Source organism: Pseudophryne corroboree, chromosome 2, assembly GCF_028390025.1.
Source record: "Pseudophryne corroboree isolate aPseCor3 chromosome 2, aPseCor3.hap2, whole genome shotgun sequence".
Taxonomy (NCBI): domain Eukaryota; kingdom Metazoa; phylum Chordata; class Amphibia; order Anura; family Myobatrachidae; genus Pseudophryne; species Pseudophryne corroboree.
Window position 1 is genome coordinate 315,504,414 of NC_086445.1, and position 121,896 is coordinate 315,626,309.

Consider the following 121,896-nt stretch of genomic DNA (forward strand, 5'->3'; position numbering starts at 1 on the left):
CTGCTTGGATGTGCTACGAGGTCTCCTGGCTGGGCCGCTTAGCAGCATTTAAGATGATGTTGTTACCAAAACTTATGTATCTATTCCGTGCCATCCCCTATGCAGTTCATCGTAAACTGTTAACCCAGATGTGAAGGTTGATGTTGTCATATGTTTGGAAATGTAAACCTCCTCGATTAGTCTACACATGTGTGATTCGCTCTAAGTCACAGGGAGGCCTCACACTCCCCGATTTACTCAGGTACCATGAAGCGTCTATGCTCTCCCAATTGTCCGATCTTTCTCTCCCCTCCCACTCTAAACCATGGGTGGATCTCGAACGTGCCCTATTCCGGGACTTCCCCTTTACCGATCTCTTGTGGCTACCCCGACAACTTCGTCCCCACTACCCACTGTCACCCTCCTCCATAACCGACACCCTGACAATTTGGGATTCTAGACTCACACCTTCCTTTAACATCACAGTACCCACTAGAAACATTTCTCTGTCTGCATTAGATAAAGTGTTGCCTTTTCTCCATTTCTCCTACTGGAGACGTTTAGGTTTGGAATCTCTCACTGATATCTTCTCGCCGGCCTCCCTTTTGCCGTTTCCAAATCTACAAGCTAAATATAACCTCGACCCTTCAGCCTGGCTCTATTACTACCAACTTAAACATTGGATAGATGGTATGGCCATTAACCCCAACGTCTTTCAACTCCCCACCACCAATGTCCTGAATAGACTGACTAAACTTTCATCGCATGGAGCCATTTCTGACTGGTATAATTTGTTGTCACCCCCGATCGCCACAACTAAATCTGCCGCTCAAATTAAGTGGGAAGCTGATCTCCATCGTACTTTCACTCTTAAGCAGTGGGAATCTATTCATCTTTCTCCCTTTCTAAATGTACTAACCACACCGAAATGCACATTAAACTATTACATAGACTGTATTTCACCCCTTCTAAACTACACACGATCTGGCCGACCACCTCTAAATTCTGCTGGCGCCTCTGCCAGAATGAAGGTACACTCTTACATGTTTTCTGGGACTGCCTTGCCCTGCGCTCCTTTTGGGATAAAGTATAAGACCTTATTCATTCGGTCACTGACCTTAGCCTGACTCAGGACCCTTCCTTAGCGTTGCTGCACTGGTACCCAGATGCTGTCCCCAAGTCAACTCGCTATGTCCCTGGTCACGTTTTAATCGCAGCCAGAGCTACCATTGCTCAAAACTGGAAATCTCCCCCCCCCCCCCCCCTCCCTTTGCAAAAGTTATTTCTAAGACCCACTTCCATTTCGAGATGGAAACCGGGGATGCTGCATACTCTACATCCCCCTCCACGAAGTGGCTCCCATGGCATACATACATTTCCAAGAATAAGGTGATCTTGCCATCGTCCCCTACCATACAGAGCCCTCCCTGTGATTTGGGCGACCCTCTATCTGAAGAAAGTCCATGATTTGTGTATATTTTTGTGTTCTCTGTACCGGTTTTGGATGTCCTGTCTCCCCCCCTATAATATTGTTTTTGCCCCATTGTTATTCTATTCTCTTTTGTCTTTGTTGTGTTCTTGTTTTGATTCTATACCATAAATAAAAAAAACTTAATGTTGAAAAATAAAATCCTTCGGGGGCCATACAAAAATGATCACCTTAAAAATTAGCCTGCCCCCCAGTAGTTATGCCCCTTAGTGGTTAAGCGTGTGTGCTAAAAAATGTGATTAGCCAATTAAAATGGGATGAGATACACATATGCCCCCAATAGTGCAGTACCAGATACACATATGCCACCACAGTGCCAGATACACATATGCCACCACAGTGCTAGATACACAAATGCCGCACAGTGTCAGATACACAAATGCCCCACAGTGCCAGATACACAAATGCCCCACAGTGCCAGATACACAAATGCCCCACAGTATCAGATACACATTGCCCCACAGTGCCAGATATACATTGCCCCACACATGCCCCTGCACCCCACTTGCTGCTCACCACCGCTGCTGCGTGTCAGGGGAGGAGAGGAGAGTGCAACGAGCGCCTCTCCTGCCCCTTAGTGCTCCTTTCCGGCGGCGTGTGTCAGGGGTCAGAGCAGGGAGGAGAGCGCAGCTATGTCGGGCGGCGGTGGCGGCGTGTAGAACCTCAAACCAGCCGCCAGCTCGTGAGCCAATCAGAGCTCGTGGACCGGCAGCGGCGGCTCCTGATTGGCTGCCGGTCCATGAGTTCTGATTGGCTCATGAACCAGCGTCTGGTTTGAGATTGTACCCGCCGCTGCCGCCGGACATAGCTGCACTCTCCTCCCTGCCCTGACAGCGGAGACACGCCGCCGCTGGATTGAGCGGCGGCCTGTCTCGCTGACATACAGCAGCGGGTGGGCCGGAACAAATGGCTTTGCGGGGCTTATTTGGCCCGCGGGCCGGAAGTTCCCCACTCCTGCGCTAAAGCAATGGTTCTCAACCTCAACCCTCAAGTTTTCCCAACAGGTCATGTTTTCAGTATTTCTGTCTGTGGAAGCAGATGGGATAATTGCTGACCCATCAAAAAAGATAACTCACCTGTGCATGATTAAAGAAATCCACAACACATGACCTGGTGGTTGTACTTGAGAACCACTGAACTAGAGGACGTTTCTTGCTTTGTAACACAGAAAGTAACTTAGTTGAAAAAACTCATCTGGAGTAGGGAAAACCATTGCTATGAACGGATGCCCTTAATCAGGGCACTAGTTCAGGACACTACTGCACCTCCAAGACCATTACACCACTAGCACTGCCACTGTGTATTGACATCAAACAGTTTTTGCCATATCATGGCCTATTCATCAACATGCACAGCCGGAGAGGATATCTTTTACAGTTATACAGCATACCTTAGCTCACTGCACTGTTCTTGTTTCTTACCGACATGTCTGAAATGCACTTAGTTTATCACGGGCATCTTCTTCACCAAATGTACCACACCCACCTCCCCTCTCTTATAAGCCAATCACTGGCTCCCCTTCCCATTCAGAATCCAATTCAAGCTTCTCACACTCACCTTCAAAGCCCTCAGCCACTCTTCTCCCTCTTACATCTCTGACCTCATCACTCTCTACACTCCCACCCATCCTCTTCGCTCTGCGAATGCATGCCACCTCTCCTGCAAATGGATTACCTCCCACTCCTACCTACAAGATTTTTCACGTCCTGCTACCTGCCACCTTTCTACAAATCTTCAAACAGGCCCTCAAGATGTACCCCTTCACCAAACCCAGCCAACTGTCCTCCAAACCCTCTTGTCTATGCTAACGGTCTACCCCTTCTGTGTCACCCAGGTCTGTTAGCCCTTCACCTTTGTATGCTCACAAGAGTAGGGCCTTCTCTCCTCATGTGCCTTTCCTTCTCTTATTTACACTATCTTATACTTACTTCTCCCGTTGATGGCACCTAACCCCGGGTTTTCTGTATATACCTTGTACTTGTCCTATATTGTCTCAAACTGTAAGTGATTTTTTCTGGTTTTGCTCATTTGTTTATGTACTCTGTAATGGGTGCTGCAGATCCCTTTGGCACCATATAAATAAAAGATAATAATATACAGGTGTGTGCAAAATATTGGTCTCAAACAAAGAATTTAAAACAAAATCACTTTTTCTATAAAACTCTTATTGACACACTGTTTACAACTATTAATACTTTGTATGCTATCATGTGTTGTTTATAAGAATTTTGATATTTTTTGACATGCAGTTAATGAGATTTTCACAGTGTCTGCATCCCTATACCATATTGGATAAGTTCTTCTCTAAGGCCAGTCTAGGTGGTAATAGTCTTTTCTTGATTTTTTTTCTTTACAATTGCCCAAAGCACTGGTTCTCAAATGCGGTCCTCAGGGCACCTCAGCAGTCCAGGTTTTAATAAAATCCATGATTGACCACATGTGACTTAATTAGTACCTCAGTGAATATGATTTAACCATCTGCTGAGCCATGGATATACTGTACCCAAAACCTGTACCATTATGGTGCCTTGAGGATTACATTTGGGAACTTTCAAATTAAAACATTCCCTAAACAGGGGGCCTAGAACTTTAGGCAACACATGAAAAAAATCTTTGTTTCCAACATATGTTTATTGAGAAAGAAAGAAACAATACAATGAAAATCGTATAAACAGAAGGAGAGACACATTCAGTAAATACATAGTATAATAAAGAAAATATAGAAGAGACCGTGACCTCAGTGAGCATCTCAAAATTTTCTAATTTTCCTCCACAACAGAACATAACTTTAAGAATATCAGTCCAAGGTGAGACATTACATATGAATATTACAAATAAAACCATGTTAGTAGATATACATATTCGTGAGAGTCCTGAGAAAAATCAGGTCAAATGCGCAAATATATAGAGTGTAGTGTAATGAAATGCCCAAAAAGGAATGGATGGAAAAAAAGTAAATATAAAGTAGAAACCAAAAACAGAAACGAAAATATGAACATGTACATTAACAGCAACATTGCCTACCAGGTTCCGGAGACCGCCAATACATCCATGGAGAAACTCAGCCAAGTAAAGATTAGCAAATATAGAGGAGATTCAAGAGGGAAGAGGGGAAGAAGAAGAAAGTTGACAGAAGAGGAAAAACAGAAGGTAAAGGTGCAAAGAGATGGGGTGTAGGGAATAGGTAGCAGCAGGAATATAAAGGTGGCCCTAGGAAAGGGAAATAGGAGGTCTATTGTCCAAAGATTGATGAGCATACCATGTAGTGGAATGGAAACACTGCTTGAGTGCTAATTTATACCCCTTTCACACCGCAGCTTGTACCCGGTAATTTGCAGTTTTTACTGGCTTCCTAAACGGTTCGAGCTGCGATGTGAAAGGGTCACCTTCAATTTACCATTTACAAAATACCAGTATTTTGAAACGGCAAAAATGCAGGGTCCTACCCGTTTCAGACCCGTTTAATTGTGCAGTGTGAAAGGGTCTGAAACGGTATTTGCAAGCCCCAGAAGGTGATAGGCTGTCTCCATGTGTGATCTCACCAGGCAGAAGCAGGAAATAAACATTTAAAATGACAACCACTGTTTTGTATGGGAGAAACGGGTTCAGTGTAAAAGGTACCAAAACGGTAATGAAATGGTAATATACTGGTTACAACATGCGATGTGAAGGGGGTTTAACTGCTCAGACCCGTTTTAAGAACCGTTTAAAGAACCGTTTCAAAAGCAGGTTTTGCGATGTGAAAGCAGCATTAGTGGGATGGGGTAAGGTATATATAAATTTACCCCAACAGTGAAATAATGCCGGAGTCAGGGTCTCTTTGTTCAAGGATGTTTACAACCAATCCATGGTGAAAAGAAAGAGTAGTCTGGAGGTTGCCGTAGGAACAGTAGGACTAGTTTCAGAGATCCATTGCTGGAGTATGAATTTCCACCCCACCACTGAAAGGTGTGCCACTAAGTTTTGGTCGTGCTTAGAGATAGTGGGTTGGTTAAACAGGTGCCCAAAGAGCGCCCAGGAAGCAGTACAGGAAAATGTTATATTTAGCACAGATGTGCTCTATGTCTGTAGTTCATTCCAAAACTGTTGGACATGCGGCAATGCCAGAAGCAATGCACAAGAACAGTTCCGGTGCAGAGCATTTAATTCAGTTCGCTGTATCGGAGAGGCCCATTAGGCAACTCCGCTTAGGTGAGATATACACCCAATGTAGAATTTTGTAAGACATCTCCTGATATACACAAGCTGGAATAAGTTTCAGAGATGTTACAAAGTTATCCATTATGATTTCAGGGATCAGAGAGGGGATTTGAGAAGACCATTTTTCCAATTGTGTCAGGTCAGAGGTAGGAATAATATCAGTGCATATGCGAGCATAAATAGTTGAAATAGAATATGTGCCAGAGTGAATAAGTGTGTGTCTAGCATATTCAAAAAGTCCTGTTTGTGCAATTTGAATAGGACAGAGCGCAGGTAGTGAGATGCTTGAAAATAGTGGAATTCATGAAGAGGGCTAATGCCATACTTTTCCATGAGAAGGTAAGAGGTTTGTTAGAAGAACTGAGAAGGCTACGGAGGTGTGTAATACCAGCGGAGCGCCAGGCTTGAAAAGGAATTGAGGACCTACCCTTTTGAAAGTCAAGGTTGCCCGTTAGAGTAAGAACAAGGAATGAAGGTGTTGAAGGCCAAGCAACTTTCTAGACATTTTCCACGCCTTCCAAATATACAGATAGACGTATAGTTGCTTCAAGAACCTGGATCCGCAGGAGACATGGGCACTAAAACTTTAAAAGGGGTGTGAACTGGCTCCTCCCTCTATGCCCCTCCTCCAGACTCCAGTTAGATTCTGTGCCCAGTGAGACTGGATGCACACTGAGGAGCTCTCCAGAGTTTCTCAGAAAAAATACTTTGTTAGGTTTATTATTTTCAGGGAGACCTGCTGGCAACAGGCTCCCTGCATCGTGGGACTGCGGGGAGAGAAGCAGACCTACTTCTGTGAGTTTCAAGGCTCTGCTTCTTAGGCTACTGGACACCATTAGCTCCAGAGGGTCTGATCGCTAGGTACGCCTAGATACTCGTTCCCGGAGCCGCGCCGTCACCCCTCTTGCAGAGCCAGAAGTCAGAAGCCGGGTGAGTAGAAGAAGATCAGAAGACTTCAGTGACGGCAGAAGATTTCAGTGACGGCTTTGAGGTACCGCGCAGCGGGCGCACTGCGCGCCATGCTCCCATGTACACAGAGGCACTGCAGGGTGCAGGGGGGGCGCCCTGGGCAGCATAAAACCTCAATAGCGACTGGCATAAAAGTATACAGTGCCTGGGCACTAAATACAGACCCCCGCCAGTATAAATATGTAAAAATAAGCGGGACTGAAGCGCGCCATTATGGAGGCGTTGCTTAGCCCTCACAGCTCTAACCAGCGCCATTTTCTCTTCACAGCTGCAGAGACGCTGAGCCTGGCCTCCCACACTGCTCTACAAGTAACAGGGTGCAAAACAGGGGGGGGGGGGCACAGTTGATTTGGTGCTATTTTATTGATATTAAAAGCGCTAACAGGTCTGGGCAGTATATTACTCGCTTCAGAACCGGGATAGGCGCTGGGTTGTGAGCTGGCAGAACTCCCTCTGTGTTTCTCTAACAGGCTTTGCTGTGGGTCTGTCCCCTATAGCCCAGTGTGTTGTGGGTGTCGGTATGCGTGTGCCGACATGTCTGAGGCTGAGTGCTCTTCCCAGGAAGAGGTTGGAGTGCGGACAGAAAAGACTGAGGGAGTGACTGTGTCGGCACCGCCGACGGCTGATTGAGTAAATATGTTGAGTGTTTTGAATGCAAATGTGGCTCGGTTGAATAAGAGATTAAGTAAATCTGAGTCTCAGAACCAGACATGGAGAAAATCCATGGAGGATGCATTGTCACAGGTTCAGAACCCCTTGGGGTCTCAGAAGCGTTCATTTACCCAAATAGCTGATACAGATACCGACACGGACTCTGATTCCAGTGTCGACTATAGTGATGCCAGATTAATCCTAAACTGGCTAAGAGCATTCAGTACATGATTGTGGCGATAAATTACATATCATGGAGGACCCTGCTGTTCAAGATACTAGGGTCTGCATGTTTAAGGGAAAGAAACCTGAGATGACATTTCCTCCCTCTCATGAACTGAACGCTCTTTTTGAAAAAGCTTGGGAAAATCCTGACAAGAAGTTACAGGTTCCCAAGAGAATTCTGGTAGCATATCCGTTCCCCTCGGGGGACAGGGAAAAGCGGGAGTCAAACCCCACGGTGGACAAAGCTCTATCGCGTCTGTCCAAAAAGGTGGCGCTTCCGTCTCCTGACACGGCAGCCCTGAAGGATCCTGCGGATCGTAAGCAGGAAAATACATTAAAATCCATTTTTGTCACTACAGGTATGCTGCTCAGGCCTGCCGTTGCATCAGCATGGGTGAGTTGCGCTATTGAAAAGTGGGCAGATAACTTGTCATCTGATATAGATTCCTGGACAGGGATAGCGTGCTTTTGACACTGGGTCATATCAGGGACGCTGCAGCTTATCTAAAGGAAGCTGCGAGGGATATTGGCCTTTTGGGATCAAGGGCCAATGCCATGGCGGTCTCAGCTAGAAGAGCATTGTGGATTCATCAATGGAATGCTGATACTGACTCTAAGAAGACTATGGAGTCTCTGCCGTTTAATGGTAGTGTCTTGTTTGGTGACGGCCTCGCTGACCTGGTATCTATGGCTACCGCGGGTAAGTCATCGTTCCTACCTTATGTTCCTGCACAACAAAAGAAAACACCCCACTATCAGATGCAGTCCTTTCGACCCAATAAATACAAAAAAAGGACGAGGGTCTTCCTTCCTTCCTACGAGAGGAAGAGGAAGGGGAAAAAGGTCACAGGCTGTGGCAAGTTCCCAAGAGCAGAAGTCCACCCCGGCTCCTGCCAAATACACTGCATGACGCTGGGGCTCCTCTGCGGGAGTCCGCACCGGTGGGGGCACGTCTTCAACTCTTCAGTCAGGTCTGGGTTCGCTCATCCCTGGATCCTTGGGTATTAGAAATAGTAGCCCAAGGGTACAAATTGGAGTTTCAAGAAATTTCAGACGTTGCCGTTTGGTCTGTCCACGGCTCCGAGGATTTTCACCAAGGTAATGGCGGAAATGATGATTCTCCTGCGCAAGCAGGGAGTCACAATTATCCCGTACTTGGACGATCTCCTGATAAAAGGCGAGATCCAAGGAGTAATTACTGAAAAACATTACGCTCTCCCTGACAATTCTGCAACAACATGGTTGGCTCCTAAACTTGCCAAAATCACAGTTGCTTCCGACAACACAGCGGTCGTTCTTGGGTATGATTCTGGATACAGAATTACAGAGAGTTTTTCTTCCAGTGGACAAGGCTCTGGAAATACAGAACATGGAAAAACAGATTCTGAAACCGGCAAGAGTGTCGATACTTCAACACACTCGGTTGCTGGGGAAGATGGTGGCGGCCTATGAGGCCATTCAGTTTGGCAGGTTCCATGCCAGTGTGTTTCAGTGGGACCTGTTGGACAATTGGTCCGGGTCTCACCTGCACATGCACCGGAAAATAATCCTATCTTCCAGGACCAGAATCTCTCTCCTGTAGTGGCTGCACAGTTCTCACCTCCTAGAGGGACGCAGGTTCAGGATTCAGGATTGGATCCTGGTAACCACAGATGCAAGTCTCCGAGGCTGGGGAGCAGTCACACAGGGGAAAAATTTCCAGGGAAAATGGTCAAGCCAGGAAGCTTGTCTGCACATAAACATTCTGGAATTAAGGGCCATTTACAACGGCCTTCGGCAAACGGAACATCTTCTTCGTGGTCTGCCCGTCTTGATTCAGTCAGACAACATAACAGCAGTGGTGTATATAAACTGCCAGGGTGGAACAAAGAGCAGAGCGGCGATGGCGGAGGCCACAAAAGTTCTTCGCTGGGCGGAAACACATGCAGGCGCTCTGCCAGCAGTCTTCGTTCCAGGAGTGGACAACTGGGAAGCAGACTTCCTCAGCAGACACGATCTCCATCCAGGAGAGTGGGGTCTTTATCAAGAGGTCTTTGCAGAAGTGACAAGTCGTTGGGGAATTCCTCAAATAGACATGATGGCGTCTCGCCTCAACAAAAAACTTCAGAGATATTGTTCCAGGTCGAGGGACCCTCAAGCAATAGCGGTGGACACCCTAGTGACACCGTGGGTGTTTCAGTCGGTCTATGTGTTCCCTCCACTTCCACTCATTCCAAAGGTGATAAGGATCATAAGAAGAACAAGGATTCAGGCAATACTCATTGTTCCGGACTGGCCAAGGAGGACCTGGTATCCCGATCTTCAAGAATTACTCATAGAAGATCCATGGCCTCTTCCTCTACGTGAGGACCTGTTACAGCAAGGACCGTGCGTGTATCAAGACTTACCGCGGCTGCGTTTGACGGCATGGCGGTTGAACGCCAAATCCTAGCCCGATAGGGTATTCCCAGTGAAGTCATTCCCACACTACTTCAGGCTAGAAAGGAAGTAACGGCGAAGCATTTCCACCGTATTTGGAGGAAATATGTGTCTTGGTGTGAATCCAAGAAAGCTCCTACGGAGGAATTTCAGCTGGGGCGTTTGCTCCATTTTTTGCAAGCAGGTGTGGATGCGGGCCTAAAGTTGGGCTCAATTAAAGTACAAATTTCGGCCTTATCAATTTTCTTTCAGAAAGAATTGTCCTCCCAGAAGTTCAGACCTTCGTGAAAGTCATGCTACACATCCAACCTCCCTTTGTGCCCCCAGTGGCACCATGGGATCTTAATGTGGTGTTGCAGTTCCTGCAATCTCATTGGTTTGAACCTTTGCATAAGTTTGAGTTAAAATTCCTTACTTGGAAAGTAGTCATGTTGTTGGCCTTGGCGTCCGCAAGGCGGGTATCTGAATTGGCGGCTTTGTCTCACAAAAGCCCCTATTTAATCTTCCATGCTGATAGAGCAGAGTTGAGAACTCATCAGCAATTTCTGCCAAAAGTGGTTTCATCATTTCACGTAAACCAGCCTATTGCGGTGCCAGTGGCTACTGATGCCTTGGTGGAGTCAAAGTCTCTCGATGTGGTCAGAGCTTTGAAAATCTATGTCGCCAGAACGGCTCAAATTAGGAAAACAGAGGCTCTCTTTGTCCTGTGGGCTCCCAACAAGATTGGGGCTCCTGCTTCCAAGCAGACTATTGCACGCTGGATCTGTAATACGATTCAGCAAGCTCACTCTACGGCATGACTTTGGTGAATACCCTCGGAGCTGTGGACAGGCCAAAGGGCAAGGCCTGAAACTGGAAATGGTCGTCCAAGATGGCGAACCTGAGGTAAGCCTGATGAGGGGGCCACATGGGAATGTGTAGGTAAACATCCCTGACATCTAGGGATACCAGGAATTTCCAGTCTTCCAGACCGGACCACACTGTCCGCAGGGATTCCCTCTTGAATTTGAACACCCGCAGATACGGGTTTAGAGACTTCAGGTTTAAGATGGGCCGCACCGAACCATCTGGTTTTGGAACGACAAAAAGACTGTTGTGTAACGGAGGAGGTACAGGCACCACCACCCCTGTCCGCAAAAGTTTTTGAATGGCATCTTGCAAAATAATTTGTGCTGCGGGCAAAACTGGTAAGCCCGATTGGAAAAATCTGTGAGGAGGAAGTGTTTGAAATTCCAGCCGGTATCCTTGGGAAATGAGGTTCTTCACCCAAGGATCCCGGCAGGACTTTGCCCACACGTGGGCGAAGTGTTGAAGATGAGCACCTACCTGAAAACTGCCCTGCTGCTGGGGCCAACAGTAACGTGGAAGGCTTAGCGGCAGGGGATCCGGTGGTCTGGTCCAGGGAGGCAGCAGCTGCAGGTTTACGGGACTTGCCACAAGATCCTCTCAGAGTGGCGGAGATGCCCCGGGCTCTGCCTCTGAACCTCGCCACACGAAAGGACTGCAAGGAGGATCCTGTGTAAGAAAGTCTAACAGGTGGTGCAGCCGACGGCAGATAGGTAGACTTACCCGTTGTTGCCTGGGAGATCCATTTATTTAATTCGTCCCCAAACAAGGCATCACCTGTAAAGGGAAGATTTTCTACACCCTTTTTGGAATCAGCGTCCGCTGACCATTGACGTAACCATAAAGTTCTGCGTGCCGAAACAGTCATAGCAGTATTGCGGCCATTTATCTTATACAATTCCTTTATAGCTTCGCTCATAACATTTGCAGCATCCTGTATGTGTTGCAGCAGAGTAATGACCTCATCCTGGGGCAGAGAGTCCAAACCATCAATAACAGAATCAGACAACTTGACTACTGCCCTGGAAATCCTCCCACAGACAATTGTGGGTCACTGTGCTGCGCCTGCTGCCATATATATTGCCCAGAGAGTGGTCTCAATTTTATGGTCACCTGGCCCTTTTAGGGAGATAGCACCTGGCACTGGTAGTACCAATTTCTTAGACAGTCTGGATACAGACGGATCGACTGACGGGGGTTTTTCCCATACCTTCCTGTCCTCTGTTGGGAAGGGAAAAGTAGCTAAAAACCTCTGGGGAAGTTTAAATTTCTTATCAGGGTCTAACCATGCCTCCCTGGCCAGAGAATTTAATTCTTTAGACACAGGAAAGGCGACGGAGGTCTTAGTTCTAACATTAAATATAACTCCTCATCTGGTTCTGCGTCCTGATCCGGTATGTGAATAACCTCTCTAACAGCATAAATGAGGGCTTCCACACCAGGGGACAGAGAGCTATCCTCATCCATATCATCATCACCCACATCAGGCTGATCAGAATTAGACTCAGACTGGAGCACCTGTGGCAGTGAGCGTTTAAGTGAAACCAAGAGTGGGATGAGAAACCTTTTTGGTATCTGTTGCTTTAGACATATAATCAATAGACTATTATAACACCTGTCTCTCTTTTTTAGCTGCAGCTAATTCCGAATTTACATTCTAAATCATGCTTTTAAAATTATCTAACCAGTCAGGTGCCTGTGAACTGTGTACCTGAGGAGACAAGGAGCACTGTTCACACATGAGAGACCCCGCTGATGAAGGGGTAGAGTTACAAGCAGTACACATGACCATGTCCACAGACATCCTTAAATACTGTAAAATAGCGCAGCTCACTGTACAACACCCCCAGATAGACCCTAGAGAGCCCCTGGAGTGACACTGAGAAGCGGAGACCAGCACACCCACACAGCAGCACAGTGTGTGAAATAAAGACCAGCACACCCACACAGCAGCACAGTGTGTGAAATAATATGAATAAACCTGATAAAACGTGCAGCGGCGCTACCACTGTAGTGGTCCCCCCCTGCTATGATCCACTGGTACCAGTACACAGTCTGTAACAGCGAGGGTCCCTGGAGGAGCAGCGTGCATGCAGCCTTGATGCTCCGCAGCAGCAGGAAATGGCACCAGCCCACCTCTGGTCCCGCTCAGGGAAGCCCCACCCCTTGCAATGACGCGCGGTCCCTCACAATATTATATTGGCCATGAGTGAGATTAACATATATATCAGTACAGACAAGCCCTTAGGGGCAGTGAGCACTGTGGGGCATGAGCCCTGAGCCAGTTATGTCCGCAGCAGGCACCGCAGCTCGTGGCCCGTGACTGCCGCCAAACTGCTTTGGGGACCCGCTAATCGGGACCCCGGTGTTCACACTCACTGCTTCGGCGATCTTCAGCATCTGTTAGAAGGTGGCAGCTTGCTGCTGGCGTGGGCACACATACTAACGATGTGTGATCAGTACCTCAGGAGCTCAGTGTCCTGTCAGCTTGGATCATGAACCATTAACCCTCAGGAGGTTGGTTTGTCCCCACTCTAAGTCCCATGAAGCAGGTAGCCTGGTTGCCAGCCAGGACTACCTGAAAAACAATAAACTAAAACAAAATTAAAGGAGACTCTCTGGAGCTCCAGAGAAATGCACCCAGCTCCTTAGGCACATTTTTCTAAACCGAGTCTGGTAGGAGGGGCATAGAGTGGAGGAGCCAGCACACCCATACGCACACTAAAAGGTACTAAAGTACAGAACCCCAGTATCCACTAGTACGTTAGAGAAAAAATAGCTACCCCACTAGATTTGGTATGATAAGGGGCGGAAGCACATTTGCCCACCCATGGGGCATGAAGGGTATTGCGGGGGTCAGTTATACAGTGTGTTTCCTGGAGGAACAAAATATGGGGGGGGACATACGCTTTAAATGGGAATGCACTTTTTTATGTTTGACCGAGTGGTTAAGCCCCTCAATGTTCCAGGATACAAGTCTTAGTAGGTTATTATGGGAATCTCCATCTAAAGTAGGCTGTGGGGGAACAAGAGTCGGAATACTAACCTACCCCCACAACAGGGAAAAGTAATGAAAACAGGACAATGAGGAAGCAGGGTTCCACCTCATCCCAGCAAGCGGGGACAGAACACCCCAAGAGGGGTGGGGGGCACCGGGTTAGGCAGGCACAAAACATAACAAACTAATAAACATCAAAAAGAATAACAGAAACATGAGATACAGTATATAGAAAAAAAACAGAGGTATACATGTATCATATACTCAATACCTCAGATGTGGGACCCGAAATGAAGAGCAAATTAGTAATGTGGAGTAAGCAACATTAAGGAAATCATAGTCAAGTATCAGGACGGGAGAAGTGGGCCTTCGCTGCATGAGGATCATCAAAGAATAGTGGTTTACCATCTTCGAATACACAAAGGCGTGCAGGGTAGAGGAGGGAGAACTTGACTTTGGTGTCGAAAACATGCTTACAAATGGGAGCAAACTCTCTGCATTTATTCGCCACAAGAGCGGAGAAGTCCTGGAAAATGAGTAGGCGATCTCCTTTATAGGACAAGCTGGCAGTTTTACGGTAGTGATCCAAAGGTCTCATTTTGTCGGCGTAGTTCAGGATTCTCATGATGGCAGGACAGGGATGCCCAGCAGAGTTTTTCCATTCCGGTCCAACTCTATGGGATCTCTCAATGACAAGTGGAGCTCCTTTGAGATCCAAGGCAAGTTGCTCGGGAATCCCTGTGGAAAGGTGGTCCATGAGCTTATACTCCTTGACAGACTCTGGTATGCCAATAATTCGTATGTTGTTTAGTCTGCTGCGATTTTCAAAATCGTCAAGCTTTTCGGATAGGCTTGTAATCTCAAGTTGTTTGGCCATTTTGGTTTGCTGGGCTGTCAACAGGTCATCCTCCAGGTATGATATCCGCTGCTCCGCCTCATCTAGGCATCCGGAATGCTGGTTAAGCTGAGTGAGAGTAGATTCAATATCTTCATGAATACCAGATAATTTCTCATCCAGGAGAGGGCCCAAGACAGCCACAAGGTCAGTGGGTTTCATCCTCGGTTATTTAGCAGGCGTCCTGGACTTACATGCGTGTTGAGAGGCAAAGCGCGTAGAGTGGTCAGAATCAGAGAAGTTGCCCCCTGGAATGTCCATCCCAGGCGGTAGAGGCATTCCCGATGAGGTCAGGGACGTAGGCATCAAGAACTTTTCCATAAAGACACCATGAATCAGGAAATTGATAAAAAAAGGGAGGAGCACACAGAGAGTAAGAATGAAGAGAATTATTCCAGGTCACACATATGTAGTACAAAGGTCTCAGGCGGTCACATCTTGAACATTTAATGGCAAAGTATGGTGAGAGTTAGAGTAGCGGGGACACCGTGGAGGCAAATAAACATCACATATTAAGGAAGTCCAACAGAGTGCGACGTGATGTATACAGCAAGTGAATAGTGTCCGTATAAATGTATCAGCTACATTCCAGTAGGGCAAAATGTCACAGGAGCAGGATGTAGAAATGTCAGCAAGTAGGGTAGTAGGCAGTGACCAGATGGTAATGCCGTTAGTAAGGCTGCTGTAGCAGGAGCTGAGCTGTTGCAGAATAAAACAATAATACAGGTGCAGGGGTCAAGGAGGCAGACGGTAGTGGCAGCAGTGGAGTGAGCTTACTCTTTATTCACAAGATGGGCAGAGGAGGCCCCCCAGAGGAATTAAATGCGGTGTGGTGTCAGGGTACCTCTGGGATCCAGTGAGGGAGCACTGCCTCACATGTGCAAACGTTGCTTCTAGGCTGGCACTCTGCAGTGTGAACAGCAGGAGAGGTAATGCAACCCCAGGCAGGATCTAACCTTAGTCAGCGGTAACACGGACCTCCACGACGACGGGCGACCCACGGCGAGGACACCAAGGTATGCAAGGTCGCGGCTTCAGGCCCAGAAGTAGGCCGCAACCTGTGGAGACGCGCCAGGCAGTCTCCCGTCTCTGCAACCAGGCCTCTGGGTGCCTGGCTAGCTAGGGCATGTGGTGGGGCTCCAGGAGTGCAGGAGAGGAGGGCAAGGGAGTACAAAAGAAGCTGCACTAGTGGGAGCTCGACCACCACGCGTCCAGCTTCTTCCCGTTAGGCCACGCCCCCATGAAAAATCTTATTGCAAAGGTTTTGCGCGCGTGTGTGTGTATATATATATATATATATATATATATATATACACATACATACATACACACACACACACACACACACACACACACACACACACACACACACACACACACACTGTATACCCAGCAAGCAGCGGCCCTCAAAAACCTGTGTCACAATGAATACGTTTGAAACAATGTGTAGTTTAATCCATTACACAGCAAAATAAAGCCAATGTTTCGGGGCATATCCGCCCCTTTGTCATGGTGAAACAACAGTGAATACAATACAATACAATACACAATACCTTCATAGTTGAGAAGACCCGCCGGCGGGAAATACAGTGCGGTCCGGGAGCGGTAACTACTTCCATCCCGGTCTCTGTGAGCAGTGAACGGACATAAGCGCGCTCCCGGCGTGGACCCCCTCCATGCCGCTGATTACCCGTGTTGCCCTGGTAACCTACTCGCAGTCACTCTGAGCCGCCCCAGCATCTGCGTGTCCTAGGCAACCCGGCTTTCTCAGGCACCCCGCCACTCTCACGCTGTGTAAGGTACACACAATATATACATTGTTAAAAAACAAAACCTAGGTGCATTAATGTAAAAAACTAATATAAGCACTCTCAAACATTACTGTATAAAAATTCATGGTTAAAAACTATACAGTGATGTTATATATAAAATCAATACATGCACTGTCATGAATACTTGATATGCACACACAAATACACTTCTCAAAATAATAAAGGGGACACTAAAATAACACATCCTAGATCTGAATGAATTAAATATTCTTATTAAATACTTTGTTCTTTACATAGTTGAATGTGCTGACAACAAAATCACACAAAAATTATCAATGGAAATCAAATTTATTAACCTATGGAGGTCTGGATTTGGAGTCACACTCAAAATTAAAGTGGAAAAACACACTACAGGCTGATCCAACTTTGATGTAATGTCCTTAAAACAAGTCAAAATGAGGCTCAGTAGTGTGTGTGGCCTCCACGTGCCTGTATGACCTCCCTACAATGCCTGGGCATGCTCCTGATGAGGTGGCGGATGGTCTCCTGAGGGATCTCCTCCCAGACCTGGACTAAAGCATCCGCCAACTCCTGGACAGTCTGTGGTGCAACGTGGCGTTGGTGGATGGAGTGAGACATTATGTCCCAGATGTGCTCAATTGGATTCAGGTCTGGGGAACGGGCGGGCCAGTCCATAGCATCAATGCCTTCGTCTTGCAGGAACTGCTGACACACTCCAGCCACATGAGGTCTAGCATGGTCTTGCATTAGGAGGAACCCAGGGCCAACCACACCAGCATATCATCTCAAAAGGGGTCTGAGGATCTCATCTCGGTACCTAATGGCGGTCAGGCTACCTCTGGCGAGCACATGGAGGGCTGTGCGGCCCCCCAAAGAAATGCCATCCCACACCATTACTGACCCACTGCCAAACAGGTCATGCTGTAGGATGTTGCAGGCAGCAGAACGTTCTCCTTGGCGTCTCCAGACTCTGTCACGTCTGTCACATGTGCTCAGTGAGAACCTGCTTTCATCTGTGAAGAGCACAGGGCGCCAGTGACGAATTTGCCAATCTTGGTGTTCTCTGGTAAATGCCAAACGTCCTGCACGGTGTTGGGCTGTAAGCACAACCCCCACCTGTGGACGTCGGGTCCTCATACCACCCTCATGGAGTCTGTTTCTGATCGTTTGAGTAGACACATGCACATTTGTTGCTTGCTGGAGGTCATTTTGCAGGGCTCTGGCAGTGCTCCCTCCTGTTCCTCCTTGCACAAAGGCGGAGGTAGCGGTCCTGCTGCTGGGTTGTTGCCCTCCTCCACGTCTCCTGATGTACTGGCCTGTCTCCTGGTAGCGCCTCCATGCTCTGGACACTACGCTGACAGACACAGCAAACCTACTTGCCACAGCTCGCATTGATGTGCCATCCTGGATGAGCTGCACTACCTGAGCCACTTGTGTGGGTTGTAGACTCCGTCTCATGCTACCACTAGAGTGAAAGCACCACCAGCTTTTTAAAGTGACCAAAACATCAGCCAGAAAGCATAGGAGCTGAGAAGTGGTCTGTGGTCACCACCTGCAGAACAACTCCTTTATTGGGGGTTTCTTGCCAATTGCCTATAATTTCCACCTGTTGTCTAAGCCATTTGCACAACAGCATGTGAAATTGATTGTCAATCAGTGTTGCTTCCTAAGTGGACAGTTTGATTTCACAGAAGTGTGATTGACTTGGAGTTACATTGTGTTGTTGTTGTTTAAGTGTTCCCTTTATTTTTTTGAGCAGTGTTGTGTTGTGGAGCACTGAAGCACTTACCACTTTTGTTATACACTAAGACACTTTTTAAATTTTGCACAGACAGTACTGTGAAAATTTATATACTGCAACAATTTTCTGCACAATCTAAAGTCAAAAAAGTCACAAGATGTTGCTATGGGTTTTGGTGGTTTACCGTCGAATTTGACGGATACATATAGTTTTACAGATGCGGATGCAGATAGATTACTGTTTACCGAAAGCCTTGCAGAAGCTGAGGAACAACTCAGTATGGATGACATCTACCATTAGCTCATCAAACTAAAACAACGTGAGTGTGATTTTTTGATGCATGGAATCTCCTTATCAAACTATCATAAATATAAAAAAAAACGGGCAGGCCGATTATTGCCGCAAGAGACTCACTCTATTATAAAGTAACACAATACCTCTATGCATTTTTACAGCCGATTGTTCCAAAGCAAGCTATGTATCTTAAGGACACTACAGCCTTCTTAAAGAAAATAGGATTTTGGTACTTACCAGGTAAATCCTTTTCTTTGAATCCATAGGGGGCACTGGAGTTCTCTTGGGATATGGACGGCTTAGCAGAAACAAAGGCACTGAATATTTAAATTTAGAACTCTCCACCCCTCCATATCCCAGAGTACCTCAGTGTACTACCTCAGTGTTTTTTACTGAGCCGAACAGGAACTATAGAGAGGTTGACAATGGAGAATTCCTATAACATAACGGACAACAACAAAGTTGACACATAACGTTACTGACAACTAAACAGTTGACACCATAACCGATAGAACTTTATAATTTGAACCAATCGGTGAAAATGTGTTACCATAAGCTCGTCTGAGCTTAAAACAACCCAGGTAAAACTGCTCTGGGTGGGCGTCCAGTGCCCCCTATGGATTCAAAGAAAAGGATTTACCTGGTAAGTACCAAAATCCTATTTTCTTTATCATCCACTAGGGGTCACTGGAGTACTCTTGGGACGTACCAAAGCTTCCCCCGTGGGCGGGAGAGCTGTTTGACACCTGTAACACTAAGCGGCCAAAGCTAGATGCTGATGCCGCAAACGTTTCAAACTTGTAAACGCGCACAAACGTGTGCACTGAAGACCATGTAGCCGCACGGTCAAGCTGCGTCGTAGAAGCTCCACGACCAGCTGGCCATGACGTTCCCACAGAACCTGTGGGATGAGCTATTACTGATGTAGGCGACTGTAACTTAGCCTTAAGGTAAGCCTGACGTGTAGTCAGTTTTATCCATGTGGATAAGATCTGCTGAGAAGCTGGCTAACCCCACTTGGCAGCATCATAGTGAACAAACAACGTATCCGTATTACGAACTGTAGACGTTCGGGACATATAAACGCGTAATGCGCGTACCACAATCAGAATTCTAGGATGTGCTGTCAACACAGGAACCACTATTAGTTGATTGATGTGAAAAAATGACACTAGCTTTGGTAAGAAATCGGAATTCGTCCGAAGTTCCGCTCTGTCATCAGGAAACCCAAATACGGTGGCTTGAAGACAAGGCACCCAAATTTGAAAAACGCCTTGCCGAAGCTAAGGCTAGAAGGAAAAAAAACGTTTTCCAAGTGAGAAACGTAATATCCACTTGTTGTAAGGGTTCAAAATATGAAGACTGTTAGAAATCTGAACCCAGCTTCAAGTCGCATGGCGCTGTAGGTGGGATAAATGGAGGCTGCACCCTGAGGACACCCTGCAGAAAGGTGTGTACCGACGGCAATAGAGCCAATCGTCTTTGAAAATAAATTGACAACACATATACCTGCACCTTCAGTGTAGATAAACGCAGTTCTCCATCCAACCCCGTCTGTAAAAATAACAGAATACGGGTAACTTGAAAGATGATGTCGGAAACTTCCGAGCTTCACACCAACCTATATAGGCACGCCAAATTCTGTAATAATGAGCTGCCGTAACCGGCTGCCTAGCTCGTAACATGGTTGGTATAACCGATACTGTAATGCCCTCTCTGTTTCTTAAGAGGGCGGTCTCAACAACCACCCCGTCAACCGCAGCCGCGGTAAATAGGGGTAAAAGAACGGCCCCTGTTGTAACGGGTTGGACGTAGTATGAACAGCCAAGGATCGTCTGCGAGTATTCCTCGGAGATTCGAGAAGCAAGCTCTCCGAGACCCATGAGATATCACTAGTATGACTGTGACGAACTGTCTTATGATCCGTTTTAGCAACGGAGAGAGCAGCGGAAAACGGTGGAACCAGATACACGAGGCTGTACGGCCAGGCGAATGTGAGAGCATCCACCGCCACTGCCCTTGGGATCTGTTGTTCTGTACACATACTGGGCGTTTGTAATTGTGGCGAGATGCCATCATGTCCACCTGAGGGAAACCCCACCTGTGGACCCACATGTGAAACACCTCTCGATATAATGCCCAGTCTCCTGGATGAAAATCCCGACGGTTGAGATCATCTGTCTCGCAGATGTCCACTCCCGGAATGAACCCAGTCGACAATATCACCTTGTGGTATTCTGGGCAATTGAGGATTCGAGCTACTTCCCGCATTGCCATGCGTCTTCTCGGTCCTCCCTGGTTGTTGTGTATGCAACTACCGTTGCGTTGTCTGACTGCACTTGGACAGTCTGAGAGCGAAACATGTAGTGCATTGTAAATTGCATGGAGTTCCAGGACATTTATAGACAGCAATCTGTCGTGATCCGTTTAGAAACCCTGTCGCTGACCATTTTAAACTACAACTCCCCAACCTCTGAGACTCTCGCCCAGATTAGAGACACCCTCGCCCCCCTGTGGGAAACGCGAGTGAAACCCGCCGAACTGAAGCGCTTCGAAAGCACATCATTGTTCCTAATATGATATGATCTGTCGTTTATTAAATACGACGGATTAGATGTTAGAGTCTCCTTAGTCTCTGTAAAATTGAGACATTGACTCACTGGTCATTAGCAATGTATGGTTGCCCAAACCCCGCACTATCTGACTGCTGGTCTAATGTGCCCTTCTCACTCGTAGTTATCGCTGTGAGGTTTGACATAGAATTGTCAGACTGCATTAAATTATAAGACCAGTTAAATTAACACCCTGGTACCCAAAGGGAAGTTGGACCTTTGGAAAGGCTGAGACTCCTCCGTTAGAGCTGGCGGAGTAACTTCCGAGACTCCGATCTTACCGCTCCTGTCGAGCGGAGTCAATTTGAATTGCCAATGCTTAACATAGGATCTGGGAATGAACCGACTTCCGGAGTGGAAACCTACAAAGCAACTGAATCTGTGGTAGATTTATGTACAGACATTGTAGTAAACCTTATTTTTAGTCTGTGTTGGAGCCTTACCCCTTATACACACAGACAACACAATAGCCAAAGGCCAGACACTTGCACGACCCAGTAAAATCTTTACTTAAGGTGTGTAATATATATATATATATATATATATATATATATATATGTCGAAATACAGTTCACATGGGCAGCCTATGTGAAACCTGAACCAAAATTCCCACTAACACCCCTGCGCCTCCGTGTGGAGTAGAGATGTAGGGCAGGAATGTTCTGGAATTACAAACTGGAAGAAACAGGAAACATGGTTAAAATGGCCCCCATGCCATGCTTACACTGATAATCACAGGACAGAGTACAATACCTGCTGCAGTGTTAATATAGACTCAATAGACTATTATATATTGATAATCACAGTCTAGTATACAGTGATAAACACATGCAGGTTACAATACATGCCTTCAGTGTTAATATAGGCTCAATAGCCTATTATACAGTGCATAATCACAGGCAGGTCACAATCCAGTTAATATAAGCTCTGCCTGCAGTTAATTTTGTATTAACATTTCTATAGATATGGCAGCCTGCTATTCTTTCCCCTTGCAGCCGCGCTGTAATCAGCCAGGTTCCCCCCCCCCCTTCCCTGTACTCCCTGTAGCGCTGTCTCAGCGGTGAGCCGGGAAGCTCATTGCAGGGAGGCGAGGGACACATTTCAGAGCAGCGGAGGTCGGCTGACCGGAGCGCGTAGCTGCTTCCGGCGTCGCTAGCCGAGCTGCGGCGGGTCTCCTCCTCTGGGCGCTGCACTTTCAATACAGCGCTGACGGAGCGCCTGGCGGGAGGACGGAGCGCCTGGGGCGGGCGGCCAGAGCGGGCAGACGGAGCGCTGGACAGAGCGGCTGGGGCGGCTATTATGAGCGGCAGTGAGCGGGCGCATTACCAACGGACCCCACACAGCGGGGCGGCAGCCTGCGCTGACCGCCCCGTTTCCCTAGCATACCTTTTGTAGGGAGGTCTGCGACGGGCTTCTAAGCTCCGAGTTCTCCGGTCATGGCTGCGACGGGGCTTCTATCTGTAAGCTCCATCCAGCCCTTCAGGTCATGGCTGCGACGGGGCTTCTATCTGTAAGCCCCGTCCAGCTGTTGCAGGAGACAGTGGGCTGCCTGTGGCTGTGAGGGTGCTGTTTGTGAGGACCGACACGCCATGCGCTGCCCGTGCAGCGGCACTATCCCGGACCCATGTTTTTCCAGAAACTGGGAAGGGATGTGCTAAGTGAAAAAAAAAAAATGGTAAAATGTAAAAGTAAAAATGAAAAAATAAGAATTTACTTACCGATAATTCTATTTCTCGGAGTCCGTAGTGGATGCTGGGGTTCCTGAAAGGACCATGGGGAATAGCGGCTCCGCAGGAGACAGGGCACAAAAAGTAAAGCTTTTCCAGATCAGGTGGTGTGCACTGGCTCCTCCCCCTATGACCCTCCTCCAGACTCCAGTTAGGTACTGTGCCCGGACGAGCGTACACAATAAGGGAGGATTTTGAATCCCGGGTAAGACTCATACCAGCCACACCAATCACACCGTACAACTTGTGATCTAAACCCAGTTAACAGTATGATAACAGAGGAGCCTCTGAAAGATGGCTCCCTAAACAATAACCCGAATTAGTTAACAATAACTATGTACAAGTATTGCAGATAATCCGCACTTGGGATGGGCGCCCAGCATCCACTACGGACTCCGAGAAATAGAATTATCGGTAAGTAAATTCTTATTTTCTCTATCGTCCTAGTGGATGCTGGGGTTCCTGAAAGGACCATGGGGATTATACCAAAGCTCCCAAACGGGCGGGAGAGTGCGGATGACTCTGCAGCACCGAATGAGAGAACTCCAGGTCCTCTTTTGCCAGGGTATCAAATTTGTAGAATTTTACAAACGTGTTCTCCCCTGACCACGTAGCTGCTCGGCAGAGTTGTAATGCCGAGACCCCTCGGGCAGCCGCCCAAGATGAGCCCACCTTCCTTGTGGAATGGGCCTTAACAGATTTAGGCTGTGGCAGGCCTGCCACAGAATGTGCAAGTTGAATTGTGTTACAAATCCAACGAGCAATCGACTGCTTAGAAGCAGGCGCACCCAACTTGTTGGGTGCATACAGTATAAACAGCGAGTCAGATTTTCTGACTCCAGCCGTCCTTGAAATGTATATTTTTAAAGCTCTGACAACGTCCAACAACTTGGAGTCCTCCAAGTCGCTTGTAGCCGCAGGCACTACAATAGGCTGGTTCAGGTGAAACGCTGATACCACCTTAGGGAGAAAATGCGGACGCGTCCGCAGCTCTGCCCTATCCGAATGGAAAATTAAATAAGGGCTTTTATAAGATAAAGCCGCCAGTTCAGATACTCTCCTGGCGGAAGCCAGGGCCAGTAACATAGTCACTTTCCATGTGAGATATTTCAAATCCACATTTTTTAGTGGTTCAAACCAATGGGATTTGAGGAAATCTAAAACTACATTTAGATCCCACGGTGCCACCGGAGGCACCACAGGAGGCTGTATATGCAGTACTCCTTTGACAAAAGTCTGGACCTCAGGGACTGAGGCCAATTCTTTTTGGAAGAATATTGACAGGGCCGAAATTTGAACCTTAATAGATCCCAACCTGAGACCCATAGACAATCCTGATTGCAGGAAATGTAGGAAACGACCCAGTTGAAATTCCTCCGTCGGAGCACTCCGATCCTCGCACCACGCAACATATTTCCGCCAAATGCGGTGATAATGCTTCGCGGTGACTTCCTTTCTTGCCTTAATCAAGGTAGGAATGACTTCTTCTGGAATGCCTTTTCCTTTTAGGATCTGGCGTTCAACCGCCATGCCGTCAAACGCAGCCGCGGTAAGTCTTGAAAGAGGCAGGGACCCTGTTGAAGCAGGTCCCTTCTCAGAGGTAGAGGCCACGGATCGTCCGTGACCATCTCTTGAAGTTCCGGGTACCAAGACCTTCTTGGCCAATCCGGAGCCACTAGTATCGTTCTTACTCCGCTTTGCCGTATGATTCTCAATACCTTTGGTATGAGAGGCAGAGGAGGAAACACATACACCGACTGGTACACCCAAGGTGTTACCAGCGCGTCCACAGCTATTGCCTGCGGATCTCTTGACCTGGCGCAATACCTGTCCAGTTTTTTGTTGAGGCGAGACGCCATCATGTCCACCATTGGTCTTTCCCAACGGTTTATTAGCATGTGGAAAACTTCCGGATGAAGTCCCCACTCTCCCGGGTGAAGATCGTGTCTGCTGAGGAAGTCTGCTTCCCAGTTGTCCACGCCCGGGATGAACACTGCTGACAGTGCTATCACGTGATTCTCCGCCCAGCGAAGGATCCTGGCAGCTTCTGCCATTGCACTCCTGCTTCTTGTGCCGCCCTGTCTGTTTACATGGGCGACTGCCGTGATGTTGTCCGACTGGATCAACACCGGTCTTCCTTGAAGCAGAGGTTCCGCCTGGCTTAGAGCATTGTAGATTGCTCTTAGTTCCAGAATGTTTATGTGAAGAGACTTTTCCAGGCTCGACCACACTCCCTGGAAGTTTCTTCCTTGTGTGACTGCTCCCCAGCCTCTCAGGCTGGCGTCCGTGGTCACCAGGATCCAATCCTGTATGCCGAATCTGCGGCCCTCCAATAGATGAGCCCTCTGCAACCACCACAGAAGAGATACCCTTGTCCTTGGAGACAGGGTTATCCGCAGGTGCATCTGAAGATGCGACCCTGACCATTTGTCCAACAGATCCCTTTGGAAAATTCTTGCATGGAATCTGCCGAATGGAATTGCTTCGTAAGAAGCCACCATTTTTCCCAGGACTCTTGTGCATTGATGTACAGACACCTTTCCTGGTATTAGGAGGTTCCTGACCAGGTCGGATAACTCCTTGGCTTTTTCCTCGGGAAGAAAAACCTTTTTCTGAACCGTGTCCAGAATCATCCCTAGGAACAGCAGACGAGTTGTCGGCATTAATTGGGATTTTGGAATATTCAGAATCCATCCGTGCTGCTTTAGCACCTCTTGAGATAGTGCTAATCCCATCTCTAGCTGTTCTCTGGACCTTGCCCTTATTAGGAGATCGTCCAAGTATGGGATAATTAATACGCCTTTTCTTCGAAGAAGAATCATCATCTCGGCCATTACCTTTGTAAAGACCCGAGGTGCCGTGGACAAACCAAACGGCAGCGTCTGAAACTGATAGTGACAGTTTTGTACAACGAACCTGAGGTACCCCTGGTGTGAGGGGTAAATTGGAACGTGGAGATACGCATCCTTGATGTCCAAGGATACCATAAAGTCCCCTTCTTCCAGGTTCGCTATCACTGCTCTGAGTGACTCCATCTTGAACTTGAACTTCTTTATGTACAGGTTCAAGGACTTCAGATTTAGAATAGGCCTTACCGAGCCATCCGGCTTCGGTACCACAAATAGAGTGGAATAATACCCCTTCCCTTGTTGTAGAAGAGGTACCTTGACTATCACCTGCTGAGAGTACAGCTTGTGAATGGCTTCCAAAACCGTCTCCCTTTCGGAGGGGGACGTTGGTAAAGCAGACTTCAGGAAACGGCGAGGTGGATCTGTCTCTAATTCTAACCTGTACCCCTGAGATATTATCTGCAGGATCCAGGGATCTACCTGCGAGTGAGCCCACTGCGCGCTGTAATTTTTGAGACGACCGCCCACCGTCCCCGAGTCCGCTTGAGAAGCCCCAGCGTCATGCTGAGGCTTTTGTAGAAGCCGGGGAGGGCTTCTGTTCCTGGGAAGGAGCTGCCTGTTGCTGTCTCTTCCCTCGACCTCTGCCTCGTGGCAGATATGAATAGCCCTTTGCTCTCTTATTTTTAAAGGAACGAAAGGGCTGCGGTTGAAAAGTCGGTGCCTTTTTCTGTTGGGGAGTGACTTGAGGTAGAAAGGTGGATTTCCCGGCTGTAGCCGTGGCCACCAAATCTGATAGACCGACTCCAAATAACTCCTCCCCTTTATACGGCAAAACTTCCATATGCCGTTTTGAATCCGCATCGCCTGTCCACTGTCGCGTCCATAAAGCTCTTCTGGCCGAAATGGACATAGCACTTACCCGTGATGCCAGTGTGCAGATATCCCTCTGTGCATCACGCATATAAAGAAATGCATCCTTTATTTGTTCTAACGACAGTAAATTATTGTCCCTGTCCAGGGTATCAATATTTTCAATCAGGGACTCTGACCAAACTACCCCAGCACTGCACATCCAGGCAGTCGCTATAGCTGGTCGTAGTATAACACCTGCATGTGTGTATATACTTTTTTGGATATTTTCCATCCTCCTATCTGATGGATCTTTAAGTGCGGCCGTCTCAGGAGAGGGTAACGCCACTTGTTTAGATAAGCGTGTTAGCGCCTTGTCCACCCTAGGAGGTGTTTCCCAGCGCTCCCTAACCTCTGGCGGGAAAGGGTATAATGCCAATAATTTCTTTGAAATTATCAGCTTTTTATCAGGGGCAACCCACGCTTCATCACACACGTCATTTAATTCTTCTGATTCAGGAAAAACTATAGGTAGTTTTTTCACACCCCACATAATACCCTGTTTAGTGGTACCTGTAGTATCAGCTAAATGTAACGCCTCCTTCATTGCCAAAATCATATAACGTGTGGCCCTACTGGAAAATACGGTTGATTCGTCACCGTCACCACTGGAATCAGTGCCTGTGTCTGGGTCTGTGTCGACCGACTGAGGCAAAGGGCGTTTCACAGCCCCTGACGGTGTTTGAGGCGCCTGGACAGGCACTAATTGATTGTCCGGCCGCCTCATGTCGTCAAACGACTGCTTAAGCGAGTTGACGCTATCCCGTAATTCCACAAATAAAGGCATCCATTCTGGTGTCGACCCCCTAGGAGGTGACATCCCCATATTTGGCAATTGCTCCGCCTCCACACCAATATCGTCCTCATACATGTCGACACACACGTACCGACACACAGCAGACACACAGGGAATGCTCTACACGAAGACAGGACCCACTAGCCCTTTGGGGAGACAGAGGGAGAGTCTGCCAGCACACACCAAAAAAGCGCTATATATGACAGGGATAGCCTTATAATAAGTGCTCCCTTATAGCTGCTTTATATATATCAAAATATTGCCATTAAATTTGCCCCCCCTCTCTGTTTTACCCTGTTTCTGTAGTGCAGTGCAGGGGAGAGACCTGGGAGCCGTCCTGACCAGCGGAGCTGTGAGAGGAAATGGCGCCGTGTGCTGAGGAGATAGGCCCCGCCCCTTTTCCGGCGGGCTCGTCTCCCGCTATTTTGTGAATCCAGGCAGGGGTTAAATATCTCCATATAGCCTCTGGGGGCTATATGTGAGGTATTTTTAGCCTTTTAATAGGTTTTCATTTGCCTCCCAGGGCGCCCCCCCCCAGCGCCCTGCACCCTCAGTGACTGCGTGTGAAGTGTGCTGAGAGGAAAATGGCGCACAGCTGCAGTGCTGTGCGCTACCTTTAGAAGACTGCAGGAGTCTTCAGCCGCCGATTCTGGACCTCTTCTTACTTCAGCATCTGCAAGGGGGCCGGCGGCGCGGCTCCGGTGACCATCCAGGCTGTACCTGTGATCGTCCCTCTGGAGCTGATGTCCAGTAGCCAAGAAGCCAATCCATCCTGCACGCAGGTGAGTTCACTTCTTCTCCCCTCTGTCCCTCGTTGCAGTGATCCTGTTGCCAGCAGGAATCACTGTAAAATAAAAAACCTAAGCTAAACTTTCTCTAAGCAGCTCTTTATGAGAGCCACCTAGAATTGCACCCTTCTCGGCCGGGCACAAAAATCTAACTGGAGTCTGGAGGAGGGTCATAGGGGGAGGAGCCAGTGCACACCACCTGATCTGGAAAAGCTTTACTTTTTGTGCCCTGTCTCCTGCGGAGCCGCTATTCCCCATGGTCCTTTCAGGAACCCCAGCATCCACTAGGACGATAGAGAAATTTAAATCTTCCACCAAGTGTGGGAACTTCCCACAAGCCTTGTTAGTGCTGTGAGCACAGAAAAAACACTGAGGTAGTACACTGAGGTACTCTGGGATATGGAGGGGTGGAGAGTTCTAAATTTAAATATTCAGTGCCTTTGTTTCTGCTAAGCCGTCCATATCCCAAGAGTACTCCAGTGACCCCTAGTGGATGATAAAGAAATTACAGCAATTCTCCCCCCTTCCCCCGGATGCCTGCTATGCACGATATACGTGATATCGTTATATACAAACATCCCACATGAGGAGGGACTGAATGCCACAAAGGAGTTGTTGCTGGGTGACGAGGAATATGGAGGACCAGAGGTCAAATTCTTTTTACAACTGCTAGAGCTTACTTTGAAACAAAATTATTTTCTTTTTGATGGTCACTGGTATGTCCAGTTAAGGGGTTGTGCAATGGGGTCTTGCATGGCCCCCACCTTTGCCAACATCTTTATGTTTATGAAGGAGAACCAACCATTATTATCTAATACATTGTTTGCACAAGGCATCATCCGGAGCACAAGATATATAGATGATCTGTTCCTGATTTGGCATGGTGCACAGGAATGTCTGGAAAAAACGATAATAGATATTAACACCAAAGATGAAAACATCAAGTTCACATACACGGTCAGTGACAGCATCGTCAATTATCTGGATGTCCAGGTAACACTGGAAAATAATCAATTATCCCCAGACCTTTGCAAAAAACCCACGGATCGTAACACCTATTTATATGTTACAAGTCAACATCCGTCTGCTTGTGTGAGGGGTCTTCCGTATTTGCAATTTCAGAGAGCTTGCCGAATCAGACACACCCAGCAGAAAGCGATCTCAGCTATTGATGATGATTACGCTTTTTTTGGCCAGAGGGTACAACTATGAAAATCTGATCCGTGCAAAGAATAATGCTTTGGCAATCCCCAGACATAAATTATTGGCTTCTTCAGTAAAGACCAACATTTCCAAAGACAAATTGGTATTTGTACAACAATATCACGCAAACAGATTATTAAGACTATGACGGAACTCTGGCCCATAGTGACACTCAGTGCAGACCTGAAAGGATTTAAAAATTCCAGCATAATGCCCAGCTTTACAAGAAATAGGAACTTAAAGGATCTTCTAGTTGTTAATGACATTTCACATTTACAGCCTCCACCAAATCCTAATTTCATGACATATAAACAAGGGTTTTATAAGGGGACCTGGTGCAGGACTTGCAGCTACTTGGAGCCTGGCACCTTTTAGTCACCTCATTCAGGGAAGAGGATTGCCATTAAACACATCCTAACCTGCTCCAGCAGGTTTGTGGTTTATTTCATTCGTTGCCCCTGCGGACTTCTATATATCAACAAGACCTCCTGCATTTTCAAAGAAAGAATGGTGACACATAGGATGTCCATCCGTTATGCCCTGGATGGCTCCGATTCAGAGCAACCCGTAGCCAGACATTTCAAGCAGTTTAACCGGGTGGTCTTCTGTATGCCGAATGTCGGGATCCCAGCGCACAGTATACCGGCGCCGGAATCCCGACACCCGGCATACCGACAACTATTCTCCCTCTTAGGGGTCCACGACCCCCCTGGAGGGAGAGCAAAATAGTGTGGCGCTCGTAGCGCGCCACAGTGCCCGCAGCGTGGCGAGCGCAGCAAGCCCGCAAGGGGCTTCTTTGCGCTCGCCACGCTGTCGGTATGCCGGCGGTCGAGCTCCCGGCGCCGGTATGCTGGTCGCCGGGAGCCCGAGCGCCGGCATACCGTACTACACCCGTTTAACCACAGTCTGGCTACGTTACATTATAAAATCATCGACCTTGTCCCTCTGAGTATGAGAGGTGGCAACAGGGGTAAAAGGTTGCGTCAGATGGAGGCAAGGTAGATACATACCTTAGACACCGATGCCCCCAGAGGCCTCAATGAACAGCTCAATTGGATTTGTTTTTTATAACCTATTAATGTTCATAATTCCTTGTTACCCAGTTGCACCACTGGCAGAGAACACTCATGTTAATATGTGTATACCTCTTTAGTATGTTGATCCGCATAGAAATTTAGATTAGATACCCAATGGTATTTCCTGTTGCTTATATTACATAAACGTTATTTCCATATTAGATACTCAGTACCTGACTGTACCAGTATAATATGATGCTATTTATTGGATTCATTCTTTACGGTCTGTAACCCACAGCTAGTCTATAAGGTGACGGCACTTTGTATATAATGTTTGAACGGTTTCTAGGTGACGGCGGGACCGGAAGCAGCGCAGATGAACGCACGTTGTGATCACGTGATGTCACCAGCCTAGCGCCCAGCGTGGATTCGGTCTCTGTATGTTCACTGTGTGTACTTGGTATAAAGGTAAGATTTGTTGTTATATTAATTTGCTCTGACGAAAGTTTTTATTAAAACTGAAACGTTAACCAGCGTATGGCATGAGGCGCTTTTTTCAAAAGTTATATGCAAGTCCCCATAGTGCCGCACGTATACAAGGACTGTATTTCTCTACCATCTGGTAGTTGATTGAGGGCACCGGGGCATCTATTGTGGAACACGGAGTGCCAGCCTGCGACCAAATATATATTATACACACACCAGAAAATACCAGTGCATGGATTAATTTTTGTTTGAAATTATACTGGGAAAAGGGAAGGATAGATGTGAAAAAGCATGGGGGGGGGAGAGGGGGGGGGGGGCTGTTACAGACTCTTTCATTACTTTAGAAAGGGGTTGACTATTCTAGCACGTCTAAAAGAAAAGCACAGGATTATACCTTAATAACTGGGATGCCCCTTTATTTCTGTCCAAGCTTTTTTATTCTGTACCCACCTAAATCTGTAGTTAAAACACAGTGACAGGTGGACATTAACTTTGGCAAAATTACATTAATAACACATCTTCCAGCATAATATGTAGCACATTACATTTGTGCTTCATTAATAATTGCTGGAGTTTCTACTTTTAAACAGAGTGAATAATTCATATTAGTCAGGAGAGACCTCATAAGTGGAATGCAATTTCAAGATGGGCTGGTAACACACAAACTATTGGGTTTCAGCATCACTCCTGTGAAACTGGCTTTTCTGGGCCTTATATGCACATTGTAAGTACATTTGATAACACCAAGTTAAAGTGACCACTGTCTCCACAAAGATAAAAACAGATAAAGTATTTTAGTCACTTAATAATTAGGGTATGTTGTAGCTCTGCCACCACAGACATTTTAGTATTTTTGCTAACAGTTTAAATGACAATTACTATTGGTTAGGAAAGCAGTGAAATGTATATAGTTTTGTGACAGATGGGGCTTTATATTGGTAGCGTTTTCAGTGTAGCTCAGGAGCGTCCCCTCCCATAGTGGGAAAGATTTGGGACGGGATGCATTCAATATCCTGACTGTCGGGATACCGGTGCTCAGCATACCGATGCCGGGGTCCTGATCGCCGGGATACCAACACCTATTCTCCCACTTGGGGTGTCCACAACACCCCTGGAGGGAGAATAAATAGTGTGGCGCGCCTAGCAAGCCACTGTGCCCGCAGCACTGCGAGCCGGCAAGGGGCTCTTTCGCGCTCGGCCCGCTGGCAGCATTCTGACATCCTCCGGTTGTGATTCTGACCGTCGGGATGATGGGCGCCGGTATATCGATACCACAACCTTTGGGACATCCCAGCATTAATCCCTATGCTTTCTAGTAGAGGAAAAACAAAATGGAGATTTATGTTCTTACCTAGTTAAATCCTTTTCTTCATCTCCATAAGGAGCATAAAGATGAACGCTAGGTATAGGTGGAGAGGAAAGGACTGGGCACCCACTAGTTAATAACTTTTTCCCCATCAGCCCAGACCTCCTTCTTCTCTATACCCCGGCTAGCCAGTTAAGTTAGCAAACCCACAGCAAGGAGTGAGGTGAAGGAAAAGAAGACTAGTGTTGAGGTGAAGGAAAAGAAGACTAGTGTTCACACTAGGCTGTTTTAGCAGGGCTCCAGGCCCTGCCCAATTTTTTAAAGGCAAAATCCACCCTGCCCTTTCTGCGGCGCCCTGCTAAAACTGCCTGCCCGCTTTTTGCTCTCCCAGCGTGTACAAATGCGCACAGCATCCATTCACACTATAGGAGTGTGCTTGGGGGGTGGAAGTCCAGCACCTACGTGACACCGCCAGCCGCCTACACCCCCTTGAGTGACATCTGTTGGGGCCGCACCGCCTACTTTAATGACTTTTTAGAGCCATGCCTCCTTTTCGGACACACACATAGCAAGCCGCACGCGTTCACAAGTGCCCCCACAGACCTGCGCCCTGCCCTCACAAAGTCCTAGGGGGAACACGAAGACTAGCACACTTAGGCATTTCCTGATTGATGTGAAACAGACACGACCTTAAGTAGGTAAGCCAAGCGGTCTGTAGAACGGCCCAATCTAAATGGAAGATTAGAAAGGGGGCGCAACAAGATAAAGAACTCTGTGCAATGGTAAGTAAGATAAACTTCAACGTAAGCCAACAAAAGTCCACAGTCTCCAAAGGCTCAAAGGGAGCAGACTGCAGTGCCTGAAGAACCAAGGAGAGGTTCCACGGGGCCACTGAGGGAACAATTAGTGGCTGTAGGTGGAGGACACCCTGAAGTAATGTCTGTATGTCCGGTAAGTATGCAATCTGTTGCTGAAAGAAGACAGAGAGGGCAGAGACTTGTACGTGTCTGGCCTGAATCCAGACACACCTTCAGAAATGACCTGGGGCTGAAACCCCTGGCCAAACACCATGCAAAGTAGGTCCGCCAGGTGTGGTGATAAACTCTAGCCGATGACAGCGTCCCTGCATGAAGCATGATACGGATGACCCTACTGGAAAACCCTTTTGCTCTAAGGACAGATGTCTCAATAGCCACCCTGTTAAAGCAAAACGGGCCAGATCCAGATCGAGGCATGGGCCCTGAGCCAGAAGAGGAAAGTCAATGGAGAGATCAATAAGATCAGCATACCACACTCGCAGTTGTCAATCTTGAGCCACCAAGATTACTGTGCCGGTCTTCAATTTGAACTTGCAGAGAACCTGCTGGAAACATCCATGGCATCGCTAGAGTGTCAACCAGGAGAGTTCCAGGATCCCTTGTGTGGAACAGTACCTACAGCTGTGTCCGCTTACATCTTTGCTCCATGCGCTACAAGTCGCGTTACATATAACGCGTGCCATGTGAATCTGTAGTGGCGAGCATCTTTTTTTTGCGTTTTGATTCCACGAAAATGTGTCTTATACACAAAAATAAAACGCACAAGCAGCTTCTGCAGACAAAAATGATATGCAACATGCCTATATAGTATACTGTGTGTGACTACGAGCGTTGCCCTGGTGGTTTACGTAGGCGATGGCTGCTGCATTGTCTGACTGCACCTTGACCAGATGCCCCTGAAAGAGAAGCTGAGCTAAGCAAAGAGCGCCGTACACTGCCCTAGGTTCCAGGACATTGATGAGTAGCTGACTATGAGCAGTCCACCATCACCCAGAATGTATGGTGACAAGATACTGTCCCCCACCTCCAAAGACTTGCATCAGTTGTGAGCAGGATGCAATCCTGGATCCAAAAGGGGCACCCCTTGTTTAGGTGGGATTGATGTAGCCACCACAAGAGAGAGTAACGAACATCCTGCGATAGAATGGTCGTCTGCGCCTTTAGGTGCACGATGCCTGTTCCATCTGGTAACAATCTCTAGCTGCAGAGGACAGTAGTGAAACTGGCCAAATTCCACCATATCGAATGTGGAGACCAAGGAACCCAGATGCTGCATGCAGGAGTGGATGGACACTCGACAATGACGTATGAATGTGCAAGCTAAGACTGCAGGAACTGAATCTGGTCTGCCAGAAGGAAGACTCGTTGAATCCTGGAATCCAGCAGAGCCCCTCAGTGCAACAGATGAATGTGGTCTGTGATGACATTTGGAGAATGGGCAGGAGAAGTAGGTCATCCAGCTAAGGCAGGATTCTGATCCCCCTGCGGAAAGGGTAACTTTCCGCTGTTGGTTAGAGAAAGATCGCATGTTCCAGCGTATAGTTATGTGCAGAAGCAGAATATGAACATTAACTGTATTTACTGTAAATTATGTATGCGGCAGGAATCCAGAGGATACCACCCACAAGAGCAGTTGGGGAAAGACATCGCCCATCATTTCAAATCCACCTATGACCTCTTCTGTAATGTAAGGACACATCCCTGTGTCCAATGGACAATGAGATTACAGTGACCATTGTATTGTGTATGCATGTTGTGTATAAAAAGACCATTGTTGCCTGGCCGGTCAGAAAACTCTGAACGCTATCTGTATGACCAGCGGAGGACCGGCCGGGTTGCGCTTGCGAACATTATCACGTATGTACATTCTCTGTAGCCATTATTACTTTTAGATTTATCTTGTTAGCCTGTAGTGTATGATTTGTACTGTTTACCTTTTGGAATTAACCCACTGTGGCCTTAGAACCCTGTGGTTGCAACTACAAATCAGTGTTGTGTTTTCACTTTCCTGCAAGGGTTTTAAAGTAGATTTATCTGTATAAGGTGTATTGGTATTGATAAGGAGTACGCACTGCGGGTACTTTGTACCGCCAGCGCTACTTAAGGTTTAAAGGTATTACATCGTTGCAGTACTTTGCTGCCAAGGTTTAAAGTGTAATCATATCATTGCATTATATCATTAATAAGGTTTAAAGGTTACCCATTGTGTGCGCGCACGCTGAGCGTACTCTGTACACTCAGCGCGGCGTGAGTACGCCAAGTACGTACCACATGCGGGACTCTACGCAAATAGCGTACAAAGTGCGTAGCACGTGTATTCAGTCTAGAGGCCATAGCGGCTCCACGGTAAAAGTGTATTTAGAGGTATAGCTTTGTGGTCTAAGATAATATCGACATTATCAAAGCGCTGGTGGCTGACCCAGATAGGGATGTAAAAATAGGCATCCTGAATCTCTGAAGATGCCATAAAATCCTCTGTGTTTCATAGCCAGAATGATAAAGCAAAGAGACTCCATGCAGGATTTGTGGAACCACAGATACCTGTTCAGTACCTTCAGATTGATGATGCATTCCATTTTCTTGATCAGAAAGAGGTTGGTATAGAAGCCTGTGCTGCTTTCAGATGGGAAGACCAGGATGTCGTCCTTGGAGGCCAAAAGGGAGAAAACTGACTCCCTGAGAGCTCCTGCCCTTCCTAGATCTGCCAAAAATCCTGTGGAAAAGAACCACGATGGAGGACACCTCTGAAAAGTCAGTGCATAGCCTTGAGAGACCGTGCCCCTGTCTCAATTGTCCGATGTAGTCCCCATTCACACATTGGTGAAAAACAGAAGCCGGCCTCCCAAGCTGGGGTCCCCCCAGGCAGAGGCCCGCCCTGCCATGTGGCAGGCTTGTCAGCTGGCTTGGGAGGAGACTGTCTGGTGGACCAGGACTACTTACCAGATGCTAAAATCCCTTGAAGGAGGAACCCTGGAATCACAACAATGTCTGACCCTAGGCCTTTCCCAGCAAATGAAAGGATGGCGTTCTGGTCTTGGGAGGCACCGCAGACGGAAAAAAGGCCGTCTTGGACACTGCCACCGCATCAACAATCTTGTCCAACTCCTTGCCAAATAGGATATCCCCTGAATTTTGGTAGCGCCTCAAATGCCTTCTTTAGAATTTATATAATTTTGCCAGGAACGTAGCCCGTGTGTCAATGGCCGCCTCACCCCTGTAAGAACCTGCGTCGTTAATATGCCCAACTAGAGGTATTAACTCCTCTCTGCTAGTATCAGAGCAGAAGGCAGCTTCTAGTGCCTCAGCCTAGCACCCAGGGAATAACATTGGGGTGTAGAGTTGGATCTTGATTCGAGGCACCAACAGGCTAAAAGCTTTGACTGTTCCCAGAATGCATAGCGCAGTCTCATCTATATCCCCGCCTCCAGGCACTGGAGCTCAGTTTTGTTAACCAGTCCAATGCAGTAGAAGGCAAAAGAGACAACAACAGTTAGTAGCCACATACCATCACACTCTCACGACAGGAGAAGGTACCAGCAGCTAATGCCATACAAACCCAAAAAGCCTAAGTGCGTCAGGGTGGGCGCCCTGTGGAATCCAGTGTACCTTGCAGAAAAAGATTTAACAAAGGTAAGTTCTTACCATAAAATCGCCTTTTCTGCAGCAGGGTACACTGGTATTCCACAGGGAATAACATCAGGGATGTACTAAAGCAGTTACTTACGGGAGGGGACGCACTGTAGCGGGCACAAGAACATGGCGTCCAAAGGAAGTATCCTGGGAGGCAGAAGTATCAAAGGCATAGAAACTGATGGCCACGTAGCTGCCTTGCACAATTGTTCTAGGGAAGCGCCACGGCGGGCCGCCCAAGAAGGTCCAACAGACAGAGTAGAATGGGCCTTGATAGTAGCAGGAGCTGGAAGTCCAGCCAGTGCATAAGCTTGCGCAATCACCATTATAATCCATCTAGCCAAGGTCTGCTTATTAGCAGGCCAGCCACGTTTGTGAAAACAAAAAAAGAATAAAGAGAATCAGATCTCCTAATGGAAGCAGTTCGTTTCACATAAATACCCGTACCACATCGAAAGACCGTTTTTTGGAAGATAAACCTGGAGAGGTAAAGGCCGGACCCACAATCTCTTGGTTAAAAGGTGGAAAGACGATACCACCTTAGGCAGATAACCAGGTCGAGTTCAAAGAACCACCCGGTCACGGTGAAAAATCAGAAGGGTGCCTTGTGCTGTCGGTCACCCCAAGTCTGAAACCCTTCTAGCAGAAGCAATAGCCAGTAAAAAATAAGACCTTAAGAGTAAGCCACTTAAGGTCCACAGACTCAAGAGGTTCAAATGGAGACTCTTGTAGGGCATCCAGAACAACCAACAAATCCCAAGGAGCCACAGGAGGAACATAAGGAGGCTGAATCCGTAAAACACCCTGAGTGAAGGTATGAACATCAGGTAGAGTTGCAATCTTTCTCTGAAACCATACCGACAAGGCTGAGATATGAACCTTGAGGGAGGTTAGACAGAAGCCTAAGTCCAGGCCCTGTTGCAGAAAAGTCAAAAGTTTGGCAGTACTGAAATTGTATGCTTCATAATTCTTAGCCGCTGTTATGCACACCAGTGCCTGCAGGAATGTACTGGTGTCTGAACTGTTATGCACACCAGTGCCTGCAGGAATGTACTGGTGTCTGAACGGATAGGGATGCAAAACAAATGAACTCACAGACAGACTGGGGAATATGACATTACGTACACAGAAGGTGATAGGGTAACAAAATAAACACAAAGTGAACAGAGAAACCCAGAGGCTAAGAAACTTGGTGTCTCCCTAGCATTAGTAATGCTCAGATGGAAAAAGAAGATGTTGTGTTTTAATACGAAGAGAACCCGAAATGCTGTTGCTAAGGGCAACAGCAAAACCCTAAAGGGTTACCAACGGGTGTGGCAGTAAACTCCTTGGTCAGAGATGGAATGATAGACACAAGGAGAGTCTCCACAATCCTAATCCTCACTTGCAGTGCACAGGTTCAGTTTACTGCCACTAAACTGACACCTGAACACCTTGCACAGTGAGACAGGATTTAGGCAGGCAAGTCTGAGAATACAGCCGCAAACTTGCTAAATTCACAGAGTAGCAAAAGAACCCCAGCAAGTTAAACGACTGACTCCAGTCTTACTGCTAGGTCTGGATTGGCAGAGTGTAGTACCAAATCCCCAGGCCTATTTGCAGTAAGCAACAACAAATACAAAGCTACACAGTACTGGCTAACTTTCAGGAACTGACTAACCAACAAAGATTCAGCAGCATCTGCTTAACCTGAGAAGAGGCCTTATATAGCAGGTGCTGTCCACGCCCCACTCAGACCTCACAGACTGAGCACAAAAACCAGCACCGGATCCCCTGCCGTGCACAGAACCTGTAACCACTGCACAGCAAAAGACCCGAACCGGAGTATCAGCTGCGCTCAGGTTACTCCGCTAGCACTTGTCTCCCGGTTGCCATGACGACGTGGCAGCACAGGGCAGGAGACCCTAACAGTACCCCCCCACTGACGAGGGGTCAAAGAACCCCTACCACCGGGTTTATCGGGGAACTGCGAGAAGAAAGAGCGTATCAGTCTTGGGGCATGAAGATCACTACTGCGCACCCACGACCGCTCCTCCGGGCCATACCCCTTCCAGTGCACCAAAAATGACAGCCGACCCCGAACCATCTTGGAGTCAAGAATCCTTTCAACAACAAACTCCCTCTGGCCACGTATCAGAAGAGGGGAAGGTCTTCCACTGGAAGAAGGATTACTAATCTCCCGTTTTAAAAGGGAACAATGAAATGTTTTATTGATACCCAAAGAACGGGGCAGATCTAACTGAAATGCCACCGGATTGATAACCCTGGTGATCTTATAAGGGCCGATGAACCGGGGGCCTAACTTTTGAGATGGCTGTCTCAACTTCAAATTCTTGGTAGACAACCAGACAAAGTCTCCTAATTTGAAGCTGCAGGGTCTTTTCCGCTTATCAAAAACCCTTTTGGTCACTAATGACACAGACACAAGGGCTTTCTTCACTTTCCTCCAAATACCTCTAAGGACCGAAACCACAGAGGAACCACCAGGTGTGGAGTCCAGGGGGTCAAAAGAATTGGCCTTAGGATGATGCCCATACACACAAAGGAAGGGAGAGATCCCTGTAGCAGAGTGAGCCGCGTTGTTATAGGCAAACTCCGCCATGGACAGATGAGCAACCCAGTCAGTCTGACACTTGGAGACATAACACCTGAGGAACTGCTCCAAGGACTGGTTCACCCTTTCAGTCTGCCCATTAGACTGCGGATGGTAGCCTGACGACAAGCTGACAGAAATCTGGAGATCGGAACAAAATGCCCTCCAGAATTTGGCCACAAACTGGGATCCGCGGTCAGAGACCACATCAAGTGGCAACCCGTGGAGACGCACAACATGCAGCATAAATAATTCAGACAGGCGTCTGGCCGATGGCAGCCCAACCAGTGGAACGAAGTGCGCCATCTTCGAAAACCTGTCAACGACAACCCAGATGGCTGTCATCCCCGAGGATTTGGGCAAGTCCACCACAAAATCCATTGAAATGTGGGTCCATGGCTTAGATGGGATAGAGAGTGGATGTAATGGGCCAACAGGAACCCCTCTGGGAGTCTTATTTCGGGCACAGATGTCACATGCCCGAACCCACTGATCCACATCCTTAGCCACCGAGGGCCACCACACCGCCCTAGATAGCAACTCCCGAGTTCTGGCATTACCCGGGTGACCTGCCGACTTCTTGGCATGGAATTCCAGGAACACTCGCTGTCTTAACCTAGGAGGCACAAACAAAAGACCTACCGGAAGGTCTGGAGGAGCCTGCTCCTGTGCTCTAAGGACTAATGATAAGAGGTCCTGGGTAATGCCCACTTTAATACATGATGGGGACACAATGGGCAACGGCTCCTCGGTGGTCTCCTGGATTGGAGCAAAACTCCGCAAGAGCGCATCAGCCTTGATGTTTTTTGACCCAGGGCGATATGTTATCAAAAAATTAAAGCGAGCAAAAAACAAAGCCCATCGTGCCTGCCTGGCATTGAGACGCTTCGCTGACTCTAAATATGCCAGATTCTTATGGTCGGTGAGAATTGAGACCACAAACTTAGCCCCCTCAAGCCAGTGTCTCCACTCCTCGAGTGCATCCTTAATAGCCAACAATTCCCGGTTACCCACGTCATAATTCAACTCGGCAGGCGAAAATTTACGGGAAAAGTAAGCACAGGGATGAAGGCGATTATCAGACACTCCCATCTGAGAGAGCACTGCCCCAATACCCATCTCAGAGGCATCCACCTCCACCACAAAAGGACGCTCTGGATCTGGGTGTCGCAGCACCTTGGCCGATACAAATGCCCTTTTGAGACGGGCAAAAGCCGCTTTAGCCTCACAAGACCAGTGAGCAACATCCGCCCCTTTCTTAGTGAGTGCCACCAAGGGCGCCACTATAGACGAAAATCCAGCGATAAATCGTCTATAAAAATTCGCAAAGCCCAGGAAACGCTGAAGCGCCTTCAAACTAGTGGGCTGCACCCAATCCAGGACTGCCTGTACCTTGGAACCCTCCATTTGGAAACCTTCTGGGGAGATAATATATCCTAGAAATGCGATTTGCTGAACTTCAAATTCGCACTTCTCCAGCTTCGCCCCAAGCCGGTGGTCTCTGAGTTTCTGGAGGACTAAGCGTACATGCTTCCGATGTTCCTCCAGGGAATGGGAGAAGATTAGGATGTCATCTAAGTATACAACTAAGAATCTATCCAAATATTCCCTGAGTACATCATTCATGAAATCCTGGAAGACTGCCGGGGCATTACAGAGCCCAAAAGGCATCACCAAATATTCATAATGCCCTGAGTGGGTATTAAAGGCGGTCTTCCATTCATCCCCCTCTCTTATTCGGATTAGATTGTACGCACTGCGTAGGTCAATCTTAGAAAAAATGGTGGCAGTACGAAGCTGGTCAAACAAGACCGAAATGAGAGGCAGTGGGTATGAGTTTTTAATCGTGATACGGTTCAATTCCCTGAAGTCGATGCAGGGTCGCAACGAACCGTCCTTTTTACCCACGAAGAAGAACCCCGACCCAACTGGAGACTGTGAAGGTCTGATAAATCCCTTAGCCAAGTTCTCCTGAATGTACTCTGCCATAGCCGGAGTCTCAGGACGTGACAGGGAGTACAACCTGCTCTTGGGAAGCTTAGCATTTGGCAACAAATCAATGGCACAGTCATAGGGGCGATGGGGAGGTAGTACCTCTGCAACTTTTTTGGAGAACACGTCCGCAAAATCTGCATGGCAATCCTGGCAAGCTTAGCTGCGAGAGCCTGACTGGAAGACTCAAGCAACTCCTGAAACAATCAGTACCCCAACTAAGAATCTCCCCAGAGACCCAGTCAAATTGAGGATTGTGGGCCCTTAACCAGGGTAACCTCAACACCAATGGGGCAAAAGTACAGACAGTCACATAAAAGGACAATTTTTCAGAGTGTGTGGCTCCAATAAACAAAGAAATCTGGCTAGTGCAAGAGGTAATTTTACCTTGGGATAATGGTTCCCCGTTTAACCCACAAATCTCAATTTCCGATGCCAAGGGTACTAAGGGAACAGAGTGTTTCAGGGCGAATTGGCGGTCCATAAAAACCCCGTCGGCCCCACTGTCCACAAAGGCCTCAGTCTTGACAGTTTGACCGAGGATCTTCAAGGTCACCGGAATGATAAAAGTCTTCTTGGGAAATTCTGACTTCTGGCCTGACAGGATATTTCCCATCACCCTCAGGCCCTGAAGTTTTCCGGCTTTTCTGGGCATGATACTACCACATGACCTTTATTCCCACAGTACAAACACAACCCCTGCTGTCTCCTCCGCGTCTTCTCACGCGAGGAGAGGCGGGTAGCCCCAATCTGCATAGGCTCCTCGGAAAATTCCTCAGAGTCTGAGGTTCCCTTGGGAAAGAAGGAAACCTCGGTCTCCCTTTCAAGCCTACGCTCTCTCAGCCGTCTATCCACCCGGATGGATAACTGCATGAGCTGATCCAAGCTATCAGGCAAGGGATATTGTACCAGTTGGTCTTTTATCTGGTTAGAAAGACCTCTTCGGTACTGGTGTCTCAGGGCTGGGTCATTCCACTGGGTATCATGGGCCAACCTCCGAAACTCCGTACAGTAAACCTCAACTGGCCTTCGCCCTTGCTTAAGGATAGAAATCTGAGCCTCGGCTGAGGCCGTCTTGTCAGGGTCATCATACAACATGCCCAGTGCCGTAAAAAAAGCATCAACACTTTTAAGCGATGGACAGTCAGGCTGCAACCCATATGCCCAGACCTGTGGGTCTCCTTGTAGCAAGGAAATCACTATGCCCACCCGCTGAATCTCCGACCCAGAAGACTGAGGCCTAAGCCGGAAGTATAGCTTGCAGCTCTCCTTGAAACAAAAGAACTGCGAGCGATCTCCAGAAAAACGATCCGGGAGATTTACTTTCGGCTCCTTAACCCCTGAATATGCTGCTGCTGCGGGAGAACCGCCAGCGGCCTGGGAGGTGTGCATTTTAATGGACAAATCATTAAATTGTCGAGTCAGGACCTGCACCTGATCGACCACCTGTTGCAACGTATTTTGAGGGGTATGCTCCATATTCCCACAAAATTTCAACAGGAGTATTAGGCTGCTGAATATGTTATGCACACCAGTGCCTGCAGGAATGTACTGGTGTCTGAACTGTTATGCACACCAGTGCCTGCAGGAATGTACTGGTGTCTGAACAGATAGGGATGCAAAACAAATGAACTCACAGACAGACTGGGGAATATGACATTACGTACACAGAAGGTGATAGGGTAACAAAATAAACACAAAGTGAACAGAGAAGCCCAGAGGCTAAGAAACTTGGTGTCTCCCTAGTATTAGTAATGCTCAGATGGAAAAAGCAAGATCTTGTGTTTTAATACGTAGAGAACCCGAAATGCTGTTGCTAAGGGCAACAGCAAAACCCTAAAGGGTTACCAACGGGTGTGGCAGTAAACTCCTTGGTCAGAGATGGAATGATAGACACAAGGAGAGTCTCCACAATCCTAATCCTCACTTGCAGTGCACAGGTTCAGCTTACTGCCACTAAACTGACACCTGAACACCTTGCACAGTGAGACAGGATTTAGGCAGGCAAGTCTGAGAATACAGCCGCAAACTTGCTAAGTTCACAGAGTAGCAAAAGAACCCCAGCAAGTTAAACGACTGACTCCAGTCTTACTGCTAGGTCTGGATTGGCAGAGTGTAGTACCAAATCCCCAGGCCTATTTGCAGTAAGCAACAACAAATACAAAGCTACACAGTACTGGCTAATTTTCAGGAACTGACTAACCAACAAAGATTCAGCAGCATCTGCTTAACCTGAGAAGAGGCCTTATATAGCAGGTGCTGTCCACGCCCCACTCAGACCTCACAGACTGTGAGCACAAAAACCAGCACCGGATCCCCTGCCGTGCACAGAGCCTGTAACCACTGCACAGCAAAAGACCCGAACCGGAGTATCAGCTGCGCTCAGGTTACTCCGCTAGCACTTGTCTCCCGGTTGCCATGACGACGTGGCAGCACAGGGCAGGAGACCCTAACAGCCGCACACCAGGTAAAGTAAGAATTACAGACCCTATAATAAATCCGAGCTGAAGCCGGTTTACGGGTCTTCAACATAGTTTGGATGACCGCCTCAGAAAATCCTTTGGCCCTCAGAACTGAAGCTTCAAGAGCCACACAATCAAAGCCAGTCGGGCCAGATCCCGATAGATACAAGGGCCCTGAACGAGGTGGTCTGGGCACTGCGGAAGTAGAAGAGGACGCTCTATTGAGAGACCCTGTAGGTCTGAGAACCAATGACGTCTGGGCCACACTGGAGCGATCAGAAGTAGCATTCCTCCTTCTTGCTTGAACTTCCGTACTACCCTGGGCAGGAGTGACACCGGAGGGAACACATACGGCAGCCGAAAGTTCCATGGAATTGCCAGTGCGTCCACGAACGCTGCTTGAGGATCCCTTGTCCTTGCTCCGAAGACCAGAACCTTGTGATTGTGTCAAGACGCCATCAGGTCTACATCTGGTAGGCCCGACTTGTCCACTAGGAGTTGAAAGACTTCCGGATGAAGGCTCCACTCTCCGATGTGTACGTCCAGACGACTGAGGAAGTCCGCTTTTCAGTTGAGGACCCCAGAAATGACCACCGCCGAAATTGCTGGTAGATGGCGTTCCGCCCATTGAAGAATCTTGGACACTTCCAACATTCGAGTGTCGCCTTGATGATTTATGTACGCCACCGTGGTGGCGTTGTCCGACTGTACTTGAACAGGCCTGTTCTGTATCAGAGGCAGGGCCAGTTTCAAAGCATTGAACACTGCCCGCAACTCCAGAATATTTATCAGGAGGAGATTTCTCCTCGGTCCACCGACCCTAAAGAGAGTGTTGCTCCAACACCGCGTCCCAACCCTGCAGACTGGCATCAGTCGTTAGAAGGACCCAGTTAGAGATCAAGAAGGGAAGACCCCTGCTCAATTGTTGGTCCTGTAGCCACCAGGTCAGTGACAGGCGAACCTCCGGAGTGAAGGAGATCATGCGAGTCCTGATCTGGTGAGGCAGGCCGTCCCCATTTGGAAAGGATTAACCTCTGCAGAGGGTGGGAATGAAATTGTCGAAAGCCGACACCATAGTACTTGCATCACCGAGTGTATCGTCACACGTGGGCGAGATAGGAAGCATCTTATCTTGTCCTGAATTTTCGGGACTTTCTTCGGAGACAAGAACAACTGTTGGTTGTGGGTGTCCAATAATGGCCCCAGATGCACCATGCTCTGAGCAGGGACCACAGAGGATTTCTTCCAGTTGATGAGCCACCCGTGGGCTTGCAGGAATTGGACCATCATTTCCTGATGACGGAGGAGAACCTCTGGAAAGTTCGCCAGGATCAATAAGTCGTCCAGATACGGCAGGATCCTGATACCCTGACGGCAGACCAGAGCAGTCATGATCGCCATGACCTTGGTGAAGATTCTCTGAGCCATGGTCAGACCAAAAGGTAAGGCCCGAAATTGAAAATGTAGGTTGCCAATAGCAAACCGCAGGTATTTCTGATACGACATGGCAATAGGTATATGCAGGTAAGCATCCTGTATGTCCAAGGATACCATATAGTCCATGGGCTCCAAGGCCAGAACAATAGAGCGAAGAGTTTCCATACGAAATTTGGATACCTTCACAAATTTGTTCAAAGACTTGAGGTTGAGAATGGGCTGGGAGGACCCATTCGGTTTCAGAACTAGGAACAACATTGAATAGTACCCCCTGCCTCTCTGAGCCAGAGGCACTGGTACTATCACCCCTGTGTCCAGGAGGGATTGTACCACCAAATGGAGTGTTTTTGCTTTTACTGGATCCGAAAGGATGTTTGTTGAGCAAAATTGGCGAGGGGGACGTTTCTTGAAAGAGATGGCTTATCCGTGAGTGACGACTTCCTTTACCCAGGCGTCTGAAGTGGTCTGTAACCAAACCTGGGCAAACTGCAAAAGTCGGCCTCCCACCCTGGGGTCGCCCACCCCATCATGCAGCAGGCTTGTCTGTTTTGGAAGCAGGCTGACGGGCAGCCCAGGAACGTTTAGGTGTGGGCTTAGTGGATTTGGAAGTGCGAGCCTGTTTCGGGTACGACTGGGGATTGCAAAGAGTGGCAAACGGCTTCTGAGTAAAAGCACTACTGACTTTTGTGGTGTCCTCTGTGTGACCAGCGTCAGCAGCAGGGCACAGACACACATCAGAAAGTACAGAAATACTCACATGCACACTGGACCCACTTAATGCACCACCTCTATGCTTTACTGTAAGTACTGTACAATCTGGTATCAGACGTTCTCCTGGCAATCTCCAAACCCATCCATCATGTAGGTAAGTCTTGAATCTATATTTCAAGGATTCCAGACTGGAGGCTACTCAAACTGTGCGGGGCAAGAGTGACCTACACACTAATTGCTTTTACAATCACAAAATATTGCATTACCATATCAAATGATTAAAGAAATCTAGATACGTGTTTCTCTGGGTCACCCTCTATACCACTGAATATACTATAGCGCTCGCAGTAGCTGCTATGGCTATTGTTACACATTTAAGATCTTTATCCTAGATACTACAACAGAATTTGGTGATTTGCAATGATTACTGCTAAGCTACATTAACATGTATTTGCCTAGCAAAGTATGTAGTATGCTTAGTGTACATTACCTTTGCCAAGCTAAGACAATGGTCCATGTGGACAAAGGTGTATATTTATGAATCCTGCATATCTATTTTATAAAACCCCATCTGCTGTAATCCCGCTGAGAATCTAGACTTGAGAATAGAATATCGAAGCACCATCCCCAACTCTCAAAATACAACAAGCCCTAGACCTCAAATGCTAGGCTTGTAGCAGAAATATCCGGGGGTCAAATGCACAGCTTCGTCCTATGAAAGCCCGTTGCATATAACATGTCCATTATACTTAGTAGTCAGAGTGTGAGCATGGGGAATGTCCCTAAAACTATTGGCACTAGGGTTTAGTATACTTAGGAGGCCCGCGCAAATTTATGTGGGCCTCATCTCAACAGGGAACCCAGCCCTACTGGCAGAATGATGGTAGGGAGTCCCACACTCTACAGGACTCCCCTCCAAATCAGACTGACCCCATGCTCTGTGACTCGATTTTTCCACCAACAGCCTATACTTATATTGGTTATTTTGTGGGGAGAACGAACTTTTTATTGTTTTTCTTACTTTTTTTTTTTTAAACTTAGAAGTTGCACATTTATGGCAAGTTTGCAACTGGATAGGGGATTAAATGATGGGCATTGATGGTGCCTTTCAAAACACTGTCTAAAACAATACTATAGTTTGACACCCCAAAACACTGGCAACGTCCATCAATTCAGAAATTATGGTAAATCCGCCACTTAGAAATTAAGGTATGAGGTAAACTTACTGAGTAAAATTCAACAATGCTGCAGCACTTAGCAAATGTTTAAACCTTATGCAGTCTGTTAGACTGACAATTTTATTTGACAACCGGACACTATCAGATATCGTGGCCATATACAGAGATCTCTCACATTGTATGGCTACATGACATCTGGGTTCCACATTTCCCGGTTCTTGCCCTGTGAAGGAAGGGAAATGTTGGGTGGTTGGCAGAGGCAGTACAAGATGCGGCCAACCAATTATTGGACAAGTCAGATATAATGAAATATTTGTTCACACCAGACAATCACAAATCAGTCGTGGTCATACACTATAAAATTATCAGCCCAATCAGTCGATAATCTGTGGATCGGGCAAATAAATGCATTATGTATCCCTGGCTTTAGTTGCAGAAGCAGATCAACAATTTCATTTTTTTTGTATCTGAAAGTTTCTTGTAACAAGTAACAAATTTGATTTAGTTATATTGTCATAGAATAGAAAATGGTATGAAGTTATAAATGTATTCAACTGGCACTAAATAGTAAACTGGCAACCTCATTTGAAAGAGGGAGTCTCCTCTTTCAAATGATGTACCCTCATTGTCTGCTGATCTAATGCCCAGATCTACAGTATATGCTACCATATTTATTTCATGCACAACTTTTTCATTTCATTAAATTATTAACTATATTAAGAAAATAAAAAATAATTCTTGACTGTTGCAGTTGTGGAATGACGGACTAATACCAAAGCAAACTATTGCTCAGAAGTGGGTAAAGAAAGAAAAAAAACACAACACACCCATTTGCCTTTAGTTCACTTTTTCTCTACTTTGTGTGATTGTTGCATAAAAAAACATGTGATATTGATGCTGGAAATTGACTGAAAGGATTGCCCCTATATTCTTTAACCCTCGATGTGATGGCCTCTCAGACGTCCGTGAGTGTAAACCTTTAGCCACAAGTTACATGCACAACACAAGCAGTAAAGATTCACACTGGTTTATTATGAGGTTAACAAAAGTATAAAAGACAACGTATATGGGTGTAACTGACATGTTGTTACACTTCTTATTGGCTCGTTAGTAGTTACCAGGCAGAATTGATAAGGCGGATGTCCATATATGGGTTTTTCTACAAGTTTCTCAAAACATTTAACAAAGTCTGTAACACAGGATATTTGGTACCACACAGAAATAGAAATAACAGGTTTGATCTGGTATGGGACTGCCCTTGAAAACCAGGCTCATACAAGCCTGGTATTTGTATGAGCAGACAAAGGTATCCGGCACAGGGTAGTACGTATCTATGCAAACACATAACAGTTCATATAGCATGTTTTAACCCTTCATTAGGGAAGTAGAAATATTCACTTTTACACTGTAACTATTATAAGGAAATTGATCATATAAAAAGTAATATTTACAAAGCACAGAAGAGTTAACCCTTCATTGACCAGCCCTTAAATTGCCAAAATATGCTCAGCACGGGGATGAGAACATCCTCATTGGTAAAGGGGTGAAAAAAGTCCTCGTATTGCCGCAAGTGGCTCCTTTGTTTGTCTTCTGTCATACCAGCTTGGAAAATTCCTTTGGAATCTGAGTGAGACTTGAGACACTGTTGAAAAAAGCAGATTGGATAAGATGCAAATTCTTAATTTATTCCTTAAAAGGGGTTGTACTGGTTTTTCACTGTCACAAAGGATTCCAACACAATCATCTTGTCTTTGTTAAATGACATGTTTTTATTTTCAATATCGAAAGTGTGCTAAGACAGAGAAAACATCTTGCAATGATCATGTAAAGGAACAGGCGATTTAAGGGAGAATCTATTTTACATTAAAGGTGGGAAATAAGTTCTTTGTTGTTGAAATAGAAGAAGTCACTGCCATTTTTTACTTTAAATTCAACAGCTGAAGAATAGTTTGCCCGAGACTGCTCTTTATGCAGAGCCGTCTGGGCAATAGCAGAGAACAAACCACTGAGGATACACAGCAGCTGTCAAATGCCTGGGGAAGTTTAGTCCAGATGGAACAAATGCACAGATAGGGGAAAAAAAAAAAAAAAGAAGAAGAGGGGGGCACTATAATTGTGCACATATATAATGTGAAAATAAAGTGCATATTGCAGCTGGCAACCGTTACCACATCATGTATGTCCTTATTAAAATATGAAGCTTGTAACTAAAAATAAAATGTAACAAAGTAATGCATACAGTAGACTTACCATACCATTCCTGTAAACCAGATCCCCCATATATTACACAGGTTCTGTGGCTGGCTGAAGTCCAGCCTGCATTTCACCTGCTTTTAATCAGCTAGAGAACCTGTGTAATTGAGGAGTGTCCTGGTTTAAAGAGATAGTATGGTAAGCCTAGTTATAGTTACCTGGAGAAAAAGGTGGAATAATATATGCCATTTACTAATGATAAAGCAGATGTTGTATATATTATATTAATGACATTTTTCTCTTTTACTGTGAATTAAAATATAATTAGCTATCAAGTTTCTTTCAGCATTTGTGAAGGATGACAACTGCATGGTGTGTAGAGTATCACTCCTAGTACAGAGGAATGCATACAATACACATAGATTTAAGACTCATACCTGTGCAGGCTATTATAAAACTTCTGGAATTTGTGTCTGACTCCTTGTTTGCCAAGAAATGGCAATGCCTCAATGAAAAAGACTGACAGGAGAGATTTGGATGGATATTAATACAAATCCATCTCACAATTTTTTACATTAGACAAACTATACTTTAGCCAATGTTACATCCTTCTTGTCATGCTGACAATGTACAGTATGCCTAATGCAGGTCACAAGATCCATCTTGTTATGTTAGAAACAGGAGGAAGCAAAGGCACCGTGAAGAGTTTACTTCAAACATTCTCCAGAGCCACAGACATATCTTTAAATTGCTTGAAGAAATTCTGGGGAATGAAAAAAACAAAACAAAAAAAAAAACAACAAGTAAATAAAATTTCAGTGCAGTTACTACTCACCTAATATTGTAACACTAGTTGAAAAAGTACGCCTGGCGATATCTACGTAATATTATGCATGTAGGAACTTAAAATAGATTTCTACGAATTTTATTTTTTTGCATCAACATCCCTCCACCAAACAAAAAAAACAAAACCCCCAACAACAACTGCTGGTCATCAGAGTAACTTCATTTATATAGAAAAATATATACATAACAAATGGCTGCTTTAAACAATTACAATACAATATAAATATCTTAAAATATCAAAATTTAATGTTCGTGTGAAATCAGTTTGGCTTTAAGCAGCTAATAGTCCTTATAAAACACTTGAGTGATGAGTACAATGTTAAAAAAAAAAAAGTATCCATACCCTGAACAGTTAATTGCAGAGCTTAACATGTAGCTGTGTTAATAAATCAGGCTGTTAGCATAAAAGAGAAACCGTAATAAAAAAAACAAAAACAAAAAACATACAAACCTGAAACTCTGGAATAGTCATTTCAAACACCTTGCTTCTAACCTCTCCGGAATAGTCTGCTAATTTCATTGCTACAGTGACATAAGGATGCTTTAGGGATCTGCAGCTGTCTGAACTAACTGCCATTCCAATTTTCCACTGGAAATCAACAAGCTGCGAGAAAGAAATAAAACAGTGAGACGCCTTCATTAATTATGAAGCCATTTAGGGAACATATGCATACAATAGGATAGCTCAGATGGGGTTAATAGGTGAGCCCAAAATATCTACTATTGCGGTTTTACATATAAAAACACAATACAAGTATTTGACATTGTAAAAGGTAACCGCACTTTGCTTTCAATCGCTGTTAAGCGAATATGCTACACAGTGCAGATAAATCTAATTCAACCTTTTAATCAGTTTTTATACATTAAAGTTTGGTCTCTATGCTTCCCCTGTAGTGTTGGGGTTTCTCATGAGACTTGGTGTAAGGACCAAGATCAGTCAGCCTTGTGTCTTGCCATAAAATCACAAAGCTCCATGGCACTGACATTTAAAGACCTAGGGACAATAGCTGGAGCTTACAAAGAGAATGTCGGCAGCCTGAAGAGGGGTAAGGTCATACCTCCCAACATGACCCTCTCCAGGAGGGACAGAATGCTCTGCTCCTGGACTTCTGCCATCACCTGTATTAAACTAGTTATTTAAAAAGAAAGGTGTTACAGCACAGGTGATGGCAATCATTAATTAAGAGGGAAGTCCAGGAGCAGAGCATTCTGTCCCTCCTGGAGAGGGTCATGTTGGGAGGTATGGGTAAGGTCACCTGCTAGAAGTGTGCTACAAAAACACAAAGAAAGACCACTTCTGTACAATTCTGTATCAGGAGGAAAGACAGGTAGTGTGTTCTACTCCGCCTTCGTTAGCAAAAAATAAATAAATAAAACACTGTCATCCCCCTTAATACAGTGGTTCACAAACTCAGTCCTCAAGGCATGCTAACAGTCTAGGCTTTAAGGATATCCATGCTTGAGCACAGATGGTTATATCAAATAGACTGAGGCACTAAATTTAGTCACCTGTGCTGAAACATGGATATCCTGATAAACTGTACTGTTAGGGTGCCTTGAGGACAGAGTTTGGGAACCACTGCTTTAACACGCTGCCTAGTACAATATTTTAAAATGGAGAATTCATACTTTGCTTCTTTAGACTGGTCATAGTGAGGGTCTGTAACTTCGTGCTATAGCTAGCTGGGAATGTAATATCTGCATTTTCACCTTTATGCAAAGCTGCACCAGAACAGTATATATTTTACATTTAGTTTATTGTTCATATAAAACCTATTAAATATATGGTAACACTAGACTGTAATTGTGGACACTACACCTGCTCGTTCAGGTGTGCTATGGTATCGGATATACAGGAGGAATGCTTTTAGCTCTGCTCTGAATTTTTTTTTTTTCAATGAAGTTTTGCTATTGATGCTGTAAATTCTGTATTGGAAGTATGCTTCACACCTACTGCTTTGCAGCAATGCCATCACAAGACTTATTTGTCAAACATAAAATGTTGGCAAGACCAAAATGGCGCAATAGCCTTCAACCAGATTTTTACATTTACAAATTGATTTAATAAAGATGAGAAAATAGGATTTTAAATACCTACCGGTAAATCCTTTTCTCGTAGTCCATAAGGGATATTGGGGACATATTAGTACAATGGGATAGACGGCTCCAAAGGAGCCAGTGCACTTTAAATTTCTTCAACTGGGTGTGCTTGCTCCTCCCTTCTATGCCTCCTACAGGTCAGTTATAGGTAAAACAGTGCCCGAAGGAGAATGACATACTTGAGAGAAGGAACATAACAATAAGTGTGGTGAGATTTACACAGAAGCACATAACCGGGCCAGCAAGGGCTGGCAACAGGAACAGCAACAGCTGAACAGGTAACACCTAACAGAGAACCTGCAGAAAGTCACCGCACAGAGGCGGGCGCCCAATATCTCTTATGGACTACGAGAAAAGGATTTACCGGTAGGTATTTAAAATCCTATTTTCTCTAGCATCCATAAGGGATATTGGGGACAGATTAGTACGATGGGGATGTCCCAAAGCTTCCAGAGCGTGCGGTGACATCTGCAGCACCGCCTGCCCAAACTGGGTATCCTCTTTGGTCAGGGTATCAAACTTGTATAACTTCACAAAGGTGTTGTTCCCCGACCAGGTAGCAGCTCGGCATAGTTGCAGGACCGAGACGCCAAGGAAGACCCCACTGATCTCGTAGAGTGGGCCTTCAGAGACTGTGGAACAGGTAAGGCTGCAGACACATAGGCCTGATGGATAGTAAGCCGAATCCAACGAGCAATAGACTGCTTTGAAGCAAGGCAACCCTTTTTCTGCGCATTATACAGCACGAACAAGGAATCAGTCTTTCTGATCCGAGCCGTCCTCTAGACATAGATTTTCAAGGCTCGCACTGCATCCAATGCCTCTGGAGAAGCTGAAGTGCCAGAACTGGACAGAATCACAATAGGTTGAAACGCGGAAACCACCTTCGGCAGGAACTGCTGTCTAGTCCGGAGCTACGCTCTGTTCTCATAAAAGACCAAGTAGGGACTCCTACATGATAAGGACCCCAATTCTGAGACACGTCTAGCAGAAGCCAGGACCAGTAACATCACAGTCTTCCACGTGAGGTACTTGTCTTCTACCGTCATCAGAGGTTCAAACCAGGAGGACTGTAGAAAGGGTATCCGTTCACATGGTCGACCATGTTATGGTCGACAGTCATTAGGTCGACCACTATTGGTCGACATTGACATGGTCGACATGGACACATGGTCGACACATGAAAAAGGTCGACACATGAAAAGGTCGACATGAGTTTAACTTTTTTTTCTTTTGGGGAACTTTTCCATACTTTACGATCCACATGGACTACGATTGGAACGGTAAAGTGTGCAGAGCGAAGCGGTAGCGGAGCGAAGGCACCATGCCCAAAGCATGGCGAGCGAAGTGAGCCATGCGAGGGGACGCGGTGCACTAATTGGGGTTCCCAGTCACTTTACGCAAAAAACGAGACCAAAAAAAGTAAAAAAAAAAACCTCATGTCGACCTTTTCATATGTCGACCATGTGTCCATGTCAATGTCGACCAATAGTGGTCGACCATAACATGGTCGACCATTCATACCGGAACCGTAGAATGCATAACACCACATCCAAAACCCAAGGTGCCATCCATTGGCGGTACAAACGGAGGTTGTATGTGAAGCACCCCTTGCAAAAGATCTGAACTTCTGGCAGGATAGCCAACTTCTTCTGGAAGAAGACGGAAAGAGCTGAAATCTGGACCTTAATGGATCCCAGACGTAAGCCTTTATCCACTCCAGTCTGCAGGAAACAAAGGAATCTTCCCAAGTGGAATTCTGCAGACGGATATGTGCGTTCCTTGCACCAAGATATGATAGTGTTTTGACGTCACAGGTTTTCTGGTTTGCACCATAGTGGCAATGACCTTTTTGGAAAGCCCTTTGTGAGCTAGGATGTTCCGCTCAACTTCCATGCCGTCAAACGAAACCGCCGTAAGTACGGGTAGACGAACGGTCCTTGCTGAAGATCTCTTCTTAGCGGTAGAGGCCAAGGGTCCTCTACGGACATGTCCAGAAGAGCCAAGTACCACGCGCCTCGGGGCCAATCAAGATTGCTCGCACTCCTTGATGCCCGATCCCCTTGAGCACCCTTGGGACCAACGGATTTGGAGGAAATAGGTAGACCAGCTGGTAAGGCCAAAGAGACGTTCGTGCATCCACTGCACTTGCCCGGGGGTCCCTGGTTCGCGAGCAATAGCAGCGAAGCTTCTTGTTGAGGCGAGAGACCATCATGACGATCTGTGGGCAACCTCACCTGTCGATCACCTGTTGAAACACCTGAGGGTAGTCCCCACTCCCCTGGATGGAGATCGTGGCGACTCAGGAAGTCCGCTTCCCAGTTGTCCACTCACGGAATGAAGATTGCGGACAGTGCTCTTACATGTCTTTCTGCCCAGAAGAGTATTCTTTACACTTCTCGCATGCGGGCTCTGCTTTTCGGCCCCCCTTGTCAATCGATGTACGCCACAGCCATTGCATTGTCTGACTGAACTTGGATCGCCCGATACCAGAGCATAGGGGAGGCCTGAAATCAGAGCATTGTAGAAGTAGGGCTCCTGGGCAGACCACTTGCCCTGGAACTGCGCCCCCTGGGTGACAGCTCCCCATTTTCTCAAACTTGCATCCGTCGTGAGGAGGATCCAATCCTGAATCCTAAAGAGACGACCTTCCAGCAGGTTGGAAGACTGTAGCCACCACAGGAGTGACAGCTGAATTATCCAGTGTATCTGAAGATGAGAACCGGACCACTTGTTCAGGATGTCCAAATTGGAAAGTTCTGGCATGAAACCTTCCAAACTGTATCGCCTCGTACGAGGCCACCATCTTTCCCAACAATTTTATGCAAAGATGAATGGATACTCGAACAGGTCCGAGAACCATACGAACCATTTCTTGAAGTTTTCTTACTTTGTCCTCTGGGAGGAACACTTTCTGTGCTACCATATCCAGGAGCATCCCCAGAAACAGGATCCGTTGAGATGGTTCCAGTTGGGACTTCTGCAGATTGAGGATCCATCCGTGGATAGTGCGATCTATGTGGAGCAATAGAAGATCCATGGAACTCGCTTTTATCAGGAGGTCATCCAGATATGGAATTACGTTGACCCCCTGGACCCCGAGCTGAAACATCATTTCCACAACCACCTTCGTGACCACCCTTGGAGCTTTAGACAGGACGAAGGGTAACGCCTGAAACTGGTAGTGATCTTCAGTAGGGTGAACCGCAGATAGGCCTGATGAGGAGGCCAAATGGGGATATGGAGGTTAGAGTCCTTGATATCCAGGGACACTAGGAATTCCTGTTCTAGGCCCGCGATCACTGCTCTCAAAAATTCCATCCTTTAGGTAGGGACTTCAGATTCAGAATGGGTCTCACAGACCCGTATGGTTTTGGTACCACGAACAGACTGGAGTAGTAACCTTGTGCTTATTGTTGCAGGGGTACTGGAACAATGACCTGTGACTGGACCAAATTGTTTATGGCCAGTAGTAGCGTATCACGCATATTTTCCAAAGCTGGTAAGACGGATTTGAAAAATCGTTGGGGAGGAGCACAGTCGAACTCCAGCTTGTAACCCTGAGAGATCAGGTCCCTTACCCCAAGCATCTTGGAAGGAACCGGCCCAGATGTGACTGTAGTGACGTAACCGAGCTCCCACCACGAGAACCCCTCGGGGTGGGTGGGCACAGTCATACTGAAGTCTTTGTGGAAGCTGAACTGGTGCTCTGTTCCTGGGAGCCGGTGACGGCTGTTTTCTTAGCCTTACCTCTGGTGCCTCCAGCTGCGTTGAAGGCTCCCCCCTGGCCCTAGATCGAAATCTGGAGGACAAAAAGGACTGAGTAGACGGGCCCGGGTAGGGACGTCTAGCAGGCGGAGGCCCCGAAAAGGAGAAACGTGGATTTCCCAGCAGTAACTTTGGAGATCCATGCATCCAATTCACCTCCAAAGAGCCAGTCACCTGTGAAGGGAAAAGATTCCACATTACGTTTGGAGTCATCAATCCACTGACGCAACCATATGGCTCTGCGTGCCGACGCAGCCATAGCCGTGGTTCTAGCATTAATATTGCCAATCTCTTTAAGAGAGTCACAGAGGACCCTAGCCATGTACTGAATGTGTTTTAGGAAAGTTACAGTAACTAAGGTCACATCACCCGAAAGACCTTCCTGAATTTGAGTAGCCCAGAAATGAATGGCATGTGTCAACCAGCAACCTGCAATGACTGGTCTTTGAGCTACACCTGCAGCAGTGTATATAGATTTCAGAGTGGTCTCAATTTTCCTATCTGCCGGGTCCTTTACCGTAAAGGAGCCCGGAGCAGGAAGTACCGCCTCTTTAGGGAAAAAGTGCGCACATCCTGCAATTTGGCATTTTTTCTTTCGGAACCAGTCAATGCCGACACTTGTATTTCCAAGGAAGCCACCGCTAAAATCTTTATCTATTCCTGTTTGGAGGATAGCTAAAACCCTGGTAACTCTGCAAGATTTCGGGTCCATACCTCTTTCATTGTACCAATGCATATAAGCTTGCCATATTTGGTGATAAATACGAGTCAAGGAAATTTTTCTTTGCTCTGAGCATTTGTGAGAATCCTCTGGACCTCAGTATATAGATTTCAAGAGCCATGCCATCAAAACAGTTGAACCAGATATCTATGATAATCAAGGACCCTGTCTTAGTCTGGGCGTAGAGGAAATAGAAAAGGTATTCAACATTTTCTGCAGATCCGTGTACCAACGCCTTCTGGGTCAAGCCGGGGTTTATTAAAATCTTGGCATCTCTGTTGTATTTTCCTCACTATCCTGAGTAGCAGGATGATTTGAGAAACCCATAAAAGGAATAAAATTCTCATGAAAAAGACATCCAAGAAGATCACTTCCTTTGTTACTGACCCGATTATGGCTCTTGTTGTTCAGATGGGACACCATGAGAATTCTCTCTGGTTAAGTCCATCTGTCTACCCGAGTCTGAACAGACTTCAGGGTGCAAAAGCCCATTCATTTACCTCAATGACGTGTCGACTGAGAAATCAGCTCCTCAGTCTAGGACTCCCAGAACAAAACCTGCCCTTTCCTTGTCCTTGCGGATCTGGACCGATCTTCCTTTAGGAATGTCCCGTGCCAGAATCAGGGCCCAGTATATGGCCCGAGGCGCTAACAGATTTATTAGCAGGCAACTTTCTCTGTGGCCCCTAATCCCCAGAATCCTCATCTTCCGGACAATGGCCCCCACAGCCCTGAAGACTGGCATTTGTTGTCAGGATCTCCCAACCCGATATCCAAAAAGGTGTCCTCTGGCCTTTATACGGACAGCACCTGGTGTTCCCAGGTGGTTTCCCATCCAAGTACCTACCATTGCCCACACTGCTTAGCTTGCAAGGTCAGGTGAGATTAGCCATATCCAGCGTGGTATGGCTGTAGATGGTTATTGTCTATCTGGCCCATTTACACCCCCTGGTATTCACAGGTGGTCTCTTATCAGAGAACTTAACCAGGCACAACACTGCTTAATTTCCAACATCAAATGAGATTGGGCATATCCAGTGTGATGCGGCTGTAGATGGAGGAGATGCTAAAAAAGTTTTGAATGGAATTATGCCCACTCCATCATGTGTATTGTTAACACCATCAAACCCATCATTCGCATTGCTGCGTGAACGGATATTGTTTGACATTGTAACCACTCTCCTAGCTTTGCCTTGGATATCTTGTTCCGAGGTAACTACTTCCTGCAAATTCGAATTCAGTATAGCCCCACCGTGAGTAATGTTACAGAACCGGAGATGATCCCATTCATGAACCACCCGTGCCTCTGCAGACAAGTTATTTGTATGTTGTAGATGAGACAGAACCTTTCCTGTATTTTTGTAAGGATAGGAAGGTGGTCAAGGTATGGCAATTTTTTTAACCTGTACTAACGGCGATAAATTGCCATAATCACTTTTGGTAAATACTCTGGGGCTGTGGCTAACCCAAAGGGTAAGGCCTAACTGAAATTTTGCTGAAGGATGGTAACCTTGAGATAACACTATTGGACAGTGGGGGTAATTCCAAGTTGACCGCAGAAGGTTTTTTAGCAGTTGGGCAAAACCATGTGCGCTGCAGGGGAGGCAGATATAACATGTGCAGAGAGAGTTAGATTTGGGTGGGTTATTTTGTTTCTGTGCAGGGTAAATACTGGCTGCTTTATTTTTACAGTGCAAATTAGATAGCAGATTGAACACACTTCACCCAAATCTATCTCTCTCTGCACATGTTACATCTGCCTCCCCTGCAGTGCACATGGTTTTGCCCAATTGCTAACAAAATTCCTGCTGCGATCAACTTGGAATTACCCCGTGTTATAGGAGCCTGAAGGTAAGATTCCGGACTTATCCAAGAATACTATATAATATATTGGCTCCCCATCCAACTATGGAGTTGCCTCCATGTGAACCGTGTTTCCCAAATTTTCTCTATTTTTGAACTGGATATTGGGGCGAGGGATTGTTTTTGACCCAGGTGGGAATAACCCCCCCGATTTTGCATGGGTTACTGGAATGACTATTCCTGACAAAACATTTTCTGAATTGCTTCATGCCAATCCCTCGCCTACGCCTCTACCCGATATGGGCTGAGACCGAAACCTTTTAGGAGAATGGTTCCAGAAGGGAAAGTATATGAACCAAACTGTTCTTGAACAGCGATTATTATGCTGATGCCCTAGAACCTTAGTGTCCATATGAGCTATATGGGATTCTTACTCCCTTGCAGGCGCTGAAACCTGTCTTCCAGTACCTCAGCCGAATGTACCTACAGCACCTGGTATTTCAAGGTGGTCTCCCCTCCAAGAACTAACCAGACCGAACACTGCTTAGCTTCCAAAATCTAATGAGATTGGCCTTATCCAGTGTGGTGTAGCCGTAGATTGCAAGGTGAAGTCCTGGCTGGCCCTATGACTGCCGCAGACAAAGACAATATGGTCTTATTCTTTTGATGGCAGAGGCCCTATAGATTTTTGCATTATCAAATGATATGCATATCTATTTTGGGAGGCACTTCCCTTTTTTTAAACAGTCCCTAGCTTGAAAAAGATATTGGAATCCCATTTACTGGCCATTCTACTTTATTGGGTGTAACCCAAACCATTTTCCTGAATTCTGCCCTCGTGCAGAGGCTGTTTTTGACCCTGGTGGGTCTTTTGGGACGTTTTAAACAGAAGTGCCTTATCCCCAGGCTCTGCTGCCTATATTGACAGACTAGCCTATTTTTGCTCTCATTTATACAGTTTATCTATTTAGCTGAAATCGTTTACCTGTTCTTCGTATGCTAAGTAGAGAATATGGAGCTTACATTGTCTGATTATTTCATGTGTAGCATGTGCAGTCGATGATTTATTTACATTCGGTTCATCAGCTTGTCTTATTGAAGACGCTGTTGGGGATATACCACAATCAGTGAGCAGCATGTGTTAATAATATAAGAATTAACATTTCAGCTAAACTGTACAAGGTCTGTGCAAAACATCACCTCAATGGGTCAATCTATACCTGATATAAATCAGGAATGTATTATGCTAAACAGCAAATCAATTTTCACACATAACCATCCTGTACTAGATCAGAGAGGATATTACAGTTTTTGACAAACAACAACATGAGTGTTTGTCAGTATATGCCGCCCTTCGACATGATAAATACTCAGGACTTTCACCGTATACAACGCAATTCGTGACTGTAATAACCTTTCTTTAAAGTGATATGTGTGACCCTTCCCATGCATTAAGGATCAGAAGTATCAACCGACAATTATTATTATTATTATTAAGTCAGCATCACACTAGCAGAAATATATATATATATATATATATATATATATATATATATATATATATATATATATATATATATATATATATATATATATATATATATATATATATATATAGGCAAAGCAGTCGGCACTCGCAAAATCAACTGTAACAACCAGCCTCCGTGCTGCATTCAAAGTGTCCATACAGTATTCCAGAAAAGAACGGCACTGGAGGCAATGAACTCAAAGAACATGCAGTGTATTTTAAGCGACAGCTGTTTCAGGGCAGAACGCCCTTTCCTCAAGCAATGACACCAAATGCTGGACAATACAGACAAACACCACTTACCCCACATAAATACCCCCAGAGGCATCGACGGCCGCGTCCTCCTCGCGGACCCGTTTCCGGAAACGAAGCCGCCGGGTCACTTCCGGTGAGCGCGTCACCCGTTACCATGGGGACCCGCAGCTTGCGGTTCACCATTTCACTGCAGCGTCTCACAGGAGGCCAGTTCTGCTTCCTCTTCCGTCAGGGCACCAGCTGCGGGGGACGGCCAGATTCACCTCCACTGTAAAAGCAGTATTGATGCACATGATAATCACAAACTCAAAGGGGAATAAACATGTATAGCAAAAAATACTAATAATTATGACATAAAAAATACATCACATAAACATAACATAAAAAGAACATACAAAAAATGTTTGACTAGGAAAAACTGGGAATCCCTGGCCCCAAATATAGGGAACTTAACCAATCACTGCTGTGATTCCCAAGCAGACCCAGAATATACAATCAAATCGACCTAAATGGCATAATTAGTATGATGCAAGGAATATCCCACTATTTGACAGGACCAAAGCTTCGGTTCCTGATTATGAGTGGAACATTGTTGCAAGGCACAACTGTGCTAGTATTGATCCTGCCTGATTAATAATGGACACAACTGCCTAGCCAAATACATTCCAGTTGATTTTGTCGTTCAGGCCGCGAGGCCAGAACGTGTCCAATTTTAAGATCCACCGGGTCTCCTTTTCCAATAAGATCTTGGCCCTATCCCCTCCCCTGATGGACGATGGTACATGTTCGATACCGAAATATTTCAAAGTACTTAACGGGTGGCCCGCGGTCTTGAAGTGCCGGGCCACCGGCTGGTCTACAGGTTTACCTTCCAATATTAATTTTATGGCGGAACGATGTGCTGCCATACGTTCACCGAGTTTGCGTGTGGTTTGCCCAATGTAGTATAAACCACATGGGCAAACTATGACATACACAACAAACGCAGTGCTGCAAGTTATTACCTGTCTAATAGAGAATTTAAAATTCCTATGAGGATGTTGGAATTCTTTGCAAGACACCATGTAATTACATGTCGTACACTTGGGGCAACGGTAACACCCCGGGGCCTTTGTTTGTACATTGGAGACAGGGACATTACCCATCCCTGTAATGTCGGTTCTAACAACCTTATCACGTAAGTTAGCTCCTCGTCTAAATGCAGCAATAGGTTTAATGTTTGTAAACGACGGCAACTCCGGGTTCCCGACGCTACAATAGGCCACAAGGCTTGTGTAGCTCTACGGATAATCGGGCTGGCCGTGGAGAAATTAGTGGCCCATGGAAGGATGCCACTAGGGTCTTTCTTTATAGGGTGTAACAACTGATCCCTGGACATCTGTAGCACCTGTTGTTTTTGTAACTGCAACACCGAACCATCATATCCTCTCGCTAAAAATTTAAGAATCATATCATCTAGGAGAGCCGGGACCTTGTCCCTGTCACTAGTGATGCGGGTTACCCGCATCATCTGGGACAGGGAAACTCCCTTTTTCAACGGCTTGGGGTGATGGCTGGAGGCCATCAACAATGTATTCCTGTCAGTTGGTTTGGAGAAAATTTCAGTGGAAATACGGCCCTCAGTAAGCATGATTTTAACATCCAAGAAGTTGGCCACCCTCTCATCTCACGTATACGTGAATTTAATAGGAGAAGGGAGGGTATTAATTTCCAACATCAACTTCTGAAAAGCTTCTATCCCACCCCCCCATAACAGGAAAACATCATCAATATATCTGGTGTACAAGATGATATTTTCTGCCACAGACTGGTTGGTAAAAAACATCCTATTTTCCTGTGCAAACATATAAATGTTAGCATATGAGGGCGCTACTGATGATCCCATCGCGCACCCTCGCAGCTGCAAATAGAATTCACCGTCAAACAGAAAATAGTTTCTGCTCAAGGTTAGTTCTAACAGAGTGAGAAACAAACTGTGCTTAAATGATGTAGGCGCTAGGTTGTCCTCCAGGAAGTCTCGCATTGCACACATCCTTTCCTGGTGTGGGATGGATGTGTACAAGCTGCAGACATCTAGGCAGCACATCAATGTGCCTGGTGGTAATGCCTCAAGTTCCTGTAATTTCAGAATAAATGAATTCGTGTCCTTCAAGAAGGATTTCTGTCCCAATAGTAATGGTTGCAGGACACTGTCCAGAAGCTGAGACACAGGCTGATATAAAGAGTCTCTAGCGGAGATAATCGGTCTCCCAGGAGGTTTAGTCTGATGTTTATGAAGCTTCGGAATTGTATAGAGTATAGGGCTCTTAGGGTGCTGAACACATAACGCCTTATACACCTTTTCTGGTAGCCAACCTTGTTTTTTGGCTTCATCTAAGATGGTAAACAATTCCTGTTGGTATTCTGACGTTTGATTTTTAGAAAGCTTACGGTATACCCCCGGTTCAGCGAGTTGGCTCAAAGCTTCATCCCTGTAATAATCAAGGTCCATGATGACAATGGCCCCGCCCTTGTCGGCGGGCCGGATCACAATGTCCTGGTACGTTTGGAGCTTCTTTAAAGCATCTCTCTCACTGAGGGACAAATTTAATCTGACTTTAGCTGGAGCAGCTAGGAACCTATTGACCGAATCGTCCATCAGTCTGTTAAAAGTTCTAATAGAGGAATTAGAAGAGACCGGATCAAACTTGGACCTGGACACCCGGTGTAAAAAATTATCAAACACAGAAGGTGCGGCCGTCTGAGAGGGAGAGTTCTGGAAAAATTCTTTGAGCCTGAGCTTTCTGGCAAATTGATGTAAGTCTCGCGACCAATTAAAAGAGTCATGTGCATTGGTCGGTACAAAGCTAAGGTCACGGCTCAGTACCTTGGTTTCTGTAGGCGTAATAGTTCGACTGGACAAGTTGAATATTAGGTGTAGTTCTTGTTCTGGGCAGCTCTTCGGACCCCTTTTGTTCTGGCCACCCCTGCGGGTGGGAGTCCTTCGGTCCGGCCGTGACCATCTTTTGAAGCTTGTTCTAAAAGGGACACTCCCCGAAGCTTCTTCTGATTCAGAGAAAGCGAAGTCGCTGTCACTGCTAGACTTCGCACTCCTCGAGCCTTGCTTTTCCTCTGCCAAGGTCTACGATTTTGTACGGCTCGCGGTTTATCCACGCTGTCCACTCCAGCCAGCCACCTGTAGACTTTATTGTCATCATAGTCCTGGTCTACAGTCATCTTTTTATTACGTTTGAATTTGAGCAATTCTCGTCTGTATTGATCACATTGCGTTTCTAATTTACGCATCCAATCTTGTGATTTATCAGATTCGAATGCTTTCAGATTATCCCTCTCAAATGTCGCAATTTTTTGTCGTGAACTTCAGGTCACACGACAAAAAATTGCGACATTTGAGAGGGATAATCTGAAAGCATTCGAATCTGATAAATCACAAGATTGGATGCGTAAATTAGAAACGCAATGTGATCAATACAGACGAGAATTGCTCAAATTCAAACGTAATAAAAAGATGACTGTAGACCAGGACTATGATGACAATAAAGTCTACAGGTGGCTGGCTGGAGTGGACAGCGTGGATAAACCGCGAGCCGTACAAAATCGTAGACCTTGGCAGAGGAAAAAGCAAGGCTCGAGGAGTGCGAAGTCTAGCAGTGACAGCGACTTCGCTTTCTCTGAATCAGAAGAAGCTTCGGGGAGTGTCCCTTTAGAACAAGCTTCAAAAGATGGTCACGGCCGGACCGAAGGACTCCCACCCGCAGGGGTGGCCAGAACAAAAGGGGTCCGAAGAGCTGCCCAGAACAAGAACTACACCTAATATTCAACTTGTCCAGTCGAACTATTACGCCTACAGAAACCAAGGTACTGAGCCGTGGCCTTAGCTTTGTACCGACCAATGCACATGACTCTTTTAATTGGTCGCGAGACTTACATCAATTTGCCAGAAAGCTCAGGCTCAAAGAATTTTTCCAGAACTCTCCCTCTCAGACGGCCGCACCTTCTGTGTTTGATAATTTTTTACACCGGGTGTCCAGGTCCAAGTTTGATCCGGTCTCTTCTAATTCCTCTATTAGAACTTTTAACAGACTGATGGACGATTCGGTCAATAGTTTCCTAGCTGCTCCAGCTAAAGTCAGATTAAATTTGTCCCTCAGTGAGAGAGATGCTTTAAAGAAGCTCCAAACGTACCAGGACATTGTGATCCGGCCCGCCGACAATGGCGGGGCCATTGTCATCATGGACCTTGATTATTACAGGGATGAAGCTTTGAGCCAACTCGCTGAACCGGGGGTATACCGTAAGCTTTCTAAAAATCCAACGTCAGAATACCAACAGGAATTGTTTACCATCTTAGATGAAGCCAAAAAACAAGGTTGGCTACCAGAAAAGGTGTATAAGGCGTTATGTGTTCAGCACCCTAAGAGCCCTATACTCTATACAATTCTGAAGCTTCATAAACATCAGACTAAACCTCCTGGGAGACCGATTATCTCCGCTAGAGACTCTTTATATCAGCCTGTGTCTCAGCTTCTGGACAGTGTCCTGCAACCATTACTATTGGGACAGAAATCCTTCTTGAAGGACACAAATTCATTTATTCTGAAATTACAGGAACTTGAGGCATTACCACCAGGCACATTGATGTGCTGCCTAGATGTCTGCAGCTTGTACACATCCATCCCACACCAGGAAGGGATGTGTGCAATGCGAGACTTCCTGGAGGACAACCTAGCGCCTACATCATTTAAGCACAGTTTGTTTCTCACTCTGTTAGAACTAACCTTGAGCAGAAACTATTTTCTGTTTGACGGTGAATTCTATTTGCAGCTGCGAGGGTGCGCGATGGGATCATTAGTAGCGCCCTCGTATGCTAACATTTATATGTTTGCACAGGAAAATAGGATGTTTTTTACCAACCAGTCTGTGGCAGAAAATATCATCTTGTACACCAGATATATTGATGATGTTTTCCTGTTATGGGGGGGTGGGATAGAAGCTTTTCAGAAGTTGATGTTGGAAATTAATACCCTCCCTTCTCCTATTAAATTCACGTATACGTGTGATGAGAGGGTGGCCAACTTCTTGGATGTTAAAATCATGCTTACTGAGGGCCGTATTTCCACTGAAATTTTCTCCAAACCAACTGACAGGAATACATTGTTGATGGCCTCCAGCCATCACCCCAAGCCGTTGAAAAAGGGAGTTTCCCTGTCCCAGATGATGCGGGTAGCCCGCATCACTAGTGACAGGGACAAGGTCCCGGCTCTCCTAGATGATATGATTCTTAAATTTTTAGCGAGAGGATATGATGGTTCGGTGTTGCAGTTACAAAAACAACAGGTGCTACAGATGTCCAGGGATCAGTTGTTACACCCTATAAAGAAAGACCCTAGTGGCATCCTTCCATGGGCCACTGATTTCTCCACGGCCAGCCCGATTATCCGTAGAGCTACACAAGCCTTGTGGCCTATTGTAGCGTCGGACCCGGAGTTGCCGTCGTTTAAAAACATTAAACCTATTGCTGCATTTAGACGAGGAGCTAACTTACGTGATAAGGTTGTTAGAACCGACATTACAGGGATGGGTAATGTCCCTGTCTCCAATGTACAAACAAAGGCCCCGGGGTGTTACCGTTGCCCCAAGTGTACGACATGTAATTACATGGTGTCTTGCAAAGAATTCCAACATCCTCATAGGAATTTTAAATTCTCTATTAGACAGGTAATAACTTGCAGCACTGCGTTTGTTGTGTATGTCATAGTTTGCCCATGTGGTTTATACTACATTGGGCAAACCACACGCAAACTCAGTGAACGTATGGCAGCACATCGTTCCGCCATAAAATTAATATTGGAAGGTAAACCTGTAGACCAGCCGGTGGCCCGGCACTTCAAGACCGCGGGCCACCCGTTAAGTTCTTTGAAATATTTCGGTATCGAACATGTACCATCGTCCATCAGGGGAGGGGATAGGGCCAAGATCTTATTGGAAAAGGAGACCCGGTGGATCTTAAAATTGGACACGTTCTGGCCTCGCGGCCTGAACGACAAAATCAACTGGAATGTATTTGGCTAGGCAGTTGTGTCCATTATTAATCAGGCAGGATCAATACTAGCACAGTTGTGCCTTGCAACAATGTTCCACTCATAATCAGGAACCGAAGCTTTGGTCCTGTCAAATAGTGGGATATTCCTTGCATCATACTAATTATGCCATTTAGGTCGATTTGATTGTATATTCTGGGTCTGCTTGGGAATCACAGCAGTGATTGGTTAAGTTCCCTATATTTGGGGCCAGGGATTCCCAGTTTTTCCTAGTCAAACATTTTTTGTATGTTCTTTTTATGTTATATGTTTATGTGATGTATTTTTTATGTCATAATTAGTAGTATTTTTTGCTATACATGTTTATTCCCCTTTGAGTTTGTGATTATCATGTGCATCAATACTGCTTTTACAGTGGAGGTGAATCTGGCCGTCCCCCGCAGCTGGTGCCCCGACGGAAGAGGAAGCAGAACTGGCCTCCTGTGAGACGCTGCAGTGAAATGGTGAACCGCAAGCTGCGGGTCCCCATGGTAACGGGTGACGCGCTCACCGGAAGTGACCCGGCGGCTTCGTTTCCGGAAACGGGTCCGCGAGGAGGACGCGGCCGTCGATGCCTCTGGGGGTATTTATGTGGGGTAAGTGGTGTTTGTCTGTATTGTCCAGCATTTGGTGTCATTGCTTGAGGAAAGGGCGTTCTGCCCTGAAACAGCTGTCGCTTAAAATACACTGCATGTTCTTTGAGTTCATTGCCTCCAGTGCCGTTCTTTTCTGGAATACTATATATTATATTATATTATATTATATATATATATATATATATATATATATATATATATATATATATATATATATATATATATATATACACACATATATATATATATATATATATATATATATATATATATACACATACATACATACATACATATATATATATATATATATATATATATATATATATATATACATATATACATATATATATATACATACATACATACATACATACATACATACATACACACACACACACACACACACATACCATATGAGCAGATTATCAACTACGAACACATCTCAAAGCGTGTAGGAGTACATATAACTGAATTCTGTTCTATACAGATCTTTAAAGTATTAAGACGCATTGCGAAAAAAACCACAGTATTGTACATAAAACTCATATGCAATAGGCACTAAAGTTAACTATTCATACTAACAAATGTAGATAGAATTTTAGTGCTGTATAACCCGTACTTAGTAGAGTGGGATACAGGGATACTCACCCCACTTCCAGGATCGATCAATACGTTAGCGAACGCCAAGTGGATCAAGACGCTACTAGTGTATACTGCCGATCCGGTCATTATTTGTGGACAGAGACGCTCAGTGAACATTAGTGCATGCAGACGCTCATGTCTGCGATTAGCGGTAAACCTTAGTGTATACAGACGCAGCGGCCTATGCTGCGACCGAGTCCCCTCGTGGTAGCATCTGAGACGGAAGTGAGGCAATCAGTTCATGGCGGGAGACGCACGGTAACTGGTCATGAACTGGGGGGGAGGGGCGACCAGGAGGGCGTCTGACTCACCACTGCTGACATCAACCCTAGTTATCGCAGCCTCAACTAATCCTGGCGCCTTATGATCCCTAGAGCCTAGCGCTAGAGCACCCGTGGTGGTGGCGCGCCAGCTACTGTTTGGTAGTCTCCTCCCAAAACAGTGCGGCTGTGTCCGTATTCCCCTTCTAAGTGGAATCGATGCCTTACCTTCTCCCCGTTCACCGGCCACAGCCTAGTAACGTCTGCTGGACCTGCTAGTAATATCCGACACAGACGCCAGTCGAGACAGCACTTGTACCGTGGGTAAGCGTTGTTGCGACCCGGCGGAGAGTTGTTGGCGCGACTCTGTTAGGAAAGATCACTCAACAACATAGCAAGACTATAAAAATAAATCAAATAAAGCTTAGGGCTGCCAAACATAGCAGCCCTGTGACCATGGTCCTGCCGTACCAAACAAAAAACTGATTTGACTGAGTCAGTGGGCGGAATTATATGGATGAGCCCGATGCCAGAAAGCTTGTGATCGTTTGGTACCAATCCGCTGTTGCTCCATCATATCCCAATGTTATCCTGTGGATAACCTGTGGACCCTGCTGGAGAAAGTACGTTTCTGCTGCGGGGTACACTGGGCTCCACAAGGAATGGACAATGGGGTGTAGAGTAGGATCTTGATCCGAGGCACCAACAGGCTCAAAGCTTTGACCTTCTTCCCAGAATGCATAGCGCCGCCTCCTATAATCACCCCGCCTCCCTGCACAGGATCTCCATTTTGTAGTTGGTGCTGCAGTAGCAGGCACTTAACAGAGGGGGTGCTCCAGGCAGCCCTAGGAAGAGCTTTTTTTCCTGAGGAAAAAAGCGAAGACTTCAAGGGCAGCAGCAGTGTTACATGTCAGTGGACATTCACGGCTGCAGCTTCGGCTCTCCCCAGCGGCGCTGTACACTCCGGAGCCCTGGTTGCCGGGTAACTACAGCAGGAGGCTCCGGTTTTCTTCTTGTCAGGCACACACGACGGGGGCTCTCCGGGATTGCGTGGCCCGCTTCGGGAGGTGGTGAGTGGGTCTCGCTTGCGGGACCCGGTCTTTATAGCGATCCGCCATGGTCAGTGGGAGGCGGGCCGCACGCTAGCGGTGGACCCTGTGGCAGTACAGGCGATCCCACTAGATCACCAGGGCATGGGATAGGTCCGGTTTTCTCTATAAACCGTTTTATTAGAGCCCACAGTACCCGGTGGTTTTGCCAGCCGGGGGATAGAGCTTGGACCTGAAGCCCCTCCCCCAGCTCCAGGGCGCCATTCTCTGCAAATGTTCCTGACCTGGAGCTGCATATGTCTTTCCCTCACTCCCTGGCAGTGTCTGCGGCGCCATTATCTCTCAGCTCACTGTTCCTGGGAATGCTTGGGCAAATCCTCCTATGTAAAGCTGCCTGGTTGTCAGTGCTGTGACTTTACAAGACACTTAAGTATTCTACCTGCCTTTTTTAGTCAGTGTTTGTTAAGAAAGAGTGCACTTAGTCAGGGTTTCCTAGTACAATTACCCTGTGATATACATCCAATTCTTACTGTGTACTGTCATATCTATTGTTATATAGCTGTGTAAGCTAGTCCAGTGCAGTATTATTGTTAGTAATAACCTCTGCATTGTACAGACTGTGACTATTTGTGTGAGCATTTGATAGCGGAGTGGTGTCCATTTCGTGTCTTTCACTCAACCTGCTATCCCTATATTCTATAACCTGAGTGGGGGCTTGGTGCGTCAGGTTTAATCTAATATAGGATTTTCACAAAGATATACTGTATTACGTATTTTTCTCTGTGATTTATACCTCTTTCACACCGCAGCTTGAACCCGGTAAATTGCCGATTTTTAAGGCTTCCTAAACGGTTCGAGCTGCGATGTGAAAGGGTCACCTTAAATTTAACGTTTTCAAAATACCGGTATTTTGAAACTGTAAAAAAGCAGGGTCCTACCCGTTTCAGACCCGTTTCATTGTGCAGTGTGAAAGGGTCTGAAACGGTATTTGCAAGTCCCAGAAGGTGATAGGCTGTCTCCATGCGTGATGTCACTAGGCAGAAGCAGGAAATAAACATTTAAAATGACAACCACTGTTTTGTATGGGTGAAACGGGTTCAGTGTGAAAGGTACCAAAACGGTAATGAAATGGTAATATACTGGTTACAACATGCGATGGGAAGGGGGTTTAACTGCTCAGACCCGTTTAAAGAACCGTTTCAAAAGCAGGTTTTGCGATGTGAAAGCAGCATTAGTCACCATATCTCTCCTTTATCTCTGCTGGTGCTGACTACACTGCGCAGGGGTTTGGGCTAGAAGTATTGTGCTGCTGACAAATTGTACTGTGTTACCTGATACTGCAAGTTATATCATGTCTGCTTCTGAGGGTAACGGTTCTGGGGCTGAACACACTGCCGGTGTTGCTGAAGCCGCAGATACCTATGAGGAGAATATAGCAGCTTTGGGCTCTGGTACTGGGGGCTCCTTGCCCCCCAGTGGGACGGTGGCAAATAATGACCCGCCGTGGACCGCTTTTTCCGCGCTTCTGCATACGCTAGTTCATAAACTAACACCCCCTATGGGACCCCCAATGCCGGTGCAACCGTTTGTGGTCCCTGCAGCTAACCCGCCGTGGGCGGCCGATTTATCCGCTCAAATAAAGAAGTTGAACCAGTCCATGACTACTAAAAAGGCTGACAGTCGCTCGCCTACATCCAAGGGGTCCTCTAAGCGAGCGCTTGTCTCCTCACAATCCACTGCTGTCACTGACACCTCGTCGGATTAAGACGGCACTTACACTGACCTCACAGGTTCTGACTCAGATACAGCTGATGGGGAGGGTGGTTCACATGTGGATGTTCCTGATCGTTTGGAGGCTATTAAGTTAATTTTACAAGTCGTCACTCGAGGTTACGCCATAGCCTTCAAAAACCGAGACCCTCATCGATTTTGCCAGACAGATGTCCCGTTGGACAAGACAAAGGCAAACACTCTACATTCGGTGGTACAGACCCTCCTGGATACAGGAGTCGTAGTACAGGTGCCTCTTGCGCAGAGAGGCCGGGGGTACTATTCTCCGCGGTTTCTAGTCCCGAAACCAAATGGGTCCTCCCGGCCCATTCTCAACCTCAAGGCATTTTACAGGTTTGTGAAGGTTTCCAAGTTCCGAATGGAAACCCTTCGCTCTATAGTTCTGGCCTTGGAACCTGGGGACTTCTTGGTCTCCCTGGATATACAGGATGCTTACCTGCATATTCCTATAGCAGTGTCTCATCAGCAATACCAGAGATTTGCGATTGGCAACTGCCATTACCTGTTTTGGGCGTTACCTTTTGGTTTAACAACGGCTCTGCGAGTCTTTACAAAAGTCATGGCGGTGATGGCGGTGGCACTCCGCCGTCAAGGGGTCAGGATACGGCCGTATTTGGACGACTTGTTAATCCTGGCAAATTCCCCAGAACTTCTCCTGCGTCATCTAGATGTGACGGTCCGGTTTCTGCAAGCCCACGGGTGGCTCATCAACTGGAAGAAGTCATCCCTGATCCCTGCTCAGAGCATGGTGCATCTGGAAGCACTATTGGACACTCACAACCAGCGGTTGTTCCTGTCTCAGGAGAAAGTCCTGAAACTTCAGGACAGGATTCGTTGCTTCCTATCTCGTCCGCAAGTGTCGATACATTCTGCGATGCAGGTGCTGGGCCTCATGGTGTCAGCATTCGACATGGTGGAGTACGCTCAATTTCACTCTCGCCCTCTCCAGAGGCCGATTCTAGCCAAATGGGACGGCCTGCCTCACCGGATCAGCTCTCAAATGATCTCATTGACTCCGGAGGTCCGTCTGTCGCTGCTCTGGTGGCTCCGGGACCAACAACTGTGCAGGGGCCGTCCGTTCTGGATATCCGACTGGGTCCTGTTGACGACAGATGCCAGTCTAAGAGGTTGGGGCGTGGTGCTGGAGCAACACTCCCTTCAGGAGCGGTGGACCAAGGAGGAGTCCCTCCTCTCGCTCAATATTCTGGAGTTGCGGGCGGTCTTCAATGCCTTGAACCTAGCCCAGCATTTAATTCAGAACCGTCCTGTTCAAGTACAGTCGGACAACGCCACCACAGTGGCTTACATAAATCATCAAGGCGGCACTCGAAGCCGCCTAGCAATGAAGGAAGTCTCACGGATTCTACAGTGGGCAGAACGCCATCTACCGGCCATATCGGCAATATTCATTCCGGGAGTCCTGAATTGGGAAGCGGACTCTCTCAGTCGTCAGGACGTGCATGCCGGCGAGTGGGGCCTCCATCCAGAAGTGTTTCAACTCCTAGTGGAAAGGTGGGGCCTTCCAGACGTAGATCTGATGGTGTCTTGGCACTATCACAAGGTTCCGGTCTTCGGAGCAAGGACAAGGGATCCTCCAGCAGCATTCGTGGATGCGCTGGCGGTACCGTGGAGGTTTCGGCTGCCGTATGTATTCCCTCCGGTGTCACTCCTGCCCAGGGTAATTCGGAAGTTCAAGCAAGAAAAAGGAATTCTGCTTCTCATAGCTCCAGCGTGGCATAGACGGCACTGGTTCTCAGACCTGCAAGGCCTATCGTCAGAGCGTCCAATTCTACTTCCACAACGCCCAGACCTCCTCGTTCACGGTCCCTGTGTCTACCAGGACCTAGCCCGGCTATCTTTGACGGCGTGGCTCTTGAAGCTTCCGTCTTAAGGGCTAAAGGGTTTTCTGAACTATGTTGCGGGCCCGGAAACCAGCTTCGGCTCGGATTTACTATAGGGTCTGGCATTCTTACTTTGGTGCGCATCTAACGATTATGACGCTTCAAAGTTTAGTATAGCCAAGTTGTTGGCTTTTCTTCAGCAGGGCCTGGACTTAGGCCTGCGTCTGGCCTCCCTCAAGGTTCAAAAATCTGCCTTGTAGGTGTGGTTTCAGAGAAAAATTGCGACCTTACCTGATGTGCATACCTTTACTCAGGGCGTGTTGCATATCCAACCTCCCTATGTCCCGCCTGTGGCTCTTTGGGACTTGTCGTGGTTTTGAAGGCGTTACAAGAGTCTCCGTTTGAACCTCTTGGTTCAGCTGACCTTAAGTGGCTTTCCCTTAAGGTGGTGTTTCTGCTGGCTATTGCTTCAGCTAGAAGAGTGTCCGATTTGGGTGCCTTGTCCTGTAGTTCCCCATATCGGATATTTCACCGTGACCGGGCGGTTCTTAGGACTCGTCCCGGCTATCTACCTAAGGTGGTTTCTTCGTTCCACCTTAATCAGGAGATTGTAGTTCCGGCACTTGTTTCTCCTGATCGGTCTCCCAAAGAGCGGTCTTTGGATGTGGTACGGGCTCTCCGTATCTATGTGAAGAGAACTGCTCCTATTAGGAAATCTGATTCTCTCTTTATTCTGGTTGGGTTTCACAAACGGGGCTGGCCTGCTCACAAGCAAACTCTGGCCAGATGGATTAAAATGGTGATTGCACATGCTTATGTGAAGGCTGGTCTCTCTGCTCCTGATCATATTAAGGCCCATTCTACTCGGTCTGTTGGACCTTCTTGGGCGGCCCAACATGGTGCGACCCTTGAACAATTGTGCAAGGCGGCTACGTGGTCCTCTGTGAACATGTTCATAAGGCTCTATGCCTTCGATACTGCCGCTTCCCAGGATGCTTCCTTTGGACGCCGGGTTCTTGTGCCCGCTACAGTGCATCCCCTCCCATAAGGAACTGCTTTAGGACATCCCCATTGTCCATTCCTTGTGGAGCCCAGTGTACCCCGCAGCAGAAAACTAGTTTTATGGTAAGAACTTACCTTTGTTAAAACTTTTTTGAGGTACACTGGGCTCCACAAGGCGCCCACCCTGACGCACTTAGCTTCTTTGGGTTGGTATGGCATTAGCCGCTGACACGTCTCCTGTTGGGAGAATGCGGTGTTGTGGCTACTAACCGTTGTCGTCTCTTTTTCTGCTACTGCATTGGATTGGTTAACTAAAAACTGAGATCCTGTGCAGGGAGGCGGGGAGATATAGGAGGTGGCGCTATGCATTCTGGGAAGAAGGTCAAAGCTTTGAGCCTGTTGGTGCCTCGGATCAAGATCCTACTCTACACCCCATTGTCCATTCCTTGTGGAGCCCAGTGTACCTCGCAGAAAGAGTTTTAACAAAGGTAAGTTCTTACCATAAAACTCGTTTTTTGTGCACCTGTAGTGAACGGGGGGGGGGGGGGGGGGGGGGGGGGAGGGAATGTTTAGTAGCTAGATTTGCCACTGTTTGTTGCAGTTCCTAGGTTTTATTGGCATTTGCAGTGAGTGGAGATGTCAAATCAGACATCAAGATTTTGAGACCCCCCCCCCCCCCCAGCCAGGAGGGCTCTGGATTCTCCCCCACATTTTTATCAGCATTTTGTTATGACAGACTACACTACTCGCATGATATTGAGCCAGGGGAGCTAGGGGGAAATCTAGCATTACACACATTGCATAACTTCTGTTTTACCATTGTAAAGAAGAAAAACAGGTATAATACACATACAACACAGCCTGAAATACAATACAAGCCTACCCTATTGCATGTGAGAGGAGACACAGGAGAGAGGGCACCAGCGCACCCTAACGCTGCATAGCCACAGTGAGGCTGTCAGCGTTTCACATATACATATAAACAGTGAGACTGTCTAATGAAAAATCCCTCATAAGGATGATATTTGTGCACAATATAGCGGCTCTCCCCCTCTACACCCGGTACCAGTGATTCAGTGTGTGACCGTTATGAAGGAGCTGTGTGAGCTGCTGCTTATGCAGAGGAAGGCGCCAAAAAGCTGCCGAGCCCGCTCTGATGTAGCTCCGCCCCCCCGCTATGGCACTGGAGCTACTGCGTAATCTTTATACTGGCCATGTCTCCTCACATAAATGCTTGGTACAAGGTATTTAGCCAGCCTCACGCAGGGGCCAGAGCAGGTCCCCCTCAGGACGGACCCGCACTTCTGCCGCAAAGTGAACCGGAGGACCCCCCTAGCGGGGTCCCCGGTGTGTACTCACCACCGATGATCACCTGCAGGCAGTGTTAGGGGTGTGCAGCGGGAAAGCGGCTCTGCACCTCAAGAGGCTGGCGACTGTCTCTTCACCCCCCCCCCGGAGCAGGTATGCTGTTGCCCAAACAGCATACCGAAAGAAATAAAAGTTTAAAAGAAATTGAAAAAAAAAAAAAAAAAAAAAACGAGCTTTTCTCCTGAGGGCACTTTTTTCTAAACTGACCTGCAGGAGGAGGCATAGAGGGGAAGAGCCAGCAAACCCAGTTGAAAAAATTTAAAGTGCACTGGCTCCTTTGGACCAGTCTAAATGCCATCATACTAATCTATCCCCAATAACCCTTATGGATGCTAGGAAAACAGCATTTCAACATGTTGTTATAATCATGTGCATGTATTATGTAGAAGGTTACACTAGTGTGCCACAGCAACTAAAAATAAGTCACTCACTTCAATTTGTTACTAGGTTTGGTACACCATAAGGGATACATTATATATTGGATTGTCCATATAAAACTCAAGTTCTAGGGAGAAGAGAATACAATATAATAATATATAGAACAAAAATTCGTATCTGTCTACCGCAGATGCGCTGGGCACCATATACATGGGGGAACCCTAGAGGCGAGAGTTAAAGTGAGGTGCTCACACCTACTTGCTGCATGCACCCCTACTGCAGAGCAACAAGGCATACCGCCAAATAAAAGCAGAGGGATTAGATTAGTGTGCACGATTTTCACTTTTTACAATGTATCTCGAGGCAAAACACAACTACACAAATCAGTATAGTCACAAGGAACCAGCTTCACAAGCAAAGGTATGTCTAGCTGGTCCAATAAGGACGTATTGTTTACTGAGCTCATCCAATTCATTTCACGGGAAAAAATAAAACCCCAACAAAAAGTGGGAACAAATAAATGTATACTAAAATGGCCAAAAACAGCTAGACACCTGAACATTACACTTACAATACATCCGGAAAATATTCACAGTGCTTCATTTTCTCTACATTTTGCTACGTTACAGCCTTATTCCCTAAAAATTCTACACACAAAGGGCCTAATTCAGAGTTGATCGTAGTTTTGCACGGCTACTATCAGTTACTCAGACATGCAGGGGGACGCCCAGCACAGGGCTAGTCCACCCCGCATGTCTGGCTCTGCCCCGCCGCACAAGTACAAAAGCATTGCACAGCGGCAATGCTTGTGTACTTGACGAGTAGCTCCCTACCAGCGCAGCTCCTGCACGCTGGCAGGGAGCTACTTGTCGCTGTACGGGTTGCAACGGCTGTGTGTGGACGTCACGCAGCCGTTGCGGGCTCCCCCCCCCCACGGTCCGGGCAGGCCTGTATTGCCTGGACCACGCCCTTAAAACGGTGGCCACATGCCGCAGGTCCTCCCAGCAACTGCCTCTGCCTCTCAATCAGGCAGAGGCGACTGCAAGGCTACGATTGCAGTTGGCTGTCTGGCATGCACCAGTGCACTGAGGCACCGGCACATGCGCAGTTCAGACCTGATCGGCTGCTGTGCGAAAACGCACAGCAATGATCAGGTCTGAATTAAGCCCAATACTCCATAATGACAACGTGAAGGGGAAAAAAAAAAAAAAAAAAGTTTGAGATTTTTGCACATTTATTAAAAATTAAAAAAAATCACATGTACATAAGTATTTACAGTCTTAGCTCAATACTCTGTTGACGCACCTTTGGCAGCAATTACAGCCTTAAGAATGTCTGCGACCTCCAGCACACAAGGGATTACACATGGCCAGTTCTATGCTATGGCAGGAATACTTTGTGGACTGCCAATTGGCAAGCTAGTATTAATTAATTTATATCAGGTTTCACATGTCCCACTATTTGCCAACCTATGTATGTACAACAAACTCTGGTTTACAATGTGCACACCAGTGGGGTTATTGTACCATTGAGAACCGTTTCTCTTTGTCATAAGTAGAGGAGTTTATAATTTACGATTAAACGTCACAATATTTCATACATATCGCTTCCACGTTGCTTGCACCTTCAAATGATCTTCTAGTCTTAAGACAATTTTGTAGATATACAGTGCCTTGCTAAAGTATTCACCCCCCTTTGTATTTTTTATGTTTTGTTGCCTCACAACCTGGAATTAAAATGGATTGTTTGAAGGTTTGCATAATTTCATTCACAGAACATGCCATCAACTTTGTTTTTTTATTTTGAAGCGAACAACAAACAGAACAAAATAACAAAACTTCAGCGTGCATAACTATTCACCCCCCTAAAGTCAGTACTTTGTAGAACCACCTTTTGCGGCAATTACAGCTGTAAGTCACTTTGGATAAGTCTCTGAGCTTGCCACATCTTGCCACTGAGAATTTTGCCTATTCCTCAAGGCAAAACTGCTCCAGCTCCTTCATGTTGGATGGTTTCCGCTTGTGAACAGCAATCTTCAATTCTGACCACAGATTGTCAATTGGATTGAGATCTGAGCTTTGACTAGGCCAGAGGTTCCCAAACGCGGTCCTCAAGGCACCCCAATAGCCCAAGTTTTAGGTATAGCCACGGCTCAGCACAGATGGTTAAATCAAATTGACTAAGGTGCTAATTAAGTCACCTGTGGCCAAGCATGGATACATTTAAAACCAGGACCGTTGGGGTGCCTTGAGGACTGCGATTGGGAACCTCTGGACTAGGCCATTCCAACACATTTAAATGTTTTCCCTTAAACCACTCAAGTGTTGCTTTAGCAGTATGCTTCGGGTCATTGTCTTGCTGGAAGGTGAACCTCCGTCCCAGTCTCAAATCACAGGCAGACAAACAGGTTTTGCTCAAGAATATCCCTTATTTAGCACCATCCATCTTTTCCTCGACTCAAAACAGTTTACCAGTCCCTGCTGCTGAAAAACATCCCCACAGTATGATGCTGCCACCACTATGTTTCACTGTAGGGATGGTGTTCTTGGGGTGATGGGATGTGTTGGGTTTGCGCCAGACATAGCGTTTTCCTTAGTTGCAGAAAAGTTAAATTTTAGTCTCATCTGACCAGAGCACCTTCCTCCGTACATTTAGGGAGTCGTCCACATGCCTTTTGGCAAACTCAAAACGTGCCTTCTTATTTTTAACACTAAGTAATAGCTTTTTTCTGGCCATTCTTCCATAAAGCGCAGCTCAATGGAGTGTACGGCTTATTGTGGTCACATGCGCAGATATACCAATCTCTGCTGTGGAACTCTGCAGCTCCTTCAGGGTTACCTTTGGTCTCTGTGCTGCCTCTCTGATTAATGAGTTTTGGTGGCCGGCCCTCTATTAGCAGGTTTGTTGTGGTACCATGTTCTTTCCATTGGAAAATGTTGAATTTGATGGTGCTCCGGGGGATCAAAGATTTTTTTTTTTTTTTTTTTATAACCCAACTCTGACTTGTACTTCTCAACAACTTTGTCCCTGACTTGTCTGGAGAGATCTGTGGTCTTCATGGTGTTGCAGCCTCTGGGGCCTTTCAGAAAAGGTGTTTATACTGAGAGATCATGTGACACTTATGCTGCTTTCAGATCGCAAATGCCGGATCCCACCCGGTAAGAGAAACGTGTCCTTACCGGGTGGGATCCGGCATTTGCTCTCCTCTGTTGGCTTTCCGACCCGGCAATATACCGGGTCGGTTGCCATAGCAGCGGGGGGTGCAGCAGCAGCAGGGGCGGGGGTGGAGGCAGCGCTGGGAGATAAGCTCATCTCCTGCGCCGCCTCTCCCTATGCTGTGAATGGGAGCCGTGTCGCATCGAAACGGCTCCCATTCACACTGCACCTGACCCGGTATTCAACCCGGTAATAACCCTTCTTTTTAACCGGGTTGAATTACCGGGTCAGGCGACCCGCTAATTCGGCAAAGGTGCTTTCAGATCGCACACTGACCCGTTTCGACACGGCAATATGCCGTGTCGATACCGGGTTATTTGTGCGATGTGAAAGGGGTATTAGATTGCACACAAGTGGACTTCCTTTCACTAATTATGTGACTTCTGAAGGTAATTGGGTGCATCAGAACTTTTGAGGGGCTTCATAGCAAAGGGGGTGAATACATATGCACATGCCAATCTTCAAGTTTTTATTTCTAACATTTTTTTATATCAATGTTTCTCATTTCACTTCACCAATTTATACTATTTTGTGCAGATTCATCACATAAAATTCAGATAAAAAAAAATAAAAAAATTAAGTTACAGATTGTAATGTAACAAAATAGGTAAAAATCCAAAGGGGGTCAATAATTTAGCAAGGCACTGTATGAATATAATATGAAAAAATAAGAATTTACTTACCGATAATTCTATTTCTCATAGTCCGTAGTGGATGCTGGGGACTCCGTAAGGACCATGGGGAATAGCGGCTCCGCAGGAGACTGGGCACATCTAAAGAAAGCTTTAGGACTAACTGGTGTGCACTGGCTCCTCCCCCTATGACCCTCCTCCAAGCCTCAGTTAGGATACTGTGCCCGGACGAGCGTACACAATAAGGAAGGATTTTGAATCCCGGGTAAGACTCATACCAGCCACACCAATCACACCGTATAACTTGTGATCTGAACCCAGTTAACAGTATGATAACAGAGGAGCCTCTGAAAAGATGGCTCCCAACAATAATAACCCGATTTTTGTAACAATAACTATGTACAAGTATTGCAGACAATCCGCACTTGGGATGGGCGCCCAGCATCCACTACGGACTATGAGAAATAGAATTATCGGTAAGTAAATTCTTATTTTCTCTAACGTCCTAAGTGGATGCTGGGGACTCCGTAAGGACCATGGGGATTATACCAAAGCTCCCAAACGGGCGGGAGAGTGCGGATGACTCTGCAGCACCGAATGAGAGAACTCCAGGTCCTCCTCAGCCAGGGTATCAAAATTGTAGAATTTAGCAAACGTGTTTGCCCCTGACCAAGTAGCTGCTCGGCAAAGTTGTAAAGCCGAGACCCCTCGGGCAGCCACCCAAGATGAGCCCACTTTCCTTGTGGAACAGGCTTTTACAGATTTTAGCTGTGGCAGGCCTGCCACATAATGTGCAAGCTGAATTGTACTACAAATCCAACGAGCAATAGTCTGCTTAGAAGCAGGAGCACCCAGCTTGTTGGGTGCATACAGGATAAACAGCGAGTCAGATTTCCTGACTCCAGCCGTCCTGGAAATATTTTCAGGGCCCTGACAACATCCAGCAACTTGGATTCCTCCAAGTCCCTAGTAGCCGCAGGTACCACAATAGGTTGGTTCAGGTGAAAACGCTGGAACCACCTTAGGGAGAAACTGAGGACGAGTCCTCAATTCCGCCCTGTCCGAAGGGAAAATCAGATAAGGGCTTTTACAGGATAAAGCCGCCAATTCTGACACGCGCCTGGCCCAGGCCAGGGCCAACAGCATGACCACTTTCCATGTGAGATATTTTAACTCCACAGATTTAAGTGGTTCAAACCAATGTGACTTTTGGAACCCAAACTACATTGAGATCCCAAATTGCCACTGGAGGCACAAAAGGAGGCTGTATATGCAGTACCCCTTTTACAAACGTCTAAACTTCAGGGACTGAAGCTAGTTCTTTTTTGGAAGAAAATTGACAGGGCCGAAATCTGAACCTTAATGGACCCCAATTTCAGGCCCATAGACACTCCTGTTTGCAGGAAATGTAGGAATCGACCCAGTTGAATTTCCTCCGTCGGGCCTTACTGGCCTCGCACTACGCAACATATTTTCGCCAATTGCGGTGATAATGTTTTTGCGGTTACATCCTTCCTGGCTTTAGATCAGGATATGGATGACTTCATCCGGAATGCCTTTTTTCCTTCAGGATCCGGTGTTCAACCAGCATGCCGTCAAACGCAGCCGCGGTAAGTCTTGGAACAGACAGGGTCCTTGCTGGAGCAGGTCCCTTCTTAGAGGTAGAGGGCACGGATCCTCCGTGAGCATCTCTTGAAGTTCCGGTTACCAAGTCCTTCTTGGCCAATCCGGAGCCACGAATATAGTGCTTTCTCCTCTCCATCTTATCAATCTCAGTACCTTGGGTATGAGAGGCAGAGGAGGGAACACATACACTGACTGGTACACCCACGGTGTTACCAGAGCGTCTACAACTATTGCCTGAGGGTCTCTTGACCTGGCGCAATACCTGTCGAGTTTTTTAATCATGTGGACGACTTCTGGGTGAAGTCCCCACTCTCCCGGGTGGAGGTCGTGCTGAGGAAGTCTGCTTCCCAGTTGTCCACTCCCGGAATGAATACTGTTGACAGTGCTATCACATGATTTTCCGCCCAGCGAAGAATCCCTGCAGCTTCTGCCATTGCCCTCCTGCTTCTTGTGCCACCCTGTCTGTTTACGTGGGTGACTGCCATGATGTTGTCCGACTGGATCAACACCGGCTGACCTTGAAGCAGAGGTCTTGCTAAGGTTAGAGCATTGTAAATGGCCCTTAGCTTCAGGATATTTATGTGAAGTGATGTATCCAGGCTTGACCCTAAGCCCTGGATATTCCTTCCCTGTGTGACTGCTCCCCAGCCTCGCAGGCTGGCATCCGTGGTCACCAGGACCCAGTCCTGAATGCCGAATCTGCGGCCCTCTAGAAGATGAGCACTCTGCAACCACCACAGGATGGATACCCTTGTCCTTGGTGACAGGGTTATCCGCTGATGCATCTGAAAATGCGACCCGGACCATTTGTCCAGTAGGTTCCACTGGAAAGTTCTTGCGTGGAATCTAACGAATGGGATTGCTTCGTAGGAAGCCACCATTTTTACCCAGAACCCTTGTGCATTGATGCACTGAGACTTGGTTCGGTTTTAGGAGGTTCCTGACTAGCTCGGATAACTCCCTGGCTTTCTCTTCCGGGAGAAACACCTTTTTTTTTTCTGGACTGTGTCCAGGAACATCCCTAGGAAACAGAAGACAAGTCGTCGGAACCAGCTGTGATTTTGGAATATTGAGAATCCAATCGTGCTGCCGCAACACTACCTGAGATAGTGCTACACCGACTTCCAACTGTTCCCTGGATTTTACCCTTATCAGGGAATCGTCCAAGTAAGGGATAACTAAAATTTCCTTCCTTCGAAGGAATATCATCATTTCGGCCATTACCTTGGTAAAGACCCGGGGTGCCGTGGACCATCCCTACGACAGCGTCTGAACTGATAGTGACAGTTCTGTACCATAACCTGAGGTACCCTTGGTGAGAAGGGTAAATTTTGACATGAAGGTAAGCATCCTTGATGTCCCGAGACATCATGTAGTCCCCTTCTTCCAGGTTCGCAATCACTGCTCTGAGTGACTCAATCTTGAATTTGAACCTCTGTATGTAAGTGTTCAAAGATTTTAGATTTTAGATTTAGATTTAGAATCGGTCTCACCGAGCCGTCTGGCTTCGGTACCACAATAGTGTGGAATAATACCCCGTTCCCTGTTGCCGGAGGGGTACCTTGATTATCACCTGCTGGGAATACAGCTTGTGAATGGCTTCCAAAACTGCCTCCCTGTCAGAGGGAGACGTCGGTAAAGCCGACTTTTGGAAACGGCGAGGGGGAGACGTCTCGAATTCCAATATGTACCCTTGAGATATTACCTGAAGGATCCAGGGGTCTACTTGCGAGTGAGCCCACTGCGCACTGAAATTCATTGAGAACGGGCCCCCACCGTGCCTGAGCTTGTAAGGCCCTAGCGTCACACTGAGGGCTTGGCAGAGGCGGGAAAGGGTTTCTGTTCCTGGGAACTGGCTAATCTCTTCAGCCTTTTTCCTCTCCCTCTGTTACGAGCAGAAAAGAGGAACCTTTTGTCCGCTTGCCAACAAAGGACTGCGCCTGATAATACGGCGTCTTATTTTGAGAGGCGACCTGGGGTACAAACGTGGATTTCCCAGTTGTTGCCGTGGCCACCAGGTCTAAAAGACGGACCCCAAATGTCCCTTTTCAAAGGCAATACTTCCAAATGCCGTTTGGAATCCGCATCACCTGACCATTTTACTGGTAGAATTGGACAACGCACTTATACTTGATGCCAGTCGGCAAATATTCCGCTGTGCATCATGCATATATAGAAATGCATCTTTTAAATGCTCTATAGGCAATAATATACTATCCTTATCTAGGATATCAATATTTCCAGTCAGGGAATCCGACCATGCCAACCCAGCACTGCACCTCCAGGCTGAGGCGATTGCTGGTCGCAGTATAACACCAGTATGTGTGTGAATACATTTTTGGATACCCTCCTGCTTTCTATCAGCAGGATCCTAAAGGGCGGCCATCTCATGAGAGGGTAGAGCCCTTGTTCTTACAAGCGTGTGAGCGCCTTATCCCCCCTAGGGGGTGTTTCCCAACGCACCCTAACCTCTGGCGGGAAAGGGTATACACCAATACTTTTTAAGAAATTATCAATTGTTATCGGGGGGAAACCCACGCATCATCACACACCTCATTTTATTTCTCAGATTCAGGAAAACTACAGGTAGTTTTTCCCTCACCGAACATAATACCCCTTTTTGGTGGTACTCGTATTATCAGAAATGTATAAAACATTTTTCATTGTCTCAATCATGTAACGTGTGGCCCTACTGGAAATCACGGTTGTCTCTTCACCGTCGACACAGGAGTCAGTATCCGTGTCGGCGTCTGTATCTGCCATCTGAGGTAACGGGCGCTTTAGAGCCCCTGACGGCCTATGAGACGTCTGGACAGGCACAAGCTGAGTAGCCGGCTGTCTCATGTCAACCACTGTTTTTTTTTTTTTGTTTTTTTTATACAGAGCTGACACTGTCACGTAATTTTCAACAGTACATCCACTCAGGTGTCGACCCCCTAGGTGGTGACATCACTGTTACAGACACTCTGCTCCGTCTCCACATCATTTTTCTCCTCATACATGTCGACACAAACGTACTGACACACAGCACACACACAGGGAATGCTCTGATAGAGGACAGGACCCCACTAGCCCTTTGGGGAGACAGAGGGAGAGTATGCCAGCACACACCAGAGCGCTATATATATATATACAGGGATAACCTTATATAAGTGTTTTTCCCCTTATAGCTGCTGTAGGTTTTAATACTGCGCCTAATTAGTGCCCCCCTCTCTTTTTTTAACCCTTTCTGTAGTGTAGTGACTGCAGGGAAGAGCCAGGGAGCTTCCCTCCAACTGAGCTGTGAGGGAAAATGGCGCCAGTGTGCTGAGGAGATAGGCTCCGCCCCCTTTTCGGCGGCCTTATCTCCCGTTTTTCTGTATATTCTGGCAGGGGTTAAATGCATCCATATAGCCCAGGAGCTATATGTGATGTATTTTTTGCCATGTAAGGTATTTTTATCATGTTTTATTGCGTCTCAGGGCGCCCCCCTTAGCGCCCTGCACCCTCAGTGACCGGAGTATGAAGTGTGCTGAGAGCAATGGCGCACAGCTGCAGTGCTGTGCGCTACCTTATTGAAGACAGGAACGTCTTCTGCCGCCGATTTTTCCGGACCTCTTCGCTCTTCTGGCTCTGTAAGGGGGCCGGCGGCGCGGCTCCAGGACCCATCCAGGCTGGGCCTGTGATCGTCCCTCTGGAGCTAATGTCCAGTAGCCAAGAAGCCCAATCCACTCTGCACGCAGGTGAGTTCGCTTCTTCTCCCCTTAGTCCCTCGATGCAGTGAGCCTGTTGCCAGCAGGTCTCACTGAAAATAACAAACCTAAACTAAAACTTTCACTAAGAAGCTCAGGAGAGCCCCTAGTGTGCACCCTTCTCGTCGGGCACAGAAATCTAACTGAGGCTTGGAGGAGGGTCATAGGGGGAGGAGCCAGTGCACACCAGTTAGTCCTAAAGCTTTCTTTAGATGTGCCCAGTCTCCTGCGGAGCCGCTATTCCCCATGGTCCTTACGGAGTCCCCAGCATCCACTTAGGACGTTAGAGAAAAAGTAAAACGTTACATAGCATAAGCATACAAGGTAAAATTTGTATTTGAATAATAATTTACTTGTAAAGCTGGTAACAGATCCCTGGTTCCTTCAGCCTCGGACAGCCTTTTCCCCTCCTCATTCCACACATGACGAATAACTTGCAGGCTCTGCTTAGGAAGCGTGAAGTGGCTGGTAACGGTGTGTACTAGTGCATCACTGGACAGTTGCTGCTTTGCAGCAGTGCTGTAAATCAAGAGAATAAAAAAAAAAAAAAAAAAAAAAAAAAAAAAAAAAAAAGGAAGGAGATTTATGGTAGACTTACCATAGTTAAATTTCTTTCTGCAAGGTACACTGGATTCCACAGGGAATAACATCAGGGTGCAGAATTGGATCTTGATCCGAGGCACCAACAGGCTAAAGCTTTGACTGTTCCCAGGATGCACTGCACCGCCTCCTCTGTAGCCCTGCCTCCAGGCACTGGAGCTCAGTTTTGTTAACCAGTCCAATGCAGTAGCAGGTAAGAGAGATGGTAGATATTAGTCACATAGAACCACATTCTCACGACAGGAGAAGGGACCTAGCAGATAATGCCATACAAACCCAAAAAAGCTAAGTGCGTCAGGGTGGGCGCCCTGTGGAATCCAGTGTACCTCGCAGAAAGATTTAACAATGGTAAGTCGACCATAAATCTCCTTTTCTGCAGTGGGGTACAGTGGTATTCCACAGGGAATAACATCGGGGATGTCCTAAAGCAGTTCCTCATGGGAGGGGACACACTGTAGCGGGCACAAGTACCCGGCGTCCAAAGGAAGCATCCTAGGAGGCGGAAGTATCAAAGGCACAGAACCCAATTAACGTGTTCACAGAGGACAATGTAGCTGCCTTGTACAATGGTTCTGCGGACGCGCCACGGCAGGCCGCCCAAGAAGGTCCAACCGACCAAGTAGAATGGGCCTTGATAGCAGCGGTAGCTGGGAGTCCAGCCTGCGCATAAGCTTGTGCAATCACCATTGTAATCCATCTGGCCAAGGTTTGCTTATTCACCAAAAAGTACAAAAAAGGGAATCTGACCTCATGATAGAGGCAGTCCTTTCCACATGAACACGGAGAGCCCGTACCACATCCAAAGATCTTTCTTTGGAGGACAGACCAGAAGAGATGAAGGCCGGAACCACAATCTACTGGTTAAGGTGAAAAGAGGATACTACCTTAGGCAAATAACCAGGGCGAGTTCGAAGAACAGCCCGGTCGCAAAGGAAATAGCCAACAGAAGTACGACCTTAAGCGTAAGGCATGTAAGGTCCACAGACTCAAGAGGTTCAAATGGAGACTCTTGCAGGGCATTTAAGACAGACAGATCCCATGGAGACACAGGAGTGACAGTGGTTGAATCCGTAGAACACCCTGAGTAAAAGTGTGAACGTCAGGAAGAGACGCAATTTTTTTCTGAAATCACACCGACAAGACAGATATATGAACCTTGAGGGAGGCCAGACAAAGGCCCAAGTCTAGGCCTTGTTGAAGAAAAGCCAAAATTCTGGAAGTTTTGAAAGTATATGCATCACAATTCTTAGCAGCATACCATGTGAAGTAAGAATTCCAAACCATGTGATAAATCCGAGCCAAAGTTGGTTTACGGGCTTTCAACATAGTTTGAATGACCGCCTCAGAATCCTTTTGCTCTCAGGAGTGTGGCTTTGACGGCGTGTCTCTTGAAGCATGTCTGGCCAGGTCCAGGTAGACACAAGGGCCATGAACGAGGAAGTCTGGGCGTTGAGGAAGTAGAAGAGGACGCTCTATCGAGAGACCCTGCAGGTCTGAGAACCAATGCCGTCTGGGCCACGCTGGAGCGACTAGAAGTAGTATTCCTCCTTCTTGCTTGAACTTCCGTATTACCCTGGGCAGGAGTGACACTGGAGGGAACCCGTATGGCAGCAGAAAGTTCCATGGAATTGCCAGTGCGTCCACGAATGCTGCTTGAGGATCTCTTGTCCTTGCGCCGAAGACCAGAACTTTGTGATTGTGTTGAGACGCCATCAGGTCTACATCTGGTAGGCCCCACTTGTCCACTAGGAGTTGAAAGACTTCAGGATGAAGACTCCACTTTCCGGCGTGCACGTCCTGACGACTGAGGAAGTCCACTTCCCAGTTGAGGACTCCCGGAATGAACACTGCCGATATGGCTGGCAGATGGTGTTCCACCCATTGGAGGATTTTTTACACTTCCATCATTGCCATGCGGCTTCGAGTACCGCCTTGATCATTTATGTACGCCACCGTGGTGGTGTTGTCCGACTGTACTTGAACAGGCCTGTTCTGTACCAGAGGCAGGGCAAGAGTCAATGAATTGAACACTGCCCACAATTCCAGAATGTTTATCGGGAGGAGAGATTCCTCCCTGGTCCACCGACCCTGGAGAGAGTGTTGCTCCAACACCGCGCCACAACCCCACAGACTGGCATCCGTTGTCAGGAGGACAGAGTTGGAGATCCAGAAGGGACTACCCCTGCTCAACTGTTGGTCCTGTAGCCACCAGATCATGCGAGACCTGATCCGATGTGTCAGACTGTCCCAGTTGGACAGGATTAACCTCTGCAGAGGGCGGGAATGAAACGGAGCATACTCCACCATATCGAAAGCCGACACCATGAGGCCTAGTACTTGCATTGCCGAGTGTAGACACTCACTAGCGAGAGAGGAATCTTTTCATGAAGTTTCAGGACCTTCTCCGGAGACGGTAACAGTCTTTGTCTGCGTGTCCGACCAGCAGTGCACCATGCTCCGAGCAGTGTCCAGCGAGTACTTCTTCCAATTGATGAGCCACCCGTGGGCTTGAAGGAATTGGACCGACATCTCCAGTTGACTGAAGAGGACATCTTGGGAGTTCGCCAGAATCAGCAAGTCGTCCAGATACGGCAGGATCCGGATTCCCTGACAACGGAGGAAAGCAGTCATCACGGCAATGACCTTGGTGAATATCTGAGGTGCCGTGACTAGTCCAAATGGCAGAGCCTGGAACTGAAAATGAAGGTTGCCAATAGCAAACCGCAGATATCGCTGATGCGAAATGGCAATAGGTATGTGCAGGTAAGCATCCTGTATGTCCAGGGATACCTTATAGTCATCGGGTTCCATGGCCAGCACAATAGAGTGCAGAGTTTCCATACGGAATTTGGACACTCGTACAAACATGTTCAATGATTTGAGGTTGAGGATAGGCCGGAAAGACCCATTCGGTTTCGGAACTAGAAACCGGGTCGAATAGTAGACCCTGCCTCTCTGGGACAGAGGTACCGGCACTACCACTCTTGTTTCCAGGAGGGATTGTACAACCAGCTGCAGAGCTTGTGCTTTCAACGGATCTGAGGGGATAACCGTTGAACAGAACTGGCGAGGGGGACGTCTCTTGAAAGAGATTGCGTACCTGTGAGAGACAACTTCCCGCACCCAGGCGTCTGAAGTGGTCTTTAACCAGAAAAAAATAAATGGGGGATACCGCACTGGTCATAAAATAATTTTAAATTGAATACAAAAAAAAAAAATAGGATTTTGGTACTTACCAGGTAAATCCTTTTCTTTGAATCCATAGGGGTCACTGGAGTACTCTTGGGATATGGACGGCTTCAGCAAGAACAGGGCACTGAATATTTAAATTTAGAACTCTCCTCCCCTCCATATCCCAGAGTACCTCAGTGTTTTTTACTGAGCCGAACAGGAGCTATAGAGAGGCTGACAATGGAGAATTACATATAACATAACGGACAACAATAAAGTTGACACATAACGTTACTGACAACTAAACAGTTAACACCATAAACGATAGAACTTGAAAATTTGAACCAGTCGGTGAGAGTGTGTTACCATAAGATCCCCTGAACTTACCACAAACCAGGTAAAACTGCTCTGGGTGGGCGTCCAGTGCCCCCTATGGATTCAAAGAAAAGGATTTACCTGGTAAGCACCAAAATCCTATTTTCTTTTTCATCCACTAGGGGTCACTGGAGTACTCTTGGGACGTACCAAAGCTTCCCCCGTGGGCGGGAGAGCTGTTTGGCACCTGTAACACTAGGCGGCCACAGCTACATGCTGATGCTGCAAACTTATCAAACTTGTAAAAGCGCACAAACGTGTGCACTGATGACCATGTAGCCGCACGGCAAAGCTGCGTCGTAGAAGCCCCACGACCAGCTGCCCATGAAGTTCCCACAGAACGTGTGGAATGAGCTGTTACTGATGTAGGCGGCTGTAACCTAGCATGAAGGTAAGCCTGACGTATGGTCAGTTCAATCCATCTGGATAAGGTCTGCTTAGAAGCTGGCCAACCCATCTTAGCAGCATCATAGAGAACAAACAACGTATCTGTCTTACGAACTGTAGACGTTCGGGATACATAAACGCGTAGTGCACATCCACATCCAAAGTTCTAGAATCTTCTGTTAACACAGGAACTACTATTGGTTGATTGATGTGAAAAGAGGACACTACCTTTGGTAGGAAAGCGGGATTCGTCCGAAGTTCCGCTCTGTTATCATGAAACACCAAATACGGTGGCTTGCATGACAAGGCACCCAAATCTGAAACACGCCTTGCCGAAGCTAAGGCTAGTAGAAAAATTGTTTTCCAAGTGAGAAACTTAATATCAACTTGTTGTAAGGGTTCAAAATATGAAGACTGTAAGAAATCGAAAACCAGATTCAAGTCCCATGGCGCTGTAGGTGGAATGAATGGAGGCTGTACGCTGAGGACACCTTGTAGAAAAGTGTGTACCGACGGCAATAGAGCCAATCGTCTTTGAAAGTAATTTAACAAAGCAGATACCTGCACCTTAAGTGTAGATAAACGCAGACCTCCATCTAACCCCGTCTGTAGAAATAACAAAAGACGGGATAACTTGAAAGATGAAGTCGGAAACTTCCGAGCTTCACACCAACCTATATAGGCACGCCAAATTCTGTAATGAGCTGCCGTAACAGGCTTCCTAGCTCGTAACATGGTTGGTATAACCGATTTTGGAACGCCCTCTCTTCGTAAGAGGGCGGTCTCAACAGCCACCCCGTCAAACGCAGCCGCGCTAAATCTGGGTAAAGGAACGGACCCTGTTGTAACAGGTCCGGATGTAGTGGGAGTGGCCAAGGATCGTCTGCGAGTAGTCCGCGGAGATCCGAGAACCAAGCTCTCCGAGGCCAATGAGGCGCCACTAGTATTACTGTGGCGGACTCTCTTTTTGATCCGTTTCAGCAACAGAGGGAGCAGCGGAAAATAAGATTTTACTTACCGATAAATCTATTTCTCGGAGTCCGTAGTGGATGCTGGGGTTCCTGAAAGGACCATGGGGAATAGCGGCTCCGCAGGAGACAGGGCACAAAAAGTAAAGCTTTTTCCGATCAGGTGGTGTGCACTGGCTCCTCCCCCTATGACCCTCCTCCAGACTCCAGTTAGGTACTGTGCCCGGACGAGCGTACACAATAAGGGAGGATTTTGAATCCCGGGTAAGACTCATACCAGCCACACCAATCACACCGTACAACTTGTGATCTAAACCCAGTTAACAGTATGATAACAGCGGAGCCTCTGAAAGATGGCTTCCTTCAACAATAACCCGAATTAGTTAACAATAACTATGTACAATTTATGCAGATAATCCGCACTTGGGATGGGCGCCCAGCATCCACTACGGACTCCGAGAAATAGATTTATCGGTAAGTAAAATCTTATTTTCTCTATCGTCCTAGTGGATGCTGGGGTTCCTGAAAGGACCATGGGGATTATACCAAAGCTCCCAAACGGGCGGGAGAGTGCGGATGACTCTGCAGCACCGAATGAGAGAACTCCAGGTCCTCCTTAGCCAGAGTATCAAATTTGTAAAATTTTACAAACGTGTTCTCCCCTGACCACGTAGCTGCTCGGCAAAGTTGTAATGCCGAGACCCCTCGGGCAGCCGCCCAAGATGAGCCCACCTTCCTTGTGGAGTGGGCCTTTACAGATTTAGGCTGTGGCAGGCCTGCCACAGAATGTGCAAGTTGGATTGTGCTACAGATCCAACGAGCAATCGTCTGCTTAGACGCCGGAGCACCCATCTTGTTGGGTGCATACAATATAAACAACGAGTCAGATTTTCTGACTCCAGCTGTCCTTGCAATATATATTTTTAATGCTCTGACAACGTCCAGTAACTTGGAGTCCTCCAAGTCACTTGTAGCCGCAGGCACTACAATAGGCTGGTTCAGATGAAATGCTGACACCACCTTAGGGAGAAAATGCGGACGAGTCCGCAGTTCTGCCCTGTCCGAATGGAAAATCAGATATGGGCTTTTGTAAGATAAAGCTGCCAATTCTGACACTCTCCTGGCAGAAGCCAGGGCTATAAGCATGGTCACTTTCCATGTGAGATATTTCAAATCCACCTTTTTTAGTGGTTCAAACCAATGAGATTTTAGGAAATCCAAAACCACATTGAGATCCCACGGTGCCACTGGAGGCACCACAGGAGGCTGTATATGCAGCACTCCCTTAACAAAGGTCTGGACTTCAGGGACTGAAGCCAATTCTTTTTGAAAGAAAATCGACAGGGCCGAAATTTGAACCTTAATAGATCCCAATTTGAGACCCATTGACAATCCTGATTGCAGGAAATGTAGGAATCGACCCAGTTGAAATTCCTCCGTCGGAGCACTCCGATCTTCGCACCACGCAACATATTTTCGCCAAATTCGGTGATAATGTTGCACGGTTACTTCCTTCCTTGCTTTAATCAAAGTAGGAATGACTTCTTCCGGCATGCCTTTTTCCTTTAGGATCCGGCGTTCAACCGCCATGCCGTCAAACGCAGCCGCGGTAAGTCTTGAAACAGACAGGGACCCTGCTGAAGCAAGTCCCTCCTTAGAGGTAGAGGCCACGGATCTTCCGTGATCATCTCTTGAAGTTCCGGGTACCAAGTCCTTCTTGGCCAATCCGGAACCACTAGTATCGTTCTTACGCCTCTTTGCCGTATAATTCTCAATACTTTTGGTATGAGAGGCAGAGGAGGAAACACATACACCGACTGGTACACCCAAGGCGTTACCAGCGCGTCCACAGCTATTGCCTGCGGATCTCTTGACCTGGCGCAATACCTGTCCAGTTTTTTGTTGAGGCGAGACGCCATCATGTCCACCATTGGTCTTTCCCAACGGGTTACCAGCATGTGGAAGACTTCTGGATGAAGTCCCCACTCTCCCGGGTGAAGATCGTGTCTGCTGAGGAAGTCTGCTTCCCAGTTGTCCACTCCCGGGATGAACACTGCTGACAGTGCTATCACATGATTCTCTGCCCAGCGAAGAATCCTTGCAGCTTCTGCCATTGCACTCCTGCTTCTTGTGCCGCCCTGTCTGTTCACATGGGCGACTGCCGTGATGTTGTCCGACTGGATCAACACCGGTTTTCCCTGAAGCAGAGGTTCTGCCTGGCTTAGAGCATTGTATATTGCTCTTAGTTCCAGAATGTTTATGTGAAGAGACGTTTCCAGGCTCGTCCATACTCCCTGGAAGTTTCTTCCTTGTGTGACTGCTCCCCAGCCTCTCAGGCTGGCGTCCGTGGTCACCAGGATCCAATCCTGTATGCCGAATCTGCGGCCCTCCAATAGATGAGCACTCTGCAACCACCACAGAAGAGACACCCTTGTCCTTGGAGACAGGGTTATCCGCAGGTGCATCTGAAGATGCGACCCTGACCATTTGTTCAACAGATCCCTTTGGAAAATTCTTGCGTGGAATCTGCCGAATGGAATTGCTTCGTAAGAAGCCACCATTTTTCCCAGGACTCTTGTGCATTGATGTACAGACACCTTTCCTGGTTTTAGGAGGTTCCTGACAAGCTCGGATAACTCCTTGGCTTTTTCCTCCGGGAGAAAAACCTTTTTCTGAACCGTGTCCAGAATCATCCCTAGGAACAGCAGACGAGTTGTCGGCATTAACTGGGATTTTGGAATATTCAGAATCCACCCGTGCTGTTTTAGCACTTCCTGAGACAGTGCTAATCCCATCTCTAGCTGTTCTCTGGACCTCGCCCTTATTAGGAGATCGTCCAAGTATGGGATAATTAATACGCCTTTTCTTCGAAGAAGAATCATCATCTCGGCCATTACCTTTGTAAAGATCCGAGGTGCCGTGGACAATCCGAACGGCAGCGTCTGAAACTGATAGTGACAGTTTTGTACAACGAACCTGAGGTACCCCTGGTGTGAGGGGTAAATTGGAACGTGGAGATACGCATCCTTGATGTCCAAGGATACCATAAAGTCCCCCTCTTCCAGGTTCGCTATCACTGCTCTGAGTGACTCCATTTTGAACTTGAACTTCTTTATGTACAGGTTCAAGGACTTCAGATTTAGAATAGGCCTTACCGAGCCATCCGGCTTCGGTACCACAAAAAGAGTGGAATAATACCCCTTCCCTTGTTGCAGAAGAGGTACCTTGACTATCACCTGCTGAGAGTACAGCTTGTGAATGGCTTCCAACACAGTCTCCCTTTCGGAGGGGGACGTTGGTAAAGCAGACTTCAGGAAACGGCGAGGTGGATCTGTCTCTAATTCCAACCTGTATCCCTGAGATATTATCTGCAGGATCCAGGGATCTACTTGCGAGTGAGCCCACTGCGCGCTGTAATTTTTGAGACGACCCCCCACGGTCCCCGAGTCCGCTTGAGAAGCCCCAGCGTCATGCTGAGGCTTTTGTAGAAGCCGGGGAGGGCTTCTGATCCTGGGAAGGAGCTGCGTGTTGCTGTCTCTTCCCTCGACCTTTGCCTCGTGGCAGATATGAATAGCCCTTTGCTCTCTTATTTTTAAAGGAACGAAAGGGCTGCGGTTGAAAAGTCGGTGCCTTTTTCTGTTGGGGAGTGACTTGAGGTAGAAAGGTGGATTTCCCGGCTGTAGCCGTGGCCACCAAATCTGATAGACCGACTCCAAATAACTCCTCCCCTTTATACGGCAAAACTTCCATATGCCGTTTTGAATCCGCATCGCCTGTCCACTGTCGCGTCCATAAAGCTCTTCTGGCCGAAATGGACATAGCACTTACCCGTGATGCCAGTGTGCATATATCCCTCTGTGCATCACGCATATAAAGAAATGCATCCTTTATTTGTTCTAACGACAGTAAAATATTGTCCCTGTCCAGGGTATCAATATTTTCAATCAGGGATTCTGACCAAACTACCCCCGCACTGCCCATCCAGGCAGTCGCTACAGCTGGTCGTAGTATAACACCTGCATGTGTGTATATACTTTTTTGGATATTTTCCATCCTCCTATCTGATGGATCTTTAAGTGCGGCCGTCTCAGGAGAGGGTAACGCCACTTGTTTAGATAAGCGTGTTAGCGCCTTGTCCACCCTAGGAGGTGTTTCCCAGCGCTCCCTAACCTCTGGCGGGAAAGGGTATAATGCCAATAATTTCTTTGAAATTATCAGCTTTTTATCAGGGGCAACCCACGCTTCATTACACACGTCATTTAGTTCTTCTGATTCAGGAAAAACTATAGGTAGTTTTTTCATACCCCACATAATACCCTGTTTAGTGGTACCTGTAGTATCAGCTAAATGTAACGCCTCCTTCATTGCCAAAATCATATAACGTGTGGCCCTACTGGAAAATACGGTTGATTCGTCACCGTCACCACTGGAGTCATCGCCTGTGTCTGGGTCTGTGTCGACCGACTGAGGCAAAGGGCGTTTCACAGCCCCTGACGGTGTTTGAGTCGCCTGGACAGGCACTAATTGATTGTCCGGCCGTCTCATGTCGTCAAACGACTGCTTTAGCGTGTTGACACTATCCCGTAGTTCCATAAATAAAGGCATCCATTCTGGTGTCGACTCCCTAGGGGGTGACATCCTCATATTTGGCAATTGCTCCGCCTCCACACCAATATCGTCCTCATACATGTCGACACACACGTACCGACACACAGCAGACACACAGGGAATGCTCCTAACGAAGACAGGACCCACTAGCCCTTTGGGGAGACAGAGGGAGAGTTTGCCAGCACACACCAAAAGCGCTATATATATATATATCAGGGATAGCCTTATAATAAGTGCTCCCTTATAGCTGCTTTGTTATATCAAAATATCGCCATAAATGTGCCCCCCCCTCTCTGTTTTACCCTGTTTCTGTAGTGCAGTGCAGGGGAGAGACTTGGGAGCCGTCCTGACCAGCGGAGCTGTGAGAGGAAATGGCGCCGTGTGCTGAGGAGATAGGCCCCGCCCCTTTTCCGGCGGGCTCGTCTCCCGCTATTTAGAAAAATTAGGCAGGGGTTAAATATCTCCATATAGCCTCTAGGGCTATATGTGAGGTATTTTTAGCCTTTATAGGTACTCATTTGCCTCCCAGGGCGCCCCCCTCCCAGCGCCCTGCACCCTCAGTGACTGCCGTGTGAAGTGTGCTGAGAGGAAAATGGCGCACAGCTGCAGTGCTGTGCGCTACCTTTAGAAGACTGCAGGAGTCTTCAGCCGCCGATTCTGGACCTCTTCTGATTTCAGCATCTGCAAGGGGGCCGGCGGCGTGGCTCCGGTGACCATCCAGGCTGTACCTGTGATCGTCCCTCTGGAGCTTGATGTCCAGTAGCCAAGAAACCAATCCATCCTGCACGCAGGTGAGTTGACTCCTTCTCCCCTCAGTCCCTCGCTGCAGTGATCCTGTTGCCAGCAGGAATCACTGTAAAATAAAAAACCTAGCTAAACTTTCTCTAAGCAGCTCTTTAGGAGAGCCACCTAGATTGCACCCTTCTCGGCCGGGCACAAAAATCTAACTGGAGTCTGGAGGAGGGTCATAGGGGGAGGAGCCAGTGCACACCACCTGATCGGAAAAAGCTTTACTTTTTGTGCCCTGTCTCCTGCGGAGCCGCTATTCCCCATGGTCCTTTCAGGAACCCCAGCATCCACTAGGACGATAGAGAAATGGTGGAAACCGATACACGAGGCCGTACGGCCACGCGATTGTGAGAGCATCCACCGCCACTGCCCTTTGGATCTCGCGTTCTGGACACATACTGGGGCGTTTGGCGATTGTGGCGAGATGCCATCAGGTCCACTTGAGGGTAACCTCACCTCTGGACCAACATGTGAAACACTTCTGGATTTAATGCCCATTCTCCTGGATGAAAATCCTGACGGCTGAGATAATCCGCCTCCCAGTTGTCCACTCCCGGAATGAACACTGCCGACAAAATCACTTGGTGATGCTCGGCCCAAGTGAGGATTCGAGCTACTTCCCGCATTGCCATGCGGCTTCTCGTTCCTCCTTGTTTGTTGATATATGCGACCACCGTCGCGTTGTCTGAGACAGTCTGAGACCGAACCATGTGCACTGCTCGTCGTAGCGTACTGTAAATTGCCCGGAGTTCCAGGACATTTATAGACAGCAATATTTCGTGATCCGCCCAGAGACCCTGGAGTTGACAAGTTTGAACTACAGCTCCCCAACCTCTGAGACTCGCGTCCGTCGTTAGAATTATCCAATTCCAGGCGCCGAACCGTTTCCCTGCGGTTAGATTGTGTACTTTGAGCCACCAGAGTAGAGATACCCCGGCCCGTGGCGACAACCTCACCCTGTGGTGAATCTGCAGATGCGAGCCCGACCACTGTGCGAGCACATCCAGTTGAAAAGGAGGCGAGAGTGAAATCTTCCGAACTGAAGCGCTTCGAAAGCCGCCACCATTGTGCCTAAGAGGCGAATGCACAAATGTACCGAGACTGTGCGTGGCTTGAGCACTAATTGTACCAGATGACGAATAATCTGTACTTTGTTCTGGTAGGTAAATTCTTTGATTTACCGTATCGAGAATCATACCTAGGAATTGAAGTCGTTGAGACGGAATTAGATGTGATTTCTTGAAGTTGACAATCCAACCGTGCTGAACTAGTACATTGTACATTTGCAACGCATGTTGGAGGAGCATCTGTTGAGACGGAGCTTTGATGAGCAGATCGTCCAAGTACGGAACCATCATCACTCCCAGGGATCTGAGATGAGCTATCATCACAGACATCACCTTGGTAAATACCCGAGGCGCTGACGAGAGGCCAAACGGTAGAATCTGAAACTGGTAATGGTTCTGCCGTATCGCAAAACGCAAGAACCTTTGATGAGGTGGCCAAATCAGAATGTGTAAGTACGCATCCTTGAGATCTAGCGCAATCATTTATTCCTGTGGCACTAAACCTGCAATTACTGACCGCAGAGATTCCATTTTGAATCTGTAGTGAGTGACGTACTGAGTGAGACCTTTTAAGTTCAATATTGGCCTGACGGAGCCATCCGGCTTTGGTACCACAAACAGACTGGAATAATAACCCTGACCTTGTTGGTGTACAGGGACCGGAATCAAAACTGCTGAATCCAGCAGGGACGGAATGCAATTTGCAGAACCGCCCTCTTGTCGTCCGACAGAGGCAGTCCTGTCTTGAAAAACCGCAGTGGCAGGAGACAGTCGAACTCTATTTTGTAACCTTTTAACACTAAATTGCGGATCCACCCATCTGTGGATGTCTGGAACCACGCCAAATGGAACGTCTGAAGGCGTGCTCCCACAATTGGAGATCCGAGATGGGCTGGGAGCCCGTCATGCCAATGGCTTGTCGGTGACCTTAGCGTCCTGACGAATGGTGTTGGTTTGTTGGAAACCATGTCCTCGACCGCGTCTACCAGGCGAGGCTGTTCCTCTACCACGGCCTCGAAAGGGCTGAGGTCTAAAGGATTTGAACGCCGGGCCAGAGTATTTCAGTCTAGGTACCGTTGGAGGCAATGGTAGGAAAACAGACTTTCCTCCCGTGGCCTCAGAAATCCATTTGTCCAATTCAGGACCAAACAACTTCTCGCCACCGTAAGGCAACGCCTCTATACCTCTTTTGACCTCTGCCTCCCCTTGCGAAGAACGCAGCCAGAGTGCTCGTCGTGCTGTAACTAGCGACGATGAAAGGCGAGAAGTGAGCTGACAGACGTCAGTAGAAGCTGTACATAGATAATCAGCAGCTTCCCAGATTTGATCAGCGAGAAGTATAAGGCAGACTTGAGTCCTGTTATCCATACCATTAGCGCCTTAGTGACCCAAATGCCAACCAACCCAGGTCTAAGCAACACTCCTGCTGCTATATACATAGACTTTAGCATAGCTACTATTTTACGGTCTGAGGGGTCTTTAAGCGTAGTAGCAGTTGGTACTGGTATGGTTAATTTCTTTGTAAGTTTAGACACAGACGAAACCACCAATAGCGTATTCTCCCATGTAGCTGTCACAGACTCTGGAAACGGGTAACGAGACTTAAATCTGCGAGGTATAGAAAACAGTCTATCCGGATTCTTTCGTGTTTCCAGTAACATCTTATTAAGAGATTCTGAAACAGGAAAACACATTGGAGTTCTCGGTCATTTAGGAAAGACGACTACATCATTTGTCAGAGGCTCCTCAGTTTCTGTAAAGGTCAGAGACTGACGCACCGCTCGGATGAGATTATCAACGCCTGGGCTGTCAAAAACCTCACTATCTGACTGCTGGTCTACTTCGCCCTACTCTCCCTCATCTTGTGCAATGAGGACCGGCATAGAACAGTCAGAATGCAACATCGCAGAAACAGGTAAATCATATGAAATTTATCCCGTCTACCCAAGGTGGACTTGGACCTTTGGCAAAGCTGAGACCCCACCGGTAGTTCTAGCGGTCTCACCCTAGACTCAGATCCGTGGATGACACCGGCATTGAAAACGGAGCCGAAATTGTATTTGTAGTCTTACAGACATTGCAGTGAAACTGCTTTTTAGTTTCTGCTGGTGCCTTACTCATTATGCAGACAGACAACACAATATACAAAGACAGACAACTTGCACGACTCAGTAAAACAGTACTAAGGTCTCTCTCTATTATATATATATATATATATCTGGCCAAGAGCAGTGCACGTGACCAGTACTATATGAAATCTGATCCCAAATTCCCACTAACACCCCTGCGCCTCCGGTGGAGTAGAGATGTAGTACAGGAACGTCTGGAATCACAACAGGAAGAACAGGAAGCATGGTTAAAATGGCCACCATGCCATGCTTACAGGTAAAACAGTGTACAGGGTCTTCCCCCCCCCCCCCCCGTGCTCCGTGTACCGCTGCCTATTCCAGCGGGGAGCGGGTACACGGAGCCGGGGACCTTACATGCGATGGCAGAGTGACATGGTAGAGGGAACCGGGGAGCGGGCATACGGGCAGCGGATAGCGGGAGCTGGGGAGCGCGCTGCATATAGCCGTGGAGCAGCGGCTATGTGTGGCAAGTGCGACTGTTAGCGGCGGGAGGCGGCCTACATAGCGGCGGCGGGTGCTCACATAGCGGCGGTGTCCTGGCAGCGGCGGCGGGCGGCTCACATAGCGGCGGGCGGCGCTTCCCAGTAGTGTCCCCACACAGCGGGGCGGCAGTGTGAGCTGACCGCCCCGTCCCCAACATACCTGGACGCCTGTGGTGAGGGGCTATGACGGGCCTTCTTATGTAAGCTCCGTCCAGCCTTTCCTGCAGGTAGTCCTGCACCTGGCAGTGAGGGAGCTCTTTTCAGAGAGGCCCGACACGCCACAGCTGCTCGTAGCAGCTTCCACGATCCCGGACCCACGCCTATTGGAAGGGGGGAAGGGATGTGGAAAAATAAGAATTTACTTACCGATAATTCTATTTCTCGGAGTCCGTAGTGGATGCTGGGGTTCCTGAAAGGACCATGGGGGGATAGCGGCTCCGCAGGAGACAGGGCACAAAAAGTAAAGCTTTACGATCAGGTGGTGTGTACTGGCTCCTCCCCCTATGACCCTCCTCCAAGCCTCAGTTAGGTACTGTGCCCGGACGAGCGTACACAATAAGGAAGGATTTTGAATCCCGGGTAAGACTCATACCAGCCACACCAATCACACTGTACAACCTGTGATCTGAACCCAGTTAACAGTATGATAACAGCGGAGCCTCTGAAAAGATGGCTCACAACAATAATAACCCGATTTTTGTAACTATGTACAAGTATTGCAGACAATCCGCACTTGGGATGGGCGCCCAGCATCCACTACGGACTCCGAGAAATAGAATTATCGGTAAGTAAATTCTTATTTTCTCTATCGTCCTAGTGGATGCTGGGGTTCCTGAAAGGACCATGGGGATAATACCAAAGCTCCCAAACGGGCGGGAGAGTGCGGATGACTCTGCAGCACCGAATGAGAGAACTCCAGGTCCTCCTTAGCCAGGGTATCAAATTTGTAGGATTTTACAAACGTGTTTGCCCCTGACTAAATAACCGCTCGGCAAAGTTGTAAAGCCGAGACCCCTCGGGCAGCCGCCCAAGATGAGCCCACCTTCCTTGTGGAATGGGCATTTACATATTTTGGCTGTGGCAGGCCTGCCACAGAATGTGCAAGCTGAATTGTATTACACATCCAACTAGCAATAGTCTGCTTAGAAGCAAGAGCACCCAGTTTGTTGGGTGCATACAGGATAACAGCAAGTCAGTTTTCCTGACTCCAGCCGTCCTGGAACATATTTTCAGGGCCCTGACAACATCTAGCAACTTGGAGTCCTCCAAGTCCCTAGTAGGTGCAAGGCACCACAATAAGCTGGTTCAGGTGAAACACTGACACCACCTTAGGGAGAGAACTGGGGACGAGTCCGCAGCTCTGCCCTGTCCGAATGGACAAACAGATATGGGCTTTTTTGAGAAAAAACCACCAATTTGACACTCGCCTGGTCCAGGCCAGGGCCAAGAGCATGGTCACTTTTCATGTGAGATGCTTCAAATCCACAGATTTGACTGGTTTTAAACCAATGTGATTTGAGGAATCCCAGAACTACGTTGAGATCCCACAGTGCCACTGGAGGCACAAAAGGGGGTTGTATATGCAATACTCCCTTGACAAACTTCTGGACTTCAGGAACTGAAGCCAATTCTTTCTGGAAGAAAATCGACAGGGCCGAAATTTGAACCTTAATGGACCCCAATTTGCAGCCCATAGACACTCCTGTTTGCAGGAAATGCAGGAAACGACCGAGTTGAAATTTCTTCGTGGGGCCATCCTGGCCTCACACCACGCAACATATTTTCGCCACATGTGGTGATAATGTTGTGCGGTCACCTCCTTTCTGGCTTTGACCAGGGTAGGAATGACCTCTTCCGGAATGCCTTTTTTCCTTAGGATCCGGCGTTCCACCGCCATGCCGACAAACGCAGCTGCGGTAAGTCTTGGAACAGACATGGTACTTGCTGAAGCAAATCCCTTCTTAGCAGCCAGAGGCCATAAGACCTCTGTAAGCATCTCTTGAAGTTCCGGGTACCAAGTCCTTCTTGGCCAATCCGGAGCCATGAGTATAGTTCTTACTCCTCTACGTCTTATAATTCTCAGCACCTTAGGTATGAGAAGCAGAGGAGGGAACACATACACCGACTGGTACACCCACGGTGTTACCAGAACGTCCACAGCTATTGCCTGAGGGTCTCTTGACCTGGCGCAATACCTGTCCCGTTTTTTGTTCAGACGGGACGCCATCATGTCCACCTTTGGTATTTCCCAACGGTTTACAATCATGTGGAAAAAACTTCCCGATGAAGTTTCCACTCTCCCGGGTGGAGGTCGTGCCTGCTGAGGAAGTCTGCTTCCCAGTTTCCATTCCCGGGATGAAACACTGCTGACAGTGCTATCACATGATTTTCCGCCCAGCGAAAAGTCCTTGCAGTTTTTGCCATTGCCCTCCTGCTTCTTGTGTCGCCCTGTCTGTTTACGTGGGCGATTGCCGTGATGTTTTTCCCACTGGATCAATACCGGCTGACCTTGAAGCAGAGGTCTTGCTAAGCTTAGAGCATTATAAATTTACCCTTAGCTCCAGTATATTTATGTGGAGAAAAGTCTCCAGACTTGATCACACTCCCTGGAAATTTTTTCCTTGTGTGACTGCTCCCCAGCCTCTCGGGCTGGGCTCCGTGGTCACCAGCATCCAATCCTGAATGCCGAATCTGCGGCCCTCTAGAAGATGAGCACTCTATAACCACCACAGGAGAGACACCCTTGTCCTTGGATATAGGGTTATCCGCTGATGCATCTGAAGATGCGATCCGGACCATTTGTCCAGCAGATCCCACTGAAAAGTTCTTGCGTGAAATCTGCCGAATGGAATTGCTTCGTAGGAAGCCACCATTTTTACCAGGACCCTTGTGCAATGATGCACTGTTTTTAGGAGGTTCCCGACTAGCTCGGATAACTCCCTGGCTTTCTCTTCCGGGAGAAACACCTTTTTCTGGACTGTGTCCAGAATCATCCCTAGGCACAGCAGACGTGTCGTCGGGATCAGCTGCGATTTTGGAATATTTAGAATCCACCCGTGCTGTTGTAGCAGTATCCGAGATAGTGCTACTCCGACCTCCAACTGTTCCCTGGACTATGCCCTTATCAGGAGATCGTCCAAGTAAGGGATAATTAAGACGCCTTTTCTTCGAAGAAGAATCATCATTTCGGCCATTACCTTGGTAAAGACCCGGGGTGCCGTGGACAATCCAAACGGCAGCGTCTGAAACTGATAGTGACAGTTCTGCACCACAAACCTGAGGTACCCTTAGTGAGAAGGGCAAATTTGGGACATAGAGGTAAGCATCCCTGATGTCCCGGGACACTATATAGTCCCCTTCTTCCTGGTTCGTTATCACTGCTCTGAGTGACTCCATCTTGATTTGAACCTTTGTAAGTGTTCAAAAATTTTTTAGAATAAGTCTCACCTAGCCTTCTGGCTTCAGTACCACAATATAGTGTGGAATAATACCCCTTTTCTTGTAGTAGGAGAGGTAATTTAATTATCACCTGCTGGGAATACAGCTTGTGAATTTTTTCCCATACTGCCTCCTTGTCGGAGGGAGACCTTGGTAAAGCAGACTTCAGGAGCCTGCGAAGGGGAAACGTCTCGACATTCCAATCTGTACCCCTGGGATACTACTTGTAGGATCCAGGGGTCCTGTACGGTCTCAGCGCCATGCTGAGAACTTGTCAGAAGCGGTGGAACGCTTCTGTTCCTGGGAATGGGCTGCCTGCTGCAGTCTTCTTCCCTTTCCTCTATCCCTGGGCAGATATGATCTTATAGGGACGAAAGGACTGAGGCTGAAAGGACGGTGTCTTTTTCTGCAGAGATGTGACTTAGGGTAAAAACGGTGGATTTTCCAGCAGTTGCCGTGGCCACCAGGTCCGATGGACCGACCCCAAATAACTCCTCTTCCTTTATACGGCAATACACCTTTGTGCCGTTTGGAATCTGCATCACCTGACCACTGTCGTGTCCATAACATCTTCTGGCAGATATGGACATCGCATTTACTCTTGATGCCAGAGTGCAAATATCCCTCTGTGCATCTCGCATATATAGAAATGCATCCTTTAAATGCTCTATAGTCAATAAAATACTGTCCCTGTCAAGGGTATCAATATTTTTAGTCAGGGAATCCGACCAAGCCACCCCAGCTCTGCACATCCAGGCTGAGGCGATCGCTGGTCGCAGTATAACACCAGTATGTGTGTATATACTTTTTATGATATTTTCCAGCCTCCTGTCAGCTGGTCCTTGAGGACGGCCCTATCTATAGACGGTACCGCCACTTGTTTTGATAAGCGTGTGAGCGCCTTAGCCACCCTAAGGGGTGTTTCCCAACGCGCCCTAACTTCTGGCGGGAAAGGGTATACCGCCCCTAATTTTCTATCGGGGGGAACCCACGCATCATCACACACTTTATTTAATTTATCTGATTCAGGAAAAACTACGGTAGTTTTTTCACATCCCACATAATACCCTCTTTTGTGGTACTTGTAGTATCAGAAATATGTAACACCTCCTTCATTGCCTTTAACGTGTGGCCCTAATAAGGAATACGTTTGTTTATTCACCGTCGACACTGGATTCAGTGTCCCTGTCTGTGTCTGTGTCGACCGACTAAAGTAAACGGGCGTTTTAAAACCCCTGACGGTGTTTTTGAGACGTCTGGACCGGTACTAATTGTTTGTCGGCCGTCTCATGTCGTCAACCGACCTTGCAGCGTGTTGACATTATCACGTAATTCCCTAAATAAGCCATCCATTCCGGTGTCGACTCCCTAGAGAGTGACATCACCATTACAGGCAATTGCTCCGCCTCCTCACCAACATCGTCCTCATACATGTCGACACACACGTACCGACACACAGCACACACACAGGGAATGCTCTGATAGAGGACAGGACCCACTAGCCCTTTGGAGAGACAGAGGGAGAGTTTGCCAGCACACACCAAAAACGCTATAATTATATAGGGATAACCTTATATAAGTGTTTTCCCTTATAGCATCTTTATTATATATTTCTAACGCCAAATTAGTGCCCCCCCTCTCTGTTTTAACCCTGTTTCTGTAGTGCAGTGCAGGGGAGAGCCTGGGAGCCTTCCCTCCAGCCTTTCTGTGAGGGAAAATGGCGCTGTGTGCTGAGGAGATAGGCCCCGCCCCTTTTTCGGCGGCCTCGTCTCCCGCTCTTAACGGATTCTGGCAGGGGTTAAATATCTCCATATAGCCTCCGGAGGCTATATGTGAGGTATTTTTAGCCAAAATAGGTTTTCATTTGCCTCCCAGGGCGCCCCCCTCCCAGCGCCCTGCACCCTCAGTGACTGCCGTGTGAAGTGTGCTGAGAGGAAAATGGCGCACAGCTGCAGTGCTGTGCGCTACCTTTAGAAGACTGAGGAGTCTTCTGCCGCCGATTCTGGACCTCTTCTTACTTCAGCATCTGCAAGGGGGCCGGCGGCAAGGCTCCGGTGACCATCCAGGCTGTACCTGTGATCGTCCCTCTGGAGCTGATGTCCAGTAGCCAAGAAGCCAATCCATCCTGCACGCAGGTGAGTTCACTTCTTCTCCCCTAAGTCCCTCGTTGCAGTGATCCTGTTGCCAGCAGGACTCACTGTAAAATAAAAAACCTAAGCTAAACTTTTCTAAGCAGCTCTTTAGGAGAGCCACCTAGATTGCACCCTTCTCGGCCGGGCACAAAAATCTAACTGAGGCTTGGAGGAGGGTCATAGGGGGAGGAGCCAGTACACACCACCTGATCGTAAAGCTTTACTTTTTGTGCCCTGTCTCCTGCGGAGCCGCTATCCCCCCATGGTCCTTTCAGGAACCCCAGCATCCACTAGGACGATAGAGAAATGTAGTTAAAAAAGAAAAAGCAAAAATAAAAATATTCAAAAGTACTGTGGATAACCACACAAACCCTGTTGCTACTATGAGCACAGAACACTGAGGTACTCTGGGATATGGAGGGGAGGAGAGTTCTAAATTTAAATATTCAGTGCCCTGTTCTTGCTGAAGCCGTCCATATCCCAAGAGTACTCCAGTGACCCCTAGTGGATGAAAAAGAAATAAAGAAACCAGAGTTTACTGGTGGTGCACCCTGAGCCAGCAATTATGGGACAGACTAAAGAAAAAGAAAGAAAAGACTCTGTGGGCACACTCTTGATTATCAAAAAAATAACTGATAATGGGTGTGAATTAATACGTAATTTTATTAATAATTTTATTAAAATTTAAACATTGGAAGTGTCCTAGACAAACTATTAAACAAACAAACAAACAAACAAACATACATTTAACATGTATAAGAGAAGGGACCCTCAGAAATGACCTATTATAGTGGTCTTTAACCAGGCCTGGGAAAACTGCAGAAGTCGGCCTCCAACCCTGGGGGGTCCCCCAGGGGGAGGCCCGCCCCATCATGCAGCACGCTTGTCTTGCTTGGAAGCAGGCTGACGAGCGGCCCAGGATTGTTTAAATTTGGGCTTAGTGGTTTATAAGTACGAACCTGTGTTGGGTACGCCTGCCCTTTTGCTTTACTTAGAGGAGCGAAAAGTAGTACTCAGCCTTCAGAGCAAAAGGATTAGTACATGGGAGAAACGCAGTCTTGGCCGTCACCAAGTCAGTCACAGTCTTGTTCAGATCCTTCCAAAAAAGTATGTCTCCCTTAAAAGGAAGTACCTCCAAGGACTTTTTAGAGCCCAGGTCCACTTTCCAGGACCTCAACCACAGAATCCTTCAGTCAGGTGACAGTGATGACAGGCAGAGTAGATGACACAACAAGACGGACGATATTAGTCCACTGGCGGTGGAGTTTCCCACTTGTACTCTGCAGGGATAGGATAACGAGCTAGCATCTTTTTAGACAGGGAAAACGTCCTTTCCTGGAGATGACCAGGATTCCTGATGTATGTCAATTAAAAGGTCAGAATGTGGTAAAACTACTTTAGCTACCTTCTGACGTTTACATTTATCAGATTTCTTAGATGTAACAGAAGGCTCAATGTCAACATCAATTTGGAGAATCAGCTTGATAGCCTCCACAAGGTCAGGAACATCAACCTGGGTTGTAGACTCCTCATCAGAATCAACTGTATCAGTGTCTGACGGATCAGTATAATCCCCATCCTCATCGGAAGAATTATCCAAAATATTAGTGGATTGTGAGGAAGAAATGGATCGCCTAGATGACCCCTTGGCCCCAGGGGGACATGGGATGGATTGTCTAACCAAAGTAAGATTTAAATGCTGTAACTGGGTAGACAAAGTATCCGCCTAGGGCGATTAACAACAGGGACAATATGTGGCTGTAATGGCACGGGAGGCCCCACAGGTAAGACGCGTTACAAGCGCAGTCATATTTGAAAAAGCTGCCCAAGGTGGGTCCCGATTGGTCACAGGTGGCACAGATGGACTGGGAGATGTACGACATCCAGCGCCTAAACCAGCAGCTAACACTTCCCCCACTGGTGAATCAGTGACAACAGCACTGCATGATGCAGGAGCGTCCACGGATGTCCCACCCTGTGTAGCGGACATTGTATGGGATATAGCCTTAGGGCGTAACAGTACAATATAGCCAGACAAACACAAAAACCAGCAAATAATCCCCTGCATTTTGTGACAGTAAATACAGAGCACAGAGGATTTAAGTTGTGTGGGGTGACTGAAAAACACAGTGAGAAATACAAACAGTATACCCTGTGTAGCACTATATATTATATGAGACCCTGACGCACCTAGTTCCCAGGGTACAGAATATAGTGATAGCAAAACGTGTGATACACAAGAATGGAATCCACAGCAGCTACAGGCACACTCAGTCACAGGTACAATGCAGGAATTATTACATATAAACAATAAGACTGCACTGGACTAGTAATTACATATAGATATGTACGTATACAGATATAACAATGCACAGTAAACACTGGATGTATATCACAGAATACTTGTACTAAATAGAGAGATGCAGCTCCAGGGCGGGAACACTTGCAGGAGATAGCGCCCGGAGCTGGGGGAGGAGCTACAGGTCAGCGCCTTATCCCCTCTGCTGGACTTCACCACCGGGTACTGTGGAGCCTTTTATAAATGGTTTTTAATAAATCCGACCTGTGCTCCTTGCCCTGGTGGATATAGTGGGGTTCCTGTGTGACACAGTGTCCACGCCAGCGGCGCGGTCCATCTTCTGGGGCCGCGGCCGGATCCAGATTTACCGGCAGGTCCCGCCTGGGGGACCCTCTTACCTCCTCCCTTTAGTGCAGCCACGCGATCCTGGAGAGCGGCAGCGGTGGGGTTTCTGAAAAACCAGTGTCTCCGCTGCAAGTAGCCGGGAACCAGGCCGCGAGAGTATGCAGTGTGGCTGAGGGAGGTGATGGAGCCACAGCACAGCATGTTATAAAGGCATAGAAAGTGCTGCGGCCCTTGAAGTCTTCTAAAACGCTCTTTTCAGGGCTGCCTAGCGCAGCCCCACCTGTCAGTGACCTGCACTGCAGGCACCAACTTACAAACTGAGCTCCAGTGCCTGGAGACAGGGCTATAGAGGAGGCGGTGCAGTGCATCCTGGGAACAGTCAAAGCTTTAGCCTGTTGGTGCCTCGGATCAAGATCCAACTCTACACCTCGATGTTATTCCCTGTGGAATACCAGTGTACCCCGCTGCAGAAATGTACAATCGGTACAATGCATTCCATCATACACTCATCCTAGCATTACAAAAGGTAAAAGCAAAATTAAAAAGGACAATCAAGCCCAATTTTATGGAGGATGAATGTAAAGTGTGCAGTTCAGCCTCATGAGAACTCCTATATCGACACCCTTGTAGCCAATGTTTTTGAACGGAAATCAGTAACACCAACCCCTGCGACCTTCAAGGACATTTCAGTCATCCACAAGACTAATTGGTAAATGTATTATAGCGGCACACGTCGTGCTGCTATAACACTTCCTGCTGTGCTTCATTACCGAGGCGAAGCAGAAAGGGACAGCGACAACATGTACTAACATCTTGTCTGCCGAAGTGGGAGAGCAAAAGTTCCCCACTCCGGCGATGTCCCCCTGAGCTCACAGCGCGTCAGCTTAGTGCCGACGCGCTCCATCTCCTTTCCGGCCGACTCCTCTGTGGATCCGCGGTATCTCGCATAGCGCCCCTCACCTTGCAGACACCGCTGCAATCATACATGGGGGAGAAGCTGTATAGCGCACATAATATGTGCTGATACCGCTTCTCCTCCATATCGACACAAAACATTTACCCCTTAGGGGTCTACTTACTAAGCCTTGGATGGAGATAAAGTAGATGAAGAGAATGTACCAGCCAATCAGCTCCTGTCATTTTGCAAACAGCCTGTGACATGACAGTTAGAAGCTGATTGGTTGGTACTTTATCTCCATCCACGGATTAGTAAATAGACCCCTTAATAAGGCCACCACATTGAAATCCAGACATGCAGGTCTAGAGATAAGACCATAGCCCAAGTGTGACTAAGCAGTTAGCATGATCAGTGGCTTCCTAGGATGGCCGGAAGATGTCTGTGTACACAGGAAGACCGAGCTTGCCCAATGGCCCTTATTCAGGTTGGACCGCATAAGTGATCCAACAAGCAGTTTCCCAATAGTCAGAAAACTGCGCACAACGCGGTCGCAGTGCTGTGGTCACATATGCAGCAAGGAGGTGTGTATACAGCTCCTACTGCATCTGCAAAGCAATTGAAATCCATGCTGAATTAGTCCCAATGACCACATTTCCAAATAGGACTAAGGATACTATGGGATTTGATAGCAATATGTAGACTTTGCAATCTTCTGTTGGACTACGCATGAGACTAAAAACAAAACTGGCATATGCAGCCAAAATGATACACTGCACTTGAGAAGCTGGGCAGATTTCATTATGAACCCTTCAGTTATTTTAAGTCTGTAAAGCAGTGTTACATGTAATAATGATCACAGATGTGCCCTCATCTGCCTAACCTATTTGCACCATATGGCATGAGAATTCCATGTTGTGCAGTTTTCCTCTATTTTGCATACGGTATAGTAGGCATGTATACAGTAAAGCATAGCGATGCATGACGCAGGTCACTTGTACCGGACCAGTCTTTCGCCTTTTCACAGACTGCGTACTCTTTCCCACAATTACTGTGCTTATAATGTACTAGGTACTCCAGGTGAGTATTTTTGTAGAGGAGGAACTGCAATAAAGTAACAGAATAAGCATAGCAACGCATGGTGCAGGTCACGCCTAAACTGGACCTGTCTTTTGCCTTTGTACCCTAGATTGGGCACTTTTTCTTCAATGTTACACCTTAGTTTGCTTATTGTATACTAGTTACTTCGTATTAGTGTATTGGCGCAGCTAAGTCATGAAATCAGTGGCACACTAAAGGTTGCTATTTGGCATGATTTGAGGGTAGGTGTATGAGGACACATCTGTAGATGTATACGTTATATCAGTGCCTGCTCCTAACAGCTGTTTCGGTCAATGCCATCATCAGGGGAGCATCAGGGGGCATGGACTGAAACGGCTGTTGGGAGCAGGCGCTGGGTATGATGTAGTCCCCCAGGATAGATGAAATCCATGTGATAATTAGGATGAGTTGTTGAACTGTTCTACCAACATGCTGCTTGTTCGTGTTTTTTCACTACTAGATTAAAGTATGATGGAATATATTGGAGTGCTGGTTCCATCTTTGTCATAGCGCCTGCTGGAGCCTCATGGTGAAGACTATACATATTTAACTATTCAACCTGGCACCCTTGGAATAAGGACTTTGGTTAAGTGTGGTTTTCTTTGTTTAAAAAATATAAAAAATAAATAAAAATACATACATACACACACACATACATAGATACACTCCCCATCTATCTCAAATTACACACACAGCCATTGCAGGAGTGCACCATCACATGCAAGCTTGCTTTTCTTTAAGACATTGTATTAAAAACAATGCATTGCATTCAATTACATTTTACATACCTTAAAAAATAAAAAATAAAAAAAGACTAAAATTGCTGCCCTCTGTTGCCCAAATGTTAAAATGCACTTTTGTAATTAAGAGCACAACGATTCACAACTAGACAGTTGGAATAAATTTCTGTGTCACAATACAAAACTTAGTACATATGGGTCAGGGATTTAAAATGATGGACAGTATATTAAATGAGAATTATATAGGACACTAGGTTACGCAGATGAATAAAATATATTAGAGTCAACACGTGCATGATAAAAATACAAAAAGGTATGGGGAGAAAAAATAAAACTTGTATTTTATATACATCAAACTTCTTAGAAATGCTGGGCAATTGTTAAAAATATTTAAAAAAAATAAAAAAATAAAAAATAAAAGTGAAGGGAGGCCATTGGCGGAACCAGAAAAATCCAGCACCCACAGGGACTGCCTAGAATTGCAGTGGCTTCCTACAGGAAGAGCTCCCTGCTAAATTACAGCTGGAGAGACCATCCCAGGAAGAGGCGTTTTCTCCCCCTGGGGCTGCAATTAGCACACTCCCCTACTGTACAACATCAGCCCTATCTGGTTTCTAGAGGCTGCAGCCGATGCAGTCCCTAGAAGCCTGTGCTACTTGTCAATTTGTGTGGGTTTGTGATCCCGCGCATGCGCACATTTCAGACCTGCAGGCCCACCACCCAGGACATAGAGGTATGAGGAACTAAAGTTTTGTAACAGGATAATACAGGTAGCTAGCCACACATTTTTTTTTTTTTATTAGATATATGGAAGCAGATAATGTAATATCCAACAGCCTGCATAATATTACCCTGTACTCTAGACAGGCCCGGCGCTACCCGCTCAGTAAAGGGATGCAGAGCAGGTAGGCGCCAAGCTCCAGAGGCGCACTTCCCACTCTGCATCCCGCTGCTGCGCGGGTCTCCCTTGCTGCCAGGCCAACAGAGTGTAGCAGTTTGGTGCCCCTGACACTGTGCACATGCACATAGAGGTAAGGAGACATGCAGCGTCAGCGTGTACTCCTGAGTCCCGGCCGCTCATGTAAACATACAGTGGACTGTAGTGTAAGGCAGAGGGGCGGAGTTACGGGAGGAGTGGGCGGTGTTTCGGGGGCGGAGCCAGACGGAGCCACAGTGGACTGCAGTGTATAGCAGAGGGGGCGGAGTTTCGGGAGGGGTGGGCGGCGTTTTGGGGGCGGAGCCAGACGGATAAATGCATTTGTAATTTTGTATGTCCCTTACATCCCCTACTGCCGCTGGCTGTGATGAAGCTTGGGCTCCTGCCATATAGCTGTGAATACTGCTGCTGTCTGGCTTCATTCAGGTTTATGCACAACACCATTTTCCTATCACAGTTGCTGGCCCCTCCCCTGGGACCAGCCACCAATAAGCTGTGCTCCTTTCCAGACTGGTCCCTCCTCTCCTGTGTCCCATGTCTATCCTATTCTGTCTCCTCCCACTCCAGTATTCATGGTATGCTGTCTCAGCCTGCCTGTGACTGCCTCCTGAGTCTGTCTCTTTTCCAGCCCCCCCTTTTCTGTGGGTTCTCATGGCTACATACAGCATATACAGAAAACAGTAAGTAGAGGAGATGGAGGGAAACAAAAAATCTGATTAGCCATTATGTGTATAAGTGACACTTCTGCAGACATTATACATATACAGACGGAGCCATCTGTGCCTGGCACGCCTACTGACGTGTACATGCCCCATTCACTAGAATGGGAGAGTCTCTGTGCGCTCCCTGGGTGACTAGGTGGACGGATCGCCTAGTCACGCCGGGAACGCTGCTGTGCGATGGAGCCGCATCATATGAGCGTGGCTCCATCTGTATACCGCTATTCCTGAGGCCAATATTCATGCATAAGCACACTGTTATTGGGGGCATTATGCGTAAGCGCACTACTACTGTGTGGCATAATTTGAAATATGTACTATTGTGTGGCCACGCCCCTAACTTGTAAGGCCACACCGCATTTTGGGTATCCGTCCCTTTGTAAAGTATGGGAGGGCGCAAATTTCTAGTTTGCAGGGAGGCGCCGAACACATTAGCACCGGCCCTGACTCTAGACATACTGCTTAAATAACTAGATGATGCCCCATTGGTGTTATCTCCAGCTCCTCAATTCCAAATGCACTGCAAAGACATCCCATGCAGGCATTGCCAACTATTCTCCCACACTAAAGTGCTATTGTGATTCCTAGCAAACGCAGAACCACAGCTCTTGTAGTTAGTATGCAATGATGTTGCAGAGTCATGTCAAACGTCCCACCTTCACCTGGGCATAAAATAAAATACATCTATAGTAGAAATATACCTGAAGAGACCGCTCAATGTATTAATGACATGTCTAACTTCATCCACATTGGTTTCCACTCCTGCGGTTTGAAACCTCTGTTAAAAAAAATTACAAAAATTACAAAAAAAAAATAAAGGCAATAAAAAACAGATGTCTGAAGATATGGCTCCCATAAATCTACAATCAATTGGGGCAATTACACGATTTCATCTGCAAAAACCAAAATGATTGAATTCTTTGATTTGACAATTCGGACCCAAAAATGCGATCTTTAACATGTAGGATTTTACCGATCCTCTGCAATCATCGCAGTCTGCCGATTGGTGGAAAGGATTGGCAGAACAGGGTATCACCGCTTATAGGGCTGGGAATGATATGCCGGCGGTCTGAATACCAACCCGGCAGCATTCCTATGGTTAAAATCCTGACAGGGGTCTGGTAAGTATGTTAACCCTCCACCCCACCCTATAGCCTAATCCTAACCTTCCCCAGTGGTCCCTAAACTTATCCCCCCCCCCTCCTGCATCCTAAAACTAACCCCTCCTCACTCCAGCCTAACCCCAACACTCCCCCCCCCTCCCCCCCCCCTGCAGCCTGAACCTAACCTAATCAAATACAGTAGATCCAATATAAAAGTGGGGGTTGGGAAGGGGGCATTTTGTCGATCTGTCCCAAGAGATCTACAGTACATCCTAGACTCGAGCACAGAGGCATGACTTCCCTGTGTCAATAATGGACAGAGACATGTTCCATCTATATAATAAAGAGCAATGGTATGTCATCAACTTGTGCAGTGGGATCGCAACCTAATTGCTCCCACATTGGCTGAGATGGGACAAAATAGGAGAGGACAACAAAAGTAGCACCAAGAAAGTGTAAGTGTTGCGGGCTGGGTTGGGCCTAGCATATGACTGGTCCAAAACTACTAGTATGCCACAATATACAGAGACCTGACCAATGATATAATATTTATCACCAGTTAGTTTTGTTACATAGATAACAAAGACGGGAGGCCGGTCACATTACCTTCCCCTACATCCCACACCCTCACTATCCCAACGATCGGTATGACGACCAACAGGGACTATTATCACTCACGGGTGTCCACGACACAGAGACCGCAAGGGGCTTGTTGCGATCAACCACCCCTCTTCCCCCCATTACCATTCTGCTGGATGGGTGTAGTACGGTATGCAGGCGCTCGGGCTCCCAGCGACCAGCATACCGGCGCCGGGAGGCCGACCGCCGGCATACAGACAGCGTGGCGAGCGCAAAGGAGTCCCTTGCGGGCTCACTGCGCTCGCCACGCTGTGGGCACGGTGGCGAGCTACGTGCGCCACACTATTTTATTCTCCCTCCAGGGGGGTCGTGGACCCCCACGAGGGAGAATAGCTGTCGGTATGACGGGTGTCGGGATTCCGGCACCGGTATACTGTGCGCCGGGATACAGACATTCGGCATACTGCAGACCACCCCTGCTGGAGCACCCACCTGACAAATACAGGTATTAAAATAATATATTTAACAATGACATCTATATTTTAACATGGGTTGCCTAAAACCATAATTAGTGGAAAAAGGCACTGTTCTGGGTATAACAGGATCAGGGGTTAAAATATGAATTGTTGTTAGAGGTGTTGACCAGGTTTACCAGCTTACTGGGTCTCAGCAACATTCAATGAAAGTAAATGGAACCTAGCTGACAGATTCCAGCTCATTGTGAACAGCACTTAAGGTTATTCAGCTCAGTACCAGTTTTTGTTTTCCTGAGTCATTATACCTGCATAGAGCAAGCAATCTGCAGAATGGTTTAGAAAATAAATACACTTAAATAAATAATTTGCATACTTCACAAAATACTCCGGATTACTGGAGAATAAAGCCTAAACAATACAAACCGAGCATAGCCCCCGAATAAATAGTACTCACCTGACAGAGAAGTGTCTGATCTACACCACAATTCTCACGTAGGAGATATTCAATAACATGCTGACACTAAAAAATAAAATCAGAAAATATTAATAACACTACTCTCAGCATCTAGTCACACAAGCTCCTTGCCAAGCAGTAAAGGGGGGGTACACACGGAGAGATCCGACTAGATTGCTTAGATTTTAAGCACGGATCTGCCGTGTGTATGCCCCCCAGCGATAGCAATGCGCTATTGCCGGTGCTAGATTGAGCCTGCTCAATCTAGCGGGTCGCTCACTTTACCGTTGTGCTGAGCGCGGGGAGAGATGTGTGCTGAGCGGTCTGTGTTAAGATCGCTCAGCGCACATCTCTCCAGTCAGTACCTCCCTTAACAATCAGGAAAGAATGATCCATTACACAACATATTTTGTGCAAATCCAATTATTATTATTATTATTATACACTCTAGACAGCAGATGCCAAGGAATATATGTGAGAGGGTCGGAGTCTGCCGGAGGTGCGGGATGTCGGATGAGAATGCCTCTTTAAACATACAACCAATTACAAGGCAAAACCAACCTGGTTTTGCCTTGCAAATGATTGCCACTTTAAAAATACGGCTATTCTAGGCAGACATCCCACACCATCAGCAAACTCAGACCCTATTACATATACCCCAAAGTGCTGGTTTTTCAGTGTCTTTAAAGCAAGTTACATTGTATCTTGCATTGTTTAGAAACCCGAAATGTTAGACATAACCTTATTACTAACACATTCAAATAGAGCAACTTGTATGGCCGAGATACTGCAATAAATGTATGGGGTTTTTACTTTATTTTTATCACACTGTATATGCATACCATAACATAGCATGATACGTTAAGGTTGTGGGTAATATCTGGATCCATACTAAAGTTTACTGACAAAGCTGGATCCATACAAAGCATGACGAGAAAACTGGATCCACACTAAAGGGGGTCATTCCGAGTTGATTGCACGTAGCAACTTTTTGCTGCTCGTGCAATCAACTTGACTGTGCCTATGGGGGAGTGTATTTTAGCATAGCAGGGCTGCGAACGCTTGTGCAGCCCTGCTATGCAAAAAAAAAAAGTTTCCTGCAAAACAAGACCAGGGTCAGACTTAATTACCGTGTGCGATGGATCCAGCGTTGAAGGTCGCGGAATTGACGTCAGACATCCGCCCTCCAAACGCCAGGACACGCCTGCGTTCGGATCTCAACGTCCATAAAACGGTGATTATCCACCCCGGAACGCCTCCCTGCTGTCAAAATTCCTGTGATCGCACTAGCGATCACTTTCTTCTCTCTTCTGGTTGTTGCCCGGCGATGGCTGTCGCTGGGCAAGAGACGTGCCTGCGCATTGCGGGCGCTGAGCATGCGCAGTTCCGACCCATTCGCACCGCAGCGAAGAACAGCTGCGTGCAAACGGGTCGGAATGACCCCCCTAAATTCACACACACCCAGAAAAGCCAAATACAAACAAAATTCACACACACACACACACACACACACACACACACACACACACACACACACACACACACACACCTTATTTAAAGAAATAGCCAGACCAATACTACATTTATAAAATAGCCAGATCCATACTAAATTCTCATAGGGCCGCGATCAAAAATGTGCAAGTCCTGCTCAAGAAGGGGCCACGAGGGGGACTACTTCAGGTGCTGTTGCCGGCATTTACATGCAGCCACAATGGCAACTCGCACCCTCTGCAACAAGTAGTGGTGCTGCCCATGCAATCAGGCTCTAGCTAGAATTTCTGTATTGCAGAGGTTCTCATACACAGTGCTCAAGGCACCTTAAAGGTCCAGGTTTTAGAGTTTATCCATGCTTGGCCACAGGTGACTTAATTAGCGCGGTCAATTTGATTTAACCATCTCTGCTGAGACATGGATATACATAAACCTGGACCGTTGGGGTGACTCGAGAACCCCGTTTGAGAACCTCTGGTGTATTGTATTCTAAAAACTGATAAGACAGAATTTGGTATCGGAAACAAAAACCACTTGTCCGTTTTAGAAGGTTTAGTAAATCTACCCCTCCCTCAGTATGTCAGAAATGACAGAGTGTGGATCCAGCTTTTCCAATATACCGAGTATTTATACAAGGACGGCTCAAGTGCCATTACCCGCAGCGCTGTAGCCTGGAAAGATGCAGTAGGCAGCCTGGCCCATCAGTCTCCATATTGTTCCGCCTCCGCTGCTGGTCCATAAACTGAGCTCACTGATGCTTCATGGTAGCTGGTCCATCCCCTGGAACCAATCACATTATTAGAAGTGCTGCTGATCAGCCCTGAGCTAGCTGAGCCATCTTTCCCCTTTCTGCTTCTAGCTTCTTTCTGGCTTCACTGCACCCTGCTTGGATTATCCCCTAACAGAGGCTGTAGGGGCATCAGGTACTGGGGAGGCAAGGCAGTGGGTCATGCCACCCATACATCTGATGTGAGCCACCAACTTATCCGATATAGGTGTCATTTACTATACCGGCGGAAGAAGTCTGGTGTTCCCCCCCCCCCCCCCCCCCATGGAAAATTGTTGTAAGAGCATTGCTGGGTGTGCCGTAACAAAGGTCTCTGGTCAGGAAAGTATGCGGCCTCCACCACCACTGCCATGCTCTTTGTGCCTCATGGATGATTGTTATACACCACAGTCGTGGTGGGTCCAGTATGAATAACCGGCGGCCGGGATGCAGTCTGTCAGTATGCCGACAGCCTAGCCACCAGTAAGCCGGCAGCAGGGAGAGCGCTAGAAAGCCCCTTGCTGGCTCGCTGCACTCTCCATGCAGGTTATATTATCCTGCACACGTTATGCACAGCGATATATACTGATAAACACACACAGGTGAGTGTGACATGGCGCAACACACAGGTACACGTACAGATGAGTGTGAGGCACAGCGATATGCACAGATACATATCAGCATCACCAGCAGAGAAAACCTGCTGTAAACAGGACTCCCGGACTGTACTACTGCAGTAGAGGGGAGGGCAGTGTCTGAATCTCTGTCCCCTCCATTTTCCACTCTCCTCTGACACAGTGTACATCCCCTTGTTGGGGAAAACACTGGTTTAGCCAGCAGTACATGGCAGCCTACCCTCATTGCATGGAACTGGAGCTGCTGCAAGATAGCGAACTCCATTTGGGACCTTGTAAACTGATGGCACCTTCTAAAAAGGGCGACAGCGTGTGCAGGTCTCCGGCAGTCTCAACTGAGATCAAAGTGCTGTGATGGGGTACCTGTTGCCACTCCCCCAGTTGATGCAGCTTTAAGTGGCAAACTGAACACAGCTTCAAGCAGCACAGAAACCTAGCTGCAAATAATGACAAATTCACAAAAAAAAAAAAAAAAAGAAGAAGTCGAAAGAAACCAACTGATAACAAGTGTCACGATTCTTCATATACGCCAATCTGAGAACTGCTGCCTGTGACACCTTACTGATTACCTCAGCGCATCTGGCAAATCAACACAGTAACTGCCACCAGAAGTACATTTTGGTTCAAGCCCAGGGTGAGCTCCTGCTCTCACTCGTGCACCCAATTATTCCTGTGGAGGGCACCCAGGCATTTATACATTATAGGACCAGGAGTGCTGGGCATTACATCTATTATATATATCTCTGGGTTTTGGGTGTGAAAACACAGAATCCAGAACTAAAATTAGGTTTTTTAATTCAAGTAAAAACTTCTAAGCTTAGTTACAGAAAAGTAGCGGTTACAAGAATATAATAGTGTAAATAGTCACATCAGTAATCACAATTTCAAGAAATTGAAATAAAAAAAATACAACAAAGACAACGTTCCGATCACCTGTAAAGTCGAACGCTGGTTGTGGAAGTCTCCCTCTTCATATCCTGGACGATATAGGCTCCAGTCTCTCCCTGGATGCCACCTCAATGATAATGACCAATTTGAAGAGTCAGTTTCCCATATCTAAAGCTACTGCAATTCACATGCAGTCTCCCCATCTTGGGATTCCTTTAACCCTTCCAAAACCAGGGCAGACAGTCTCAGCTTACACTTTGGAGTTTGAGTCATTCTGGCAGGGATATATTCCCTTATCTTTTAATTGCTTGTTTGAAGCTGGCAAACTAGGATTGTGTACACAAACTGGACGCATTTTTACAATTGGCCAGGAAAAAAAAAATGTCACACCTTGGTAGACAAGGTGTCTTTTCTGGGTTGCAGGGTGGACGCCTGCAGTGTTATACACAAAACTTTTACCTCTAATTACTGTCCCATACAGGATCCTAGGGCTACTACCAGCTTGTCTCTGACATTCTGTGGCTATAATAAAATACCAGCAAGGCCATTAACTTCCAACCATTTATCACGCACAGACAGATTTCTCAATATAAAAATACATTTATACATCAGGTAATGAGAATAATACATTTTTTTTACTCATGTCCAATCACATAAAATTTGGGCAGGCTCTACAACAAATGTATATCAGCCTTCCTAAATTGTGCTCTACGCCACAGGTACATGAAGACTGGAATCATAGGGATGCAGGGGGAGGAGCTTAGGTTTAAAGCTACAGTTTACAAGTGCCATCTCCATTCCCAACCTGCAATCCCATGGTCCAGTGTCCCCCAGCCTTGCTGAAAGAGAAATGTGTGATAAATAACCTTCTGGTTTTGTGTTCGGCGTGAAGCAGCAAGCATGGGTATGCATTGCATTGCATGACAGTAGCGGGCTGGAGAGGCGCTGTCCCAGCTCCGCCGACCTTTTCTTTTTCATTTTTAAGGGCCGTGGTACTTTCACATGCCGCAGCTGAGGCACTGTGCCGGTGACAATACTGTCAGTAAGTCACTGTCTGCACTCTCTGCCGCTCTTAACATAACCCAAAGCCTCCTCCTCTGCTTTTATTTATTGTTACTTCTGGCTGCAGGGCAGGAAGGCTACTCCCAGCTCACCACACAGAAGAGCGCTAGGATGGGACTCGCAGCTGGCTTGCACACTGGAGCAGCAGCAGGAGGAGTTACATAAGCGGACTTAAACTTTAGTAATGTGTGTAACTATGAGGGCAGGCTATGGGTCAGTGTGTGAGGCTAAGATATGGGCAGTGTGTGAGACTATGAGTGCAGGCTATGGGGCAGTGTTTGAGGCTATGGGGGAAGGGTGCGAGTGTTGTGGGAGGGGGGCATATTATTTACTGGGAACACTAAAGTGTGGCATACTGGACACTAGCAGCACTAGGATGATAAACTCTCTCCAAAATCTGGTGTGTCCTTATCCTCTAACCCTGCCAACAATACTGTACACTTAACCTTGCTCCCAATATTGTATCTTTACCCTCCAAGCCTTCACTCACTACTGCATCCTTATCCCTGCACACACTACTGTAGCCTTGCCCTGGGGCAGATGTATTAATCTGGAGATGGCATAAGGAAGTGATAAACCAGTGATAAATGCAAGGTGATACACACACCAGCTCCTAACTGTTAATTTACATATTAGAGCTGATTGGCTGGTGCATGTATCACTGGTTTATCACTTCCTTATGCCTTATCCAGGTTAACACATCTGCCCCTTGTGTGTTATGAACACAGACGAGTGGGAATAGTCCCCGTTAGTCGGCATGCCGACTGACGGCCTGTCAATCCATCAGGATCCCAGCGGTCACAAATACATCCCACCCCAGCACACACACTACTGTACCACTTATTTTACAACATACTGCACATAACATATCAAAATATGAAACGTTGTAAAGAAACACGTCAAGAGGACACATTTATAGTTTGCAGGGGTCAGCGAGCACCGGTCCTGGCTCTAATAGAATATTTATTTCTATATATTTAAGGCCAGATCCGGCTTTTCTGGGAACGTGTGGGAACTTAGGGTAAATGCAGCTTTTTTTCCTATATTGAGAGTGGAGGACCCGGCATTTACTCTCCTCCCTTGTTCATGTGGAAGTGATCATTCAACGATACCCAGTCTGTTTGTACTATACGTTACAGTGAACAGGGATGGGAGATGGGAACGTACCAGTTCAGCAAGCAGGTCGGCCGGTAATAATTTCATCAAGTCAGCTGACTTTTCAAAGCCTGCAAGCAAAAAGAATGAGAGTTGGAGTGTGTGTGTGTAACAGAGAGCAGCCTAAGGCTATGCAGCTGCTGGGGGCGCCGGCAGTCAGGCAGTACGGGAAGAGAGGAGGTTACCCGCCTGCAGATCAGAGCAGTGCCGTAGCATGCAGCCAGCCATATACTCACCAGCCCCTGGCAGCTCCCTCTCACCCATCTCACTCGCTGCCATATAACCACCATATCCCTCCCCAAAGTCACGTGAGCTGCTCTACATCATGTGACTTGAACCCAACCCAGCAGCGACCATCTTTACTCCGGGCACTACCACTGTGCACTGCAGTGCCTGTCAGTATTAAACATCGTACCGCTCTGGCGGTGACATGTGCTGCTAGAGAAGGGGCAGTAAGTCGATTTATTTCATAAACTGAAGAATAGACTATAACATGACGTTGGCTAAAAGGACGCACCATGTGCGCGTCGTAGTCCCATAGCGAATGGGCGTGTTCTCTCACCTTCTCCACGTAAAGCCTGCGCACTGTGATTTGTTGGCTTATTGGCTGTGAGCGATAGGTGGCAGAGCCGGAGACTGGCGGAAGTGCAGCAACTGGCCACGCCCCCGCTCTGCCGTTTGTCCCTGTGCGCAGGTGTCGCAGCCAGTATGCGTTCCACGGGGAGCGTCCACTTGTTGCCGGCTACGGGGGGAGACGTTACTTGTGTCATGTCTGAGAGCCGATAGCCTGACTCTCCGCGTGTGACCGTGCTCCTGCCACTGTTATTTATTGCTATTTATATCTTTACAGAGTGGTGGCACCGTATACCTGCCGTAGGTGGCAGCGCAGAGGCGGCACAATGCTGTGCACCCCCATAGCCCGGGCGATGTAGTGGTCCATAGGTGAAGTGTGTCAGACAGCCGGCAGCCGGAGAGAGAGACTGGTGCCGTTGTGTGTCTGTGCGAAGTGAGGACCGTGCTGTAGTATCATGCAGTCTCTGCGCTGGCTGCCGCTGGAGGCCAACCCCGATGTAAGGGACACGTGTGTGTGTGTATTTCAAAACTGTGCTGGAAATGGGAAAACTGTCTAAAGGGCCCTACACACTTGCGACGGCGCCGGGGAAGGAGGGGTGGGGGGGGGAGAGGAGTGAGTGAAGTTACTCCCCCCCCCCCCCCCCCCCCCTTTCCCCCCACCTTGCTGGCTCCACAGCCCAGCTTGCTAATATGGTTGGGATTGTCCATATTGGCATGCATGTTTAAATGAGCCGGCACCAACGATGAACAAATTCGGGGCGACACATTGTTCATTGTTGGTGCCTACACACTGAAAGATATGAACGATATCTCGTCCATTAATGAACGAGATTGTTCATATCTTTCAGTGTATCTTTAAGCTGACCGACAGTCACATGACCTCCACCATCCCGACGGCTCGCTATCCTGATGGTCGGCATGCCGACCAACAGGGATTATTTCCACTCGTGGTTGTCCACGACACCCATAGAGTGGGAATAGAACCCGTGGCGACCGCAGGTCGCCACCGAGCCCGCAGCGTGGCGAGCGCAGCGTGGCGAGCGCAGCGAGCCCGCAAGGGACTTGCACTCGCCCCTCCCCGCCGGGATCCCG

At 47.2% G+C, this 121,896-nt stretch overlaps 1 protein-coding gene across 4 annotated transcripts; it reads right to left on the reverse strand.

The window, feature by feature from the left end:
* Window positions 1–48,022: 48,022 nt before the first annotated feature.
* On the reverse strand, window positions 48,023–121,284 carry COMMD6 (COMM domain containing 6). Of its 4 annotated transcripts, none has more exons than XM_063952946.1 (7): window positions 120,794–121,284; window positions 120,244–120,302; window positions 114,235–114,300; window positions 112,324–112,400; window positions 84,794–84,959; window positions 50,502–50,654; window positions 48,023–49,967 (listed from the first exon to the last, which is right to left on the reverse strand). In XM_063952946.1, exons 1-7 carry the CDS (start codon window positions 120,999–121,001, stop codon window positions 49,917–49,919), a joined length of 780 nt encoding a protein of 259 aa, XP_063809016.1. In that variant the 5' UTR covers window positions 121,002–121,284; the 3' UTR covers window positions 48,023–49,916. The 4 variants fall into 4 exon arrangements, with proteins under 4 accessions (XP_063809016.1, XP_063809015.1, XP_063809017.1 ...); XM_063952945.1 differs by lacking the exon at window positions 120,794–121,284 and adding an exon at window positions 120,749–120,785; XM_063952947.1 differs by lacking the exon at window positions 120,794–121,284 and adding an exon at window positions 120,468–120,637.
* Window positions 121,285–121,896: the final 612 nt, after the last annotated feature.

What these genes read in the sequence shown, in the direction of transcription:
- COMMD6 (XM_063952946.1), bottom strand. Translation starts at nt 121,001, where the DNA reads ATGACACAAGTAACGTCTCCCCCCGTAGCCGGCAACAAGTGGACGCTC. An exon ending in GCAGGCTTTACGTGGAGAAG is followed by an intron (nt 120,303 to 120,793) that starts GTGAGAGAACAC and finishes TTTTGCTTGCAG; the next exon opens with GCTTTGAAAAGTCAGCTGAC. An exon ending in ACATTGAGCGGTCTCTTCAG is followed by an intron (nt 84,960 to 112,323) that starts GTATATTTCTAC and finishes CTTGATTTACAG; the next exon opens with CACTGCTGCAAAGCAGCAAC.